At 41.8% G+C, this 144,179-nt stretch overlaps 10 protein-coding genes across 20 annotated transcripts in view; 1 reads left to right on the forward strand and 9 right to left on the reverse strand.

The window, feature by feature from the left end:
* The window catches only part of ada2a (adenosine deaminase 2a), a 5,577-nt gene extending 4,998 nt beyond the window's left edge, over positions 1–579 (forward strand). For all 3 annotated transcript variants that reach the window (XM_034535825.1, XM_034535824.1, XM_034535826.1), the window contains exon 10: positions 1–579. This exon is cut by the window's left edge and continues 242 nt beyond it. The gene's annotated coding sequence lies outside the window, so the exon portion shown is untranslated.
* Positions 577–3,653, reverse strand: ribc2 (RIB43A domain with coiled-coils 2). 4 transcript variants are annotated; one of them, XM_034535830.1, is made up of 7 exons: positions 3,398–3,650; positions 2,424–2,505; positions 1,746–2,045; positions 1,541–1,659; positions 1,064–1,258; positions 795–961; positions 577–693 (listed from the first exon to the last, which is right to left on the reverse strand). In XM_034535830.1, the coding sequence occupies exons 1-7, from the start codon at positions 3,512–3,514 to the stop codon at positions 624–626; spliced, it is 1,050 nt and encodes a 349-aa protein (XP_034391721.1). In that variant the 5' UTR covers positions 3,515–3,650; the 3' UTR covers positions 577–623. The 4 variants fall into 4 exon arrangements, with proteins under 4 accessions (XP_034391721.1, XP_034391719.1, XP_034391720.1 ...); XM_034535828.1 differs by having other exon boundaries at positions 795–1,258; positions 3,398–3,652; XM_034535829.1 differs by having other exon boundaries at positions 590–961; positions 3,398–3,652.
* A 3,530-nt stretch (positions 3,654–7,183) lies between these two features.
* On the reverse strand, positions 7,184–12,713 carry LOC117732046 (probable polypeptide N-acetylgalactosaminyltransferase 8). Its single transcript, XM_034534654.1, has 10 exons — positions 12,334–12,713; positions 11,758–11,924; positions 10,915–11,101; positions 10,021–10,218; positions 9,148–9,262; positions 8,300–8,485; positions 8,027–8,164; positions 7,770–7,862; positions 7,458–7,628; positions 7,184–7,303 (listed from the first exon to the last, which is right to left on the reverse strand). The coding sequence occupies exons 1-10, from the start codon at positions 12,711–12,713 to the stop codon at positions 7,184–7,186; spliced, it is 1,755 nt and encodes a 584-aa protein (XP_034390545.1).
* An 8,425-nt stretch (positions 12,714–21,138) lies between these two features.
* LOC117731776 lies at positions 21,139–23,645 on the reverse strand (the record flags this gene model as incomplete). The annotated part of the gene is given in 6 exon segments (XM_034534140.1): positions 21,139–21,978; positions 21,980–23,065; positions 23,067–23,129; positions 23,131–23,503; positions 23,505–23,546; positions 23,548–23,645. Coding segments are annotated over 6 exon segments (2,502 nt in total), but the record flags the coding sequence as incomplete, so codon positions are not given.
* Positions 23,646–28,818: 5,173 nt separating this feature from the next.
* Positions 28,819–36,318, reverse strand: LOC117732549 (probable polypeptide N-acetylgalactosaminyltransferase 8). The gene is made up of 11 exons (XM_034535562.1): positions 33,953–36,318; positions 32,916–33,165; positions 32,191–32,357; positions 31,791–31,974; positions 31,438–31,635; positions 30,943–31,057; positions 30,638–30,823; positions 29,750–29,887; positions 29,357–29,452; positions 29,102–29,269; positions 28,819–28,948 (listed from the first exon to the last, which is right to left on the reverse strand). The coding sequence occupies exons 1-11, from the start codon at positions 34,125–34,127 to the stop codon at positions 28,820–28,822; spliced, it is 1,806 nt and encodes a 601-aa protein (XP_034391453.1). The 5' UTR covers positions 34,128–36,318; the 3' UTR covers position 28,819.
* Positions 36,319–36,431: 113 nt separating this feature from the next.
* On the reverse strand, positions 36,432–43,022 carry ndufa9a (NADH:ubiquinone oxidoreductase subunit A9a). Its single transcript, XM_034535563.1, has 11 exons — positions 42,917–43,022; positions 41,679–41,852; positions 40,569–40,666; positions 40,338–40,429; positions 40,026–40,167; positions 39,821–39,923; positions 39,496–39,566; positions 39,315–39,391; positions 38,599–38,694; positions 38,292–38,358; positions 36,432–36,687 (listed from the first exon to the last, which is right to left on the reverse strand). The coding sequence occupies exons 1-11, from the start codon at positions 42,993–42,995 to the stop codon at positions 36,517–36,519; spliced, it is 1,170 nt and encodes a 389-aa protein (XP_034391454.1). The 5' UTR covers positions 42,996–43,022; the 3' UTR covers positions 36,432–36,516.
* Positions 43,023–44,923: 1,901 nt separating this feature from the next.
* dyrk4 (dual-specificity tyrosine-(Y)-phosphorylation regulated kinase 4) lies at positions 44,924–68,029 on the reverse strand. 6 transcript variants are annotated; one of them, XM_034535339.1, is made up of 16 exons: positions 67,822–68,029; positions 67,193–67,262; positions 59,547–59,699; positions 53,937–54,020; positions 52,221–52,370; positions 51,515–51,665; positions 51,133–51,296; positions 50,093–50,229; positions 49,312–49,452; positions 48,320–48,458; positions 47,987–48,068; positions 47,706–47,878; positions 47,527–47,587; positions 47,225–47,354; positions 46,909–47,045; positions 44,924–46,698 (listed from the first exon to the last, which is right to left on the reverse strand). In XM_034535339.1, exons 3-16 carry the CDS (start codon positions 59,634–59,636, stop codon positions 46,421–46,423), a joined length of 1,917 nt encoding a protein of 638 aa, XP_034391230.1. In that variant the 5' UTR covers positions 59,637–59,699; positions 67,193–67,262; positions 67,822–68,029; the 3' UTR covers positions 44,924–46,420. The 6 variants fall into 6 exon arrangements, with proteins under 6 accessions (XP_034391230.1, XP_034391229.1, XP_034391231.1 ...); XM_034535338.1 differs by having other exon boundaries at positions 52,221–52,373; XM_034535340.1 differs by lacking the exon at positions 59,547–59,699 and having other exon boundaries at positions 52,221–52,373.
* Positions 68,030–70,494: 2,465 nt separating this feature from the next.
* wfdc1 (WAP four-disulfide core domain 1) lies at positions 70,495–82,318 on the reverse strand. The gene is given in 8 exon segments (XM_034535374.1): positions 70,495–71,672; positions 71,774–71,837; positions 71,936–71,983; positions 72,423–72,563; positions 73,089–73,172; positions 73,295–73,490; positions 81,843–81,851; positions 81,853–82,318. Coding segments are annotated over 7 exon segments (621 nt in total). The 5' UTR covers positions 81,937–82,318; the 3' UTR covers positions 70,495–71,672; positions 71,774–71,778.
* An 11,811-nt stretch (positions 82,319–94,129) lies between these two features.
* Positions 94,130–97,750, reverse strand: si:dkey-246g23.4 (uncharacterized protein LOC559426 homolog). The gene is given in 7 exon segments (XM_034534655.1): positions 94,130–94,246; positions 94,627–94,685; positions 96,116–96,338; positions 97,244–97,332; positions 97,335–97,379; positions 97,382–97,654; positions 97,657–97,750. Coding segments are annotated over 7 exon segments (900 nt in total).
* Positions 97,751–116,084: 18,334 nt separating this feature from the next.
* Positions 116,085–134,499, reverse strand: kcng4a (potassium voltage-gated channel, subfamily G, member 4a). Its single transcript, XM_034535634.1, has 3 exons — positions 134,392–134,499; positions 133,657–134,298; positions 116,085–116,960 (listed from the first exon to the last, which is right to left on the reverse strand). The coding sequence occupies exons 1-3, from the start codon at positions 134,497–134,499 to the stop codon at positions 116,085–116,087; spliced, it is 1,626 nt and encodes a 541-aa protein (XP_034391525.1).
* Between the last annotated feature and the right edge of the window lie 9,680 nt (positions 134,500–144,179).

Consider the following 144,179-nt stretch of genomic DNA (forward strand, 5'->3'; position numbering starts at 1 on the left):
TTTCCCTGCTACAGTAAGTCATATCTGCTTTTAAAAAAAAAAAAAGGCCCATACCATTATTCAAACCGCTTATCCTTTTCTTTTAGTCACGCTATAACATTCTAAAGGATTACTTGAACTACAGATATGTAATAGCTTCAATCAAAGGCATCTTGTTATGTCTGGTTTTATTGAGGATTTTTAAAAATGTATTTGCACTTTAAGATTCAGGTGTGTTTGTAACGTTGCAGGCAGCACTGCTATTTGGTTGCTTCCTCTTTGTGATGTGTTGTTGTTTGCGTGTGCTTTGTAAGAGTGTAATAAGTAGCTATAGTTAAAATGGTATTCATATCCTGTGGGCTTTGGAACATTTCTTTTAAACACGCAGTATGATTTTTACAAATATACATTTTATTTACGTGAATCCATCTGATTTTTAGCTGTTGTGGATATAACAGGCCATAGCTGACCATTTGTTCATGTAGGCACATTTGATTTAATCTGACAAAAAAACTCCCTCAGAGAACTGTCCGCATCCTCCAGACACATTAAAATGTTGTCAACTTGAATTTTAAATAATTAAAAACAACTTGATTTCCAGTTTGCGTAGTTTATTCCATGTTCTTCTCATTGTCAGTCATCCATCATCTGCTGCAGGTGTTGAATTTGGAGAAGAAGCTGTTGTCGATGCATCCTTTTTGAATGTCCGGTTTCCTTAGAATGACAGCAGTTGAGAAACGGAGTGAGACGCTATTCTTGTATATGTGCTTGAATATACTGTGCATGTGCATAACTGAGAGAACAATGCCACTGACTGTTGTTTGTGTGTTTCTGCCATCTTGACATTGGTGCTGTCCATTTGTCGTCTCAGCTGCTTGTTCACTTTGGCCTGCTGCCTCTCTATTAGCAGAGCCGTCCGACTGGAGTCCAAGCGGACGCGGTCATGTTGCTCCTCGTCTCGCTTTCTCTCCAGTTCTGCCCTCTGCAGGTGCACAGGTAACCCAGACAGACCCAGTGAACAGGTGTGTGTGTGTGAATGATCAAAAGGAGCATGCATTTTGAGCATCATGTGTTCCTCGTTTACATTTTTCTCCTCCATCTGATACTTCCGGAACTGGGAGATCTGCTGCAGGCTCTCCAAAGGTGCGCTCCTATCACTGCTGGGACGGCTGCTACCAGGCACCCCCTCCATGCCCGGGCTGGGTTCGGCACCTCCACCTGTCAGCGGGTGGTTCACGGGAGCTGTTCGGTCCCCTTGCTGGCAGCGCTTCTCTTCAATCTTTGCCCATCCAGAGCCAGCAAAAAGGTTTTATTTAATATTAAAACGTCCAAACGGCATATAAACACAAAATATGCATGGTGCCGTTACGTTCATCAAAAACTGGTGCAACCAAAGACCTAGTTTTCTTAAGAGGGACCTCCTTTTGTATGTTGTACAATGCAAATAAAAGATGTTCATTTCAGAGTGTTCCCTATATGTTGCTTTAATGATCTGCTATTATAAGTAATACCAATATCAGTGTTTTCATAGCACTGACAGTCTGAGTGACTGGTGACTTACCGTGGCCAGGTTGTAGTCTTTCGTGGCAATAGTTGCTGCTTTTCTCTGCTCCATCTCAATGCCCTGGAGCTGCAGAGCTTTGTTGCGCATGTCTGCGCTGCTTTGGTCATCGTGCTGCTCTGAAGAACAGAGGAGGGGATGATGGGAGGTTAGACTGTGGACCGAGTGCCTGCCCAGCACCCTAGATGGGATCGGACCAACCTACCCTCCAGCTTCCGTTGATGCCTCTCTGCTGCGCGCTCACTTTGCTGCTGGACGAGCCACTCTCTGAGCTGCTCCTTCTGTCTCTGCCGCCGGCTCTCACTGCCGGGATCCTCGCCCACTAAACCAGGGAGGTCTGGCTTTCCACAGCGGTCCGGGTCCTCCGGGTCAAACTCCCACTGGCACCGAGGCTGCTGGTACCGGTGTCGGTGGTTGACCGTGGCCTTTTCCATCGCACGCCTCTCCTTTACTTCCCTGCTGTGGAAGAGGAGGGCTGCTTTGCTATGACGGAGCACATCAGCATCTGTATGGAGTAACGTTCAGGGACTCCAGGTCATTTAGCGTCATCATGTTACACGACGTGTGATAAAGTAGTGCATTCCTGAACACAAGTTCTCTGTCCACATAATATGTGCGGCATCTTAATAATAACAATGCGACATCACGGGATTTGTGTCCAAATATCAAATGCGCATCACAGTATTAGTAGTTGTGACCGTTATTGATTGAATGTCCAAAAGTATCACAATACACAACAGTGGCAATAGTGTGTGTGTGCGCGTGTGTGGATTTTCATCACTTTTTATCAGTGTGTAATACTGACTCTATTTACCTGACATAAATTGCACACCCTGGACGCATCACACGCATTGACACAATGTTAACGTGTCGGTGAACTCACCGTGAGCGTTTTGCTCCTCTCGTGCTGCCTCTTCTCGTTGCTCCTTTTCTTTCACCTGCATGTCCAAGGCTTCCTTGTTGACCTGTTGAGCGGACCACGTGACCGCACAGTTATAACGGTGACGACCAGGTCCGTGTACGTTTTGTTCGTTTGTTTTATGGTTCATTCGTTTTCTGTTTGAAACCAAAAACGGGAAAAAGGAAAACCACTTCTGTTTGCCGTTTTTGGCGTCTATATATATGTATATGTATATGTGTGTATATATATATGTATGAGTGTATATATATATATATATATATATATATATACTCATACGTATATATATATATATATATATATGTATGAGTATATATATATATATATATACTCATATATATATATACTCATACATATATATAAATATATATATATACATATGTGTATATATATATACATATATGTGTATATATACATATATGTGTATATATATATGTATGTATATATATATATGTATGTATATGTATGTATATATATGTATGTATATATATGTATATATGTATGTATATATATGTATATATGTATGTATATATATGTGTATATATATGTGTATGTGTATATATATATGTATGTGTATATATATATGTATGTGTATATATATGTGTATGTGTATATATGTGTATGTATATGTATATATATATATATATATATATATATATATATATATATATATATATATATATATATATATATATATATATATTCGTTTTAAGCACTTCCGTTTTCCCGTTTTTGGTTTCAGACGACAAAAACGGCAAACAGAAGTGGTTTTCCGTTTTCCCGTTTTTGGTTTCAAACAGAAAACGAAGAAACCACGGTATTTCCGTATTTTCGAATGAACCATAAAACAAACGAACAAAACGTACACGGACCCATGATGTACGTGGTCGGCCTCCCTCGGCTCTCACCACAGACACGAACACCGAGCGTCAACTTACCCCGATGGTCCTCAGTTTGTGGTTAAAAATCCTCCCTCGTCTCTCCGCCTCTCTGTTGCGACAGCTTTGCAGATTGAGCCTCGCGACGCGGTCTGAGGGCAAATCCGCGGGCAACATGTCGACTGGAATAAAGTGTGCGGTGGTTAACTTGGACCGGGCTCCCGTGAGACGCGACAAACGGAGATACTTTGTTGTTGTTGTTAGACACACACTGGTTGCTTAGAAACCAGAGTTCGTGAGTGTTCGTGACACAGTCAGATTATATACGTGTAAATGCTGTCCATTACATGAATGCCGAACCATTGTTGATAACATTTTGGACAAGCATCTCTTAAATTTGGTTATCAAAGAATTGTGATCTCAAACTGGCGTTTCTATTGTGCATCAATGTATCTGTGAAATTCTTTAATATTAAAGACCATGCAAATAAGCATGGTCTTTGGTTATGACCTAGATGCCAGACTGCCCTGACTAAGTGCTGTGTGGTAGGGATCACATGAGTTCGATTCCTGGTGATTTTGGTGACACCCTGTACCTCCCCAGTCGAGTGAAAATAAAATGTAGCTACAGCACTGTCATACATCTGGTGTAGAAGCTTTTTCCTGACGGCATAAACTCCGGTATATGAACTCAAAGGTTATAAGGCAATGGTCTGATAAAAGAGGGTTCTGTGAAACTATTAAATGTTCTTTGTTAAATATGCAAGAACATGGTCGACGGTGTGGTTAAAACAACGGTTTCTGTACTCTCTGACAGAAGCCAATCTAATAAACAATGAGATAAAGGCAGTGCTCAGGCTATCATTATTGACATCCACATGAATATTAATATCACCTACAATAATAACCTTATCGGTTTTAAGGAAATTCAGAATACCTATAACAAATAGAATTGTCTGCATTGTTTTCCAGGTTGGATGTGAAAGACCAAGAACAAGGCTTTCAAAAGAGTTGTAGTTTAATTTAGGTTTAGGATTTATTAATAGGCTTGAGTCATATATGGCTGCTACTCCACCTCCTCGGCCAGTGCCTCAAAGAATGTGAGTATTAATATGACTTGGAGGAGTTGATTCATTGAGGCTGACATATTCTTCATTACTCAGCCAGGTTTCAGTAAGACAAAATAGACTAATACAGCCTTTAGGTGACAGAAATCTAATTCACCTATTTTGTTGCACTATTGCGTTGGTGGTGTTAACTTTTATGAGGTTATTTTGTATAACTCTTCTGGTTACATTTAATTTAATTAATGTAAGTGGCCGTGGGGCAAACAAATCTCTATAGAGTTTTGGGTGGGTAACTGTTCTAATGAAGTGCACCGAAGGGTGTAAGACGACAACTCTGCTTCCTGGTCTGAGCTCTAGGTTGTCATGGATTAAGTCTGCAAATAAAATGAGTCAGAGCTGCAAAACTCTCCACCTTCTAGCCCTTGTTTAGCCCCTCTCCCACAGACATGGTCAACCTGTACATTAACACACTGTCCTCCTGCCTTGATCAGCTTGTCCCTCTCAAAACCAGGACTGTCTCTTTCACCGACACTGCCCCCTGGCTCTCAATACTGTACGTTCCGCCTACTCCTCTGGCATCATCCACTCCGGTTCCACCAACCTCAAGGTCCTCTTCTCCACGATAAATAAACTTCTCAAACCTATGGACAATCGCTCACACTCCTCCATCGCTGAGAAATGCAACTCCTTCCTATCTTTCTATGAAAAAAAATTTGAGACCATCTACAATCAACTGGCCCCTCCTAGCCGACCGGTCACTCTCCAACTTCTCCCTAATCTCAGTCTCAGATCTTAATTAATCTATATCTGGCATGAAGACCCCAACCTGCGACCTGGACCCTTCCATCTTAGTCACGGCCTGTCTCCCGGCCCTCCAACCGCTACTCCTCTCTGTAGTCAACTCCTCCCGGTCTACTGGCTCCGTCCCCCTCGCTCTCAAACTCAACTCAGTCACGCCGATCATCAAAAAATCTGGCCTGGATCCTAACATCCTCAACAACTATCGACCCATCTCCAATCTCCCTTTTCTGTCTAAAATATTTGAACGCACTGTTGCCAACCAACTCAAAACCCACCTGGACTCCAACTAACTGTATGAACCATTTCAATCCGGATTCAGATCTCACCACAGCACAGAAACTGCCCTAATCAAAGTCACCAATGACCTCCTCTCCTCTGATGACTACTCCTTTAACATCCTCATCCTACTGGACCTCGGTGCAGCCTTTGACACAATCGACCACTCCATCCTCCTCTCCCGTCATGAGTCCTCCCTCCACATTAGTGGCACAGCCCTCTCCTGGTTCAAGTCTTACCTCTCCAACCGCCAACAATTCATCATCATCAATAAATCTAAGTCTGACACAGCCCCAGTCCCTCAAAGTGTCCCACAAGGTTCAGTACTCGGGGCACCCTCCTCTTCTCCCCCTTCCCCCTTGGCAACATCATACGCCACCACGGGCTTCATTTCTACTGCTACGCCGACGACACACAGCTTTACATCTCCACCAAATCCATCACACCCACTACCTACTCCACCATCAGCAACTGCCTCACAGATATAAAGACATGGATGCAAGCACACTTCCTAAAACTCAACAGTGACAGATCTGAAATCCTCATTATTAGCCCCAAATCTGTAACCTTGGTGTCATCTTCGATTCCAACCCTTTCTTTTGAACGCCACATCAAGCACATCACAAATGATGACAAATGTAATGACTAATTGTATGATGCATGAATTATGTTTTATTGTTTAGACAATAGTTAAAAGGGATGTCGATTGTAACCTGAGATGTTGCTTTTATTCTGAAGGCAGGATAATAGGTTTTATTCTGAAGGGGAACTTCCTGTCCTTGACCCCGCTAAATTATCGATTGGAGGCATTCTTTGAAGTGGCCAATGGAACTAACCCTCAGGTGTGAACCTCATGTCTTATTCGCTGGTCAGTAGCATGCTGTGTCTCTGAAAGGTATTTGCATGAATACCTCCACTAACCAATGGGAGCTTAGCTCAGCGAATGGACTGCGAATAAAACTAATTGTGAGACGCGAATTTGGTCTCTTACGGGATGACGCCAGACAGAAACTGCTGGCTAAGTCAGGAGACTGGAGACCGGGCTGGGACTGTATGTATACAGATGATTCTTGTTTGTTAATGATTATTATATATCTCTGGCTTCGGAGCTTCTTCTTCCAAGCACCAGGCAGCTCGAGATTCTCTGAACTTTTACACTCCCCAGAAGAAATGAATGCCGTGGGTACTTATAGTCTTTAAAACACATCAAGAATATTCTTTACACAATATAATTAAGTCATACATAGTTCACACTCAAAGACACCATCTGTTCTGCATCTTTGTTTTCCAAGACCCTGTTAATACACCTCCCATCATTATTATATTTTCAAGAGAAACATTTGTGTTTTGTTTCATAGATTACACAAATAAATTTGTTTTTAGTTTGTTTTACAAAATGTGGTCAAAAACTATGACACGTCAATCATTTATAACAAAACTAATGACACATAGAAATAGGCAGTACTAATAAACAGTTAATTTACCTCTCAACAAGTTAACTCTAACTACCATAACCTTTCAGGATTACACAAGTAACAAGGCAAACCATTGAACAAATACAGGTGATAATATCTACTTGACCTATGAGCAGAGAAGTGCACTTCTTGTTGGCCACACACACACACACACACACACACACACACACACACACACACACACACACACACACACACACACACACAGAGAGAAACAGACACAGACACTTAAAAGGGCTTGATTATGTTTTGGATTTTCCATCTTTGGCCAGAGCATTCCTGTATCAGAAGTTTGCCGTTATGAATCTCCAGACATCTTTTAGTCTCTTTGTTCTTAATTTCTTTGCCCTAGAAAATACAGATGTCAAGTGTCAAGAATGGGGATGTACAGTATGTTATCTTAAAACATTCAGACAACCACAGGCAATATTTTGAGCAACGTGTCACCCTAATCTCATTCTTAAACACATTTGTGTTTTGATAATAGTTGAACTTGTAGTACCTGAATGAAGTCCCAGTGAATCCCCATTCCTTTCTGCACAGCCTCTTTGCAGTTGTACAGGCCAGGCTCGCCATCTTTTTTCCCAACGTCAGTTATACACCGGTTGTCATTGTACCGATGGGACTTGAGGCCCCCGATATAAAGTTCAGAGTTTGATCTATAATAGGTGACCTGAAATGTTTTTTATTTTTTAAGTTAAGAAGCAAGAACATTGGGTGTTAAAATAATACAACAGTGGCAAACAGACAACGTTGGCACTTGTATTTTTCGAGAGACTTACTCTTAACAACCTGTTTAAGCTGCTTTACTTACTTGAGGTCCATAGTAGTGGCAGCCGTAGGCGATGGGTGTGTTACCTGGTACTGGGCCTTGGTCTAAGCACATGTCAGTATCAAGATTCTTCAGCTGTAAATGGGGAAGTTCATAATTTTGTCACTCCCATTAAAAATGTATAGAACACTATTGCTCGAAAATAAATGAATATGGCAATGCGTCATGTGGCTGTGACACACCCTGCACAAACTCTGTACTGCCTCTACTACACAAACAAAGCATGATATACAACTTACTCCTCCATAAGCAAGTATGTTGTCCCAATGATCCAATTTGGGATAGACATTTTCCAAGTACCATTTGAAAGGTTTACATTTCAACCTTTCTCTGAGGCTTTTCCTCTCTGAGATATCCCCGATGTCAATTCCGTGATTCTGCAGAGAATATCGAGTGATATGTTTGTGATGTTCAAATTCAAATGCACTTATAACTAATGATATATGGACTCATTGATGTTCATCCTGTGTGTAGAAGTGTCCCAACAAAGGGCATCTCCATTTTTGTTCTACCTCGAATGGCAAGTTCCAAGCCAAGTTGACGTTGTGTTTGTATTCGTCCATCCAGACCTCTGCTACCCTCAGGGCGTTTCTCTTCATAGCTTCGCTCAGGTCAGGCATGTAGGGCTTGTGGGCCCTCTCGATGTGGGCGATCTTGGAGCATGGAACTACTTCAATACTGCCCCCACATGTCCACACCTGTATGAGCAAAGAGCAAGCTCAGTTACAGTAACCGCGAGCAAGTAAGCAAAGTTCTGCAAATCTATTTGATGTTTTCTTAGGTTTCTACAAATGACGATACTTATGTTGGTCGTCCAGCCCTTTTCTTTGTGCTCTGTGGTGCAGAGAGCATTATTGAAATATTGAGCTCAATTTTATTTGAGTTGGTTTGTATCTTTTACAATTGAAAGGTGCTTATGGAACAGGCACAAATAAAACCGCTAGTTTGAAGGTTTATGATAATGCGGATCTATAAGTCACATGTGATATGAAATTAAATTAAATCATTGCAGATTTAATAATTCCTCTCACATTAAATGTGTACATTCTGGCTTCAATTCAACATTTGCATTACCAATTGCCCCCGTTTCCATAACATGTGTATGCATGTGTCCTCTACAGGTACGCACATTCTCCAATCAAGTTATTTTTCATAGATCATAACTTTTTCCTGGCTTTTTCAAGCCCGTTTTGTGCGTACGAGACGGTTGTAAATGAGGCCCCTGCTCATCTTACAGAGTGAGAGGGGTAATTGTACTGAATCCGCGATCTGTACTCTTTCTTGCTGCAAGTTGGTCTGGGACTGTCATGAGGTGTAACATTTGTTAGATGAGCATGTTAGACAGGTGATGCTTACTCACACGAATTCCCAGCTCAACATTTTCTCCACCGTACACTTTCATGCCTTCATCGAGGACTCCGATTTCTCCGAGATACTTCCTGTCAGCAACTAGGATTCCCATAACAGATGGACTTCTGAGGTGAAAGAAGAGAACTGTCACAACTGTATACTTTTCATCAGTATTACCATAAAAGTCCAGCTTTTAGATGATCAAGAATGCCTCAGCCAAGATACAATTAATAAGACCATGGTGTTGTCTGATATTGAGCAGTGCATCCAGTGCATCCAGCTCTTTGTCAGTCCCCGATGTATGCTCATGTCTCCCCTTTAACGTGCCCACGTAGAAGACGAGCACCATCACGCCCAAAAGGAGGAATATCCGCTTTAACTCTCTTGCTCTCATAGTATAAACACACCCAGTAAGCTTAGATGACCAGACTCTAGCACATTGCTGTAACGTTACATCCATCATTTGATACTTTAAAGGGCGAGATCTCCCTCCCTCCCTCCGCTGTTTGTTTGCATAAAGTGAAGGTGTTCCTAAGGCTGACGTTGTGAAGTCACCTGCTTAACTACAAATCTGAAGAACAACCGTCATAATGTAATATACGTTTTTAAATGTCAATAATATGGTCATATAACATTTTGCGGAGGAAACTGGAAGAAAAAAAGGTTGTTTAGACGCCCTGTAATTGTGTTAATGTTGATCCAGCTACACTAACACTATTGTCTAAATCTTTATTTCTATACCGTACGTTTTTTGGAATCTACTTCTGCATACCTACAGCTACAGAAACCATTCAAATATCAATTTATTCAGCTATTTAAGGACATTAGTGCTGCTTTTTTGTTTGACACGTAGAGTAAATTGGAACAAGACCCTTTCACTTACTTTCCAGGCAATGAGCCGTCGTTGAGTTTGTAATAGTCATCTGAAAACTCCTCGTACATGCACCATAGAGCCCAGTCGAAGGCGTGCGCTGCTGAATGGTATTTGCTAACCGTGAGGTCATCAAAGTTGACTTTGTCAAACACAGGGGACGTCACCACCGTTCGGTCACCTTTGATCTGTGTCAGCAGGGGTTCAGCCCTGCATGAGGGGAATGAAGGAGAGGCTGGTTCAATATGTTTGTTTCTTTCCTTGAAAGTACTGTAACTTATGAATGGGAGGTGCTTGCAGAACAAACTAAGTATGTTTTGTTTTTAATCATTTAATCTCCTGTGCACCTTCAATGTTACCAACCCCAAGTGAACATCGGTGCTTGAAAGGTGGAGAGAGTTCAATACGGATTGCTCAACCACACCTTGCCATATGATTGCACTACAAATTAATCTGTGACTATAAGGTTGCACGTCTGAGCAGAACTAACCCAACCCTCCTTAACACCACTGCAATGCCCTTATGCAAGACCTGATTGCCTCAGTGGGGCTCCTCAGTGGTTGGTAGATCAGACAGTGGTTGTACTGGGATTAGACGGTGGTTGAACTGAGCTGTTGTAAGTGTGTGTACGTTAACTGTGAAACAGGGCGTTCCTGAACATTGGCTCAGACGTGAGCCGAGCCCACTTGAGCATCACCTCACCAGAGTCAGTTTGTACCTTCTGGTGGTATAGACACTTCCCTGTGTAACCTTTTCATTACTGTTGGGCTATAATTAACATTGCGATGTCAGTACTGGGGAAAAGCTTGAGAATTGTTTTTAGCACAGATGCAACTAATGTATAACATTAAAGACTTTTACTTGAAACATTACACATAAATCAAAGTATAATAGGATGTATTTTACCACAGCTCATGGACTTCAATGTGCGCATCCAGGATGGCCACCACGTCAGCAGTGGCAGCCTTCCATCCTGAAACCCTGGCAGATGCAAGGCCTTGCTGCTCACTGTGCCTCACTCTTGCAATACGGAGAGTTGGGTTCTGCTGCTCGATCATCTTCACGTACGCGTCCAGGTCCCCCTTCAAGTCGTCTGATAGCAAAATGTGAGCATATGTTATGTAGTTCCTACCAAGTTCAGACAAGGCAGAGATAACTGTTTGCACAGCGATTACCCAGAATGCAAAGAAGATTTGAGAAGATTTTAACAGGGAGACACAATTCTGATCATAGACATGCTCACAAACTACATAAAGAAATTTTAATTCAATCTTTAACGTTAAGTTTATGTTGTGATGATTGTGTTGATTTTAAGTTGTAGTTGGGGATGTTGTCATTGTATCATTATTCTTAAAGGTGCTTCTGATGTTTTATTTCACTAATCTGTAAACAAGTTAAAATGGACAAAAAAAAAAGAGAAACACCATTCAATATATTTCAATCCTAGGCCACACATCCACACCTTTTGAATTGACTAAATGCAGGTCGTATTTGTATTACATCGTATTGGGGTTTACGTCCTCATAAAGGAATAATGCAACACTTAAGTAAAAATACATGTATTTGCTTTCCTGCCAAGAGCTAGATAAGGAAATGTATTCCACAAATATGTCCGTCTGGTAAATATAGGGCTACTGCCAATTAGCTTAGCTTAGCATAAATACGGGAAATGACGAGAAAAGGCTAGCTTTGCCTATAAACAGTGGATTAACTGATGTTAACAATCTGAATCATTTGCAGCCCACCAACCATTGGAGCTATTGTCATCCACCAAGATGATTTCCTTCAGTAGGTGTGTAGGGGTGCGGTCAATGAGGCTGCACAAAGCTCTTTTGATGACTGACAGAGCCTCGTTCAGGTAGATTAACACCACTCCAAGGCTGGGCAGGTCCTTTGTATAATGTTTGTTAAGACACCTATTAACAAACAGAAGGAATTTTAACAAATACAACCATATAATAATAATACATTTAATTTATATAGCGCTTTTTAAGATACTCAAAGACACTTTACATGTTACATTCATACACCGTAGACACAGCTACAGCGAGCAACGCAGGGTTAAGTGTCTTGCTCAAGGACACATCGACTAGGGCGGGGATTAAACTGCCAACCCCCTGATTGAAAGACAGACATGCTAACCACTGACCCACAGTCGCCCCACAATGTCATATGTCAATCAGTAAGCTGTTTAAAGACAAACAGTGTGTGCTGTAAGGTACAGAAGGGTAGTCGGCAAACAAAAGCTATTCAATACCGCTTGTGTAAGAAGTGGAATTGCAAATTTGGCGTCAGAGGAAATTACAATGATAAGTTGTAGCCTACCTTTTATCCCTGGTATCTGGGAGAGCTCGATCTAGAGGGAGGCGATCACTGAGGAAAACGTTGTATCCGTACTTCTTATACAAATCCTGTGCCTCTCTTTGGTCGTCCTCAGACAGATTCTCACCCCACTTCTTGAAGAGGTACGAGTCTGGGAACAGTTGTTTGGACTCTTTGGGGGCCTTCTGTTGGTCCTGAATCTTTGCTTCGGGTTGCTCTGGCTGCTTTTTGACTGGTGGCTGTTCGATCTCTGCAGCTTTATTCTGTCTGTCTCTGTACTTTTTAGGCATTTTCTGTACGGTGTCCTTCTTTTGCTCAAAAGTTTTAACTATATTGACTTGACAAAAGGATGTCAGGGAGAGAGCAAAATGAACGAGAGGCATGATCACCTTTTGTAAAAAAAAAAAATAGTAAACTGTAGTTTTTAAAAATCTAATGATTTGTGTTCTCTTGATTGATTCTACATAAAAACACATTGTTATAACACCAAGAGGTAAATTAGGCATTATCATACAAAAGACACTAGATAAAGACACAATATTAACCAATATAAAATAATATATTGAAGAGAATTAAGTTTATTATATAATTATTACCATTTATTAATAATAATTATAATGTATCCTTTATTGATCCCACAGTGGGGAAATTCATCTCTGCATTTGACCCATCCTTAGTTATTAAAGAGCAGTGGGCTGCAGTGAAGCGCCCGGGGAGAAACTGGGGGGTTCAGTGTCTTGCTCAAGGACACTTTGACATGCAACTATAGGGGAGAGCGGGGATCGAACCGGCTACCTCGTGGTTACGGGATGACCACTCTCCCCATGAGCTACAGACGCCAAACTTGCACATGTTGTGCACTTGTGTTCAAGAAAATTCCCAGTAGAAGCAATTTGACCTAATACAATTTTGACTGCTGAAGGCTTAGCATAAAACAGCTTTGTTGTGTACTGAACTGACATTTCCATCCTTCCACTTACCTTTCTAACAATGGCACTGATCAAATCAAACTGAACCAAACTTTCTTTCCATTTCCCATCTTCAGTTGAAGAGAAAAGGTGATATTCAAAGCGAAATGAGAAATCAGATCAACATGTATACTAGAAGAAAGATAAACCATTGTTTTAACTCACAGAGGTTGCTGGTGTTTATCTCCACGTCTGAAAGAGGTCTGATATTGAGCAATGCATCCAGCTCTTTGTCAGTCCCCGATGTATGCTCACGTCTCCCCGTTAACATGCCGACGTAGAAGACAAGCACCATCACGCTCAAAAAGAGGAATATCGGCTTTACCCCTCTTGCTCTCATACTGAAAACGCATCGACTGATCCTCGAGCAAGAGACTAAAAAACCTCCGGCTGTGAACATAATCAGTAAGCTTAGATGACTACACTGACCAGCATTGCTGTAACGTTACTCACTCCCTCCAATGTGTGTATACAGTGCATCCAGAAAGTATTCACAGTGCTTCACTTTTGATGTCTGAGTAGAGATACGTGTGGGGCCCTCATTAACAATGGACACAATAACAAGAACTGGACATTGACCCCTTTAATATTCTCATTTATTTATTATTTTTATTGATTGTTAATTGTTTCCTTTATTCACCTGGCATGTGTGTATCTGCAATGGAGGCTTACATTGTGTGAGAGGTTAATGCTGTGTTACGTTGAGGAAAGCTCATGCAGGCACTTGGGTCAGCTCAGGGTTCCTTCGGGAAGAAAGCGAGGGAAAACATTACCCTTGTTTAATTCAGAAGTTGACTAAAACAGCCTGCAGCATTCAGTTGCGTTGCTGATCTCAATGTATTCCTGTGCTTTCAGTAAAAACAGTTGCTACAGCAATGGTAGAAACCAAAGAAAACCAATGGGTCAAATGCAGAGAAGAATTTCCCCACTGTGGGATCAATAAAGGATACATTATAATTATTATTTATAAATGGTAATAATTACATAATAAACTTAATTCTCTTCAATATATTATTTTATATTGGTTAATATTGTGTCTTTATCTAGTCTCTTTTGTATGATAATGCCTAATTTACCTCTTGGTGTTATAACAATGTGTTTTTATGTAGAATCAATCAAGAGAACACAAATCATTAGATTTTTAAAAACTACAGTTTACTATTTTTTTTTTTTACAAAAGGTGATCATGCCTCTCGTTCATTTTGCTGTGGTCAGTGTAGTCATCTAAGCTTACTGATTATGTTCACAGCCGGAGGTTTTTTAGTCTCTTGCTCGAGGATCAGTCGATGCGTTTTCAGTATGAGAGCAAGAGGGGTAAAGCCGATATTCCTCTTTTTGAGCGTGATGGTGCTTGTCTTCTACGTCGGCATGTTAACGGGGAGACGTGAGCATACATCGGGGACTGACAAAGAGCTGGATGCATTGCTCAATATCAGACCTCTTTCAGACGTGGAGATAAACACCAGCAACCTCTGTGAGTTAAAACAATGGTTTATCTTTCTTCTAGTATACATGTTGATCTGATTTCTCATTTCGCTTTGAATATCACCTTTTCTCTTCAACTGAAGATGGGAAATGGAAAGAAAGTTTGGTTCAGTTTGATTTGATCAGTGCCATTGTTAGAAAGGTAAGTGGAAGGATGGAAATGTCAGTTCAGTACACAACAAAGCTGTTTTATGCTAAGCCTTCAGCAGTCAAAATTGTATTAGGTCAAATTGCTTCTACTGGGAATTTTCTTGAACACAAGTGCACAACATGTGCAAGTTTGGCGTCTGTAGCTCATGGGGAGAGTGGTCATCCCGTAACCACGAGGTAGCCGGTTCGATCCCCGCTCTCCCCTATAGTTGCATGTCAAAGTGTCCTTGAGCAAGACACTGAACCCCCCAGTTTCTCCCCGGGCGCTTCACTGCAGCCCACTGCTCTTTAATAACTAAGGATGGGTCAAATGCAGAGATGAATTTCCCCACTGTGGGATCAATAAAGGATACATTATAATTATTATTAATAAATGGTAATAATTATATAATAAACTTAATTCTCTTCAATATATTATTTTATATTGGTTAATATTGTGTCTTTATCTAGTGTCTTTTGTATGATAATGCCTAATTTACCTCTTGGTGTTATAACAATGTGTTTTTATGTAGAATCAATCAAGAGAACACAAATCATTAGATTTTTAAAAACTACAGTTTACTATTTTTTTTTTTTACAAAAGGTGATCATGCCTCTCGTTCATTTTGCTCTCTCCCTGACATCCTTTTGTCAAGTCAATATAGTTAAAACTTTTGAGCAAAAGAAGGACACCGTACAGAAAATGCCTAAAAAGTACAGAGACAGACAGAATAAAGCTGCAGAGATCGAACAGCCACCAGTCAAAAAGCAGCCAGAGCAACCCGAAGCAAAGATTCAGGACCAACAGAAGGCCCCCAAAGAGTCCAAACAACTGTTCCCAGACTCGTACCTCTTCAAGAAGTGGGGTGAGAATCTGTCTGAGGACGACCAAAGAGAGGCACAGGATTTGTATAAGAAGTACGGATACAACGTTTTCCTCAGTGATCGCCTCCCTCTAGATCGAGCTCTCCCAGATACCAGGGATAAAAGGTAGGCTACAACCAGGCCCGTAGAGATCACCCCCGCAGCCCCCGCACTGCGGGGGGGGGGGGGGCCTCGCAGTGACAGGGGGCCTCGCATGGCAATTTTCTTTTTTAATCCAACACTAGCCAGCGCACTCGGCCGTATTGCGGCTAAGTGTCGGCTGACTCGGCTGTGTTCCGGCTCGATGCGGCCAAATGTGAGCCAGCTTTGGCACATTTCACTGTTGCCATGTCTGGCCCAGGTGTAGCTGTTACGGACATGGCCAGATTCTGTCTGAGACATGGCAACCGGTTTATCGGCTGCCGAATCTGGGCCGAATAATGTAATAAATAAATAATATTACATTACGTAATAACATTAAGATATCCCTCAAAGTTGTCTCTCTCATATAAAGCTACACAATAAAAAAAAAAGTATTTTAAACTGGCTTTATACGTTTTAAATAATAGTTGTAAAGGCAATCGTAACAGGCAACCACTAGGGCCTCCTGCTACGCGGACTGGTGTTATTGTTGGGCCGCGGTGTATTCTGGGAGAACTACGAGGAAATTTCTCTTGAGGAAAAATGAAACGCACATTTAAAAGTGGTGCCCTAAAGCGGCAATCAAAACAGAACATTTCTGAATTAAATGCCAAACTTCCCAAAATTACAAGTCTTTTTCGACCTGCTGGTGAAGGATGCACTCATCTGCCAAAAGAGACAGGTATTGTACTGTTTGCTATAGCTAACATTACCACGTAGCTAACGTTATACTTTGACAGCTGTACTGCTGTGTCTATGTGTTGTGCTTGAAAATACATTAACCTTATTAAACTTATGCTCTCACTATACCCCTTGCGCCCATTATCGGACACGTTCCTTAATTATCTCCACAACCACATCGTTGTTTAACTTCATTTCACGTTGTACAACACTGCAACCCTTTTGAGAAGACAACGGCTCTGTACAAAATAATAAAAGTAACCGTTAAGTAAGAAAGGTCATTTTCCAAGCTAAAACTGATCAAAACATATCTCAGAAGCTACATGTCACAAGAGAGGCTGTCAGGTCTGGCCATCCTTAGCATAGAGAATAAACTTTGCACACAGATTTGCTAAAAGACGCGCACATGTGTATTCAAATGCAAACCTGTAGAAAGTAGCCTCGACTATATGTAGGCATATTTGTTATGTTGTTGTAACATATGTTCTGTTTAAGCTGTTTGATAGGCCCTAGCATATGTTTTGTTTCTGTTGGAATACATTTGTTTGAGATGTTTTTTTTGATTGAATAAATTTCCCTCAAAAGAAAAGCTTGAGTCCTGTTCGTTTATCTTTGGATAATGACCGCCGGACAATACATTATCCCTTACATATGGGGGGGGGGGGGGGGGGGGCCCTCTCAGGGTTATTCTGCAGGGGGGCCTCATGTGTTTCCGTTACGGCACTGGCTACAACTTATCATTGTAATTTCCTCTGACGCCAAACTTGCAATTCCACTTCTTACACAAGCGGTATTGAATAGCTTTTGTTTGCCGACTACCCTTCTGTACCTTACAGCACACACTGTTTGTCTTTAAACAGCTTACTGATTGACATATGACATTGTGGGGCGACTGTGAGTCAGTGGTTAGCATGTCTGTCTTTCAATCAGGGGGTTGGCAGTTTAATCCCCATCCTAGTCGATGTGTCCTTGAGCAAGACACTTAACCCTGCGTTGCTCGCTGTAGCTGTGTCTACGGTGTATGAATGTAACATGTAAAGTGTCTTTGAGTATCTTAAAAAGCGCTATATAAATTAAATGTATTATTATTATATGGTTGTATTTGTTAAAATTCCTTCTGTTTGTTAATAGGTGTCTTAACAAACATTATACAAAGGACCTGCCCAGCCTTGGAGTGGTGTTAATCTACCTGAACGAGGCTCTGTCAGTCATCAAAAGAGCTTTGTGCAGCCTCATTGACCGCAACCCTACACACCTACTGAAGGAAATCATCTTGGTGGATGACAATAGCTCCAATGGTTGGTGGGCTGCAAATGATTCAGATTGTTAACATCAGTTAATCCACTGTTTATAGGCAAAGCTAGCCTTTTCTTGTCATTTCCCGTATTTATGCTAAGCTAAGCTAATTGGCAGTAGCCCTATATTTACCAGACGGACATATTTGTGGAATACATTTCCTTATCTAGCTCTTAGCAGGAAAGCAAATACATGTATTTTTACTTAAGTGTTGCATTATTCCTTTATGAGGACGTAAACCCCAATACGATGTAATACAAATACGACCTGCATTTAGTCAATTCAAAAGGTGTGGATGTGTGGCCTAGGATTGAAATATATTGAATGGTGTTTCTCTTTTTGCACTCTAACAGAGGAGTCACTATACTAATATAATAAGCGACCTTTGATTAGTGCTATATGTGTATATATATATCCATCCATTTTCAATACCGCTTATCCTCATTAGGGTCACGGGGGCGCTGGAGCCTATCCCAGCTGACATAGGGCAAAGGCAGGGGACACCCTGGACAGGCCGCCAGTCCATCAGTCCATTCACTCTCACATTCATACCTATGGGCAATTTAGAGATCAATTAACCTGCAGCATGTCTTTGGACTGTGGGAGGAAGCCGGAGAGAACCCACGCTGCCACGGGGAGAACATGCAAACTCCACACAGAAGGACCGCTCCGACCGGGAATCGAACACGCGGCCCTCTTGCTGTGAGGCGACAGTGCTAGCCACTACACCACCGTGCAGCCTCTCTCTCTCTCTCTCTATATATATATATATATATGTATATGTATATATATATGTATATATATATATGTATGTATATATATACATACATATATATACATATACGTATATGTATATATATACGTATGTATATATATATGTATATATATATGTATATATATATGTATATATATATGTATGTATATATGTATATATATATATATATATATATATGTATGTATATATGTATGTATATATGTATATATATATATATATGTATGTATATATATATGTATGTATATATATACGTATATATATATATGTATATATATATATATATGTATATATATGTATATGTATATATATATATATTTATATATATATGTGTATATATATATGTGTATATATATTGTGTATGTATATTGTTGGGTTGTAGTGGATTTTATATATATTTGCACATGTAGATAAGAGAAGTTTATGTTTTAAATTAATACAGAAAGAAAGATATGATAATTAATTTGGAAAATTATGAGGAACATTCTGGAGGAATGTATTATGAAATATAAGAGGATCACTGTTTTATTATTCTGTTTTAATGACAAATGTAATGATTAACTGTATGATGCATGAGAATGAATGATGATTTATTGTTTAGAGTTAAAATGGATGCCGATTGAAACCTGATATGTTGCTTTTATTCTGAAGGCAGGATAATAGGGTTTTATTCTGAAGGGGAACTTCCTGTCCTTGAAGTGTGAGCTTTGACCCCGCTAGTTTCACTAATTGGCTTAGCGAACAGAACGACGGCATCCTTTGAACTGACCAATAGAACTAACCTTTAGGTGTGAATTCATTTGCATGACCATACTAACGACCGAGCATTTGTTCTGGGGGACATGGTTCTACTGGTCTGGAGACATGGTTCTACTGGTCTGGAGACATGGTTCTACTGGTCTGGAGACTCGAGACAGCCCCGGTCTGTTGCTCCTTGGGAGCTGCAGTCCGTCTGTGGAGAGTTCCTCCTTTCTGGCCCCACGATCGTGAACGCTACATGAGTATTATCTTTGCCATTAAATATTGTTAAACTTTAACTCATTGAATCCTGAATTTCCTGCGGCCACGGGACCCGGAGCTCGGAACACAAATCTTACAATATATATTTATGTGTATATATATATATATATATATATATATATATATATATATATTCAATTCAATTCAGTTTATTTTGTACAGCTCAATATCACAAATTACAAATTTGCCTCAGAGGGCTTTACAATCTGTACACATACGACATCCCTGTCCCAGGACCTCACATCGAATCAGGAAAAACTCCCCAAAAATAACCTTTCACAGGGAAGAAATTACTTTTTGTTTTGCTACAGGAACATGGAAGAATTCAAGTACTCCCACTTATGCAAGTATGTATGTCTTTATTTATTATTATTAAACTATGCATACTTTTGTAGCTGCCCCTATTTTGTATTCTATGTATTTTAGTGTGGTGAGTCCAAGCTTTGTAGGTCTGTTCCACCTTAAAATAGATAATACACTTTACAGAGATTTTATTTAAATGTTATTAAGACAGGTAATCTCATTGAGACAAAGGGTCTCATTTTCATGAGACCTGGGGAATTCGCTGTAAAAATTAGCTCATTATTGATGGAGATATTCCAATCACACGACATCCGGTTGACAGTTGCAGCCCCATTCGTGTTCATCACAGGGACTGACCACTCCACATTGTGTTATCAGACTGGGCGACGAGGTGGGAGGTCTCTTCCTGCAGGCTTCCCCTTGTGATGGGATCAGAGTGGGGACGGCCGGAGTCAGAGACTCGGGCTACGACTCGCTCCATCGGCGACTCAGTGTTCTGGACCGACTGGTGCAGACGTACGCCATGTGGCTGCAGCTGGTTCTATTCAATTCAATTGAATTCAGTTTATTTTGTATTGCCCAATATCACAAATTACAACTTTGCCTCAGAGGGCTTTACAATCTGTACACATATGACATCCCTGTCCCAGGACCTCACATCGAATCAGGAAAAACTCCCCAAAAATAACCTTTCACGGGGAAAAAAGGGAAGAAACCTTCAGGAGAGCAACAGAGGAGGATCCCTCTCCCCGGATGGACAGATGCAATAGATGTGTACAGAATTAACAGCATTACAAAGTTACATAAACACATTACATGAATATGACAATGTATGAATGGAACTCCAATCCATGAAACAGAAGGAGGTAGAGAGGAGGGGGGGCGGGGCGCATCAGCAGGGCCAACGTGGGAGGCCGGCTCACCAGGCATCAGACACCTCCAGGTCCAATGGACCCTATGAGACGTGAAGTCACAACGACTCCGGGGAGGAAGCAGAGTTAATAAGGTGCAATGGAGAGATGTAAATTCATCCATAAGGAGAGAGAGAAGAGGAGATAGGTGCTCAGTGTATCCTAAAACATCCCCCAGCAGCCTATAAGCCTATAGCAGCATATCAAGGGGCTCGACCAGGGCAAACCTGATTCAGCCCTAACTATAAGCACTATCAAACAGGAAAGTCTTAAGTCTATTCTTGAATGAGGTGACTGTGTCTGCCTCCCGGACTGAAAGTGGAAGCTGGTTCCACAAAAGAGGAGCTTGATAACTGAAGGCTCTTGCTCCCATCCTACTTTTTAGGACTCTAGGAACCACAAGTAGCCCCGCATTTAGTGAGCGCAGCTCTCTAGTGGGGCAATATGGTACTACAAGCTCCTTAAGATATGATGGTGCATCACCAATCAAGGCTTTGTAGGTGAAGAGAATTTTAAATGTGATTCTTGATTTTACAGGGAGCCAGTGCAGAGCAGCTAATACAGGAGTAATGTGATCTATTTTCTTAGTTTTTGTGAGTACACAAGCTGCAGCATTCTGGATCAACTGGAGGGATTTAAGAGACTTATTAGAGCATCCTGATAATAAGGAGTTGCAGTAATCTAGTCTGGAAGTAACAAACGCGTGAACCAGCTTTTCTGCATCTTTTTGGGACAAGATGTGCCTGATTTTTGAAATGTTACGTAGATGAAAAAATGCAATCCTTGAGATTTGCTTAACGTGGGAGTTAAAGGACAAGTCTCGGTCAAAGATAACGCAGAGATTCTTTACAGTGGTGTTGGATGCCAGGGCAATGCCATCTACAGAAACCACATCACCAGATAATTGATCTCTGAGGTGTTCAGGGCCCAGTAAAATAACTTCAGTTTTGTCTGAGTTTAACATCAGGAAGTTGCAGGTCATCCATGTTTTTATGTCTTCAAGACATTCTTGAATTTTAGCGAGCTGGTTGGTCTCCTCTGGTTTGATCGATAGATATAATTGAGTATCGTCTGTATATGCAATGAAAGTTTATGGAGTGTTTCCTGATAATGTTGCCCAAAGGAAGCATATATAAGGTAAATAAAATTGGTCCAAGCACAGAACCTTGTGGAACTCCGTGATTAACGTTGGTGGTCATTGATGCTTCGTCGTTTACAAATACAAATTGAGATCGATCTGATAAATAGGATTTAAACCAACTTAGTGCGGTACCTGAAATGCCAATCGACTGATCCAATCTCTGTAATAGGATGTGATGATCAATGGTGTCGAACGCAGCACTAAGGTCTAATAATACCAGTACGGAGATGAGTCCTTTATCTGATGCAATTAGGAGGTCATTTGTAATTTTTTTAATCTTTTCATTGAAGAAGTTCATGAAGTCATTACTACTGAGGTCTATAGGAATACACGGCTCCACAGAGCTGTGACTTTCTGTCAGCCTGGCTACAGTGCTAAAGAGAACCCTGGGGTTGTTCTTATTTTTCTCTATTACTGATGAGTAATAGGCTGCTCTGGCATTACGGAGAGCCTTTGTATATGTTTTAAGACTATCTCGCCAAACTAAGCGTGATTCTTCCAGATTGGTGGAACGCCATATGCTTTCGAGCTTTCGTGAAGTTTGCTTTAGGTCGCGGGTCTGAGGGTTATACCAGGTAGCAAACCTCCTTTGCCTCACTGTCTTTTTCTTCAGTGGGGCTATCGAGTCTAATGTCATTCTCAGTGAGCCTGTAGCACTATTGACAATATGATCAATCTGGGACGGACTAAAGTTAGCACAGGATTCCTCCGTCACATTGAGACGTGGTATTGAATCAAATGCAGAAGGAATCGCTTCTTTAAATTTAGCTACAGCACTGTCAGTTAGACATTTGGTGTAGAAACTTTTGACTAACGGTGTATTATACTCCGGGAGTATAAACTCAAAAGTTATGAGGTAATGGTCTGACAGAAGAGGGTTCTGATGGAAGACCTCCAAATGCTCAATGTCAATGCCATATGCAAGAACAAGATCGAGGGTGTGGCCAAAGCAGTGAGTGGGTTTCTGTACTCTCTGACAGAAGCCAATCGAGTCCAACAATGAGATAAATGCAGTACTTAAGGCAATCATTATCAATATCCACATGAATATTAAAATCTCCTACAATAATAACCTTATCAGTTTTTAAGGACTAAACTTGATAAAAACTCTGAAAATTCAGATATAAATTCTAAATATGGACCTGGTGGCCAGTAAAGTAAAACAAATAGGATTGGCTGTAATGTTTTCCAGGTTGGATGTGAAAGACTAAGAACAAGGCTTTCAAATGAGTTGTAGTTTAGTTTAGGTTTAGGATTCATTAATAGGCTTGAGTCAAAGATGGCTGCTACTCCACCTCCTCGGCCGGTGCCTCGAGAAATGTGAGTATTAATATGACTTGGAGGAGTTGATTCATTTAGGCTGACATATTCTTCATTGCTCAGCCAGGTTTCAGTAAGACATAATAAATCAATGTGATTGTCTGATATTAAATCATTTACTAATACAGCTTTAGATGACAGATCTAATATTTAGGAGTCCACATTTAATTATCCTGTTTTGTTGCAGTAGTGATGTTAACCTGTATGAGGTTATTTAGTATGACTCCTCTTCTGGTTACTTTTGATTTAATTAATTTAATTGGCCGTGGGACAGACACAGTCTCTATAGAGTTAAGGTTAAGGGTGGGTAACTGCTCGGATGGAAGTGCAGAAAAGGGTGGAAGACTATAACTCTGCTTCTACTTCCTGATCTGAACTCTGGGTCATGGATTAAGTCCGCTAATCAACTTCGCCATGTTCGCAGAAATGAGACGTGCTCCATCCCAAGTGGGATGAATGCCGTCTCGACTCATCAGATCAGGCTTTCCCCAGAAAGTCTGCCAGTTATCTATGTAGCCCACATTGTTTGCTGGGCACCACCTGGACGACCAGCGGTTGAATGACGACATGCGGCTATACATGTCATCATTGATCAGATTGGGGAGAGGGCCAGAGAAAACTACGGTGTCCGACATTGTCTTGGCATAAGCACACACCGATTCCACATTAATTTTAGTGACCTCCGACCGCCGCAGTCGGGAGTCATTACCGCCGGTGTGTATTATAATCTTACTGTAACTACGCTCATCTTTAGCCAGCAGTTTTAAACAAGATTCAATGTCGCCCGCTCTGGCCCCCGGGATGCATGACTTTGGTCCCTGGCTTCCCTATCTTCACGTTTCTGACTATGGAGCTACCTATAACCAGAGTGGGTTTCTCAGCGGGTGCATCGCTGAGTGGGGAAAACTGGTTTCGAAAGAGGTTGGCGGTGCTCAGTGGGCTTCTGTTTAGACTTAAAACTCCTTCGAACAGTCACCCAGCCATCCGGCTGCTCGGGGGCTGCCGGGGGACAGCTAACAGAGGCTAACGCTAAAGGCTCCACTCCGGTGGCGAGCTAACTAGCGTAACTGTCTGAGCTACGATGGTGCGGAGCCGTGCATCTAACCCAATTAGAACTGCCTCCAACCTAGCAAATGAACTACACTTGTTGCATGTACCGTTATCATTAAGGGAGGCAGAGGAATAGCTAAACATGAGACACTCTGAGCAAGAGAGAGCGGGAGGGGGAGAGGAAGACATCGCAAGCTGCTAAGCTGGCAACCGGAAGTGATGCAATACGCTTACCGGAAGAGAGAGAGCGATGCGTTCAGGAACGTCCCTGAAAGATCTAAAAATATAAAATGAAAGCCACAGAGGTTCTCAGCGATGCGTGTACTGCAGAGCCATCCTACCAGGGTAAAGGAACGGCCTTGAGTCCACACTGTTGACTAAAACCAGAAACAATAACACCACAAACCACAGCCTACAAAATCATTGATACCAATCAATTCATCTTCAACAACAACAGTGTATGAATACACACTTGATCACATCTCTAATTGGCACTTCAACCTTTCCCTCAACCTGAACATCACTTTGTAATCCAGACAGACACAAGTGACGCATTTAACATGATCTGCTCCAAGGAGTTGATTAGTGCATGGGGCACATGAGGCGCCTGCCCTCTTTAGAAGAGTGGAAAACACATTAATCTCTCACAAGACACTTGAGTAGCAACACTCCATCCAGGGTGACATAGTGGTTGTATCATGTGTTTTTGTATTATGACATTCCCCATTCCCCCCCGCCTGCAGACATTTGTGGTGAGGAAGTCGACCAGCCAGTAGATCACTGCGGTCAAGCCAGCCTCCACTTCGAAAAACACAGTCAAGTCAGCCCGCACGGTTTTTTTCACGACACGTATATACTAGGCATTACGGTACGAGCGGTGATTCGACTGAAACAGCCAACTGCTTCCTCTTAGAGAAAGTGAAGCTTAAAATGGATAAAGGGGGGGTAGTAGCAGCGGTTTTTCTTGACCTCAAGAAGGCTTTTGATACGGTTAATCACAATGTCCTGCTTAATAAATTGTCAAGTTTGAACTTTTCCCGAGAGTCTCTTGCCCTGCTGAAATCCTACCTTGAAGGAAGAACACAGTGTGTCAGAGTGGGTGATGTTTCATCATCTACTCTAAGATCTACTGTGGGAGTACCCCAGGGTTCTATTTTGGGACCCCTTTTATTCAGTTTATACATTAATGATTTGCCGGACGTCTGCGATGGGTGTGATATTCAAATGTATGCTGACGATACAGTGATGTATGTGCATGAAAAGAACAAAGAACAAGCTGCACTCAAACTCACGTCCACAATGACTAATGTAACTAAATGGCTTGCAAATTCCTGCCTTCATCTGAATGTTAAAAAGACTGTTTGTATGTTCTTCACAAAGAGGGCTTGCAAAGTGTCACCGGAGCCAGACGTTTATGTTGCTGGTGAGAGGCTACAGGTAGTGTCATATTTTAAATATTTAGGTATTTTTATTGATTCTAATCTCTCTTTTAAAAAACAGGTAAACCATGTGACAAAGGTCTTGAAATTTAATCTCATGAATTTTAGATATATAAGACACTGTTTAACCATGCGGGCTGCAAAATTGTATTTTAATGCAATGATTGTCCCCCATCTGACCTACTGCTTAACCAGCTGGGGACAAGCCAACAGCACAACATTAAAATCTATTCCCATTCTCCATAAGCAAGCCATCAAAATACTTGATAAAAAACAAAAACACCACCATCACTGCAATATTCTCACAAAACACCACATCCTGAGTTGGGAGAACATCATTAAATTCACTGATGTGTGTCTGGTTTTTAAAATTTTAAATGGTATGGCTCCGCCCCCGCTTAGTGAATTTGTTAAACAAAGCAGTGAAAGCAGCAGACTCACTAGATCTGCTACAAGAGGTGATTGTGTCATTTCATATAAGTCAAGCTCGTTTAGCAAGTCTACATTCTCAGTGAAGGCAGGTCACTCGTGGAATGCTCTGCCACCACACATACGTGCACACAACACGTACAACACGTTCAAGCGTAACCTAAAGGAATGGCTTGTTGCCAATCAGGTGTGCAGTCATTGATGTGCTGTCTGTCCTGATGCTTGTTTCGGCTATATGTGCATTTGTTTTTTATGTGTATGTTGTATTGTAGCTGGGTTTGTTCTGCCTGATTCATGCTGCAGCCCGTTATGTCTCTGGTCTATTGCTGTACCCTTTCTTTTTGCTGTGTATTGGTTTTGTTTTTATGTTGTTGTCAGTTTGTCTATGAATTTTATTTCCATTTTTATTTTGAGATTTTGTTATTTTAGGCTGCCTTAAAAACATCTGGCCAGGGACAGCAGATGGAAATTAGCCTCTCTGGCTAACTCTGGCTCACTTACAGTCCAACTGTTGATTTGTGTGCATTGTCCCTGCAAAATAAATGAATGAATAAATAATAAATAAATAAATAAAGGACGTATGGACTTGTGCTTATGTGTCACAACTATTAGCATGTGTGACAAAGACCTCCTTGCTGTATACATGCATGTATCTATATGTCTTGTGACAACACTGATAAGTACTCCTTTGTTTGTAAATATCAAAGCTGAATATTCCAATAACAGCCCACTCCTCTGTATACTGTCTTTATAGCGCTGTGAATTTCAATCTTCAGCACTCACTTGCACAGAATTGTTGTGGCTCTGTGCTACTGAGCCTCTTCTTGCGAGAACAAAAACTTTAAAGATAAGTTTTAGTTTTTCGATATTAATCATTTAAGCTTAAAAAGACTTAACACCTGGTAGGGTAAACTTTTGACACGACAATACAAAGAAAAAAGTGTAGAACTTCGAACTTGTGAAGTTGTGTATTTTGATACATCGACAGATTGACAGTGAACTAGATATCTTCTTTCTTAGTAAGGTTAAAATAAATACATAATGTCTAGTTTAATAGTGGGAAACATTTGTTAAAAACAATGACAGGTCTAATTGTGCAAAAACTCACGGAAACTTTCTGATTTCTACCTTTTCATTTTCTAGATCCAATGTAACACATGAAATGGTTCCATGCACAATGCTTGAACATGGACGCTGAAAGCTTGAAGAGAACCAGGGCAGGCAGCTGGAGCTGCACTTTGTGCCCTTAATTCACAATCTATCTTCACTGAATTACTTCATTGGCTGCAATAGAAGTATTTTTGCACTTTGTTATGTAAAAGTTATTATGTTGTTTTACTATTTAATTTACATATGTTCTCATTATTGAATAATCTATTTGAAACTCCAACATATATATCATAGTATTAAGATATGCAATATATTTTCTCTTTTATTTATGAATCTATTTGAAACTCAAATATGTATGTGTATATATATATATATATATATATATATATATATATATATATATATATATATATTCAATTCAATTATTTTTATTTTGACTCTGCTTAAAGACATTGTATTATACCATCCAACACTGTTTTTAATTAAATTATTTTTTATTAAGAAATGGAAAGTCCCTCTATGAAAACATACATTCAAAATGTACTAAATAATTAATTTTGTGTGATTCTGTAGTGTTTTAGGAAAACACAAAGCAGAACATTGTAAGACTGCTAGAAAACATAACAATTAAATACCACTAAAACATTTCAGGTTTCCAAAAGAAATTATCACATTAAGATACTCTAATTCTTATTTGGGTCATTGTAGTACAACAGATTTATGTGAAAATTAAACAAAAAGAATGAAGCCATATATTCAATATTGCATCCTATTAAAAAACCTGAGTTAAATGTCCTGGAAAAGGTAATAGTTTGTGACTATGCTTTTTTCTTTCTAATCTAATCTGAAATTCGACATACATTGCCTCGTGAATTTATGAGGTCAGCTCAGGATGGAGATTTTGACGGGCGCTCGTCTTGAAATCAAACATCAGAATGTCCTGATTGTCTCTGAGGGACATCCTGAGATGGTCTACTATGCATCAGAAGTGGAATGAGTTCATAACTATGGGCCATTCCTTTTTAAATATTATCTAAATCTATGTGTATATATATATATATATATATATGTGTATGTGTGTATATATATATATATATATATATATATATATATATGTGTATATGTATATATATGAGTATATATATATATGTATGTATATGTATGTGTATATATATATATATATATATATATATATGTATGTATGTGTATATATATATATGTATATATATATATGTGTGTGTGTATATGCATATATATGTGTGTATATATATATGTATATGTGTATATATATATATATATATATGACCTATTTTAAGACATGTTACAAAAATGGATATATACAAAAATGAATATATATATATTGAATTGATCAGTAAAAAATGTAAATAAGATCCAGTTTGTCATTATCCTTTAATTGTTTATGCCCTAAACTAAAAACTTGTGATAAGATGCTCAATCGTCCAGCTCTGTCCAGTGCACTGTTGAATGATGACCTTATAGCTTTCTCCCTGGGCGATCTCAAGACATCTCTTTGTTGCTTTGTTTCTGATCGATTGGCCCTGCAAAAGTTTGATCAAGAGACATAATTGATGAGATGGTGGCATAAATGCATCCAACACAATTATATTGTATGACTGTGATGGATTGTTCAAAAAGTCCCTGTGCAGAAGTAGGAACAAAATGCTACTCTACTGGTATCAGCTGGATCTTACTTGTTTGAAGTCCCAGTGCATGTGTAGTTGCTTTAGTTTAGCCAGCGGACACTCCTGCAGGGTGGGAGAGCTGCCAGAGCCTGGATCAACCAGGCAGCGGTTACTGTTATATTTGTGAGATTTAATCGCCCCAATGATGACTTCCCCATCTGCGGTGTAGAAGCAATGCTGGTGGAAAGAAAAGACAGTGATTTAATATTATGACTTGTGATTAACATCTCAGTATCAGTTTTTCCATCTGTCTTCTTATATAACCTGTGGCTGCTGGAAGTGGCATTCATACAGGATGGGGATGTTTCCTGGAATGACTCCCTGGTCCACACACTGGCTCCTTAGAAGGGCGTTCTGCAGCTGTACAGGTCGGTGTCATGTTAAGAGAGTTATTGATTTGACCTCGGCGTGAACATTCATTGATGTCATGTAAAATGTAATGTCCAATCCCAACGTTCAGCATGGATACATATCAAGGGCTTTGCCACATGACATTTTATTGCTACATTTAGTGTTCATTGAAAAAACAAAACTAATTAAATACATATGTCTGATCTTGAATTCAGTCTCAGTATTTCAGGCTTATTAATATAGGACTCACACTAAATATATATGACATGCTACATCCGCAAACTAATGACTGAAAATGTCTCTTACCACACCATACCCCAAGACGTTATCCCATGTTTCCAGACTTGGATAAACGTTGTCCAGGTACCACTTGAAAGGTTTACAGTTCAGCTTTTCTCTGAGCTTCCTCCTCTCGGACACGTCACCGGTATCAATTCCATGATTCTGTGCATCATGCGCAAAATCAAAAACTGCTTGAACAATGCTACATTTTGGTATAATCTAAATTCTTCAAAACAATTGAATGTCATATTTATAAAGCTAAGCAAATACATGTTGAAACACTGGCCCTAATGGCAGATTGTAATGTAATTATTGTGAAAGCGACAAAAGTGTAAAACGAAATGCCGTGTTGGTCAAAGATGCAGCAGTGTGTCTTTTTACTACTTTTTAATACGCCTTTTAACTACATTGTGACTTAGTAGGATAAACACACATGTTATTAATTATTTACAAAAAGTATATATAATAATTGTCTTATTCTGAAAAAAACATAAATGCTGGCTCTGTTCCATCCAAGTGTCCCGGTAATCCATGAGAGTGAGCCAGCATGCAGAATACCAGGACCCTGAAACTGAAGGGGCAAGATGGAATTGTCTGCTGTAAAAAAAAACGTGTTACCTCGCAGTAAAATATAAGTGATATAATATGAGCGTATGGTTGGATGGCAAAGAAGTGCAGTATGGTGTTTTTGTGTTTACACTTTTTCCCCCTGCGACAACTTGGATTGTTGATTGGATTGAGAGGAGAGTAGGATGTGTGTAAGATTTCTGAACATTTGTGTGCAAGTTATGGACGTTTTTTCGAGGTGAGAGCAAAAGAAAGTTATTGTTATGTGTGACTCCACGGCTAAATAACATTTCTCAGCAGCTGTACATTAAACAGTACGTCTCCAGGCGTAATCGTTGTGCCGACCTTCAGAGGGAGATTCCAGGCAATGAGCACGTTCCGCTTGTACTCGTCCAACCAGATATCTGCGACCCTCAAGGCATTTCTCCTCATGGCAGAGTTGAGATCAGGTGCATACGGTTTGTGTGCCCTCTCAATGTGAGCTACCCTTGAGCAAGGCACCACCTCTACGCTGCCTCCACACAGCCACACCTGAGCAGTGCCGACACAGAGGAGACAGTCGTCAGTGATTGACCAAATCTTCAACCTTGAACAATTTAAATTCTGTGCCATGTTTAATTCTTATTACCAAAACAGTTTTGGCTACTCACACGAATTCCAAGTTCAACATTTTCTCCACCGTAAACTGTCATTCCGCCATCAAGCCCACCGATTTCTCCAAGGAAGAGTCGGTCTGCTGCAAAGATTCCCATAACGGAGGGACTCCTGTCAAAATAAACAAACGGCGCCACTAGTCTCGTGCCAAAATTAATACGGCCTGTTATTACATGGGAGGAAGACAATGACATTTAGGGTCATTTTACTGTGAGATGAATGTGAACGCTGGTATTTAATATAACCTAATAATATAACATAATTATATTCTCCACTAGTCCTACTCTGAATGTATGAATACAAGTACTTCATGAGATTAAAAAATATATATAACTGAACACTTTTTTGCAAGTATGTGATTTGAGCATTTAGCAGTCAAAGTGACCAGCCAATCCCTAGGAAGAACTCTCCAAAAGTTTAGAAACTAGGTGAGGGTCTCATTTAATCACCCAACTCACATTGAGCTGACTAAGTTTATGTGTTCCACGTACTTCCCAGGCAACGATTCATCCCCCATCTTCAGCCACTCTGGCCTAAAGGACTCGTACATACACCACAAAGCCCAGTCAAAGCCATGAGAGAACGGGATATATGTTTCTACGTGTAGATTGTCAAAATGCACCTTCTCAAACACAGGGGACACCACCACTGTCCTGTCAGCCTTGATCCTGTCCAGCAGAGGTTCTGCCCTGGTAAGGACACCACAATTAAACAGTACAGCAACCTCAAGTGGAGGAAGTGAAGTAACACGTTCTCAACAGTATTGATGTAGGATTTTGTCAGCAGTTAATTTACTGTTTCCCTCATCTGGACCGCTTGATTTGAAAACATGTACAGTACGTACCATCCCTCTGTGGTTTCAATATGGGCATCCAAAATGGCCACAACATCTGCTGTGGCATGCTCCCAACCTGAGATCCGGGACTGGGACAACCCCATATGTTGCTTATGCCGCACTTTCTTTATGAGTCCAGGCCTCTCTTTGTGAATCTGCTCAATGTAGTCTTGCAATGGATTTCCAAGGTCGTCTAAAAATAGTCAACAGTCAAATCTATAAATGAACAAGCACAGATGACTACAACAGCTTTACAACTTATATACAAAACTCTATGAAGCACAGTACATGACTAGTGCAATTTACCCTACTTTCCTTCACAGGGGTTATGAGACTGACATGGCTGATGTTCAGAGTACTGAAACATATGAGCAACATCATCATGCTGAAAGTGCACAGTGTCACCTACTGTAAGTGCTGCAGTCATCCACTAGAACGATTTCCCTCAGCAGGTGCTCTGGAGTGTGGGTGATGATGCTTCTCACGGCCCTTTTGATGACCGAAAGAGCCTCGTTTATGTAGATCAGTACCACGCTGATGGATGGCAGGTCGATGGGATAATTCTTCATCAGACACCTATGGTGTGAGATGTAGAGACGGGTGTAAACAACATGCGGTTAATGTGTCGGTCAATCTGTTATCAAGCAGAAGTCAACTGCAGAGAAACCGACTGAACGTGCATCTCAATATGTCATGGAGCTTGTGTTTCGTAGATGTTCTCCATGCTGCATCATGAAATGTAGGATATCAGGGGTAATTGTTTGATCTGGCTTGACAACATAAGGGAAAAGAGAGGACGAAGAGACTGAACTCACTAGTAAGCTTACGAGGTACAAGAGGTTATAACCTAATTTAAGGATTGGCTGATCTGTGTCATATTCTGGATAAAGGGTGCCATTATGTCACAGTTAACTTGTCATGCCCTGTTGAGTGCATGTTTTTGTGGCTTAATATTGCTTTGGCACAGTTATTTAATGCAATTAAATTCAAATTATCATAATTTAATAGATTAGCTGCATCTGAAACACTGGTAGGCGGTTCATAATAACTGGAGACCGAGAACACATCAGATTCCTGTGCATAGCAAGTTATGGCAAAGGTCGCCATTTGAAAATAGTTAGAACAAAAAGTTACCTTTTGTCTCTTGTTTCTGGAAGCTTCCTGTCTATTGGCAACCTATTGCTCAGAAAGGCGTTGTATCCATAAATCTGAAATAGAGCCTCCGCCTCCTTTTGTTCCTCTTCTGACAGGTCATCGCCCCACTTGGCAAACAGGAAGGAGTTTGGATATAGCTTTGGGATCACAATCTTCTCTTTTACTTTATCCACATTTAGTAAAACTTCATTGGTGGAGTTCTTTAGGTCAGATACTTCCATCAGCTTTGCTTTGGTTTGGATTGTGTTCATTGAAGGACAGAAATGGTTTACATTGTCAGTAAAACGGCACGACATTTGAAGTATAAATGTGTTTGGCAACGTAGCTGGAAGAAAATCGTATCAATGCTGCTGCAAACTCCTCTAATATTTTCCTCATTAAAATCAAATGTAGTACTACTGACCTACAGCACACATTTTCAAATCATAGTCAACTCAGGCTGACGGAACAACATGCGGTTGCAGTCGTACTCGTTTACATTTCCAAACACGCCATTGTAACTGTTGCTTTTATTACTGCTATTTTAGAAAAAGAAATGCCGTGCTTGTGCACACACATTTGAGTATCTGGAGTGCCATCAAATCAAAAATTGATTTAACAAGCCATTATGGCTCCTCCTTTCTACATCACTTATAGGCTTTAAATGAGAAATAACCTTGCAAAGGTGCACCGTATTCTTATATTTCATATTCATATTCTCACAAGCCAATCAGAGCAAACTTATTTTCAGGAGGAATACTTAGACACACACGTTAAAACAGCAGAACCTAGATGGCAAAGATATACTGTATTTACATTTTAAGGGGATTCACCTGCAGTTAACTAAAGTTATTGCATGAAGTTCTCAGCAATCTCTTACAGATACACAACTCTTGCTTGTACAGGAGTTGGACATTAAAAGGTCTTATGGTTAATTTACTTTAGATTACAGATCTTTCAAACAATATATGATAGGATTAGAAAGTCAGAGCTTTATACTACAGCATTGTTATGGTTGCTTCTGAATGGGTACTCACCCAGCTTGTTTAGGGTCTTTTCAATCCGGTCCAGTTTCCTCCTCAGAACCTCTTGATCCGTGACACGCTCTGGAAAAGATTGGCCTGTTCTCCAACTCGCGATCATGTAAATGAGGAAGTATATTGAGAGTAAAGAGGCTCCAATTATTCCAGCTCTTCGCATATATATCGTCATTGTGGTTTCTGACGAAGGATCACAACAATGTCATTCTGTACCTCTAAACCGACCACTCTAAAGCTCAAATCACACAGTAAAGTACATCTTGACTTAAAGATAAATTACTGTCCTTAAATATGTATTTAATGCCAATATAACAAATGAGGTAAACCTCGTAGCCTGATCGTACCATGCAGACTTCAGGGTGGAGAGGTGGACCAACACTATCTCAAAAGCTATAAATATCAAAGGTTTCAAAGTACACTTCATTATTTACTGCGTCGACAAAGCTAATCAAACTACTTTGATTTGAGCAAGTTTTTATGGTTTTATTGCACCTTTGAAGTATCTTTGCCATCAATGACAGCCTTGACTCTAAGTACAATGTATTTACAGAGCAAGTGCTTGACAGTGGTAACAAGAAAACAAAATGAACACAATGGGACTATACAAGGGTCAATCATTTACAAGAAATGTATTTTAAGAAGGCACAATGAAATACAAAATAAAAACAGATTAAAAGCAGGCCTAGAGCAATCATTTTACCCAAACGCCAGCCGAAGCAGGTATGTCAAGAGTTGATTTTTAAAAGAATCAGCAGGCAGAGCATTCCATAGCTTTGGTGCTACTGCCTCAAAAGCTCGGTCTCAAGGCGAATGAGTAGGACGGACAGAAGATTGAACAGGTTTGACCTGAGAGATTCTATGTGCGTTGGTCTTTATATAATCGCAACATTTAAGTCGCCCACTCTCTGCCCACTCCAACGCCTGTTTGGTGGAGTCTTTGTTCCTGGCAAATTAAATTTTTCCGTACAATATCTGATTGTCTACAACTACTGCATACTTTCAATTCAATTCAGTTTATTTTAGCCCAAAATCACAAATTATCCTCAGAGGGCTTTACAATCTGTACACATACGACATCCCTGTCCCAGGACCTCACATCGAATCGTATGAATGGAACTCCAATCAATGAATCATGCTCCGCTGAAAAATGACACCGGTCACATCAATAAAAAAAAAAAGTGGTTTGATAAAATGTCAGTGAAAGTTGTTTTCAATTACTGAAGAAAAATGAATAAAAGGAGGGAGCACACATCTCTGACTAGTGGCAATGGTCTGAGCCCAAGTGGTGGCACTCCTGTGACAACTATTGGCAGCTCGTGGCACCTACATACAAGTGGAGATATTTATCTTGTATTTAAAAAGCCAAATTCTAACATTTAGGCATAAACACTTGTCAGTGTCAGTTGGCACAAAAAGTGAAAAACGTCATTCAATATTGCAGCTAATATGACTATTAAAGTAGGCCTGATAATTAGTAAAGATTGCATTTGTTCCTTTTTGTTTCAAAACAAAAAAGTATTTCAATAAAGTACATTTCTAAATAAAGTTGAACCTGGTTGCGCAACACGGGCATACAGTTTTAAGCTCCAAAGATCAATTTATTTGCACCATTGCATCCAATTTCAATGGGTCCCATTTATATTCAAGGGGTTAAGAAAAAAAAGTTTATCCCCCAGTTAATTAGAATTTATATAGTTGTGCAGTTATAGTAGCTGTTACACTTAAGGTGTGCATGTTCAGGTATACATGGAGGAAAAATAAGTGAAATGTAGTAGTAGCAAAACAATATTCAGCATAGTATTAAGTCTACAAAAAGACACATCATCTATCTTATCTGTACACTTTTGGTATTGACAAGAAAAAAAACACAGCTCCTTTGTGACTGAACTAAAATCCATACAGCTGACCTATCGTAAAAATGGGTGTTCTCAGGAATCGTGGCTCCACCCACTCAGCTCCTTGACGGGTGTTGAACGAGTGCCGCTCGCCTGCCGCTATCCTGACACAGACCTGCCACTGTGGTGCTAGTGCCACAAGGAGGATCTCAGCCTTGCGGTCTAAAGTGGGCGTTTTAATATAGTCAGCTCTTAGCTTCTTTATGTAATGACGTTCAGCAACCAGTTCTTCCATTTAACTTTTCAGTTTCCAGGTTTATTTTTCGTCATCTATAAGAACCAATGTCTCAATTGTATTGTAGTCTGAAACCAAACTGGACCCCCCAGGACATTAACATTATCGTGCACAAAGTTAGCTACGGGCTTCGTGAAAAGTGGCAGTTTTCCTGCAGACTCCAGCGGGGTTTAACCATTGCAGCATGACACGCCACCTCCAGCCATCGTGGTGGGGATTGTGCGTGTTTGTATTTTCTGTCGTACAACAACTAAACGTCCAATAGAGTAAACATGAAGAATGGATGAACACTTTATCGGAGGCAATGTATGGTAAGAAGGCATATCTAATAAAAACAAGACAAGCCTTAAGAGGATACTTTTTTTTATTTATGTACAGAATGTTGTCAAAGACCAAACAATCAGAGGTACTGCCCTGGTGTTGTTGGAAGTTTAATAGTCGACAGTCTTGGCTGGCCTCGTCTCATCTATGTCAGTTTCCTGGTAACGGAATTTACGATGGAAACGCATAATCTCAATTATCCTTTGTTCTACAGTGGAAGGAGTGATGCCAAGATCCTCCAGACCAGGAAGTCCTGGGTACTTCATGTCTGTTGTGTGAAACTGGAAAATGAAAGCACAGTACAGAATTAGTGCAAGCTGTAGAGCAAGGGTGGGCAAACTACGGCCCGCGGGCCGGATCCGGCCCATTGGGCGTTTTGATCCGGCCCGCCGAGTATTCTGAATTATAAATTATAGTAAAGACCGCTGTAACGCTTCGTACCCTCGGGGCTGCGTGTTCGCGCTCCTGCAGCAGAACACGGCAGGTTAAAGAGCGCCGTCACGCTTTCTGCTGCAGGAGAGGCGCACACAAACAGCCTGAAAGAGCTGAGCAATAAATGAGCATTAAGAAACATCGATGCTGGTCTGTTGCCGTCGTCGTGCTTCAGGAAACTCAAGTCGGGAACGGAGAAGCGTCACCGCGCTGCGTGCCGTGCTTTCTGCTGCGAGTCCACAGCCTGCTGCTCGCTGCTCACCACCACAGGCAAGCTCACCGTAATGTACCGCTGGAAAGTTACGCTTCTTAGTGTTCACAATCCTTTGGAATTACGTCGTAAAGAGTTAACTTTTTTCGAAGAGTTCTGGAAATTTGAATTTGGCATGCCACTTTCTGTCGCCGGAGACGGGGTTCGTTGTTGTAAAATTAACAGCTGCATCCAGAGTATTTTTCCTCGGCATAACGAACGCACATCAAACCCACGGGACTGCACCGCCCCGGACCAACAACACTGTTCCACTGAAACGGGTTCTTTACTTTTTAGTTATTGGCTTTTACTTGTAATTCATATTCATTCACACAAACACTCCATCAGAGGTGTCATTAGGCCTATTTTAGGGGGGCTACAGAATGTGTCTGTCTGTAGTTGTTAACGAGTGTTTCCTGCTTACATTCAGGTTTACCTGTAAGTCCAGGTAGTTACAGAATGTGTCTGTCTGTAGTTGTTAACGAGTGTTTCCTGCTTACATTCAGGTTTACCTGTAAGTCCAGGTAGTTACAGAATGTGTCTGTCGGTAGTTGTTAACGAGTGTTTCCTACTTAAATTCAGGTTTACTTGAGCCAAATGAAAGGGAAGTTAGAAACTGTCTCCATTGAGCGAGTGTGAACGAGCGAATTCGAAATACAAGAAATAACTATCGACATTTCTCTATTCATTGCATTAATATAGATTATTATAATGTTTTTTTTCCATTGAATGGTTTATTTGACACTGAACTAGTTCATCTTTATCTCAGTGATAGTGTCCAAATGAGCATAAAATATCACTATGACCCAGAAATTCTGTCTCTTGTGTTATCATATACTGAATGAAGCAAAACTACAGAGCAAAATCACACTCTGATTGAACCAATCTATGAACCGTCAGAAACAATGGATATCAGGGGCCCCAAGAAAAATGTGCGCACACATTCACCAGGGTGACACTCCCCTTGGGGCTTAGCCCCCCCTTTCTTGGAATCCTACAAACGCCCCTGCTCTCCATCCATCTGATACTGGCCCGGCCCGTCTGTCAAATTATAAAAGTCAATGTGGCCCCTGAGCCAAAAAGTTTGCCCACCCCTGCTGTAGAGCCTCCACGGTTGGTGGCACAATAGGCCCCTTTCACAGAAGCCCATCAAAATGTCTAGTGTTCCCAAAGCTTTAGTCATATAGATCGTGGTCGTCTTACCCTGTCCACTTTGTCTGCGGTTGTCCAGGGCTCAAATGGGTTCATTGCAAAATACCGAGCAACAAGGCTGAAAGTATAAAAAATATATCTTGATGAGCGGGTTACTGTTTTGTTTGTATAATGTGTTCAAGCAGCACAGTTACACTACAAATATGAGGTAACATTTAAAAAATGTTTTGCATAATGTGAACTCGGATGTGGTAATATTGTGTACACTTAGCAATCTACAATTAATCCTCCATTTTGTTTTGCTTGGCAACAACATGCCTTCGTTGCGGTTGCTCTGAAAATGCAGTAAAGCACGTACTGATAGAGCGGGCGGGGCAAGGGGTAGGGCAGAAACGGTCTGTGTGCCATGCCGTAGATGTACTTCACCAGGTCATAGAGGAGGTAACGGTTGGGCCTAGATACCAAGAGGAAACAGGACAAAAACAGTTCATGAAATAAATCTGAGCTCAAAAGTGATACAAATATAGAGCATGAAACAGACCAGCATGTGATGACAGACAGGGATTCCTATCCTTCAATAAGCCACTTATGTGCAGTCAAGGTGGTCTCTAACGTTCACTTAATTGCATCTTCGTCTGATAATCTCACTTGCAAATTTATAATCTCATGAAAATTATTCCAATAAATATAAATACAATAAAATAATGTACAAAACTCAGCCATTCCTAATCAAAGTTTACGTTGCCCTCAGATGCTCAGGCAGACGGTTCCAGCGGCTCGGAGCAGAGTAACTAAAAGCTGCTCCATCTTTGGAACCACTTCCAAAGGCATTACCAGTTCATAACTGTACGCATGCAAGACATGGTGACATGCATTGTGTTGTTCCCTGAAATGCACAAATTCTGTAAATTGTGCCCATGACTTCATCAAAGTACACTTTCTTGCTCATTACAAATGATGGCTGATTGCTATTGCTCTAGCTATATATTTTTATCCATACTTTATGTTATTATCGTTATCAAATTTCAGTATTTGCTCCAATCCTAGGCACAGTTTTGAGTACTGACCACCTACCCAACTAATGCATATGTTTTCCCATTAGAATCAGGGTCTCTGGCAGCATTGACGATGGCCTTAGCCACATCCACCACCTGAGGGAGAAAAGAGACGGGTGAGTTGGGTTCATTTGATCAATTATTTTATTTATTGTAAAAGGGAAAATATCAGAATAGCTGCCCCCTGTTATCAAACCTACATGAACAGGCTGCTTCTCAGTCTTCTTTCCCATGGATATGAGTGGAATAGCACCGCCAAACCTGCGCATGTCTAAAAGGATTAAAACCACACATTCAATTTTCACTGGTTAGCTGATAACTATTGAAAAGGGACTGTTTTAATACTGTGGAACAAGTGATCATTTTGTTTTAGCAATAACATCCATGAAAGAGCACTGAAAAGCAGCGCAGCAACGTTCACTAACATGAGTCACATTCCCATCACTCAGAAACGGACGTGTTGGCCTACTAGTCGATTAGTCAATGACTGATCTTTAGTCTCTCTTTCACAAACAACTGTCTTACTTGCAAAATAGTTGAAGAATCTGTCCTCCCTCCCAAAGAACTCAGCGGGCTTCAAGATGACCGCTTCGGGAAACTCATCTCTCACTGCCGTCTCTCCTACAGCCTGTGGGTAGAAGTACACTATACAATGATCAACTGATTAAACATGTTGATACTGTTCAACAGAAGCACAGATACATTAGCTTGAATGAAAACAGCCCTTCACCTTGTTCCTCAGGTATTTGGACCGGCTGCGTATGTCAGCGTTGAGGTGAGACATGTGGATCAACTTTGTGACACCGGCCTCTCTGGAGGCCTTGGCAATCTGCTGAGGGATGGTCACGAAGACGTCCTCATAGAGATAGTTCCTGTGCACAGAAAGAGGCGAAATACGTGCTTGTGAATGCTTACCTATGTTCAGCAACGTCCTCCAACGTTCACCTACATCTCATCTCTAAACCAGCTTAAAATTAATTTCATATCAACAACATAACACATAAAGCAGATACTTTAAGACATTTTTCCAGACTACACATACCACGTCTCCCACTCTCTGCCGACAAGGTTGATGACAACATTGGAGTTCTCCACGGCCCGTTTGATGGAGTCTTGGTTCCTTGCATCCCACTCCTGCGACAACACATTTGCATTTCATTTAAGGCTCTAAAAGTATTAGTTATATAAATAAGTACATGCAGATCAAAGAATCCACCCTCCAAGAGTTTGGCAAAATGTCTTCAAGATACCCGTGTGTCCGTCTGAATCTTACCATAAAAATGATCTGTCCAAGATCACCCATTGGCTTCAAGTACATGATGTCATACTGATCACAACGGTGAGGGACGACCATCTGACAGCCAATGCGACCTGCAAAACATCAGAAAATAAACAATCACGTCTTTGGGTCATTCTCTTAAAGCATTTCCCCCTATGTGTGCGCCCCACAGTTTGAGAACCACTGGCTTAACGGGACACTTGCAAAGAAAATCAGTTTTTGGGGTGGATGTAAATGAGTATAGCCAACTCATTTCTTTCCTAAGAACAGTTTCTTTTTATGTCAGTCAGCCTTCAGAAATCCAATAGCACACCATAGGATACAGATGAGTAATTTACACTTATTTAATATTGTTTGTAAAAATTGTTTTCTTGCTTTATTCCAAAGAAGGCACCTTTTCAGCTTTCAGAACACAGCAGCAGGGCTGGTCACGCCTTTTTCAATCCATTTACATTTAGGATGCGAGGGAAGACTAAATAAAAATAGCTATTCCGAGCGAAGACCCTACAGATTTAAGTTTGTATTGAAGAAAATGTTTTATATATTCATATATTTAACAAATCATGAGGGCTTATTTAGAACACCCATGGGCATGAGGGGTCCATGCCAGACTTTGTACATATTTGGACAAATTAAAGAATTAAAAAAAAAAATTGAAATGCGTATAAATTAATTATTGATACTTCAAACGAGAAGTTAGTTAGTATTCTCTTGAACTAAAAAGGGACCACAATGAAAATGAGGTATCTCTCAACTTTATTGTGTTATCCACAATACATATTTCAATTGTATTGCATGTCAAATGTATTTGTGTATGTTTTGTTATATATGTTTTGGTATTTTTGTTCATATCTCAAATACATCAAATAACCTAAACTGAGGCAGTATCTATTAAAATTCCTGAAATAGTAATTTGGTGGGATTAATAAAGACATTTAGCCTAATTGTGCTCATAGCTGAGATGAGATCTTATCTACGATATTGGACACCTGATGTGACGTTTACAAGCACACGCTCAAAATACACAAGTTTGTTGAATATATAGTCAATGTTAGTGTGCAATAAACGTATCAGTTATTATATACACTATGTCTTTCAACTCACCCAGCCTGTTGACCACGTATCGACCAAGAAAACCAGTAGCACCAAACACTGTTGCCGCTATTCCACTGGAGGAGGAGCGTCCTCCTTGACCTTTGGGGACGACAGCATGGTGCAGCTTCCTCTGCTGGACTTTGGTGACGGAGGCAGCCGACAGTACAGCAGGGGAGCAGCTACCTATTAAGAAGAAAGGAACATAGCCAGTGTTTGATCCACATTGTAGAACATTTGTGATGCTCTTAATTTGTATGGCGTTATACTGAGAGGTGTTACTAATGCTTACTGTGATTTCACCTCGTTTATATTAACGGGGTGGACAGAAAACACATTTCAGTATCACACAATACAGTTCATCATCACCAACTACATAGTTGAATCCTCTAACAGTAAAACTGGAGATCCATAATGCTGACAATGTGACACCGAGCTTCTGTAGTGGTATTGAATGCAATCTTTTTTTCCCTCCATTTCATGCTTTGGGCACATTGTGTTTTACTCTGTAAACTTAGTACAAATTAGCTGTAAAAAAAAAAGAAAGAAAAATGGCGACAACATGGGATACTATTGTATGGAGTGACCAGATGAAACGCACACGTGAGCAAGAAGGCATCTTAAAAGGCTGCATCTTCCAAACGAATAATCGAAGACAGGGATCTGAGACTGTGGGGTGATACGCGCTGCGTTAGAAATGGAGACGACGTGAACCACATAGCGCGCAGGAACTAACGCCAGCTCAGTGTCACTGTGCAGACGCGATACTTTAAGCACCGTCGCTGGAAAACAACACATCAGTTAGTCGGACATATACAATTGCGGTTGCATTTCAAAAGTGAAAACTAATCGTGACGTGAATGTAACTAATGTTACGTCAATAACAGCAAGTGAGCCACCATAACAGACATACTGTCGAGTGAGGTCACGGGAGGGGGATTAGCTACAGCTCAACCCAACCAAACTAGCGTTAATCATTCATTCATTATCGCACATAGTGATGCGGGTGTTTATGTAGTGAGGTCGCTGATGATATTAGAGTTAATTAAAAATCAAAATGTGAGCTACTAGCTAGCTAATTTAGCTAAAGCCCTTGCTAGGTGACTATCCGAGCAAGGTCACTCGAGCCGAGTGTGTGGTCCAACTGTGAGCCTGGGTTAGCATTAATTACGTGTACATATCTGAAATAACAATATATTCCTACATGTCAATGCAAGCATGACATGCCTACTGTTTTAAACAGTACTCACTTGAAATCCTGGGAAGGACACTAGCAGGACGGCTAACCAGCGCTACGGTCGCCATTTTTCCGACTACGGCAAACCGCATGGGCCAAGAAGCCCAAGTCGAATCACAACAATGGTACGTGGAGTTATAGTCACAGTGTAGCGCGCACTCAGGGCGAAGGCTGGAAAATGTGCTTCTGACAATACAAAACGTATAACAAGATGAGAAGGACGGAGGACCACAGGACCAGATGAGATGGACGGAGGACCACAGGACAAGATGAGAAGGATGGAGGACCACAGGACCAGATGAGATGGACGGAGGACCACAGGACCAGATGAGAAGGACGGAGGACCACAGGACCAGATGAGATGGACGGAGGACCACAGGACAAGATGAGATGGACGGAGGACCACAGGACCAGATGAGATGGACGGAGGACCACAGGACCAGATGAGAAGGACGGAGGACCACAGGACCAGATGAGATGGACGGAGGACCACAGGACCAGATGAGAAGGACGGAGGACCACAGGACCAGATGAGATGGACGGAGGACCACAGGACAAGATGAGATGGACGGAGGACCACAGGACCAGATGAGAAGGACGGAGGACCACAGGACCAGATGAGATGGACGGAGGACCACAGGACCAGATGAGATGGACGGAGGACCACAGGACCAGATGAGAAGGACGGAGGACCACAGGACCAGATGAGATGGACGGAGGACCACAGGACCAGATGAGAAGGACGGAGGACCACAGGACCAGATGAGATGGACGGAGGACCACAGGACCAGATGTGAAGGACTGAGGACCACAGGACCAGATGAGATGGATGGAGCATGATGATGTCACCATGCAGACAAATGTCTTAGAAATGCAACCTCTGGTGAAAGTGACTTATTGTGAGACATATTCCAACTATATTATGGTTTGTTTAATTAATAATTGTGTCATGATAAAAAACGATGATATGATCTGTTTGCATGATGTTTTCACTGCTGTCGATTGTTTTCGATTGTGTTTGCCTTTTTTACTCATGAACAATAGCTTTTAAAATAAAAGCTAAATCTAACATTTTAGATTACGCATATTTAAACTCTTTCACATAATTTGACATGCAATCTGCGCGTTTCTATAGGTTATATGTTTTCAATCTATAATTATAATTATTAGACTTAATAATACCAATTAAAAAGCTATTTTTTTTTTCTGTGGTCCTCAGTCCTTCTCATCTGGTCCTGTGGTCCTCAGTCCTTCTCATCTGCTCCGTCGTCAAGGAGACCCTGGATGTTGCTTCTTGTGTCACGGCCATCGATCTATCCTTTGCATTAAATATATATTATTGTATATTTTTTTTTGAATGGTATATTTGACACTGAACTAGTTCATCTTTATCTCAGTGATAGTGTCCAAATAAACATACAATATCACTATGACCCTGAAATTATGTTGTCATATGAATGCAAGCAAAACTAGAGCTAAATCACACTCTTTCTGATTGAACCAATCTATGAACTGTCGGAAACAATTTACATACGGGGCCCCAAAAATGTTTTACCGGAGATTGCCGCTCCCCTTGGAGCTTAGACCCCCCCTTCTTTGAATCCTACAAACGCCCCTGGGAACAGCCAACCAATCAGAGCTCCTGTTGCTGTTTTCTAATTGGTCGGTGGCACACTGCTGACATATAGAGAGCAAAGTCAAAACTGCAAATGTTAGTCAATGTAATAATAGGTGGAGAAGTTATCAAGACGGAAGATGATAAAGAGAAATTTGTAAATGGAAACAAATAGTAATCTAAATTGAATCATGATTATGAAATTATTGTGCAATTCTTATTTAAAATACATTTTTTAGTTTATCAGTTACTTATTTAGCAACAGGCTGTGATTACTACATCTTAAAACTACTGAGAGCTTCATACTGCATTAGACCAATATGCCAACAGTGCGTCATTATCATTTCAAGATGAAACATGAAAAAACCCCCACAAATAATAGAATAAATATTATAAAGCATATGCTCTTTAAAACAACCTTTTATTTCATCATAAAAGACAAGGAGACATCCAAATGTTTATGAATATAACATAACGTTTCTATTTCGGCTGCAATCCACTCTCTTGGGATCTCGTTGCTAAGCTAATAGATTACATTTTGAATAAAATAAATGTAAATTGAATCTCTGTTGGCGACTTAAGACATAAATCCATTGTAAAAAGATGGTATGTTCTTTAACATTAGACAATACATAATTTTGTCAAATAAAAGGGATACTGGCAGAGTAGTCTGAACCCTTGTTGACAGGTAAGAATCCAACGGTTTCTAATCCAGGTACACACACACAATAGTAAAGTGCAAGACTTCTAATACTGCAAGGCACAAACTATCAATGACTGGATTGTCTTTTTGTTTCTAATATAAAATGTTTTATGAATAACAGACATACAAAATATGTTCATACAGTAACAACACAACAAGTAAAACCTTGTCTAAACTCTCAACAAATATCCAAAATATTTTCTTAACATGTGTTCTGTATTACACATACACAGTAAATTACAGCAGAAATATATACAATGACTTCACTTACAATTACATATTTTATGATTATTGAATTAAATTGTTAAACAAATTCGAAACATAGGATCAAACAAATTCTGTAATAAATACGTGAAATCATTAATAATCAATATGTCATCAACTGCATTCTACAACTGCATATGACAATTATTTCTTTAACATGATTTAAAAAAACATATTTTGGCTCAGCCTTGATTGCACACTTCTTAAAATAGTTTACCGTTATGAAAGTTCTGCTAAATGTGTAAAAGAAAAAAAAGAATAAAATGAAAAAACAAACATTTGATATTTTATAACCATGCAGTGTCTACGCCTTTGTTTCTTAACATGGAAACTGAGAAAAGTAAAAGCGTTATGGTATAACCTGAACAACCTGGCAGACAGCTTGATATCTCAATTGTGACACATAAACAAAGTGCCTCCAACTGCACCGTAAGTGTATAAAAAAAGTACAACTGGTTGACTGACTTCACGGTCATACAGACTCAAAGTTTCACAGAATAAAAGAATACACTAGGACTGTATACTTAAAACAATAAATAGAGGATGTCCCTCTTTGCTGTTGAACATCGTGTCCCCTCCATACATCTATATTTTGCTCACGGCATGTGGGAACTGGTTTGCTTCCTGCCTTTCAGATGAAAACATCCACTTCTTTCCGACTTGAAACTCAGAAACCGAGACTTTATTCTGGCTCGGACGTCTCTAAAATGCCGTTTTGTGACGTCATGTAGACACAGGAGCTAAATGGAAGTGTTTGTAGTAAATGGATTTAAAGGATCTCTATATTTTCTGTGTGTGCAGGGCCAAACAAATCCAAATTTCTCTTAGCTGTTACTTACTTCCACCAACTCAACCCCTGTCCGGTGGGGAGTGGGACACTGAGCCTAAACAAGAGTTCCCACATGTGGTAAACGCAGCACGATTCCCTTTGACTGTTATATGATAGGGGGCAAACACTGAGACAGCTCTTGGCCATCTTTTCTCTCTGTGCCCACTTCCTCTTGAGGCTTGATGATGATGTGAAGGGGCCTCTCTCCACCTCCTTCTTGCTGCGTGGTCTCCGTGGACAGCTTCCCCTCATACTCACACACCTCCTCCTCCGCTGAGGCCCCAATGGGCCGCAGACGCTCGGCGGGGGCCATCTTTGTTGCTGTTGCTGTGCAGTCTCTCTTCAGCTTGACAGTGGCGCTGCTTTCTGAGCCATCCTTCTCCGCTGTGCCATGGAAACAAAAGACATTAAATGCCAAGGTGAACACACAACAAGGTGAACACACAACAACTCTGTCGGAGTGAGCCGCATGTACCCATTCTGAACCTTACAGATTTTATTTTGCATTTGTCTCTGCTATAATTCAGCTGTTTGTTGTATTTGTTACTTTGACTTAAAATATAGTATGGATGATGCAATGGACCGTATTCTTACCAGCCTTGCTGGTAGAACTGTCTGAGACCTTCTTAACTGTTGGCTTTGTTCTTGGCCGAACTTTGTTGAAATTTCCCTCCAGGATCCACTGGTGCTGCAGCCCCTCATCTGGAGTCATACGTTTAGTTGGGTCCCAACTGAAAACACACAGAACAATAATTAAAGTCTGCTTGTACAGATTGTGATTTCCTCTTTAATAAAGTACAACTGAAGCAAACTTAATAAAGAAAGTCACATCCAGTTTCTTGGAGCTTATTACAGATTTAAAAAAGCCTGTTCTGGTAGTCAGTCAAGCAGATGTTTAGAGTAAACATACGTGAGGCAGCGTTTGATGAAGTCTAAGAACAAAGCGTCATTTGTTTTCAACGTAGCTGACAGCTCCTTGGAGTTGGGTCTCCTCTTCTTCCCCTTACTATTGGTGATGTTCCTGGGGTTTCCTTTTGAGTCTGCACACAATTATCAAACACAGCACTCATTTATAATCTCGGCACATTGTTCCTATAGAGTAGTCTCACGCCTTTTGTCTTCTGATGGCTTTTAGTAATCCCATGGTCTACATTGTTTGCTATAAAGCAGAAATGATATATTTAAAATATCTGAAACTGAATAAATTCTCACCAAAGAACAGCCTCCTCCTCGCAGCAGACTGAACAAAATCATTTGGAGGCATCCCTAGAACCTGGAAGTCAAAATATCAGGACACCTGAACAAGCAGACGCAACTCAACAACCATATTGGAAAATGTTTATGCATTTACATAACACATAAATAAACACACAATTATTTCCATGTCGTACCTCCATTATGCAGGCTATCTGCTCCACTTCGCTCTCCCCTGGGAAGATAGGATAGCCTGTGTAGAGTTCAGCAAGGATGCAACCCAGACTCCACATGTCAATGGCCATGCTGTATGGGTGACCCAGGATGACCTCTGGGGAGCGGTAGAAGCGACTCTGGATGTAGGTGTACACTAATGGAAAAGACAGAAGAGACTGTGAGGGATATAAGACCATTTCTGTGAATATCCCGACATGTTAAGTATTGTTACATATTCTCTCATGGAGTTTTATGCTCTCACCTCTTTGTTGTTCATAACAACTCGATCCAAAGTCAACCACCTTGATGTTCCCTGGCCCTCTCTGAGACAGAAGAATGTTCTCCTGTTGAAAAGTAGAAGCAAACACCTTCAAACAAGTTGCTTTTTTATAATGCAGCTGCAATATCATATTGTTCCACAAGATGGAACAATTTGTCCAGTACTGTTTTAGGGAATCCATTTTTTAACAGCAGTGCATTCAGTAACATTCAGTGGATGGAGGGGTCCACATTGGGTTTTGTTGACTATATTCTAAATCTTATATTCTATATCTCAAAAAAGGTTCAGGTATTCCAGGAACTATGAAGTCAGTACCGGTTTGAGGTCGCAGTGGATTATCTTTTCCCTGTGCAGCATCTGCAGACACCTGAGAAGAGCATGGGTGAACCGACGGATGAGAGCGATACTGAAGCCCTGGAAGTTGTTTTTTTTGATGAGCTCGTACAAGTTCACTCTGATGAAAGAAACAACATGGCATATCGTTAGTTCATAATGCTGTTAAAACATAAAAAGTCTGATAGGATGCATTTTCTTTACAATAACTCTGTAAATAACTTTGTTCCTTACAAAGCAGAGTGAGCTCAGTGCGGATTCACTTAAAGAAAAGATGCACCACAGGAAGAACTTCTACATGTTCCTCAAATCAACACTCAGCTCAGTTTGACGTCACTCTACACTTTACCTCACCCTTAATAAAACATCCACTGACTGAGGAGCGCATACTTAAATAGTCTTTGATTGTGCTCTCATTCAGAGGGAGACACAGAATGTGTCCACCTACTATTTCTTGCTACTTGTAATAAGCATATACTTCTTTAGACTGTGTAACTTGAGCCGTCGCACCATCAAGCAAGAAGGGGTAAGAGATAGGGCTCTAATCAAGGCCTTAACTAAAGGATTGGGTGACAGTAATGGAAGACAAGGTGGCAGCCCCAGGCGTCCTCCAAAGGTCATTCAGCCTGAGTGATACACAGAACGCTCTCCCTTCAAATAGATATCAGTTGAACACAGATGGCTTAAGGTACACGGGTGATCACTTAACTCCTGATTGAATGTGGTCACGTGGTGTTAGAATGAATGAATAGAGACGAGTTCGAAGTGCCTTTGTGAAGACAGTACAGTGATCTAACCGTGCTGTTGCACCTTTGATTAACAGCAATGTCTACATATTCTCTTGTGGAACTAACTCATGAACATGCAGCCCTGCTTGCTTGCATGCAGAATACGTAGTAATTAAGGAGGTAAGACAAAATAAACTTTAACTGTCAACAGGTAACGAAGTCCACAGTCACCAGGCGAGTACTAACCCGAGAAGCTCAAAGGAGATGCAGAGGTGATTTCGGAAGTAAAAGTACTCCTTCATGTGGATGACGTTGTGGAGATTGTCTTTGTCTTTCCTTTTTATCACATCCAGGATCTTCAGCTCAACCAGAGCTTGGTGATGAAACCTACAGACACATTTACAGATGGTGTTAGAGAACTGGAATACAAAGATATTACTGGAGATTTCAACTCCATTTATTTCTGAATTTCCAGGTATCGCAGGGCCAGAATTAATTAATGTATGTATTTCAGTTCTGACATGTCCAGTTGTGACAAATAGTAGCACTCTATGGAATTGTTTGAAATACTATATAGGCATTTCTGCTGTTGATTATCTCTGAGAGGTTTGTCCCTGCACATCAATCCCATGATATTTATTTATGTCAACCATACACAATCTTCTCCATGGAGTGATAAGCAGAGTTCTGCTGAGGCAGCAGTTTGCACTATTTAGTTTTTTGCATTATTGAGGTGGCGGTAAGACCGATGACTGCTACCCAATCAAGATCTCAACAATTTGACTCTTAAAGTGTAACGTGATCGCAGCAAAGGGATTTAAGAAAACCTCACAACAGGGTATCAGATCTCAGATTAATTGACTCCTTGATACATAACTTATTCTAGAGAGCATATATTTATGAAACACGTTCTAACATGTTATGGATGAATCATTTTAAGATCTTTTCTCGGACAGGCCCAGACAAAGGTGACTCGGACAGAATCAATTGAAATAAATCTGAATGAAATATGTGAGTGTACTCGTACCTTTTCTTATTGCGTATCATCTTAATGGCTACGAGTTCATTGTTCTTGTGGTCCAGGCATTTCAGGACCTGCCCAAAGGAGCCTTTCCCAATCACTTCAAGCACTTCAAACCTGTATCCAATATGGTCATGCAGCACCTGAAAAAGCAAAAGGAAGAGCACTATGAATATTTGAGCATTATGCACTGCATGCTTTTACTGAAAAATAAAATCTCAATCACTTCACAATCATAACATGCAGATATATGTTATTGGCTCAATGACAACACCTTTGATGGGCTGTGTGCTACAGTTTCAACTGTGCTTTGCTGTAACTGTCAGTTCAAGCTTACGACAGTGAGGTGAGCCTCAATAGAGACATACAAGTCTAAACAATGGTCAAGTCGCTCAGCCTTAAACAGCTCATTCATCACATATTGTGTCACAAATAACTGCCTGTCAGTTGCCTGATTTATACAAGACAGTTCAGCCTGTTGGCACAGTATTAAACAATGAAGTCAGCCCAATGTCTGCAGCGGCTGGATTAAGGTCATATAAAGGCGCCTGGTCATGTACAGTTCATCTTACGCGGGTTGAAAGCATTCATATGTGTGTGTGAGTGTGTGAAATGATAATTGACGAGTCTTCACATTTTCAATTAATCTTCTTACTTTTTAAATTACATCAATTTCATGTTTCTGCACAATTGATGCGTGTATTTATTTGACTTTTAGTTCTTGCTTGCACTTTATAGAGATACAATACAAAATTCCCCATGGTGCACATTTAGTCACTTTTATTAACTCTTTGGCGGTGCATTCAGGTGCCTCTGGGAGACGTTATCATGTAAGACTTGGGGGTATGTTTTATGTGATGTTTCTTGAGAGTTTGCGTTCCAGGCTTGAGTTTCGACCACAACATTTCTAAATATACTGCCTTTTGAAATTCAACAATAGTAAAAAAACAAAAAAAACACTCTGTTTGTAACTGTTTAATCTTTAACCTTAACTTTGACACAAAAAAACCCAGACTTAATGTTTTGTGACAGACCGACCATCTTACCCTGACGTAGCTTCCATGCTCGTCATCATATCCAGAGTTCTGCGGTGTGCCTTGGGAACCCTCGATCTTCTGTGACCCCAGACCGAGGAACCAGATCTCTGCGTAGTCCATGACCTCCTCCTGCTCAAACTCCGTCAGCCGGTCCTGGAAGTTCTTCAGTGCCTCTGCAACAGGAAGTAAGAGGAGGAGGGTGAGATGAGTCACTATTATATTGATTGCACCTCTGCCGAGGATTGTGAGCCATTGACTTCAATGCCAGCATGTTTTTTTTTACAGCATCAAAACTAAATGTTACTTAGTTACACGCCTGTCTTGATACTCAAAATGTGAAAAAACAATTCTTTAGTTCTCTTGTATTGTATTCTTATCCACAATATCCTACCTATGTGGGACATGGGTAACTTCTGTCCCTCATATGCCTTCTCTTTCTCCAGCTTGTTGCTGAAAATCTTGCTGTTGCGGGAGACAGACACTTTATCCATTGCTGCACCAATACGCATACTGAACTGCTGGGTGGGCTTCGGCCTCTCATCCTGTACAATAAACACATAGAGGCAGCGGTTATTTGTAATTATGAGCATAGAAAAGATAAAGTGACGACATTTCATAGTCACTGCATGGACTATGCCGTTACGTTTTGAGGTATAATGTGGAGAAATATTGATGCTCAATTTCTTTTTTCAAAGTCAAAGTCAGCTTTATTTGTCATTTCTTGGATGTGCAAACATACAAAGATCTGAAATTGTGTTTCTCCCCTTGTCCAACATAAAGTGATAAAAGTGATAATAATAATAATAATAATGATAATAAAGTGCAAAACAGATAACAACAAAGAACATGTAGACAACGTATAAGTTAAGATACTATAAAAACTATGAGACTTTACATGTGTATTTTAGCAGCAATCGGACATGGAGTTTTAGCAGCATAATTTAGACATATGTCTAAAAGGGGAGTGGGAGAGTGGGGAGAGAGTTCAGCTTCATGACAGCCTGGTGGATGAAGCTGACATCCATCCCTTTAATGCAAACAAGCTGCTTGATTGCTACTGGAGGATTTTACATGCTGCTGGTGTATGAGAGCCTCACCGGGTGTGTCTGGTAGTTTTTTTGGCCCCCTTTGTTGGCAATTTGGGGCAGGATGTTATCCGACTGCTGGTGTTGGTTTTTGGCATTGCTGACCACCACCTGGACCACCGGTGGATCAAGCTGAGGCAGCGTCCCTACACCAGGGCCAAACTTCTGTAAACCAGAGAGATTTTTTTAATTTTACTGCCTTGAATAAAGAAATGCACATTAGAAACAATAAAGTTACATGACAACACTTAACAGACACAACAGAAATAGGGTCAGATGATGGAGGAAACACGATTGTCTAGTCACTGCGACAACATAAAATATCAAGCAGTGAGACTAAAGACTTTGATGAATGCAGACTTCTGTCTAAATCAGAAAAAAGAGAATATTCAGTCAAATCTTCAAAGAAAATTGCCAATTTCCACAGCTCAAAGGTTTTTAAGATCTTTTCCTGTGGGGAATAGCCCACTGTGTTTCAATGGAACAGAATAACAAATACTGAACAGCACAACAACGAGGGTGAAGTCGAAATTAATTATTCTTTTTACACTGTAGCTACAAGCTTGTCACAGACCCTTTCATTTTTTTTGAAGAGTATGTGTCTGTCGGGCTCCAGATCGTCAATTGTGGTTTGTGTTCTCAGCTCGCGTTCTACATCCTTTTCACATGCATTTCGTCTGCCGAGGTTCAGGTGACCAGGACCCCCAGCGAGCGGCGGCTGGAGTTACTGATCAGGTTGAGAGTGAAATGGGGACAAAGTCTGTGAGGCTGGACCCTGACAGAGTCTGTCGGTCGTGGCTCTGTGGGGGAGGTGAAGAGCAGCAACCTGCTTTTCACTGGCTGCCATGCTGCTTGCTCTGAGAGCATGATTACATGTGTCACAGCCTTGCAAGGTTGAGCCCTGGCAAAGATGGGCAAAATTAGACCTCTGTCCTGTGCCAAGTTCTCTGGGAAAAATGAGATATCCTACGGACTAGTATCTGTGTCAAGAGGGGCATTATACTGTATATTCTAAGACTTGTCTTATCTTACTGAGTTGCAATTCCACTCGAATTTCAGGTGGAATAATTCAGAACAGAACTGCCTCTACATCCTATCATGTAGCCTTTAGTAATGTACTGCACTAGCAACCTAATACATTATTTGATATTAATTATTAATTGCATTCCAGGGAAAAAAAAGCTTCCCCATCCATACAGTAGATAGTCGTCTCACGTGTTAGGGGCTGCTGCAGGATCTGCCAACTTGGTTATGACGCATAGAGATAGGGCTAAATATAGTTGGCAGCACCTGCCACAACAGGCAAAGGAAGTAAACACAGTTATGTGCCTGAGCATAACTGGGGGCATGCTGCTTAAAAAAGCTGCACTTGCATCAATGGAAATCGGTGATGTGTTACACCCCATAACCACATATGTGCAGACAGATGTCTACAGACACATTTATGATTTTCTAAGGAGTATGTCAATATGGATGATCTGAATTGCGACTATCCCAATTAGCATGTTTTAGTGAGGCTCTTCTTTTGCAATGAGCTGTTCGGCTAATGATCAAAACAACATCAAAAGCATCTATGAGTCATATTTGAGCCTTGTATTTCTAATAGGAGAGAGCATTCTGGAGTAGTTCACTGCATGTGCATGAAAAGAAACTAATAAGACAAATCTTTCTCAAGCAATGTTAATAAAATAATTCAAGTAAACCTCACAAAAGTCAAACACTAAACACCTGTGAGCAGGGTCTGTTTGTTCCAAGACGGTTGCTTTCTGCTGGGAGTTTGTGAGGGTGAGGGAAGGCCTCCGGTCGTGACGTCTGTGGGAGGAATGAGAGTGATGCATTAAAAACCACATCAACTATATCTTTCTTCTTGACCTCTGAAGTCAGATTTAGGAATTATTTTAGGCCAAGAGGCAAACTAAAGCAGTCATGGATCATAATGAATAATAATAAGTCACTGCTACTTGTGTTCTTACTGCCTGGATTCTCCAGTCTCTTTAAAATAAAATACACAGCCCTGTGGGCAGTGAGACGAGCAAAAGAAAAGTACTCTGATCCTAAAATAGATATTTCTGTAAAAACCCAGCAACCACCACCCTCTCGCAATCCAGTGCTCTCTGTTTACCTGCTAGTTTGCGCAGGTGTGTGAACATGTGCATGTGTCAGGCTGTGGGTACAGATCCACTTTCCTAAATGTGTCAAAAGGAAGCGACAAATAAAGTAATAAAGCAACAGAGTTCTCGATATACTGAAGTAGCATACGTATTTGGAATGATTCAGTGTGATTCACCAAGCCAGCTTACATGTGCCTTATTAATCAGCGGGTGAGCGTGCAACTGCGTTGGGGCGACACCATATGGGTGAAATAAAGCTTAGCCCCGTATGGGGATACGAGCTGGACTCACTCTGCCAGCCTGCATTCGGGGAGGGAGGGAGTGAGGGGGTGACAGGCTGGGGTTGGTGTGGTCCACATGTGCTTGATGGGAAACGGCTGCCCAACCATGATCTTACAGTAAAACTTTGAATTAAGAAGCAAAAGGCCTGTCAGCGGTCACAGATGTATCAATCAGAGGAAGAGGATGAGACACTGAACCGACTCTCTGAAGCGTAGTCTTAAAGGCATCATGCAAACACTCATTGGCTTTCCCCCTCACATTAAAGTTGATACAATATTTCAGTAAGAAAAGCCAAAAACACAGAGTGACAGTCTAGGGCTGCCTGTGTGATTCTTTGTGGAGAAACCTTTGTGTTTGTCGACTATGAAGTTGTGTAGTCGAAGACGGCCCTCACAAAGAAAGGTTTGATACAACAATGTAGTCGCGTTACAATGTCAGGAGCACAGTGAGCGACAGCAGGAGCCATGTAGGTCACTGTGGCAGGTTGGCTTCTAAAACATCACCTCTTAATGTCTACTGTAAGCCTGGCTAATGAGCACTTAGCCAGTGGAAACCCAGTGACATCATAACATATGCCCAAGTGCACACATGTCTGTATATCTCACCTCTGTCCTTATACTGAAATAATGAGATAATGAGAGCAATATATATATATAAATATCTATCATTGTCGGTATCTCTGCCTAAAATTCCTGTCTGCACAAGAAAGCGGTTGGATGCGGTTTCATTGAATAATACAATAAATCATCTTTCCTGCATAGCCATGAATACAGTCCATTTACAATGAAACACATATGAAAGGGTGCATTTGCTCTCAATGTGCCAACGAGTATAAATAAAGTCACACGAATAGATGAATGGAGGCGAAGACACAGAAACAGATGTCAGAAGCAATGCCGATTCTGCTCTGTGCGACTGTGGGGGTCTTGACTGGAGGTAGGATCATCCCAGTAGGGGTGTCAGTTGGTCAGGGGGTCAGCAAAGCAATAAAACCCGGAGTAACATCAACAAGCTGTGGAACTGTGCCCACTCATACTATCAGCTGTCAGACATGCCAGCACGTCTTTTTTCATTGTACAATCACACTGCCCTGTTTTTATGGCACACAACATGCTGTTTCCTGTTGTGACCACAACATTGAAGTAAAGCTAGCTAATTAGTTTGTCAATGCAAACATTCCATTATATCTAACTTATGTTACTAGAACAATATAAAGGCGAAAACACCCAAAATGGTGAGGTTTAAATTTGCAACAGTTTCCATGTAAGGTGTGTAAAATACACCAGAACACATATAGAATTCTGTCAGCACCACAAACACTGAAATAAGTTGGCGAAACAACGACTAAAATAGAAGTGGATCCGATTTGTCATCATAACTTGGCACACGGTCCAGAGAAAGGGGGTGACTACACAATAAACACATTGAGAATGTCTTCACATTCTTGGCACGTTTCAATAAAGGTTTTTGGAGAATGTACAGTGAAAGGATTGACTTTTATTTTAGTTCATCACTGTAAAAGGATACTGGAGGGTTTCTCCCAAAATGGAATTAGCCTGGAACGAAGCCCTGTATCTGGGCAAAAGAAACTCTTATTCCATGGCATAGATGAATGCTTAAGTGATATTAAGGGAGATAATATATGGTTATACCAACATAACATGCTTTAATTGACTCAATAAGCAGGCCAGCCATGCCATTATAAAAAAACTAATTTTGACACTGATTGGATATAAATTGCCTTCAAATCCACCATAAAATAAACCTGAGCACCACAGGACACTACTGTTTAAAGGCCATCACAAAAAGTGCCTCACCTTGTTATTGATTTCTGGCAACATGCTGCTTGTTATCAGTGTCAGTCTTTACAGCGGCTTCCAAACTGAGTTTATCAAATCCAACAAAGGGTCATTATATCCAACTCGGTCGGTCCAGCCTAAAAAACCAGGACGCACGTCCCCCGCTCCTGAATCAGCCCGGACGAGTCCAATCCCGATGACTGATCGGATCCGCCGCACTCCTCCTGGCTTTACGCGCACGAGGCGAACGCGCTGTCGGCTGAGAGGCGATTAGCGAGCGAGGCGAGCTGTCGAGGGTCTCTGCCACCTATTCAGGTTTCTGCCGCTGACAGCTGGGGATTTCTTCATATCGATGTGTTTTTATCCGTCCGCTGTCGTCCACCTACGCCATGCTGTGTGTGACTGATGCGCTCTCCAACACCGACGCCGCACAGCGAGGGTTCACACCGACGCACGCACGTCGTGGCCACACTTTTATTGCACAGGAACTGTTATGTAGTTCTGCTCGCTCCCTACAAACTGACTGTCAGAGTCGTGCCGTGATGTCCGTTCTGGAAATATTAATAGTTATTCCACCAGGCGAAAAGAACGGACAGTTGCACTCGTTTCTTACCAATTATTATTTCAGGGGTCTTAATTCCCACTTTTACTGAAACCAGAACTTCTAAGTATTAAGTGCAAACAGAGCCAGTGAGATGGCATCTTTTCCTTGTCAAATGTCAGGTCTGGGGCCCTGCAAAAACATTCCCAACATACAGGAAGCTTTTATTTAACCAGGATAATCTGAGATCTAAATCTGTTTTCATAATTGGTACAAGAGAATGGGGTATACACAGAATCAACATCCAACAAAAGAAGTGTGATGAAAAAAGGGCATTTGAAGTTTCTGACAAGACGTCTCGGATGTGTTAAATTGTTTAGAGACAAATACAGAAACCTGTCTTGTTCTTTTTTGTGAACTATATTTTCTCAGAGCTTAAACTTGTAACAAGAGAACAGGAACCTGCCCTCCTTACTCTCCTAATCGATTCCCCCATTCCCTAATCTACTGTTTAATCTATGCTTAAGAAGCTATATATAACCAAAATAAAACACTAAGTAATCACAAGGTTAAATCACTGGAGCTAGATCAGACATTAGGTATACGTCAGGTGCTAACAAGAACTGGCACACGATTTCAGGACTCATGCCGTGATCATCCCCTGCCGGTGGAGTGGCCCTTCAGAAAAAAAGAGGGACGACAAGAGGTTGGAGGCTCCTCAAATCTGACCTGATTAATAATGATAATAAAGGCTGCAGCAGGAGGAGGCCTTCAACTTATACAAGCTACAACCAGAGTAGAACAGACCAGACTGTAGGCTACGTGCTATTGTAGTTGCACATTGGGCACATTGGAATCAGAAGAATTATGGTGAATGTTACCAATTCAATTATTATAGAAACACAGAAATATCCCAGGTCTCTGCGAAGGGGGATCTAAAAACGTGAAAGTTGCAATCACCGCTTATTGCCATGGCAGCCGCCGAAAAGATTGTAACTTTAAAGGAATAGCTTGACATTAAAGTCGTAGAAAACACGAGGAAACTCCACACAGAGGGGCCTGCCAGCCGGTTCGAACCATGAGGAGACACCGCTAACCACTGCACCACTGTGCCACCCATATGACATACATATGATATGCAAATTAATTGCATATCATTCAACGACACCTGATAATCAGCAATCTTTCCAGTCTTCCCGTACCACTCTCCTCATCCATTGGATACACAAGTGACAGGCAGTCGGGGTCCCGAGGAGGAGGAGGAGGAGGAGGAGGAAGAGGAAGGAGGGGGAAGAAGGAGGAGAGAGGAAGGAGGAAGAAGAGGAGGTAGTCCTGGGGGTGACAGAGTCAGTCAGTGGGGGACCCGGGCTCCATTGATGAGCCCGACTGCCGACGTGAAAAAACATTTGGTGTGGCGGGAGGTCTTTGTCCTGATGGACCGCAGCCTCCTACCAGAGGGGAGGGACTCAAACAGGTTGTGTCCAGGGTGGGAGGGGTCAGTGACAATCTTTCTGGCCCACTTCAGTGACCTAGAAGTGAACAGGACCTGGAGGGATGGCAGATTGCAGCCAATAACCCTCTTGGCCGAGCGGATGATGCGCTGCAGCCTGCACTTGTCTTTGGCCGTGGCTGCAGGGTGCCAGACGGTGCTGGAGGAGCAGATGATGGACTCAACGATGGCAGTGTAGAAGTGCACCATCATTTTCCCTGGCATGTTGAATTTCCACAGCTGCCTCAGGAAGAACATCCTCTGCTGGGCCTTCTTGGTGATGGAGCTGATGTTCAGCTCCCACTTGAGGTCCTGGGTAATGATGGAGCCCAGGAAGCGGAAGGACTCCACAGCGTTGACGGGGGAGTCACACAGGATGAGAGGGGCGGGTGGGGCTGCATTCTTCCTGTAATCCACAACCATCTCCACATTCTTGACAGCCACATCAACATTACCACCCGTCACTGCCCCACTTCTATCAACGGCCAGTCACTGGAGATGGTGTAGAGCTCGGTATTAACCTGGACAAGTCCATAGACCATAGTACACGACCGCTACCACCATCCCTTAAACAAGCTTCGCCCTCCTTAACGCTGGCTGCAGATAAAGACAGATACTCAGCCATCACTGCCAGGCACACTGTGAGAGACGTGTGCTGTGTTGTTTTGATTGGCTACACAATGTGACAGCAAATGTCCTCTATTGAGGACAATAAAGAATGAATCGAAGTCATGCTCCGGATCTGCACTGTTGTAAAGTGTCTGCAGAATGTAGCAGAGATGTAAATAGTACATCCTCAAACTGTTGGCAAGTCAGCCGTTGTAAACCTTGCCACAGTTCACCTGGGAGATGCATTATGCTGTGTGCTTTTTGTTACCCAGGGGACAACATATTGGTGAGCAAAACAATGCAGAGACAGTATATCTCACCATGGCAACCAAACATAGACGAAACACAAAGGACTGAGGACTGTGATACCAGTGAGCAATTCTGAAAATATAGACTCTGAACAGGGAATAAAAAAACAAAGGTGTGAGAAAGAAAGAGTGTGAGTGTGAGCACTTAGAAAAGATTTGGGTGGATGGAAAACATTCTCAGTGTTGCCTCCAAACATACCTCAGGTTGGACTCTCCTATTCCTGCCCCAGCAGCAGCCCTGGAACAGGCTAAAACCACAGCAGGCAGGCGAGGTCCCGTCTTCCCACATAGCACATCTCCCCCATGCTGCCACAAACACACCCTGAAGCCCACCTCAGCCTCTAGACACCATCTTGAGGGGAGTGGGGGGGGAGGGAGTCAGAGATCAGATGGACGCACTCAGAAGAAAAATGAATGATGGTGATGATGCCAGGCCTGCATTTCCTCCTGCTTGTAGTCTAGAAACTGTAAGTTATGGTGTTGCTCCTCGTCTCCATTTGACAGAATCAAATCCTTCTTGAACTTTGCAGAGCTTTGATGCTACAAAGTTTAGTTGCGCTGACTTTCCATTGTCGTCTTTTGATGTGGATCCTGAAGATATGACTGACGTCTTAACGCAGAACTTACACTCTGCATCATATATTCATAAACGGTTACATTCTGGTTGTTTAAGACCTCGGTGTCCTTTCTTTTTCTTTGTCGTCAGGTTCATCCAAACTATATTGCTTTGTTCCGGGATACAGACAGAGTAGAGAGGCAGGCTGAAGACAGACAGTGAGAGGAGGCTGTTGCTGCCTGCTGTTGCTATAGTCGGTGAGGGAGTTCTCGCTGTCTTTGCCACTGCCAGTGACGTATGGATGGGACTCAACAAGGGACCCATCCGGAGCCGGAGACACAGCAGCAGGGGCCTGGCACTTAGCATCATGTAAAGGAGGCCTGTGGGAGTGCAGGTCCAGAGAGGGAGGGGGTTACAGTAGATACAGAAACCCATCGGCCTCCCTGGTGGCCCTCTTCGTGGGGCTGAGGAAGTCAGACAGGGAGGAGGTGCAGCCCTAATGGGCCTCCCGTGTGGCGTCCACAACTTTCTTCTGCCTTCTCCCTTGCCACTGTATCTTGGAGACAACGCCAGAGGGGCTGTCAACCCCCTCCCTCTCCAACCCTTCTACCATTCTCCACCTGCTTTGCTGCTGCCACGAACCCCTGCGGGATGCCACAGTCTGGCTGACAACTAGTGCGTAGGTGAAAGTTTATCCCACCACACCCATGGCTGCCACTGGCCTCCTGCCTGCTGGACACGGTGGCAGGGAACTGCAGAGTCCACAGCAGGACAGCACACAGTGGCTGAGTATGAGCTTTATACTGCAGGTAGTCATGGGGGAAGAAAGTGTTGTAATTACCTCCCTGTATCAATTTATTCATTTTTGATGATTAAATGATTTACTGTACACAGTGAGTAAGTGCCTCTACCTCAAGTTACAGTGTAGCATCTTATTTAAAGTGTTATCATACCAAAGAAGATGTCTTTTTAATGGCCATACGCATGTTACATACATTCTGCCCATCTGAAAGAAATCAAATCCATTCATCACCTTGTTTTAGTGACAGGAAAAATGTTGCTATTTCTGTAGTGTGTCTCAGACTACTGTATTTCATTACCGCCCTGTCAGCCATTCTTGAAGCTTATATGCCACAGGGTCGTAGCTGCTGTATCTCTTTTATTTCTTAACATCTTTTGGTTTCAGTTTTTAATCTAATTCTAATTGGCTCTAATCCCAGTGATAACAGTCATTTGACCGGCCGCTGGCCTTCCACGGTCACACCTTCCCCACGTGTTTGAACCATCAGGCCAGATCTGGATAGAGTGAACAGCAGATGGTTGGACAAGCTACACCAGGCCAGATGAAACTCAGTCAAAGCAGAGCCAAATGACCTCCTTTTAGAGGACCATAACCCGGAGTTTTACATGCTTTTAGGCCCGGTCTAATTGCTGCCAGGTGCCAGACGAGGCGAACTGAAGCCAGTTGAGCTGCCAGCCAAAACAGACAGTATCAGAATCTCCTTCCATTTGGCAGAGAGGAGTGTGGGTAGCTTGACCTGGCTGACTGTGGCATCTGCAGTTTTGGACGGGGAGCTTGGGAATGAGAAATGGGATGGTTAAGGCCTCCAACATTTTCAAGCGGTCCCTTGACCTGACGATATCTGAATGAAAATGGGATCTATGGCTACCCACAAAGAACCCCTTTACTGGCATGTCAACTTTATGATAATGCCGTTTTGGGCAAAATATTTGTGTTATTTGTTGCCTATTCTAAAAATGGCGTATTTGACTTTGTCTGCATGCTGAGGTTTTTAACACTCTGGGAATTGCATGAATTGTGTTTGACTGGAAACCTGAGACTCCAAGGAGCCCAGTTCTATACATTAATATATGTGATTGTATGTACATTTTTGGAAACTTGATGTTACTATAAAATGACATCTAGGATAATCAGCTGTACAACAGCTTCATGGAACTGTACAACCACAAACTAGAGACCTAGGGCATTCAGAGGATGTATGGCTTTTGTAGGTAGATTGAAAATGTAACTTTTCCAGAAAAGTAATGCTCGCCATCCAATCACCAAAACTTTAAATTCTTGCAGATATCTCAAAATGTCAAAACTACTTCTTCTATGTTGCACACACTGTTGTCCCCCTCTTCCCCCCTGAAAATGAAATCACATGACATGTCACAGGTATAGCGATAAGCTGTTATTATTACAAAGTAATTACAATCAAGTCAAGTTCTAAATCTCTTGCCTGATTATCCTCTTTCTCTCTCAAAAGGAATCAGCAATGAGTGATTTTGTGTGTGTTTCATTGTTAAAGTAAATCCATGTGCATGTGTGTGTGTGTGTGTGTGTGTGTGATTGTAGTGGACACAGCTAAAAAAATTAGGCGGGCTCAGACCAAGCAAAATCCCATTAGCCATGTGGAGAGGATCACTTCACATTGGTGAAGAGGGTGAGACATTAAAAAAAACTCCTTAATGCATCTTGTGTCTAGCAAAGCTCTGTCAAAGTCTAAATGGGCTACTGCATTAGTCACATTATACGTTCGCTGCGTCGCTTCAGTCAGGAATATTCTGTACTGATAACGTAATGTGTATATATATATATATATATATATACATATGGCTCTTAAGTGTTGCGTACATGCAGCTACTGTGTTTTAGAGCAGACGGCAAGTTGTGTTTTGATGACATGCTGTAACTTCATGATAAAAATGGTGGCTCACTAGGCCCCTTGATGAATAATTGTGACAAAAAATAAGACAAATCATAAAATCTTTTGATTACCAACCATATAACTATCACCTCTGTAGTCATTTTGAGCCATTTATACTAGCAACCAAGTAGTGCTGGACTGTATAGGATGATATCTAAATGAAAATAGTTATTAATAAGTGAGTCTTCATTGAACTATAAAGCAAGGAATCTCCATCTGTCTGTATGTGTATGTCCTCTGTATATCTCAAGAACCGTTCATCCGCTCTACTTGTTGCTGGGGACCCAAGGGAGTGCATTATTTTGCAGCTGGATGCTGGATATAGTTACGTTACAACCACAGTCTTCTTCACTCCCCTGGGCTCAATGAGCGATGAGCGGTTCTCTGCAAGCAGCAATACCAGGTACCAAGAAATCAGACAGCTCGAAATGCTCCGAATGCACTAGTTTCATATGAATATTTGTTGTTTGTTTGTGCTTCTTACTAAGATGCTTTGCCTAAAATTACACTGTTTCTGTCACATACACTGTCAAAGCCAACCCATAATGTATAACCTCTGTTTATTTGCATATGTGATTGTGTGTTGTTGATGGAGGCGGATGTTGACCTACTACTTCATATTTGTATCAACTGTGCCAGCTTGTCAAGTCCACCTATACACAGAGTACACATGATCCTCTTGTGCTTCATAATACATGAAACATCCCTTCATATTCTGTAATAAACTCAAACAGACATACAAGAGCTTCCTGTCTGTTTTCTTTGTCAGACCGAGACCCAAACTGTCAAAAGCCACGTTCCATGGCCTTGTTTAGTATGTAGTTGGACCGTAGTGGTATTAAAAAACCCAATTCTCAAATGTGATAAATCCATCCCTCACTTTTGAGGCTAGTCTAGAATACAGACAGACCTAATCCAGTGATTCAAGATAAACCGCTCAGTGACTGAGGATCACATCTTTTTGTCATCTAGTACGGTATCACCAAAAACTAATCTTTTTCACACAGCCATACTGTATTAATAGTGCTATACTCAAATAGGTCACTACAAAAGCTATATTCCCACGTTTGCTATCTCATCGTCTCTCCTAAATATTAAATACATCAATACTCACACAGATTAACGGACAGATGAATGCTTCTTCAACTGCTACAAATGCATCCTCTACTTGACACACCATCATCAGGCAACATAATCAGCTGTTCTCTCCAAATGTCCCAGCTATGGAAGCCTTACCTCATTAATCCCGCTGTCATCTAAGATCGGCTGCTTCCCATCCCTGAATGAGACCCGACCCAGGGCCCCATGGGCTGGCTCTGCTCGCGCCTCAGAACCTCACTGTTATTTCAATAAGGTCGATCAGATTAAGAAGTTGGCCCACTAGCCTGACAACTGAGGCAGGTGGGGCGTAAAACTTGGTTCAAGTGCGTGTGTGTGTGAGACTTTATAAAGCCTGCTAGTTTACCTCCATAATCATAACGTGTGTGTCACAGGTCAACACGACAGGCTTTAAGCCCCTATCATGTGCAGTGCGGGTGTTGAGCTGGATGCCCCAGACTCTGCCCTGCCAGCGCTGAGAACTTGAGGATGGAGCCGTTGCACTCGTGCAGCCAGGCCCGTGTGAGTGATGGCGGCCTGGCATCTCTGAGGCCACAAACCTCGTCCTCCAATGGCTCTGATGTTGCCCACCTCCAGGCAACACAAGTCACCGTCTCTCATTTTCCCTTTTGAACTTTCCAAGTCTTGACCCCCTCTCTTTTCACTCTCTTCAAATCTTCTTGCCATTGCTAACAAACAGTCAAGAAACGCACAGTCACTGCCTGTATCCCACCTCCCGGCCCTCTGAAACCGGGAGCCTGTCTCCTTGCTCTTCCAGGGGTGACAGGCAAAGGTGAGCTTTGTCACCCAGGTAAGATGAGCGTTGTCCGCTCCTCTTTTGACCCCATAAGCACCGACTCTCCTGTCACTTTCAACAACAACCTCGCAAGGCGATCCGCTTTTGTCGGCACCTGGACACAAAAGACCCAGTGTCCGAGCGAGACTGACACAGACAATACACTGCCTTCAAACTGTGACAATTAGCGCAAATTGCAGGGATTAATCCGGCGACATGTTTGGCAGATGTGGACAATGAGGATTGAAACGCTTGTTGTCTCTGGGTGCCAAATACAAGAGGCTATACCGTGTCACACACTGTCATCAAAACAGTGGAGAGACTCCGTCCGTTTTTGTATTTTTTTATAATGTTTTTTACCTGCAGCATTTGCTGGTTAGACACAGTGGTGGTAATGTGTGCAAACTAATAACAACAATTAAAATAATTTCATGTATGATGGAATCGGTGCGCCTAACAAGGTGACAACAACCAATCCTTTTATATAACAATAATTTAGATAAGAGCTCACACATTATTACACAATAATGCTCCTGAGCCAAAGGAGAAGGAAGGAGAGATTGCGACGGGGGAGGACATTGGCATACCCTGTTTAGCTGCTCTGCATTGCATGACTCACTGTTAAAGGAAAACAGACGCTTCATGCAACCAAGCCCAGGCACTCATTAACAAAACTCCCAGGGTGGCTGTTTACCCAGCATTCTTTTAAAAATCCAATTAATGTTTATCAGACTTGGCGAATGTCTCAGTCTAGTTGTCCTCTCTGGAGCACCTCCTCAACATGGAAGCCTGCGGCGGTGACATGGCAGCACAAAAACTATAGCTCAGCATTGGCAGTATAAGGCCAAACGCAGCCCGGGCTTTCACAGTCCTGTGTACACCACCAGTGGGATAACAGTCATCCACAGCAGAGAGGATGATGCCAACTGTTACGGTGTATTCACATGTTGAGAAGCATTGGCCATGTGACGGGTCTGACAACCAGCCAGAGGAGTTTCAGTTGGCAACACGCAGAAACATGACTCAACTTAAATTACGTACTTGACAGCACAACCTTATGCACACACTTGCAGAAGTCGAAATAAGCAGAGGGGCTAATAGAAAGGATGGCATTATATAGGCTTTAATACTCTATAATGCTTGGTGACACTGATATCAGCAACGGTGAGCTTCCTCTCTTAATGGCCACGTTTATTTTACGGGGTCCGGTGTCAACAAAGGACAAAGCTGTGATGAGAAACCCAATCAGGGGCAGGGTTCATCGGAATAATGGGGAGGCGCACTCCCTATTCCTCAGTGAGTGGGGGTAGAGGCGTGGCCAGGTGCCTTGCTCTAATACTCTGAAGCAGGTCATGGAGAGCACAACAAATGACGTTATTTTTATATAGATTAGTCGATTGACAGAGTTAATCTACAACTATTTTGACAATCGATTCATTTTTAATGTCTTTCTTTTTTTTTTAAAGAAAAAGCAACCATTCTCTGTCTCTAGCTTTTCCATGGACACAAATACCTGTTTTACCTCTCTTTTATATCATTGTAAGCTAAACATCTTCAGGGTTTTGGACTGTTGGGAAACTATGACAGACATTTTCCTGTTGTTGCTACAAAATCTACAAAAATCCCTGGACAGAATGTTGAATCTGGCACTGAGACTCCAATAAGTCGGGATTAGTCTTCAGTTAGGGGAAGTATATCCAAAAATAAGTCATGTGATGTACCACTTTATTGGAAGGGTCTGAATGAGAATATCTATGTGAGGGATCTTTTTTAAAGTACTGAGATAAAAGCACAAAAAAGGACAATGGCACTGAAGAGTTGAAGACCAACAGACCATGCAGTATGGCTGGGCATTGTAGAATTGCATGTCAGTGTCTTTTCCCAGTTTTAAAGGCTGCATTTTTCCGAATTTACCAGACTGTTCTCGTTGTTTTATAATTTGCCTTTGGCCACTTATTCATTATATCCACATTAATCCATCCAAAATTTCATTGCAGAACTATCTTGGAAAAGCACTATTAGTCAACTGTACAATATCCCCACAATATTGATATCCAGGTGTAGGGTCATAAATATTAATTATATTGCTGACCAGATATTTTAATTTCTCTTTTATCGCCCAGCACTACCCAGCAGTTCGAATATCTATTGTCAAAGCTCAATCAACAGTTAGTAGAAAAGTGTCTTATAGGAGCTCTGTGAGGGCTTTAAAACATTATAATCCCTCCACGCAGGAGGAGGTGAATCGGTCCAATGCAGCGTGAACGTGTCGTATTGATCGTGGACCTTTCCATGAAGAGGAGATATCCCGGTGTCAGCACAGAACACCTCCGATACAGTATGTGGCTTTATAATGGCTCAGGGTTGGGTAGTTTTGCTCTCCAAACATTTACAGTCAGGAACAGTTACCTCTCTCAGATGGTTTAGTGGTGCAGGCCAACAATATCACAAGGCAGAATATGTTCCCTAATAAATCTCTTCTGCTGAGTGTACACAATCCCCGAAATAACATTTATTTAATGGCCTGCACATCAACACAGGGTATAGGGTTGCTTGGAGGCACTCAAAAACAGGGCCACTGCTATAAATTATGGTAATATACCGAAGCAGTCAGGCTGACAACAAAAACAAGTACAAGCCTATCAAAGACTTCGTATTCACATGAATCAAAAGCAATCCTCTTACCTTGATCAGAAGCGGAAAGGTGCCTTTTCTTTCCTTTAATAGCTTTTCCAGCTTATTTTTAGAGCCAATCCTGTCCAAAGGAAACACTTGAGTTTAATATAACTGCATATATACATGCAAACATAATATTTAGTAATGCCAATACTTATTGGTCCATGGTTCAACAACAATATATAGACCCATATATTAAAAAAAGCAGGAATTTATGAGCCGGTTTATCTTATTGACAGTCACAGTATGATCAAGATACTTTTCCATTGCTGCAGCCTTTTGCATTAAACTACACTGACACCTTCTGGGCACATGCTATTTGGTTTGCCTTATATTCAGCACACCAACTCTGCCTGTTTTATTGAGCTGACAAGTCAGTCAGGTAGTTTCTGGTGCTAAAGCACCAAGAAGAGTCACGTTTCTAAACCAGTAGCTGAAGCCAATCACCCGAAGAAAGATAACTTTTATGAATGGGAGGCTTAACGTTGCCCGACAGAAACCACAATACACAAGTTTGCCTTTAAATCTATGAACTGGTCTCTATAGGACTATTCAACTATATAGAATGTCAAAGATATTGTTGGAAAACATGAATAAACAACAACAGAGCAACTTATTGTCCACAAGCACTCACTGACCTTTTCATGGTGAAGTAAATCAACAGGGTGGCAGTGATGAAGCGGTCATGCGCGACATACCCAACGGATATAGTTGGAAGTCTCCCAGCCTGTGTGCCGTGGAGTGTTACCACCACCGGCTTATCCAAAATACAATGGCTGTTATGCTCGCCACACTAAGTGCTCACTGACAGTTTGATTCTGCCTTTTCACTCTGACGCAGCTTTTAGGCAGGTGCTCACGTGCGTGTATGAGAGAGGAAAGGAGAGAGCGGGAGACAAAGGGAGGGCAGACACCCACTGGGCGATACATTTTCCTCGTAGGTGTAGCATTGCAATTAACAACCATGTCCTAGATGAAAACTTCTAGATGCTCAACATGTATTATGAAAAGATGAATAAGAATTTGTCTTAAAAAGTTAAATAATGTAAAACAAAAAAGAAAGAAAGAAAGCATATGAAAAATGTTGTAAGCTGTTGTAAATTGGTGCCATTGTTTTCTTTTCTTTGTTCAATGTATTTCCTGTAAGCTCTGACAGCTAGGGGAAGCAGTAAGAGATATAAAAGTAAGGAAATGGAATGGAAAAAAGTTAGAATAATATGATAATGTGTCTTCAAAAAATGCATAATTAAAAGATAGAAATAATAAAAAATGATAATGCTATATTTTCATCTTTGTATATTTGCGGCTGAAAGGCTGATGATTGGATGGTAAATCACTCTGAATCACCTTATGAGGGGTTTTTCTCTGCATTGTGATCTGAATCTGCTTTATCTCCGAAAAGTCCAAACAAAATGACTCCAGTGATACGACATACAGAACTGACACTGACACTTTCATGTAAAATTATCCTCTGCAAATGAGTTTTAATACAGTCCAATGCAAGTTTTCCGGTTGTAGAAACAAGCTAATAAAGTTATTAATCGGTGGAGGCTTCATAATCCTACAACTTTCTTTTTATCCATTGACCTTTTTCACAGCAGACATTTCGACTTAGAAGTGTTAGTGTTACTCATAATATTAACACTGAAGCTATACTCAGCCATCATTAATTTAACTATATTTCCCTTCTGCAACATGTCAAAAGGCCTTCTGTGAGAAAAAGGCCTTCAGTTCTATAAGTATCTGATAAATTACCAAATCTCACCTCAGTATGAGATAAACCAGAGCTGTTGGTACTGTAGAGGGGCGGGGTTTCTACAGTTTGGACCTCTGAAGCAGTTACCAAAATGGCACTCATATGGTGAGCTTAAATATAGAGAAATCCCATAGGAACAACATTCAGGTACAATATATCAATATGATGAATTTTAATAAGCGCATCAAATCCCAATGATATGTGGAGACAAACACTTGTTTCTCTCTCCGTCATTGATTGGCTGAATAGCACCAGGTGTGGAGTGTCACTTAATTCTGACATGACCAATGCTTGAACGCCACATTTATGATTATGTACTCATAAATGTATCCAATGAAGACACCCAAAGACACTTTACACAATACACTGTACAATCTAATTAGTAAACCTTACTTATAAAAGCATGCAAACCAATTGCCAAGTAAAGGGACTTGTTACATGCAAGTAAAGTTGAATATGTATCGTGTGTTGTACCAACACATGCTTATTTAGTGTACTTACACTTGAGTTTAAGTAACTTAAACAAAGTGAGTAAGGAGTACTCAAAACATTATTCAAGATGTACATTTGACCTAGTATAACCTACTTAAAATGACTATTTCAAACAACTTATTATTTTAAGTGAAATATATTGTATTCCAAGCAATGTCATTTAATTGTTAAAGCCATGCAAGCGGATTGCCTTAAAACGACCAAGTTCATCTTACTTGTGTAACTTAAGTGCTTCAAACATCCTTCATACATTAATGAAAAACAGTTCCATTCTCTTCAAACAATCACATTCACTGCAATAGACCCCAATAGAGTAATGTGCAGCGAGTGTAAGCTAAGTCAGCGAGCGGCAGCTAGTTACCATTAGCAAACTCCCGCTAGCTAACATTGGCAACAGTCAGACACACTAAACATTTTACAGTTATTGTTTGCTTGATAACTTCCCTTAAAATTCTCCATAAGGCAAAATTAGATAGGAGGAAATCCAAGTAGTAGGAGGAAATCCAAGTGGTCTCTTTCTTACCTGAGCTTCTGAGTCTTGAGCAGCACATGGACTGAATGTTGGCTTCTGCGCATGCTAGAACCCAGACGGTTTTTGCTACTTTAGCTAATAAGTACATTTTTTTTTCCATCTGCAATTAACTGTTACTTTGTAAAAACTAGTAAGAAGTGATATTTTTGATAGTTGAGTAAAGTTAACTAATTGAATGTAAATCAGGACAGCTATTACATTTTACAGTGTCGATAACAAATACAAATTGACCCATATGAAATACAACTTGGACATAACAATCTAAGGGAAATTTTAAAAAAGGATTTTTCCGTTATGCTCGCTTCCAAGCAGTTAAATGAAACACTTGTTCATTGTACAGAGGACCTCCTGAAACTGTCAGCAAGACTCCATGAACGACAAAAGAGATGATCAGAGAGAACAAAGGTCCGTGGTGTAGCCATCGCAACGGTATTATGATCTTTACCTGCTGGTCAATGCTTTTTCATCATCATTTCTAACTTTGTCCTGAGATTTAAGATCAGCTGCAGAAAACAAAAAAACTGCACAAAACTCGATTTGTCGATTTATTTCAACAATGTGGTTTATATAGAATGAACAAGGCAACATTGCAGCACCAGTCAGACGGCAACATTCAGACATCACTTTAGCTCGGCTCATAGAGAATGGTGACAGCTTTTTGTTTGACACCTTCAGCTTATCGTGTGACCAGCTTATTCTCCTGTTATTATTATTATTATTATAAAACTGAGCACCATTTGAATTGACAATTGAGACAACCTAAGTTTGACAAAAGCAAGCTACGTTTGATCTTTTGACCAGTTGCTCTCTGCAAAAGCACATGTCATCATGTCTGCACTGCAACAGGGTACATGCTAATGTGAAGTCCAATAGAGAGACCATCATTTTGAAATTAGGCAGTATTATTATTAAAAATTATGAAATGTCTGAAAAATCCCACTGTATTACATTTATTTCAGGAAATGAATGACAGCTATAATATGTACAGAGTTCCAATGTTCAGATTAACTATACGACCACAAGTGGAGTATCTCTTTAAATATTTTGCTTTTTAAGGAGATGAAATCCCGGTCAGCATCCGTTGGCTCGAACTACTCTACAGCCGCTCCAAATCCTGTAAAACTAACACAATCCACACACTCATATGGCATTTATAGTTTAGTTTTGAGTTATAAGTTTGAACATTAAACCCCATTTGGATTTGATTAAAAGATGAGAACCTCTGTAGCTGGCATTTTACCTATTTGTGTATAAAACTTTCCAGATTTCAGATCAAGAAATTTGAGCACCACCCTTCTGAGAACAAGAGAGACAGAATGACTATCACGGCCACATGGTCTTGATTTTCTCTGCTGACCAGCCTTAAGGTGAGAGAATGTGTTTGTCAGAATAACAATGAGCTGCAGGGAAGGAGAGGATGGGAAAGAAATAGCATGGGTTCCTTATTTCCTTTTAAGATATTTTACGAGCATCTTTCACGCACAACTCTGCTACATGCTCTCACAGACCACAGACAGAGAGACAAAAAAACAACAACTTTGTGAGGACAGGCTGCACCACGGGGGCTTTGAGAGAGGAGGTAGCAGCTGGAGGTCTGGTAAAAAGGTCAGAGAGGATCCTGGTTCAGTTGTGATGAGAGCAGATTCAACAGGACTGGGCTGATGTCTGAGGTTGTGTTATGGTCGTAGGTGAGGCTGAGGTCAGGCTGATCTGAGTGCAGAACAGGAAACATTAGGCTTTGTCTCAAAGGAGGTAAAAGGTCTTTTTGTTTTTTCATACAACATACAAATTCAACGTGACTGTAAGCATACTTCATTCATCCCAGGTGCTTATGATGAGGTTTTTCGTAGCCCACTGCGTTGCTCAAACTGGTACCTGTCAGTGAAAAGAGCCATTGACGTGTCAGGAAGATCGGCTTATTTCTGATTCAGTAATGGTGCAGGTTTTCAGGTTGTCCACATTACCTCACTTACCTAAGTAGTCCTTGTAGTCCTTGAAGTATTTGTGCCTCAGACGTCCTTCTGCAAATGAAATTTACGAAAGGAAAAAGACACAAAAAAAAGAAAGATTGATATCTGAGCTCCGTATCATACACACTGCTCTTTGAATTATTGCGTGAAATGCAATTATGAGATGCTTAAAGGAAAAAACATTATGTCCTTTTGATTTGGTCATTAGTTTAATATTTCTGCCAACTGCTTCAGCCATAGATCATATGTTGAGGCAATCTACTCTGTTGACAGAGCACACCAATTTGTATATTTGTAGATCTATTTCATAGGAGAAACTTGGCACCCAACAGCATGGAATGTGCCAAGAGGTCCCCAGGAGTCCTGTCCCTGTCCCTTGATGAGTAAAAGGAGCGCAGACTTTGCAGAGACGTCCCATTAAATCCGAAAAGCAAGAGAATTGGAGACGATGCGTGTCAAAGGCCTGGACATTAGTCAACGGAAGCCATACCAGAGTTCCCGCGTTGCTTGATGCACTGTCCCCGGTTTGGGATGCCAGCGGCGGGGTTTCCTGGATTGATGATGTGGCACTCGTAGCCCGTGGGGCAGTGAAGAGGCTCGTCCCCATCCTCAGTTGTGCTGCAGGCCTCAGCTAGCGGGCAGAAAACATACAGAAATCAAAAACTTGCGTCATTCAGTGGTTATGCTGTTGGTGTTTTTTTTTGTTTTGTTTGCTTTTCCTCCCTCAAGCTACCATGTGAACTTCAGAAAACCTGCAAGAACCTTGTATATATCCATTGAAGAGTAGCAGAATGACAGTTTTGGAATAATGCCGAGCTGTGATAAATCTTGTGGATGCATTTTATTTGAGTCTACTGAGACTATTAACAGTGGTGAAATGTTTGCCCCTTCTAATGAAGTTGTTTTCCCCCATCAGCAGTACATACATAAACGGAGGGTGATATAAAACCAAAATGTGCTGAATGAAACCCTGTCGTACTCACTAAGCAAAGGCAGTATTGAGTTAGCATTTGAAGGATTTGTGAAGGCTGAGATACACTGTGATCATTGAGAATCTCAGTGAGGTGAGTTTTTTTTAAAGTCATGCAAGCCGACCATCTGGAGCTGCAAGTGTTTCGTTGTGACCTCAGTGACTCAGGTGTTTGTGTGTACTCACCCTGCAGAACCTCCTCCGGGCCGTCCAACAGCCAGCCGTTGCCCCCTAACCACCGAGGCTTGGGCTGCACCAGCCAGTCCAACACTGTTCAGAAGACGCACAGATCCACAGCCATACTTAACAAATGTTTTTTAAGAGAGAAACAAAAAAACGGGCTAATTTCCCGAACACAGCTGTGTGTCACTGTGTGCTGGTTTGATGCTGACCTGGTGGAGGCTGGACAGACTCTAGGCAGGCGTAGATGCATCCATTGTAGCAGCAGCGTTTATGGCGCTCGCACTCTGAGTCTGAGCGGCAGCCCGGCACCTCACAGGCTCTCTCTGGCAGCATCTGGGGTGGCGGTGGACACCTGTCGTTCTTCTGGTGCTGCGTGGACTGGGGGTGGTTGGGGTACTCGTAGTCCTGGAGGGCAGAAAAGGAGACACGTGTCCAATAAATTCATAAGAATGTTGATGTGGTTTGTTCTAGTAGCTGTTTATACCATCTTGGCTAAAGAAAATCTAATTATATAGTTAGAACTGTGGCCGTTTCTCAATATGCGTCCTTGTCCGTACTTGTGTTCTCGTGGACTTGTGAAACGTCATCAGTCGCGGCCCAAGTACTGTTCCAATTCAAAAGTCCGCTTCTCGCAAAGCACGATAAAAATGCCCGGATGTGACTTGATCCGCCCATTTCCCAAAGGATCCGTCAGAGGAGACTTGTGCGTACTTTGGACAGCCAATATCCCACAATGCATTTCGCACCAGCGACGGGGAACAATGGCGGAGGAGAAAATACTCAAATGAAAGTTGACTTTTTCTAAATACTACTGTTGTTGGGTCACGGAATGTAATTTTAGGATGTTTTCAGGCGAGAAGTTATTAGTTTAAGCATCAAATCCGTTGTCGGTTTGTCGAGATTCAGCCGATAAAAAATATGCGCCGACGGTTTCGGAGATTTGAGCGAGCCTGCAGCCCCGGGCAGTCAGCGCTCAGTGTGGCCGCCGAGAACAGCCTGATGTCGGCAGGACTTTTTTAAACGATCCGCTGGCTCTGATGTCTCCGTAGCGGTTACACATGAGATATCATTAAGGTTTAGAGCACATTGAGTTTATTATTATTTATTATTATTAGTTAAACCCTCTAACTGAGGGTTGCAATTACATGTGTTAATATAACTATATATATATATATATAGTTAGATTAACACATGTAACACACAATTCAAAATAAAATAATTATATTTGAAAGGAAAACGAAAAAAGCAGGGTTGTCATATTTAATTTACAATGAATAATTGGAGTAAACCCATGAGCACGAACAGCTGACGTGGTGACGTCATCAAGTTCGCTGCTGTTCCAATTGCAGAAACACCGTCCTGCGTCCTCCCGGCCTCTGGAGTCCGGACTCCAAAAGAACACACGTCTGTACTCAGCGTACTTTGGATTGAGAAACGGCCTGTGAGTCATTTTGGAAGGAAACAACATAACATGTTGTTGCAAGGGTTTTGTTAAACACCATTAATGTTTTTTTATGTTTTTGTATTTGAAAAGAAATTCAACTTTTCAATTGGTTCCAAACTGGAAAAAAAGAGCACTGGAAGTTAACAGTGTGGTTGTAAAATTGCACGGATTGCACTTTTTAACCACCAGAGAGCAGCAATGGATCTGAGTGATCCTTTTTGGCACAGTGGCGCTCTAACAAGGAAGCTGATGTTTTGGCTTCAGCATGCCTGCTAAAGTCTTGACTTGGATTAGGAAGGCGATTCACCGTGGGAACAAACACTTTTCTAGGGATTCTGATTCACACGCTTCGCACACTTCACACGCTTCATGACGGTTTTGGTACATTAAGTGCAGGCCCACATTGCTGAGAAGATCTGCTCTTGAATGCTTTGCAGAGGATAACTTAATGAGATCTGCATCCCAGCCACGGTGTCTGGGGTTTAATAGTTGTTTTGTACGATGCTGCTGCTCTTTATTGATTTATATCCATTGATTTAGACATGTACAGGACAGCACTTGTGTGTTTTAAGGTAAGAAACCTTCAGGAGCGCAACAGAGAAGGATCCCTCTCCCCGAATGGACAGAAGCAATAGATGTCATGTGACAACAAGTACAAGTAAAAATGACCAACATTGTGCTGATCTAACATCCCTTTTATAGCAACCGAGGTTACCTTTGAACTCTTTGCACTTCAACGGCACAGGACGTTATGTTGCTGGTTGGTTATCCAGTCCTACAGTCATCATGGCCGTAATCAAATTTAGTTGTTTGTCACAACAACACATGATGTGTCAAACAAGCACAGCCAGTGTTTCAGTTTTTCTCAATATGTCTTCTTTAGTTGTGTGGGTGAATTTCTTTGGTTTTCCAGTACATTCATTTGGGAGGGGGAGAGAGAGAGAGAGATGAGTGTTTTTCGCTCTGCACTAGATTAGTAATTAGTTAACCAGCTTGTGGTCACACACGGTCATTAAAACGGTGCTGTTTATTTGGCAGGCTTACTGAACGCTCTTACAAACCAACCAGAAAAACGAAAGCAAATGTTTGGCGTAGATGGTGGTATCACACACACTGTACGTGTGTTCACTTCAAACCCACATTAATTCGTACTGGCAGCTGAGAGCTTAGTGGGCGGATGGCTCTTGGAGGGGGTGGGGGATTCACACCATAGAGGACCGAGGGAACAATACAGTCAGAGCTGTTAAGAGCTCCGCTGAGGTCCTGCAGATTACAGGAAACAGTCCAAGTTTTGATTGTGCATCACTTGAGGGGCTGGGTTTCAAATTTCAAAAAAATTTTGGGGGACTGGCTGAAATGTGTTTGTAGCTATGAGTCAGGCGTACTGCTCTCTTCAGCATTGTTTCCTCACACAGAAGGCAACTGTTTTCGCTCCAATAAACCCACTGTGACAAAGTTAGTAATTAGCTTGTGTAGTGAGCGATTAGCAGCTAGAGCGACAGATACTTTTCTCAGGAGTTGGTAGAGACCAAAAAAGAGCTAAAATCAGAGTGAATATTGAACTTCCAATCATCAGGTGACCCAAGTGAGCCCCAGTGCGGCTCCATGTGTGGTTGATTAAACTATTTATCAAATTACAATGATGTCTTCAACTTTCCACGGTATAAATATCTGCACTTTGTTTGGAGAGTGGAGAACACAAAAATGCCTGGGTTTCTTCACAGACTGGAGTTGCTAAGAATTTCCTCTCAGTTTTTCGAGAAGATATGATGTGGAAAATCTCATTGCTGCCAAATAAAAGGAATGTCTGGCATATCAGAAGCACGGTGTGTGCATGTGTGTGTGTACAGTACCTAGTGTGTGTGTGTGTACAGTACCTATGGTTCTTAGCTTTAATCTGCTCCAGTGAAAGTCCAGTCAAAAAATCCATTGTTTGCTTTACCAGTTTGCTCTGTCAACTTTAAAAGAGGATATGATCATGTTGTGGTTACAACCCACGCGACCAAAAGAATAAAATTTAGAGCGCCTTGGATGCCGAGTGGTTACAGTGGATGCCATATAATTGCAGAGTCTCGGTTTCAATTTCGGCCTCGGGACCTTTACTGCATATCCGTCTTGGCACCGAAATGCAGGTCTCAAAAACAGCAGTCTCAAAACCTTCAGACAATACTCTTCCCCAAATGATGTGAGCATTTTCAAAGTTACTTCTGCTTGAACATGCTCCCACACACTGCGCACTACAGGCCTTTCAAACCCTTCATTCATGGCTCTCAGGAGATTAGTGGAGGCGAAGTGGTTCACCGACGTCTTCTGGTCAAATTAGATCTATGAATGAAGACTACAAAGTCTGATTAGATAATGACATAATGACTGCCTGCCCTTTCTACTCCTTGTCTCACATCCGATCCACTCCTAAAGTCTCTTGCAAACATGTCCTACAAAAAGGTCAAGTGCGCCCTTCCTGTTTATGCGACTGCGTGGATAAAGCGGGTAAATACTGTACGCAGAAGAAGCCCCTCCTTCTTTTATATGTGTTTACTGCATTGATCCCTGAGCCTTAGACCTGCCAACACTGTGGATGCTACTACTACTACTATACTTTCTTTTTCACTATACTTTTAGCTGTCATTCAGCTCTTACTGTAACTGCTTCACTCTCAGGGCTCCTCTGGTTTTCTTTGTGTCTCGGTATGCCAGAAGGGTCGCCACGCTCTACATCCAGAGATCTTTCGCACAATCCTGCGCACATCTCACTGAAGTTCCACAATGGTTATTTACACTCCTGTCTGCTGTGCGGCTCTCCTGTAAACACTGGCAACGGGCCCGTGTGGGGTGTTCATGTCTTTCTGTGGGCATGTTTTCCCCCTCGCTGTCTGTCGCAGTCATTCGGAAAAACTCTCACTATCTCTCTGCCTCCTTGATCTCATTGGTGCTCTTGTTCAGTCTGTCTCTCTTGTTAGTGCTCTTGCTCTGTGGTTTATGGGGAGCCACTGGAGACCCTGTCTGCTCTCCGTAATTGGGGCCGGTCTCTGCTTCCACGCAGAGATCTTGGACGGATACTGACATTTTCTGTTTCCTATGCTTCATGCACACAGATGCATACACATACATACCCAGAACACACACTCAATCTCTGTACATACAGTATTTGCACAAACAAAGAAAAAACGGTGTCCTTTCATCAAAGTGCCAATGTGCCACACTACGTGAAGTAGTCCACAGCACACATCTGGCTAGCTTTTGGGTTGTCAGGACTCATTTCCTGTTTCTAGAGCAGCAGTCAGTTTGACAGAAAGATAGACAGACATACGGATAGATAGATAGAGAAACAGCAGGCTAAGCTGTGAGGCAAACAGCGTGTATGTACATCAGTGGGAGATGAGAGTGTCAGTGAGTCATGGGAAGACACCCTGATGGACAAATTGGTAGAGCGACAGCTGAGCAAAACTGGGAGCATACTGGGAGAGTGGTGATGTCTCACCTTTAAATGCAGACTAACAGACTGAACCCACATGAGGCGTGGTTTACGCGACAGGAGCTGAACCAACTGTGAATGCGGCTAATTAGAGTCGGGAAAACAGCGTCTGCTACCTGTCAGTCATAGCTTGAGGTAACAGGGACGGCAATGATAGAGGTCGCCCTAAACTGATCTGTTACTCCACTATTCCATTTGTAGTGCAGCTGTATATTATTAATATTTGGTAAGCTGTACAAACACGTCTATGGTCTCACATACTAAGACTCAGATTTGATATGAATTTTCTCTTGATTGTTGGTAATGATATACAATCTATGTTGTCAAATAAAAGGAATGTCTGGAACATCAGATGCTCTAGGTAAAAAAAAAAAGTATTATTGGACGCCAGCGTTAGTACAATAATACGCTTCTGACCAGCAGGCTCACACCATCTGACTGGTATTAGTCCTGCTTAGGGCCGCACACAACAGTTCACACGACTACAGGTGAGATGGATGACTGACTGACTACAATAACTCCCCTCTTTACAGAGAGCCACACAATTTACACATCAAAATATTCACAAAGAAATTGCCTCCATTGAAGATGCTATTACCCTCCATTTATGCTATTTTCCTGACTGTAGCAGCAACTACTTTCTTGTGTTAGCAAATCATGTGTGTTTTCTGTGTATAGTCTGCAACGCAGCTAACAAACTAATATTCCTCCATTTTGCACTCTCCGGCTTAGGTCAGCAAATTCAAAAGTTGAACTTGATTCAACAAAGTCTCAGGAATTCCCTTTGTCCTGCAAGCAAATCCATTATTATCACAATTGTTTTATCTCATTTGAAAAGCCGGTGTGACCTTTAAACAGCCAATACTAGCCAAGGCTGAACTGCATCTGTCATGCATTCACAGGACATGTCCACTCTCAGCCTTAAAGGCCGCACCATGTGCTGATGTATCAGAAACATTCTTTGCGTTAGCAGTTAATGTGTTTAAAAAGCAGGAGTCAGGCAGTGCAGTCAGAATGTAATTGTGTAGTTATATTTGATACATATTGATTCTCAACCTTTGCAATCAAATCAAAGTCACTTTTAATCCCCTTCAACTCAGCTCATGACATGAACCTCTTGGTTTACTCTTATTTGATAGCAACAGGGGTTGTTACATAGTGTAGACACGTCCTTATAAAACGCAAATCAGCGAGCAAACGATGTGTGAATCTGTTTTGTTTTACATTAGTTGCTCCGGGCCTCGTCAAACAGCCCGCCATGAACAGGAAGTTGGCTTCACATGATTTTAAAGCATCTGCAGGGCCCCTGTCTAAATACCAGGTGCTGCCAGAATGGTTCTCATCACATCAAATGAATTAAAACTGGAAAAATTCATGGTGGTAGCCTCAGACTCTGTTCATGCTCACTGACATGCCCGAGCAGGTGTCTGAGCCAGACTGTTATGGCTGTGTGAGACTAAATAATCTGTGTGTGGGTGTGTGTGTGGGACTTCTGCTGCTCACACCATTCCACCTGTTTTCCCATCTACACATCAAACTGATTGTAAGTGGCCCTCTTACGCCTATTTCTTTCCTCTCCACCCTTATTACATCCCATGTATTATTAGGCAATATTCATCATACTCAAAGTGCTACTGTGGACCTTTGACCCTTTTTTGCAGGGGTAGGTCGAGATAAGAGCGCAGGGAGGAAATGACTCTGCTCTGGAAGGCAAAACACACACCTTTCTGGTAATAACTTTTAAGTTATTATTCTTTAATGAACCGCAAACTGTAGATTATATAATACATGTAAACATTGACAGCTTACATTTTAATAATACATTTGCCATTTACATTGTGTAATGTGTTTACACATCTTATTTGAAAATACATAAAATAAGACATTCATGTGATCATAGACTAGATAAACAAGGTACTCAGCATGCTGGTGGCCTCGGGTTTTTATACATTTTTACCAATTTTCTTTTCGAGACTCACTGACTATTCCACAGCGCAGTGCCTACGTGAAATTCTCAGTGACTATAATTTGTCTTTCCACGCTGCCCCGGTGTTATGAACGAGGCAGAGGCTGTGTGTGTATGTTTGCGTGAGGGGGAGGTGGTTGATTCAGAGATTCAGAGACGAAAAGGTTGAGAGGGAAAGAGACAAACTCCTTCCGCACAGCCGTCTCAGCATGTTCCAATTACAGCAGCTTTGAAGCAGAGTCAAGCAAGACGGTGCTTTTGGCCCATCCTGAGAGGAGATGAGAGAAAGAGATTTAAAAGAGGGAAAACAGGGAGAGGCGAAGGAGAAAGCAGGGCAGAGGAGGTCGGAAGGGTAACTGATTCCTATGACAGAAGGGAAGAGGGATGAAGGCAGAGCACGACAGAGAGGGAAAAAAAACAGCTCGAAAGTGAGAACATTGAAGCACGAGAGCGAAAAAGAAAGAGAAGGCAGCACGCTACAGTGAGCCCTTGTTAGGGATGATCAATCAGCTACACTGAGCTGAGTTAACAAGCAGGGGCCGGGTCTGCAAATTCAGTTCCTGCCCTAATAATCCACTCCAAACACACACACACACACACACACACACATACACACACACACACACACACACAGAGAGAGACAAAGGTTGTACATTGTGTGTGCCCTTCAATTACTCATATGGAAACTTGAAAACCAGCAACTTATTCCAACCTGTTGCACACTCCGCTTTCTGCTCCTCATCAAAACTGGAAAAAGAAAAACACTGCCGTCCGTGTAGATTTTTCATGCTTCAAAACCAAAGCGTGTCTGGCGGAAGATATTTTCCGATCCACTACTCGAAGCAATGTGACAATGTAGTAACGCTCCATTGCAAATAAAAGTCCCGCATTCATATTTTTACATAAATGTTCAGAAGCATCACCAGTCAAATGTATCAAACATAAGCTGAAGAAAACATATATATCCTTTTTAAAGTGATACATTTTTAAAAGAGATGCATTTAACCGGATCAGCATTTTTATGTTGTTGTAATGGAGCTAATTGTGATTACTTTAAACTTTTGGGTAGTCTGATCTATACCAATGCATTGTAATCAGAATCTGTAAACCAACTGATATGTATAGCTGTCATACACATGTACTGGAATAAAAAAAAGATGACAAATATCACACTCAATTATACATATCTGAATGGTAAATATGAGGCCGCAGCCTTAGCCGGTCAGCTTAGTTAGAATAGAGGATCGGCCAGCCAGTTTTTAATCCATACAAAAACCAAAGTGAAAGAACCAAATGTATGTTTCATCTTGTTTGTTAAATCTACACAAAAGCCAAGATGACAAAACAGCAAGTTACAGTTACGTTCCGGATGTGCCTGCTCCCGGCCAAGAAATAGCACACAGTCTCTGGCCAGACATGTGAATTGGAGAGCTCTAGAGGTGCTGTTTAGCTATTCTAGGCTTAGCTTGTCAGCTGGCTGTAGCCTGGTGTTACTGAGTTTCTCATCTCACTCTGGGCAACACAAAAAAGAGTGTTTAACTATTTCTTGAAATGCAGATCTTGGTTATACTTAATTCACAACACTGCCCTTTCCATCATACTGGGTTGGAGCCCTCAGACAAGGTCAACTGGACCACTTCTCACCTCAGCCACAAAAGTGCTCTCACTGTGTGAGAGCAGCTTTCTGCAACAGAGCTGGTATTGTGCTGTAATACATTGAGCTTTCACCTCCTTCCACTTTGGAGGATATTCTAAACCAACAGCCAGTCAGACAGAGAGAGACAAAGTCAACACACACATGCACGCACGCACACACACGCACACACACACACACACATCCATACAAAGTCCAAAGTAAGGTTAGCATCCCCACCTTATGGTTGGAGTCCTCTTTTCCTGATTCTCCTGGTGTCACTTCCTGTGGCCAACAGGGCCAGCAGCAGCAGCAGCACCACAGAGCCCGTCATGGTCTGCGTCCTGCACCCCAACTCTTAACTAACTCGTTCTGCGTCTCCCTCCCTTCTGCTCCCTTGCACCCTGTCTCTGTGGTATTCCTCCTTTCCTCTCCTTATTCCAAAGTGTGTCCTTTGCGCGTTCGCGGCGCCTTTCCAGCTGGAAGCAATAACTCTCCGGCGCTCATGTGCAACCAGAGATTACACAAGCCCTCTCCCTCCAACGGGACTTGCCTTTATGTCCGCCCGAGGAAAAGTGCAGGGGCAGAATGACAGAGTACAGAAGGGAAGGAAGGGGAAAGTACAGAGAGGATGAATGGAGGCAGTGTCGGGATGAAACGAAAGAAGGAGAATAGTTTTGGGGAGCGGGTGAAGGGAGAAACGGAGCCGGTCTGTTGCGAGCTGGAGCTGTCTGCTGGCACAGCATGGCGCACATGTCTCTGGCGTCGGGGGGGGGGGGGGGGGCATCAGACGGGGGCAGTGCGTGAGACCTCCTCCTTGCCCCCCATAGTTGGCATTCTCGCTGCACATCTGGTGATCTTTATGTGAGTTTGACAGATCTGTGTCAGTGTGTGGTCAGGCCATATTTTATATTCCGTGGCTTTGCGTCACGTGTTTTGTGGCGGTGTCGTAGAGAAATCATGGATTTGCTAAGTGAGGGGTTTAACAAAAGAAAGAAGAAGCAGTCCCTTATATTATATAAGGACCCTATATTAACTATTAACTGTTCAACATCCGTGTTTACGTTCTAGATTCTTCTTAGGGTCAGGACGCATGATTTATATGACAGAGTGGGAGGGAATACTTGAACACCCCTGAATAGTGTGTGTGTGTGTGGTGTGTGGTGTGGTGTGTGTGTGTGTGTGGTGCACTCATGTGTCTGTATAATATGTTGGAGTAGATGAAGTGTGATTTCTGAGGCATCGACCCATAAAAAATGAAAGCTTGTGGTTTGTTTCAGGGAAAGGGCGCCTCTCTCTTCCTTTTTCACAACTTCCCTAAGTTGCACCCTTTCAAACCCCCCCCCCCCTACTTACAACTGGACCTTTCTCCCCATACCCTCCCCTAGCTCCATTCTCAGTGTCTAGCACTGAAAGGGAGAAAGAATGCTAAGCCCGCTCAAATCACAGTCATTATTAGTTTTACAGGAGCACCGCTCATTGTCACTGGGACTCATGTTAACTCAATGAGTTTGGCTTAGGCATGTTGTTCTAATTCTCTACAACACGAAGAGAACAAATAGTGAAAATTAAATTAAAACTATAGTTGTAGCATATTTGTTGGATTTAGATGGACCTGTAGTGGAATGAAATTCACTGGAATAAAAAAATCATCTTGAGCTCTGTGTTCTATTATCTTGTCATGATTCTTGTAAAATGGTACCGCACCCTGAGCTGTCTGCAGTTCTTCCACATTTAATGGGAAAAACTGCAGCTGCACAGTTTCAAGTTGTAGAATATTCCCAGACACCTTTCATATCCTGTCCTCTTCCTAAATCTGGAATGTACACATGAATATTAATAAACTAAACAATTGCATTCATGAACAGAATAAGAGGTGAAACATTCACACATTCCAGATCGAACAATTTTAAGTGCATGCATACACACACACACACACACACACACACACACACCACCACACACACACACACACACACACACAAAAAGATACATATGACTCCCACAGCTACCCAGACACAGCATTCAGTCTGGACACTATCCATTTTTACAGTTGTGAATGGGGAATCATGTGAATTAAAAAAATAATATGAGACAGAAATAAGAGAGAGAGAAAGAGAGACAAAGGAAGGAACACCTCGGATAAAGAGTCTGCCGAATGTTAGAGGGTACAGAGACAGGCTCTTCACTGAAAACAGAAAATTCCTCTCATCTGACAGGCTGTTTCTGTAGGGTGGAGTGTCTGTGAGACTCAAGGGGCTTCACATCATAAGCTCCTCCTCTCTGATGGTCAAGATTAAAATTAATTTATGGCGTAATAAGTCTGGGGTGGAGCTTGTCAGGGACAGTTCCTCAGCCTCAAGTGAGGGTTATACAAGCAAGGTAAGTATTATTTTAAACAAGGCAATTGGGAAAATGCACGGCATATGTTCATAACAAGGTCCAGCTTGTGCCTCTGGATGGAATGTGTGCACTTTGTGGACTAACAGAGACTTCGGCAAGTTGATAGTGTGCATTACTGTCTGTTGTACCCAAAACATTTACAAGGTGTAATAGGTATGCATTTATTACAATCATAGGTGTAAACATCCGTGATTGGTTAACTGACACTTGCTTGTTTACTCACCATATTTCTGGCTGAAATTAGGATTTTTGTGGAGGAAAATAACATACAGGGATATGAATATTTAATGATAATAAATAATAATAAATATGTTGTCAGAAGAGACGTTTTTTGTCCAAGGGTCAAGGAGGAGAAAACAAGGCCAAGAGTAATGTTGTTCTTTGCTTTCATCAGCATGCTAACATGGCCCACACTGATGACGCTAACGTGCTGATGTTTGCCAGGTAATGTTTACTGTGTTCACCATCTTAGTTTACTGTTAGCATGCTAACAATGCCCACACTGATGACGCTAACCGTGCTGATGTTTGCCAGGTAATGTTTACCATGTTCACCATCTTAGTTTACTGTTAGCATGCTAACATGCCCACACTGATGATGCTAACATGCTGATGTTTTGCCAGGTAATGTTTACTGTGTTCACCATCTTAGTTTACTGTTAGCATGCTAACATGCCCACACTGATGATGCTAACATGCTGATGTTTGCCAGGTAATGTTTACCGTGTTCACCATCTCATTGTACTGTTAGCATGCTAACATGTGCTAATTATGTTGCAATCCACCTGAAACTGGGGGGAAAAAAAACCTGGCACATAGAAAAGTGCAATGGAACAGCCATTCAAGTCGACTTGAATGCATCTGACATCACAGCAACATGGCAGCGCACACCTTTAATTACCTTTTTCATCATTTCTTTGTTGTGTTTTATAGTGTTTGTGTTGTGAAACATGCTGAAACAATAATGTAGCTGGAACTAACATTTCCACTCAGTTGATACAAAGCCCTGATAAAAGTCTCAGCTTTTCTCTCCCAGTCTTTGGCATGCGCAGATGGAAACATGCACGTTCGTGTATTACATTCCTTCTCGGCACAAAGTACTCATCAAACTTTCCAAGCACCCTAACAAAATCATTTAGCTATATGTCCATCTTCGGTAAAAGCAAACAAACAGAAGGTTATTTGCGTGCATTCAGTACTAGTCCCACACTCCTCAGGGTTTCCAATGGATCCTTGAAATGTCTTAAGTTCTTGAAATTGTCCATAAATATTTTGCCCACGGGATTCTGTAGCGGTTAATTTAAAGTTACTACTAGGAACTTACATTTTTGGCGGTCCCTGTGGACGAAAGTGGTAGTGTTTCCGAGCACCAGAGTCCCTGTAGAAAGATTCTAGACCAGTTTGCTCCGCCCTGTTCTGGTTTTTACCCGTTAGCAGAGTAATTCTCATTGATGTAGGTCCTCTGTATATTTGTTTTGGCGTTATTATTGTTTGGGGCATTGCAACAAAGCAAGCTGACGTGGAAAATGGCATTCATCCTTTTATTGCAGTTTATTGATGTCTATTAGCGCTCTACTTTGGTGGGCCGCTCTCGTGTCAGTGTGCTGAAGCCTGAAGCAGGAGCCATTCATTCCAAATCGGGGCGGTCAGTTGGTGTCAGAGGCCAGCCTGAGGGTCAGGGGTCAGCTGTGATTGGTTATTATGAAATAGAACAACAACAACTGAATTCTGAAGGGGGTGAAAGTTGCACTTGCAGTCTGTAAACACATATGCAGCAGGACACATGTTAAAAATACTTAGTATACACAGAATACAATCCTTAACTATGCCTGCAGAATTGATCATACTACATCTATATTTATTCAAATGGTATTTCATCCTGCACTGTTGTGCCAAGTCTTTACAGCACTATGACTCCAAACTAGGTGTATCCCTTTGATGTGCTGTGTATTAACATCAATACAAATCTACTTTGCTTTACTGTTTTACTGTCTCACAAAGTTCAATGGGCATCAGCTGCGTCCTGGGATTTGGTTTTAATATGTGTGTGATAGAATATAAACTTTGAGCAGCTGTAGAGGGATAATAAATCTCTGACTTAATGACTGTTTTAGTGTGTGATAGGTGTGCGTCTGTATTATTTATTCAGTTTGAGGTTTAGCAATGTGATTAAACTTGAAACACACATACATACAGTATGGATGCCACTCAAAGAACAAGATTGTGTTATTGGATTCATTTGACTATAAAGAGACAGGAAGAGTATCACTGGCGCCATCAACTGCCTCTGTACAACTGCATCTAGGTCTTTTAAAACACATATTTTGTGATGTATTTTATGATCTGTGCTTCATATTATGTAATTTTTCAACACATTGACATTGGTGAGTTAAAGTGGGACAGTTGTTTTAAAGATGCGGGCTGGCATGGCTAATGGAAAAATAAGAGAAGGTGAGGGAGATCAAGGGGGAAAAGGAAGGAAACATGAAGAGGGAGGACATACAAAATGCAGATGGCTCGATAAAAGAGGATGGGCAGGGAGGGGGGAGGTTTGAATGATGACACCAGACAAACCATGTGGACCAAACACTCTGCTTGAGTTCTGTAACAGCTCTCTGCCTCTCTTGTCTAGTCTTTTTAAGCTAGTATCGGAAAAATATATGACCAACCAATGCTTAAATTGCCCAAATCTTGCAAACTGAAATAAGTAGTTGAACTTGGGACAGGACAAAAAAAAGTTTTAAAAAAAAACAAACACATTAAACATGTGAAAGAAGATTTACATTATCCATTTTCAATGTTTTGGAGGCTGAAATTATGGACTGGGGGCGATTGCAGCTGTCCCATGTGTGATACAGTAACCGGTATCAACATGTATTCAGCCTTCGGTGGAGCTGGTGCGTGGGTCTGCTCACCCCTGTGGCTACACTAACCACTTGTCATTACCATATGTCTGTCTCTTTTCCTCTAATCAGTGAGGAGGTTAAAGCCATGCCGATCTCGACTGCTTCCCCTTCATGACTTTTTCATCATTGTATTGTTATCTTTTATCCTCTAATGGTCCTAGGTGATGGTTTCCTAGTATACGGTAATTGCTTCTTTTCTGTCATTCTCCTCTTTCCTCACAGCTCTTTTTGTATTCCCTTCCCTTTTGATCAGCTGTAACTTGCCCCCCGTTTCTGTCCCCTCTTGTGCTCCTCTTCGGTTTTAAGTTTCTCTCTTCATGTTTGCCTCTTCCCAAACTTTCTCACATTTATGTTTCTCCCTTTTCCTCTCCCCTCCTACTTCTCCTCTCAACCTCTACTCTTGCTCGTACCGCTACTGAAGAGCTTTGAACTCAGGTAGCCGTGCCGCATTCCTCAGCATGGCCCACGGGAGCAAGGTCAGCAAAAAAAATTAAGAATAAAACTATAAACTATTTCAGCTATTTCTATAGCGACTCTGAAGCCAGGGGTTCCACTGCAGGGTCAACATGACCGGGAGGCGCTGAGTAGACTTCAAAGATCTTCCCGTGTCTCTGCTTTATTGGAGTGATGTTGAAAGGGTAAAATATAGACAGTCCCATGCTGCTCTCTCTCTCTCTCTTTCTCTCTCTCTCTCTTCTCACAGCACACAGGCAGGTTACATTACATTACTTGTGCATTACATGTTTTAGGTTCAAAACTGAAATTGTCCTACTTAGTCGGTAAAAGCACACAGACGTTAAACTCAAAGCAGCAGAGGCAGAGATATCCTGCCTTTTAGTCCTTACTGGGTCACACAAAATGCTGAATCCGACAAGTCACATGATGCAACTGAATTGCATCCTTCCATTAAACTCTCCCAGCCAGCTAAAAGGCCACTTCTTTCCAACTCTGCACTTTCAGTTTGTACTCAGGCTTCCTGATAAAAATGTTTAATGTCAGGCCTATGAACATCTCAGTGATATCAACAGGGTTGTTTTGAAACTTTACCTACAGAATAGGTGCAGGGCTCCTTTAAGATTACGTTTTGCCTGTAAGTAGAGAACATCTATTTAATATCCACACTGCCTGTTTTGTTTGCTCAATCAGACATGTTTCCCTTTTCAGTGTTGTGTGTAAATTAGGGTATTACAATTAAAGGGACCAAATGTCCTCACGTTTCAAGTAACAGAAGCTTTTCGGTTCACTGGATTGGAAATCCTCCTCATTTTAAATCTTCCTTTCCTGATAATAGGTGGCCTCCTGCTCTCTCTTGGCAGTCAACCATGGCATGTCTTTGTGTTTGATTGTGTGTTTGGTTTTCATGTAGAGCTTGTATGAAACATGGATTATGTCTTTGTTCCTGTCTGGCAGATCAAAGGCTCATGGTACAACTCTCTTGTTGTGGCAAGTTTTCTTTTCTGCAGACTCTTTCCTTTAGTGTGTGTATGTCCAGTGTGTGTGTGTGTGTGTGAGTGTGTGTGTGTGTGTGCGTGTGTAGCTTCCGTCTGTTAGTCGAGGGGGGGTATTCCACTGTTTGTAAACTGTTTGGTTTTCGGGTATGTTATTGCAGATTTATGCAGAGTGACATGTGTATTTATGTTGCATTATACCAAGTTGAAGATGTTTTATCAGTTGCCTCTTGTTGGGTCGGGGTTATGAAAGCTAGTTTTCTTGTTGGCTGCACATACCAAACATTCTGCAGAGGAAGAACATGAAGAAAAGCTTTTCTCTCGGGTTTCAGGCTGCATTGGGATTGAACTTGGAGGGGAAAAAAAATCACAGAACCATTTCTATCTTATTGTGTTCAGTGATGCAATTTAACACTTCTAATTGTGTCGCAGATCTGCTTGTATGTTAAAGGCAGCATGCTTTGTATATTTTACTCACAGCAGCAAAAGACTCACATTCAGTATGAGCACTGAACCATAACGCAATACAATTTACATAATTGTCGTTGTTTGGTCTACATCTGTAAATTCCACAATCCCCCCAGTGGTATAATATCTGGAAATATCTGCACCTTTCATCTCAGTCCTGCGGTTGAGAAGGTTGCAAATGCAATTTCAGTAGCTACTCACTGGAGGGAGCCACAGTCACATTTCCCCTCTGCAACCCAGCATCCATACTTATTTTTCAATTCAATTCAGTTTATTTTGTATAGCCCAATATCACAAATTACAAATTTGCCTCAGAGGGCTTTACAATCTGTACACATACGACATCCCTGTCCAGGACCTTCACATCGGATCAGGAAAAACTCCCCAAAAATAACCTTTGACAGGGAAAAAAGGAAGAAAACCTTCAGGAGAGCACAGAGGAGGGATCCCTCTCCCCGGATGGACAGATGCAATAGATGTCATGTGAACAGAATTAACAGCATTACAAAGTTACATAAACACATTACATGAATATGACAATGTATGAATGGAACTCCAATCCATGAAACAGAAGGAGATAGAGAGGAGGGGGGGCGGGGCGCATCAGCAGGGCCAACGTGGGAGGCCGGCTCACCAGGCATCAGACACCTCCAGGTCCAATGGACCCTATGAGACGTGAAGTCACAACGACTCCGGGGAGGAAGCAGAGTTAATAAGGTGCAATGGAGAGATGTAAATTCATCCATAAGGAGAGAGAGAAGAGGAGATAGGTGCTCATTGTATCCTAAAACATCCCCCAGCAGCCTATAAGCCTATAGCAGCATATCAAGGGGCTCGACCAGGGCAAACCTGATTCAGCCCTAACTATAAGCACTATTAAACAGGAAAGTCTTAAGTCTATTCTTGAATGAGGTGACTGTGTCTGCCTCCCGGACTGAAAGTGGAAGCTGGTTCCATAAAAGAGGAGCTTGATAACTGAAGGCTCTTGCTCCCATCCTACTTTTTAGGACTCTAGGAACCACAAGTAGCCCCACATTTAGTGAGCCCAACTCTCTAGTGGGGCAATATGGTACTACAAGCTCCTTAAGATATGATGGTGCATCACCAATCAAGGCTTTGTAGGTGAGGAGAAGAATTTTAAATGTGATTCTTGATTTTACAGGGAGCCAGTGCAGAGCAGCTAATACAGGAGTAATGTGATCTCTTTTCTTTGTTTTTGTGAGTACACAAGCTGCAGCATTCTGGATTAACTGGAGGGATTTAAGAGACTTGTTAGAGCAGCCTGATAATAAGGAGTTGCAGTAATCTAGTCTGGAAGTAACAAACGCCGTGAAACCAGCTTTTCCTGCATCTTTTTGAGACAAGATGTGCCTGATTTTTGAAATGTTACGTAGATGAAAAAATGCAATCCTTGAGATTTGCTTAACGTGGGAGTTAAAGGACAAGTCTCGGTCAAAGATAACGCCGAGATTCTTTACAGTGGTGTTGGATGCCAGGGCAATGCCATCTACAGAAACCACATCACCAGATAATTGATCTCTGAGGCGTTCAGGGCCCAGTAAAATAACTTCAGTTTTGTCTGAGTTTAACATCAGGGAAGTTGCAGGTCATCATGTTTGTATGTCTTTAAGACATTCATGAATTTTAGCAAGCTGGTTGGTCTCCTCTGGTTTGATTGATAGATATAATTGAGTATCGTCTGGATATCAATGAAAGTTTATGCAGTGTTTCCTGATAATATTGCCCAAAGGAAGGCATCCATCCATCCATTATCACCCGCTTATCCGGGGTCGGGTCGCGGTGGCAGCAGGTTCAGCAGGCCGACCCAGGCCTCCCTCTCACCCGCAGCACTTCCCAGCTCATTCTGGGGATCCCGAGGCATTCCAAGGCCAGCCGGGAGATATAATCCCTCCAGCGTGTCCTCGGTCTTCCCGGGGCTTCCTACCAGTTGGACGTGCCCGGAAAACCTCGAATGGAAGCATATATAAGGTAAATAAAATTGGTCCAAGCACAGACCTTGTGGAACTCCGTGATTAACGTTGGTGGTCATTGAGGCTTCATCGTTTACAAATACAAATTGAGATCGATCTGATAAATAGGATTTAAACCAACTTAGTGCGGTACCTGAAATGCCAATCGACTGATCCAGTCTCTGTAATAGGATGTCATGATCAATGGTGTCGAATGCAGCACTAAGGTCTAATAATACCAGTATGGAGATGAGTCCTTTATCTGATGCAATTAGGAGGTCATTTGTAATTTTCACCAGTGCTGTCTCTGTGCTGTGGTGTTTTCTAAATCCTGACTGAAACTCCTCAAATAAACTATTCTGATGTAGAAAGTCGCACAACTGATTTGCGACTACTTTCTCAAGGATCTTAGAGAGGAAGGGAAGGTTAGAGATCGGTCTGTAGTTAGACAACACCTCTGGATTAAGAGTGGGCTTTTTACAGCTACTTTGAAGGAATGTGGTACATGCCCTGTTAGTAAAGACAGATTAACAATATCCAGCAGAGAGGTGCCAATTAAAGGCAACACGTCTTTAAGCAGCCTCGTTGGGATGGGCTCTAAGAGACAGGTAGACAGTTTAGAAGTAGAAACCGTTGAGGACAATTGGTCTAGGTTAATGGGAGAAAAGCTATCCAAATATACACCAGGGCATACAGCCGTTTCCAAGGCCACTCCTCTTGATGACAGATCGGCAGTAGTTGAGGGCAAGAGATCATCAATCTTGCCTCTAATAGTTAAAATCTTTTCATTGAAGAAGTTCATGAAGTCATTACTACTGAGGTCTATAGGAATACACGGCTCCACAGAGCTGTGACTCTCTGTCAGCCTGGCTACAGTGCTAAAGAGAACCCTGGGTTTGTTCTTATTTTTCTCTATTACTTGATGAGTAATAGGCTGCTCTGGCATTACGGAGAGCCTTTTATATGTTTTAAGGCCTATGTTCTCGCCAAATTAAGCGTGATTCTTCCAGATTGGTGGAACGCCATATATTTTCGAGCTTTCGTGAAGTTTGCTTTAGGTCGCGGGTCTGAGGGTTATACCAGGGAGCAAACCTCCTTTGCCTCACTGCCTTTTTCTTCAGTGGGGCTATCGAGTCTAGTGTCATTCTCAGTGAGCCTGTAGCACTATCGACAATATGATCAATCTGGGACGGACTAAAGTTAGCACAGGAGTCCTCCGTCACATTGAGACGTGGTATTGAATCAAATGCAGAAGGAATCGCTTCTTTAAATTTAGCTACAGCACTGTCAGTTAGACATTTGGTGTAGAAACTTTTGACTAACGGTGTATACTCCGGGAGTATAAACTCAAAGGTTATGAGGTAATGGTCTGACAGAAGAGGGTTCTGTGGGAAGACCTCCAAATGCTCAATGTCAATGCCATATGCAAGAACAAGGTCGAGGGTGTGGCCAAAGCAGTGAGTGGGTTTCTGTACTCTCTGACAGAAGCCTATCGAGTCCAACAATGAGATAAATGCAGTACTAAGGCAATCATTATCAATATCCACATGAATATTAAAATATCCTACAATAATAACCTTATCAGTTTTAAGGACTAAACTTGATAAACACTCTGAAAATTCAAATATAAATTCTGAATATGGACCTGGTGGCCGGTACAGTATAACAAATAGGATTGGCTGTAATATTTTCCAGGTTGGATGTGAAAGACTAAGAACAAGGCTTTCAAATGAGTTGTAGTTTAGTTTAGGTTTAGGATTCATTAATAGGCTTGAGTCAAAGATGGCTGCTACTCCACCTCCTCGGCCGGTGCCTCGAGGATGTGAGTATTAATATGACTTGGAGGAGTTGATTCATTTAGGCTGACATATTCTTCATTGCTCAGCCAGGTTTCAGTAAGACACAATAAATCAATGTGATTGTCTGATATTAAATCATTTACTAATACAGCTTTAGATGACAGAGATCTAATATTTAGGAGTCCACATTTAATTATCCTGTTTTGTTGCACTGTTGCAGTAGTGGATGTTAACCTGTATGACTCCTCTTCTGGTTACTGCAGTCAGGAGTCATTACCGCCGCGTATTATAATCTTACTGTACTACGCTCATCTTTAGCCAGCAGTTTTAAAACAAGATTCAATGTCGCCCGCTCTGGCCCCCGGGATGCATGACTTTGGTCCCTGGCTTCCCTATCTTCACGTTTCTGACTATGGAGCTACCTATAACCAGATTGGGTTTCTCAGCGGGTGCGTCGCTGAGTGGGGAAAACTGGTTCGAAACGTGAAGAGGTTGGCGGTGCTCAGTGGGCTTCTGTTTAGACTTAAAACCTCTTCGAACAGTCACCCAGCCATCCGGCTGCTCGGGGACTGCCGGGGGACAGCTAACAGAGGCTAACGCTAAAGGCTCCACTCCGGTGGCGGGCTAACTAGCGTAACTGTCTGAGCTTCGATGGTGCGGAGCCGTGCATCTAACCCACTTAAAACTGCCTCCAACCTAGCAAATGAACTACACTTGTTGCATGTACCGTTATCATTAAGGGAGGCAGAGGAATAGCTATACATGAGACACTCTGAGCAAGAGGGAGCGGGAGGGGGAGAAGAAGACATCGCGAGCTGCTAAGCTGGCAACCGGAAGTAATGCAATACGCTTACCGGAAGAGAGAGAGCGATGCGTTCAGGAACCTCACGAGATTCAAAACTATTCCAAAATCAATGATCTGCCTGACAGTTTGCCTAATTGATCCTGTAATAATTAATAATTGACTTATGTGACATGACTGCAATAATAGACAAACACGTTAAATAACAAAGTGTGACTTTCAGACAGTGTCTGTAATACATGCTTTTTGAATCAACTTCTGAACTTCTAAAAAAGGAAAAGCATACAAGCACTTCATTTCTACATTATGTACAACCAACACATACATTAAAAAGGAGATGATTAATTGTCAAATTGTTGGCGAACAACTAATGCATCGCATTTAGCAAATATTCCAGCCACTCTCCAAGCTACAAGAGCAACATGACTGCCGCACCAGGTCTTGGCTTTTGCTCTTGCAAAGAGAAATACATTAAGGAAGCTTCAAGTTGCCCATGGACTGAAAATGCACCTGCAGAACCAATAATATCAGTAATGTTTGAACTAAATTAGGAATACAAAAATAACTCTTGCCTGGTCGGATCCTCCTCTAAGAATTTGTGTACAGTCCCTTGAGTTTGTAAACACACTTGATATGTGACTTCACTTGATTTAACCTCTGACTGTGACCAGATCTCTTTAACATGCATCGTCTCTGCAACTGAAACCATTTTTCCTTCAATCATGTAGAGTCTCAGCTTTGTCCCATCTTTTCTGTATGCATATCGATGTTTTTGGTGGTCGACCCTTGACCCCTGTGGTTCATCTGATGGAGGAGGAGCAGGAACAGAGCAGACGGTGAGAGCCACTCCTGCCATTAAGAACCCGGCGTTCTGTAATCACTCATCTTGTCTAGGAAAGAATCCTAAAGTGAAAAATGCATGTTATTGATTTACAGCTCTGACACATGTGTTCATATTTTTTATATATTTTATTTAATTCTTACGTCAACATTCTTTGCTGACTGGAATGCACACATGCTGGCGGAAACACAGCAACATTACCAATTATGATATCATTTTGGTAGATATTAGGACAGATATGTCTAGATGAGGCAAAAGACTGAGGCTGAGATAAGGAAGCGAGGATTGCACGAATATTCATTTTATCCTGAGGCAGTAATGGCAGTGCCTTCCTTCCATGAAGGAAACATAATTAGAACGCTTTGATGAATCCTCAACACCCATCAACTCTCTGGTCGTCAAAGTCCTCAAAGTACTGAACAGTGCAGTAGATAAGTAAGAAATAGCCTGTGTCAGAGGGGGCGTGTTAAGTTATAAATAGGACACCACCGTCACTTTAATTTGCTTTTTACTGTATTTGAGGTCAATTTCAGCTTTTAGCATTGACTGACATTTATGTGAGGCGGTGCTCAGTTGCGGACTGTGGGAAAAATTGTCCCGGGAGTTCCTGTCAGACCGGCCCACTCAATACACGGCGCGCTGCCCACTCAATGCATTGCATGTATCGACCAGTCAGTGGCCTACTCGGAAAAATACCCATACACTTAACATTTTTTTGGCTCGCACTCAAAAACGAGTGATTGACATTTAATAACATCTAAAACAAAGTTAGAGTATAGAAGATGGAAACCGAGTATGAATACACATGGCGAGGAGTACTGGGGGTTACGGGAGTTGGAGTTATGCAGGTAAAAGATTAATAAAGATAAGTGAAAACATATTATCAAAGAGGCTGACACTTTTGAGAAGCTTTTCAGCCACTGCCAAATCTATCTGTTTATTTTAAGATGTTTTAAAATGTGGGATACAAACGGGGGATACAAAAATGATGGAAACCTAAATGCACAGACAACGGGAATCCTTGATTAATTTGTTTCTATCACAAAAGAAGAAATGTGAAAGTACAAAAAACTAAGCAGACAATACATATTTTATTCTGAGAGAAGGACACTGTGAATTATCCAAAGAATCCTGTGAGGAATATGCCCATAATATTGAATTTGTCTGCTGGATGTTTTATGTATCGTCCCATAACTTAAAGCTGCAGTGATTTATTCATTTTTTATTATTATAACGAAAACCCCTCTATTATGCCAATTTCTCTTTTACAATTGTTGTCGTGTTCTGTAGGAGACAGTGTCTAAATCTGGACAACTGTCACAAGAAACAAAATGGAAACTCATTGGGGAAGAAACTCTATTAAAAGGAGAAAAAAGAATCTTTGAGAAGCAATCAGCCATGAAATTAACACAACCATAGAGTATCATGATATTATAATTTTTGCATAGTTGCTCTCTGAATAAAACCTCAGGTCCTGTGGGATGGTGCGCACGACAACATTCCTGATTAATTGAAGGGGCTGCATTCCATGAAGGTATAAAAATCTCATTTCACGTGAATAGGCTTACTGGGCTGTGGTTACAATGTAGAACGGTGTATAAGGACATCCATTGTGTGCGATTTAATGTGTTGGAAGAATAGGCTTGGGAAATGACAGACACTGTAACCTTGTGTTAGGGATTTGAGCTAACAGAAATGTTAACATAAAGTCAATTAATTACATGTATTTTCTATTCTATTCTGTGCAGCTTCTTGTTTATTTTTAGCTGACAGACAGTTAGCATGATGGAACAGATCACAGGGAATTTTACAGCAGCAACCAAATCAATGTATTCTTTGTTCTTGCAATTAACTATCAAAGCATCCTTCTCTCTCACCAGCAATGGGCGGTCCGAGCAGGCCTCCGCTTCTACGTATGAGCATGAAGAAACCCAGCACTCTTCCAAGCCTGTTGACGCTCACAACCTCGGCCAGCACGGTGAAGCGGATTGCGACCGTGGCACCGTACACCAGGCCTGAAAACAGCTCGCTTTGAGAATGAGGAGGCCAGCGGCCATCGGAGTAACACAGCAGAATCACTGTAGCTGTCAGCTGCTGCACCTGGTAGAGACACAGGAGACAGACTTGTGCATCAGCTTTTGTACGTACAGTGGCCTCCACATCCAAATGCACGTTTTAGGAAATATACTTATACACTGCTGAGAGTTTTGGTGAGAAGAGTGATACAACTCTCACGGTGTTACGCTAAACGTGATTCTACTACCAGCAACTGGTTATGGTAACATATGTTCAGAACTCGGGTCCCGTGGCCGCAGGAAATTCAGGATTCAATGAATTAAAGTTTAGCAATATTTAATGGCAAAGATAATAGTCATATAGCGTTCACGGCCATGGGGCCAGAAAGGAAGAACTCTCCACAGACGGACTGCTGCTCTCCAGGAGCGCCAGCCCGGGGCTGTCTCGAGACCTCCAATCCAGTAGAACCATCCCCCAGTACAAATGCTCGGCTATTAGTAAGATCATTCAAATGAATTCACACCTAAGGGTTAGTTGTATTGGTCAGTTCAAAGAATGCCGCCGTTCTGTTCGCTAAGCTAATTAATAAGCTGGCGGGGTCAAAGCGCACACATCTGGTCAGGGACCGGAAGTTCCCCTTCAGAATAAAACCTAGCCTGGCTCAATCCAAAGAGGAAAAACATCTGTCCCTTGCATATGTGCTGGACTATTTCTTGACATTTTGCCATCACTTAAGGAAGTTGCTGAAAGGTAAATTGTCATTATTACACATTTGTACATATTAAATAATGTTAATAAATGAGTGGGAGGGTGGATTTTCATCTATTTTACCTTTGTTAAGAGCCAGGCTAGCTGTTTCATCCTGCTTTCAGTCTTTATGCTAAGCTAATTGGAAAGAGGCTATCTTCATATTCACTTTTTCAGACAGGAATGTGGTATATTTTCAGATATATTATTTTTTTAATGGTTAACTACTAAACTGAACATACCATCTCCACCAGTCTAAGGTTTGCCAGCCAGCCAAAGAACAACCTTCTAAACAGGTCCAGAGATGGACACGAGTGCAGCCGTCTATATGACTACGAGCATATGGAACCAGGAACAGAGCTGCGCCAAAGAACCCAGTGCAGCAAAAAACCCAAACATTAAGTAGACCATGAATCGAGCATTGATGATGATAGTATAATCTACGTAGCGAAGGATTTTGGTCCTTAGTTCAGCCTTCTTAGTCCGGTGGTCTGAGACTCTCTTGGTTGAATTAGGTATCTCTTCAGGGTCATCCAGACCCCGATCAGACCCCTCAGATACACTCAGCTCAAAGGCAGCTTGCTCTGAGTGGTCTTTTGGTGGCAATTCCAGGGACAAGTCTTCGTCCTCTGCTTTGACCTCACAAGTCACGTCCTGGTGGCTTTTAGTGGCATCGACAGCATCCCGCACACACAAAGGTTAAGCTGCAGACCCCCCAGGATTAGCAACGCACCCCTCCAGATCATCATGTTTCGTGTGTATGAGTTAGAGTTTGTGTTGTACGTGTGTGTTTGCTTCAAACCACACACCATTTAGGAGATGCTACAGGAGCTGCAGACACTCAAGACATTTATATTTAATAATATTAAAGATATTTACAGGGATTTTATTTTGGGCAACACAGTTGAGTATACAGAATGTGCATGTACTTCACAGCAGGTAAGAGGTCACATTTTTTTTTGTTGCATAAAAGGAGATGTTTTCTTATCTTGTATAAATCTGTTTGATTAATATTCTCGATGAAAATACGCTTATATTAACCCCATGGTCTCTTGCTGCATACATTTGCAGCATATAAACACATGTACACAGATAATTACCCACAAAGTGAATGGTAGCCACAGCAATGGAGATCCATATATCTAGGAAAAAAAACATTAGTGTCATTTTTCATATTTTGTAATGGGGAAGTAACAAAGCACATTACTGTCACACAGTTGTTGTTGTGTACTTCTTTGAGTATTCGTAAAAAATAATACATTTGGCTTTGTAAGTATTTTTTTATTTCATGTTTCATGATCGGTTACAGAGTAAAAAAGAAAGAAAGAAAGTCACGTGAAAAAGTGCTGATAAACAACAAAGGGATAAAAGACTGGAGCCAGAGCCACAGAGAAGAAGCTGCTCGAGTGATGCAGGAGGGCATGAGCTCCACAGAGCTCCATGTGAGGGTCTGACGAGATGCTAAATGTAATTGTAGATGCTCACTGGGGATCCTTCAGCAACAACTTCTTCATCATCAGGGAGGTCGAAGACACACTGCTCTAGACTCGCAACAATATACAATGAACAACCGTGTGTGTGTGTGTATGTGCTACATTGTTTACCAACGCTGTGTAGGTTCCCTTGTTTGTGTTTGTGGCCTGTTGCTGTTGCTGTTGGAGTGGATTTTATTTTGATCTCACTTAAAATTATCCAAATGTTTCACATTTGTATAATTCTAAAGTGGAAAAAGCAATCAGTCCATTTATTATTTCTATTACAACCGTTTTTCCCCCCTCATGTGACAAAAGCTCATCTCAGTCTACAGTAACATGTATTTCCAGGTTCACAGTTCAGTCACAATTGGAACTGCCCAAGGCATGTTATAACCAGCTCCTCCTCAAGCAGACTGCACATGTGCACCACAATATCCAAAACACAGGAATGGATTCATCTTTATTCTGCTACCGTGTCTATTTTTATGCACACCATGTATGATCATCTGGACTGTAAGCTTATCCAGATATCAGAATGTCCAGGTATGTCCGGGTATTGATACAACATTTTCAGAAATTGGATATATTTTACTGGTAAGATCGTCTTTATTTCTACAATATCTATCAAGAGAAGGAAATAATAATGTGCCATTGTAAACTGTTTTCCATTTCTAAGGAGCGCAGTCAGTGCTAGCAGATTAGACGTACCATGCATGATAGGATTTAGCTCAATTCTTTTTTATGTTGATGAAAAATGCATAACGCACATCATAATAACAATAATGGAGCCTGGTAGACTGCATAAGAACCAGTTCAGAGAGGATTTTCAGGCATTTTAATTATAGAGATTACCTGCCTCATGAGTGATTGGACAGAAAGGTCTGGACCCAAATCTGGAACATGACCCCAAAAGCTCACAATACAAGCCAAGGGGAATCAAGAAAAAGCCTCAATACATTCACACTTTTCGCATGTGTTAATATCTGTAAAATTACATGTCTACCATAACTGTTTCGGTCAAAGTGAAGCCATCATGCTGCCGGCCAACTCTCCAGGCTTAGTGCTGTTGATCACATGTTGTATTGTTTTGTTATAGAGAATACAACATTGTATTATATTCTCTCATTCTCACATTAAATATTTATGACACAATCAAAGATGTTGTTTGGAAATGCAGGATTTCCCAAATAATTCCTATTATTGTGCAGCAGTGCAACATGCGGGCCATGTGGATTTAATATTGGGGACCATTGCAATCGTTACACCTACGATGTCTCACCATGAAGTTCCACACTTTTCTTTTTTTAAGTAAAGAATAAAGTCAGACAAAATTAATTGGCACAACTACAAGCTCAGACAACCGAGTTAATGTTCTGCATGGGGCAAGTCAACACAGTGGGGCGCCCAGCAAGTCCTTTCATATGTGATAAGCTTCCTCATGTTCACATCCCTCCTGCTGTCTGAGACACTTCAATGCAATCGAACGAATCCTCTGAAGATCAGAATGTGTAAAAAAACAACAACCAAACCAACAAAGTGCTCAGTCCTGCAATCCTATTTTCAGAGTCCTAAGAACAAAATGTATACATCATTTATATATATATATATATATATATATATATATATATATAGATATATAATAATTCAGGAAGGAAATGTTTATGTTTTTAAATGGTTGTGAGTAGGCATGCTTGGATTTGAGATGGCTTCATTATCCCACAAACAGCTCAGACAAATGCTTCATAAATTACCTTTAACTGCCTCTCAGTGGTCCAGCCTGCCAATAAACATTTGCAAACTATTAATTCAGTTTATGAACTGCCTCTTTTATGGGCTTTACAGTTCCCTAAATAGGCACAGTACCAAGGCTTTTGGTGTGTCAGATCGTTACTGGGGATAAGCATCTTTAGATGTTGTTCAAGCCAAGTTTCTTCTCCTGAGTCAAAAGACAAAGGCAAAGATGTTTTTTAGTTATGCTTTATTAGGGCAACACATTATTACTATTCATGGGCTATTGATCACATTAGATCTCCATCACAACACTTAACCACTTAACTTACAACATGGGTTGACTCATTGGTCTGCTTTACATATTTAATGTTCATGTAAGTGTTCACTCTTTTGTTGTTTTTCTAGAATACGTCTTCCCACCACTCTTCTTGGGCCACTTAGTTTGGCCGTATTCTGCTAATGGTCACTGTGTCGCAGCTCTGGTCGGGTATTAGAGTTTAGACAGACAGAAGGGGGCGGAACAAAATAATCAATAATCTTCCTCTGCATCTGTCCAACACCCAGACAAAAATGTAGAATTGGTTAGATCTGTTCCATAATATCATGTCCCTGGCTTTTTTACAGGATATTCTGTAGTTCATAGAACAAACTTGCTTTTGGTGCACTGATCATTGAATTATACATCCTCAACTGGTGTTCTACAAACAATTAAAGTTTTATGCATGGGTGATAAATTATAAATCTATGGTGGGGATAACTCAGAAGGGGAGAGCAGTGGTATAGATGGAGAGGAATACCCTCTGAATAATGAATAACTGCTGGAGAGGCCTGCCATGCTGGGCACAGAGGGATGGACTCCTCTGATGTCTTTCTGTCTTCTTCAATGGTTTCATTGCATCTGCAGCATGGACTTGTTTGTCTGTGCAGGCTGCCCCTAAATGTCAGCCAACACGTCCTGAAGAAATAACGTCTCACCGTCTGTCTTCCATACAGAATCTCAGCTCTCACCAATGCGAGTGCTGTCCATGGTAACCCTGCAGCATGTGAAGAAAAGACCACACAGCGCTAGTCTTACCATATCATTAATTATTTATCTGGGTTCATGTTGCACAACCACACAGGCAGTATCACCTTCATTTATTCAGTGTTTTTCAATGATTTAATCAATTTAATTTTGAAAAAAAGACAAAAACAGCTATTTCTCATAATTTCAGCATACTGATTTCTGTGGAAACATTGCTGACTTAATCTTTTCTGTTGTTTATTCCATGTTTCTGAAATATTGAAAACTTTTTCTGCCAGTTAGTGATGCAATAACGCAGAAATAAAGTTTACTCCACGTCTTTGAAGTAAAACTATTTGCAAGCTTCCTCCCTCTACTGATGATTGGAATGAACACGTTTTTTAGTTGCACGATTGGATTGATTGTCATGGCATTTGTAATCCCATGAATTGTAGTAACTTTGGTAATGTCTTACTTTACCTCTGCGCCGTCATCATCATTTAATCTGTATGTCGTTCATGGCATCGGCCTTAGCTATACTTTTTCTTAATGCTAAGTAGCCAGCGTTAGCATTACAACAATAAATTACAATGGTTAACGCGGTAAACAATATATGTATTGAACATTTGCATTTTAGCATTGCCATTGTGAGCGTATTACCATAGTACCAGACGTTAGCATTAACAACATTAGCAAATGCCTAGTACTCAGTATCACAGTGTATTCTTAGGTAAAGTTAAAGACTTTCATCCACAACAAATAACAACCCATTTGAAGAAACACTGGCCTCTAGCTGTTGCAACATCAGGCAATGGGGCGCCAGAGTTTGCAACAAGACAGATTTATGGATATAATATGTGAGCCACAAGACATAACTTCTCTGTTTACTGATGCAACACGCATGCGCCCCAGTAATTTCTGTAAAAGCTAACAAGTCATTCAATGTGTGAGTGTGTATGTGTAACGCAATCAGACATGTGATTGTGTGATGAGACAAGGTCATTGTAAATGACAATGCAGTGGTAGTCATACAAGGAGAGGGTCCGCAGGCATCGACTGGCGGCTCTCTGATTAGTAGTGGAGCAAAGAGTCTGGCAAATCAAAGTTTATTACTACTCATCTCTGTAGATTTGTCTGCAATAGATTCAGATTCAAAGATTCAGATTCAACTTTATTGAGGCAACGCAATACCGGTTAGCATCTGATCAGCAGTGCAAAGAGAGCAGTATATATACACAAAAAAAGTGCAATGCAGATATATGTCTATACAGTAAGGTGTGCAAGTGTGAAGTGGGGAGAGGTTGACGGTGGAGGGGGGATGGTGGGGAGGATAGGGGGTGTGAACGTGCTGCAGAGTTGAGGGTGTTGACTGCTGAGGGAAATAAACTGTTCCTGACCCTGCTGTATAAGTGATGCGTTAGGCAGTTTTAACCGATAAAGGTTTTATCTCTAATCCTGTATGAGTCATGCCACACACACACACACACACACAAAAGAAAATTTGACTCTGTTTTTTGCTTTTTTCATCAGGTTACAAATGGGTATACGATGATTCTGTCCTTATAGCTACTGTATCCAGAAATGGTGAGCAATTTGTTTCCGAAGCCATAATACAAGTTCCTATAAGATTGTCATCTTATAATTGATCTTTGATGATTTAATTAGAAGAACTGTGAAGTTGTAAACTCTCCACAGCTGGTTCCTGGGCTGAGGAAAGTATAAAGATGTCTTTGTGAGCACATTTTTAGGCCAGTCAGGTTCTGTAAAACTAGCCTCTGGCACCTTCCTTACTCTGTCTTCTCTGAAAAACGGCTTAGTCAATAATCATCTAAGATTCAACCCTGCTTGAAAACCTAAGCATGAACTTCCCTACCCCCATTCTCACCCCAACACGCACGCACGCACGCACGCACGCACGCACGCACACACACACACACACACACACACACACACACTGGACTTCCTCTGGAGGGCGATGGATAGCCTTGTCAGAAATTCTGCAGACATACGCAAACTCAGCCAATACTTGCTGCAAGCCTGAGAGGAAATAGATTTGACCTTTTTGACATTGGTACAAATTAATCCATGGATCAGAGGAACAGGTTAACCCCTATCCTCTTATGCCAAGCTACATTTGTGAGTCTGACAAAATGCATGAATGTGTGACACCAGGTTCCCCTGATTAGCATGTTTTTCCTCCTTAACCTGCTGAGCCAAAGGCAAATAAATGTACTGGACTTGGGAAAAGCTTATATTTCTCCATCACATCATATCAATTTTCTCCTATTCAAACCCTATTTTAGTTACTTTCTAGATAGATAGATAGATAGATAAGTACTTTATTGATCCCCTAAGGGAAATTCAGGATCCAAGTAGCTCCAAACAACACACAAACAAATATACTCATACACACTATTAAACTATTTAAAAATGTAAAAAAAATGTAAAAAAATAAATAAATAATTTAAAACACACATTACTAGGAGTCCAGGCTGGGGGTGGAGGAGGAAGGGGAGGGGGGGGGGGGGCATTGTGCAGAGGGCCAACATAGCCAGTAGTCAGTGAAAAAAAGTGTCAGTGTAAACAGTGAGTAAGTAAGTAAGTTGGGGGCTGTGCAAAAGGCTAACATAGCCAGTAAACATTGTTCCTAGTGAACTGTCTGTCAACTGAGGTTTTCTAGTGAGGTTCCTTTGATTGACAGATTGTATTTATTGTACAGTTGTATGGCTCTGGGGCTGAATGATTTACACAGTCTATCAGTTCTGCATGGCAGCGAGCGCAGTCTCCAGCTGATCAGACTCTTCTGTCGAGTGATGGTACCGTAGAGTGGATGGCTTTCATTGTCCATGATGGTGAGCAGTTTGGTGAGGGTCCTTTTGTCGGCGACTGAAGTGATGCACTCCAGTTCAGCACCAACCACAGAGCCAGCTTTCTTCACCAGCCTATCCAGTCACCCTGCATCCTTCTTCTTAGTGCTTCCTCCCCAGCACACCACCGCGTAGAAGAGGACGCTGGCGACGACAGACTGGTAAAACATCCCGAGGAGTTTGCTGCAGACGTTGAATGACCGCAGCCTCCTCAGAAAGTACAGCCGGCTCTGCCCTTTCTTGTAGTTTGCGTCCGTATTGGCAGACCAGTCCAGTTTATTGTCCAGAATTACCCCAAGGTATTTGTATGTGCCTACCACCTCCACATTGACCCCCTCGAGACTGGTAGCATAGACCCCCTCGAGACTGGTAGCATAGTGGGTTTAGACCTGCGGAAATCCACCACCATTTCCTTGGTCTTAGCAGTGTTGAGTTGCAGCAGGTATGTGATTGCATCGTCCATTCCTACCTTCTCCTGGTATGCGAATTGTAGTGGGTCCAGTGCGTGTCGTACCTGAGGTCTGAGTATGTGCAGTAGCAGTCTCTCCATGGTTTTCATTATGTGTGACGTGAGGGCTAGCGGGCGGAAGTCGTTGTCATGATGTCTTCCAAAGTGTAGGAGCCCTTCCAAGAAGGAGACTAAGGTTAAAGATGTACTGGAGTGGCTCACCCAGTTCAGCTGTGCACGTCTTAAGCAGTCTAGGACTAACTTTATCCGGGCCTGCAGCCTTCCTGGAATTAAGTCTCCTCAGCTCAGCTCTTACCTGGTCTGCTGTGATGGTAGGGGGGAGGGGCGGGTGGGAAGGGAGGGAGGGGGGTAGGGGGTGAGGTGACTCTTTGTTCCCCGAAGTGTCTGCAGTCGGTGGCTGAAGGCTGGAGATAGGGGTCAGTGACGCCTATATCGCCTTTGATGGTGGGGGGTGATGGGGGGGTGTATGGGAGGGGGAGGTGCAAGATGGCCATGCACTACAGAGGCAGCTCCTGGAGAGGGGTGAGTACCTAACTCTCTCTGCTCTTAATTATGCTTGAAGCATTTACAGGGACTTTTCCTTCTTCCAGTGGTTTTAAATTGAGGATGAGTCGATGCAAAACTTGTCTCTGATGTCTCTTTTTGCATGAACGGTCTTGAACGGAAACCATGCATTTCGCCCTCCACCTCTGCTTCAGTGCCTCCCTGTGGCACACTCCCAGAAAGCACAGGTGCGTGTGGGCTTCACCCAGATGGCGGTGTTGCTGTTGCAGAGCAAGTCAGCTAAATGGCAGATTGCAAGTTATCCACCTTTTATATAAAAACTAAAACTTTAATCAGTAGTGTTTCTACGAATGTGTTTAGCTGGAAAATAAATATTTGCTGGGGAGAATGACAAACCAACACCCCTTAAACGTGTGAGGTATATCTCTCTGAAAATAATCCTACCACGAACACAATAAATGCCATGGAATTTGTTATATACTACATGTGCATTCAAGCATTTCAAAGGAATTGGAGACCTTTAAATGTTAGCTGATAGGGCGATACCTCTTACAGATCTATAAAGTAAAGAATGGAGCTGGAGCATGGGGGTAATTAGCTTAGCTTAGCATAGGGTTAGCGTTAGCAAGAGAAGGAAACAGCAGAGACATATCCATTAGTACACAATATGAAGCTAGAGCCAACAGGTGGTCATCTTAACTTAGCATAACGATGGGAAACTGGGAACAACTAGCCTTGTTCTGTTCAAATGTAGGAAAAAAGCAATTTACCAGCAACAAGCTCACTAATTGACATATTATATCTTGTAATTCCAAGGCCTAGAAATGTCAAAATATTCCTTTATATTTTTGGTCTACATATTTCCTTTCTCCACTTAATAATTAAAGTAATCTACAGATGCTGATATTGTCGGATATCTGATGCCCTTGTTACACACTGACAGACACAATATTGGTTCCAGATCGATGGCTGCCAAATTGAGACATTCCTGTTAGGTCCACCAGTCCCAGCCCAGTAAACAAGAGTAGCACACATTACAGCCTCTACTTGCCCAAAACCATGCAAATGTGATGACAGAGGATACAACAAACAATTATGGATATCAGCTGTTGGAGCATTTCTTTGAAAATAAAGATTCCACGAGGGAGTAGCTCTCTTGAGTCTGTTAGCATCCCACCTTCCTGAAATGTTGAATGAAGATAATGTAAAAAAAAAAGAAAGTTGAAAACGGATGATTTTTCTAAAGAGCAGGTGTGCTGCATCACCTCAGTCTTGATAAACCAATTCCAAGGTGCTGTTATTCTTTCAATCATAAAGCAGTCAATCTCAGATTATTTTTATTGTGTATATTAAGCAACATCAGAAGGAACTGGTGAAAGAAAAAGCAGAACAGGAAGTAAAGAGAGGGAAGAAAAACTTAGTGTGGAGTTCATTAACAGAAACACAAGTTTAGTTGGTAAGATACAGAAACAAATCATTTTTTTCATTTAATATGTTTAGACTGTTTTAAACTGTATTTATATGGAACATTAAGATGTTTGAGGTATATGGCCCCCTCCCTCCACCACTTTGTTGACTACTTTACAAAAAAGATAGACGACATACGCTCCTCATTTACTAATCCATGTTCTATAACTACACCTCCAGTAACTTCATCTTCTTCCCCCTCGTTTTCCTCTTTTATCCCCCTGTCTCCCAATCAAGTTCTTACCTTGGTAACCTCTGCCCGCCCAACCACCTGCCCCCTGGACCCCATCCCGTCTCACATTCTCCGGTCTATTGCTCCTGACCTTCTTCCCTTTCTCACCCATCTTATTAACACCCCCCTATCAACCGGCTGTTTCCCCAACTCTCTGAAGGAGGCAAGAGTCAACCCTCTCCTGAAGAAACCCACTCTCAACCCATCTGAAGTCAATAACTACAGACCTGTCTCTCTCCTCCCCTTCCTTTCCAAAACTCTAGAGCGAGCTATCTTAAGTCTCCTCCTATCTCCACAGTAACAACCTTCTAGACCCCCCCCCAGTCTGGATTCAAGACAGGCCACTCAACAGAGACTGCCCTCCTTGCTGTCTCTGAGTAGCTTCACACTGCTAGAGCAGCCTCTCTCTCCTCTGCCCTTATCCTTCTAGACCTTTCCGCTGCCTTTGACACAGTGAACCACCCATTGAGACTGATCTGACCCCATACAACTGATCCTCTCGTTTTCCCAATCTGAAACACAGGTAGCAGCACGAATCTCTGCCTGTCTGACTGACATGTCTCAGTGGATGTCCGCTCACCACCTGAAAATGAACCCGGACAAGACTGAACTTCTCCTCCTTCCAGGGAAAGGCTCTCCCACGACCTGACTATTAACTTCAACAACTCAGTGTTGGCTCCGACTCCGACTGCCAGGTCTAAAAATAAATTAAAGTGGGCAGACAAACTATGAACAGAAAACATTTATATGGTCATAAGTGAAATGTAAACTGTATCATATTGTCACTCAACTATATCAAGTTATCACCCTAAGAAATAAATAATAAGACCGTTAATGAAAAGTTAAAGTGTTTGACGCCCTGGGGCTGATCCATCACACTGTCTGGACTGACCTTGCTGACAGACCAAACAAGCCGATAAACCAATTAGTCTCAAATGAGCTGACAGGCTCCAGACACGCTTGTATACATGCTGTCCAATGAAATAGAGGTTGATAGGGTAGGACTGAAATCTACGTGAACCGCAAGCCTTCTTGACAACTCCACCGGTGCCCAAATACACACCTTGGGAAACAGGTCGGAATTGTTACCCTGCCACAGATTTACTTTATATAGCTTCTTTTTTTTTCAATATGTGAAAATGGAGATTACAGTACACGAGTCAACTTGCCCAGTTAGTATTCTACCAAAAACAGAGACTATTAAAACCAATTCATCAGATGATGGGGAAAGTCAGAAGGACATCTAATGATTCATTTGCTGCACAAAAACACAATGATCACATTTCTGGGGCCCACCTGGTGGAGCAGATGCCATGAGTATCAATTTTGACCAATGGCCCTTTGCTGCATGTCTCTCTCTCTTTTCTTCATCCAGTCTTTCTGTCCTCTAAATCTATTAATGGCAATGTTTCCAAATAAGAATCTTAAAAAAACAAATTATATATATATAATTTGTTTTATATATATATATATATATATATATATATATATATATATATATATATATATATACTGTGTGGAGTTTGCATGTTCTCCCCGTGTTAGCGTGGGTTCCCTCTGGGTTCTCCGAGTTCCTACCACAGTCCAAAGACATGCAGCTTAATTGGACTCTAAATTGCCTGTAGGTGTGAATTTGAGTGTAAATGGTTGTCTGTCTCTATATGAGCCCTGAGATAAACTGGCGACCTGTTCAGGGTGAACTCCGCCTTCGCCCAATGTCACCCTGCGACCCTAATAAGGATAAGCGGTTTGGACAATGGAATGGAATGGCTGATTATATATATATATATATATATATATATATATATATATATATATATATATATATATATATATAAGCCAAATATTCAATTTCATCAATATAATTTGCATCTTCGTTGTTTCTAAGTGTGCTATTTCTCCAACTATTCTTTCCGAGGTTGTCATCTTTCGTAACTGAATAAAACCTTCTGGAGTAATGCCTTATTAATCTTTCCGTGGAGCCACAGACACGGTTTGAGGGCTCGCAGAGACAGGCTGCGATGCACTTCCTGAAAAATGTGTGCCTGCGCCAGGGCCTGCAAAAAGTTTGGAAATGGGTTATCCGGACAACCTCATATCCTGTTACTACAACAGCCACCTCATTTATTCTGGGCTCAGGACCGTCTCCTCATCATCCAACTCTTCCACAATTTTTCACTTTTTCACATGGAGGTTTGGTCGGACGATGTTGAATAAATCTATAAAATAAATCAAAGACAAAGGTTTTGAAAACCGCGAATCCCAATCAAAAAACAAATCACATGCTCCGCACAATCCACCACAGTCCTATGTTTGTTTGGTGTGCGTGAGAGGCACCTGCACCAGGCCGCAGAGAACGCATGAGCGCACAGCCGCAGGAGTACAAATCAGGCATTAAGCTCTGGAATAGTGATTTAGTATGAAGAGCCTCTTGGGGAGGACTTTTGTATTCATTACAACATCGGTTTTGCTTGAGCTGTGCTCCTGCTGAGCCTGAGGTAGTTTCTGTGTGTGTGTGTGTGTGTGTGTGTGTGTGTCTCTCAGGGTTTCTTCACTATCTTTGTGCAAGTATGTGCTAACATACGTTGTTTTTTTGAGGGAGGAGTGGATCATCGAAGATGACGCTAAATAAAGGGCTAATTCCAAGTCCGAGCACATAGTTCAGCTCATAATGAAGCTGGAAAATGTGCTTGGATTAAGTAGGCCGATAAAGAGACTCTCTCTCTCTCCTTCAGCCCCCTTTCTCTCTTTGATATCTTACCACTTGCTCTCTTTCTGTCTCTCCTAATTTCGGTCACCCAAAAAGGCGTTCTGTTTTCCAGTGGTTTTATGTTCATATCAAACCCCCACATTCTCTTAATTTCTCCCCTGCGCTCTGCTAAACCAACTTTCAGATTTCATATCAGAAAGCAATCCAGGAAAACGACTTTTCTTTCCCTTTTCATTGACATATACGTTTTACGTTATTCAATAAATTGGTTATTGTGTCCCTCTGGTGAGGGAGGGTTGGCAGCACAGATTTTCTTCACTTTTCCATTTCATTCCGATAAATCAGGGGGAGAAGACACTCCGGGACTCCTTGACGACTCGTTCAGCTGATTAAATTCTACATTGGCAGTCTGAGCCATGGTTTCTCGATCGAGATGGTGGGATAGTGCCTCTATTGGGGTTTCTGTCTGTGGTTTAATTGGATCCACGTGTTATCGGGGTTGTGCATCTTGGGGTTGTGCATCCACCTTGACGCAAGCAGAAACACAAACCGCCCAAATCTGATGACAAAAAACATAACTCAAGACAGGCATTACAACAAAGGAGGGGAACCAAGAGTTTCGTCTTCTATTTTCTCAATTGTAATGGATTTTTAAATGGAGACAAATAAATTAAATTAACTTGTAATTTGTCTAGAAGAGAACAAGAAGAGCAAAATACATTTTACATTTGGTTTGATATCAGACGGAAGCAACATTCAGCTGAATGTATTATCTACTGTAACTACATAATTGCAGTAAAAGTCAAATACTTATGTGTATCAAAACATATCAATGTTACCCAATAATCTTCTAAACTAGAGTGACTTTAATTTTGTGGGATTGCGTTTGTCAACCTACTGTATAGGCCAACGTATGTGTCTGCACTAGCATGTGTTTTGCAGGCTAACATGATACAAACTTTATCTATTCGTCTTATGCACATTAGGGCCAATTGATTCCTCCAGCACAATAACAATCGCTTTATAATAAGAACAAACTGCCACAAATTCAAGAACATATATAAATAAGTATATAAAACAGACACAAGACAGTATGTTGTATTTTGAATCACTCTGCAAATACAAAAAACTCAAGCAAAGCTGAACACATGTTGGTGTTTTTACCTCTGGTAGGGGGGCATTTCTTTTTCAAAAGTTGCCGATGTTAACTGGTAAAAGGTGACTGAGGTCTGCACTGAGGCTGAAACTGAGCACCCCTCCTCACCTCCACATACACACACACACACACACACACACACACGCACACACACACACACACACACACACACACACTCTCTCTCTCTTCTTCATTAAAAATTGATCAATTAATGGTAGGCGAACACTGAAAGTGTGGTGGCTTCACTATGAAAATTAAAGCACTTCTTGCGGCACCCCTCAGCGGAGACAACCCCGCAGCACTTAAATGTAGCCGCAGTGCCGTCGTCAGTATATAAATATAGGATGAAAGTAAAGCTGGCTATGAATTTTAAATAGCATCCCCCATTCCTTCCTTCCAGCGGCTTCTCGTGCCCTTTCGGGGGCTTGGATTGCTGAAGACTGCTTGGTGTCCAGAAAATAAAAACACAGACTCTGTCCAAAGGGGACAAACACGTTATATTTTGCAGATATTTCTTTTCACCTTTGGATAGAGCCTGGCTAGTTTCCAGTTGTTATGCTAACCTAGGCTAAACATCTGATGGCTGGCTACATATTACCATATACAGTTATGAGAGTGTTATTATCTTCTCTGCAAGAAAACAAACTTTTTGAAATTTCCACCTTCCTGCATGTGTTGGACCACTGAATAACTACAAAACACCAAAATGGCTCACAAGAGTAAAAGTCAAAATTTCACTGAAAATGTAGAATCTTTTTCTTAATATTTTTTTTTTTTATTGCCGACGATTATAATACATGCACTACAGTCTCTGACTCACATCCTACTCAGTCTTTTAGTGTCCTCAAACATGGAAATGTCATGAATATCCAAGTAATTTTTTTTGAGAGTGAGACGACAGAATTGAGTGACTCCTAAAATGTCCACCCCAAGCTGGATCTTTTACTGTGGAATCAGAGAGACATTGAGGGTGAGAGAATAATAACTTGAGAATACCATCAAGCTGTCTTTCCCTTTTTAAAATCCAAGTGTAATAAGTGCACGCCAGGATTTATTTAACGTGCCAAGAAGGAGGCAAATAACACACATGGCAGTCGATCCATCTGGCGTGTCTGCTGAGTCTCCATCATCACCTTACTCCATCCAAACCCTTTGCACTCTTCCATGCCAGCCCTCGGCAGCTCCTTCCTTACTTACCTGCAGCAAAGGACACATATTTGCAAGTTAGGTTTTTTTGTACAGCCTTCTTAATCCCAGTTACACTCTCAAAGGACTTCCCAACGCCCACATTGAAAGAACAATGAATGGATGCAGTGACCCCTTCAACCTTTAGACTCTCAATGAGCAAGAAAAACTCCCACTTAAACCTCATCTCTAGTGTGAGTAGGCTGGTGTGAGAGAGAGAGAGAGAGAGAGAGAGCGAGAGAGAGAAAGAGAGCGAGAGAGAGAGAGAGAGAGCGAGAGAGGGAGAAGGAGAGAGAGAGAGAGAGAGAAAGGGATACAAAACACACCATTACCAACCTTTGATGATTAGTTTACATGCGTTAACTTTTCCAATATATTAGATTTATGCTTATTGACTTTCTGAATAATAGGGCATGCTATTTCAGCTGAGCATTCATGTCAATTTAGTTGAGGGGTTGATTTGAGAGAAGAGATACAAAGACAAGAAGAAAGAAAATAAAAAGAATAAAAAGTGAGATAAAGTATGAAACAGCCTACTGTGCTGTCCGCACAAGGAAGGGAGCCTGATTCTGGTCATTGAGTGAAACTGTGAGAGCTGAGTTTGGCAGCAACAATGTCTGTGATGAGCCTGCAGACAAGGCCCAAAGAGAAGACTAGTAAAGGCACTAGACAGGAGATCCATCCCAATAAGAGCCCAAGAAACAACCTCTGCTTTACCTGCGTCTGTTTGTGTGTCTCATTCTGCAAAAATAATAAATAATAATAAATATAACACATAATAAAGAGAGTCACTGAGAGTAACAGATAACAATACCTGTGCAAAAGCTTAGTCTATCATATACTGTATGTAATCATGCATCTACCATAAAATAGTTTCATTTAAATGTGCAAACATTTACCAGCTGTTCCTAGTGCTCTTTGAGTGTCTTTGTAATCTGGGAGACAGTTACTTGATGCCACCCAATTACATCGAGTGATGTGGCTAAATAGCCTAAATAGCCTAAATAGCCTCATCACTGATATCACACCCATTTGTGTTGAGACAGCAACAAGAGGCTGAACTGAACTGAAGTGCCTTAAAAACACTCCAGTTTTAATTCCAGTGGCTGCAGTTTGAGGACAGTCAATTAACAGAGTAATGTGAGTCATTTAGCAATATAAGGAGAGGTTTGTGTGGAAAAACATTAAATTGTATAAGTTGTCAACCACCACATTTGACTTACATTGTAATGAGTTGACAAGTGTTACTGCGTTCTCTCCCCTCTGCTCTTCTCCCTGTACACCAACAGCTGCACCTCCAGTCACCAGTCCGTCAAGCTCCTGAAGTTTGCTGATGACACCACCCTCATTGGACTCATCTCTGATGGGGATGAGTCCGCCTACAGGGGGGAGACTGACCATCTGGTGACCTGGTGCAGACAAAACAATTTAGAGCTCAACGTGGAGATGGTTGTGGACTTCAGGAAGAACACAGCCCCACCCACCCACCCCCATCACCCTGTGGGACTCCCCCGTCAACGCTGGGCAGTCCTTCCTCTTCCTCGGCTTCACCATAACCCAGGAGCTCAAATGGGAGCCGAACATCAGCTCCATGACCAAGAAGGCTCAGCAGAGGATGTTCTTCCTGAGGCAGCTGAAGAAATTCAACCTGCCAAAGACAATGATGGTGCACTTCTACACCTCCATCATCGAGTCCATCCTCTGCTCCTCCATCAGCGTCTGGTACGCTGCAGCCACTAACAAGGACAAGGGCAGGCTGCAGCGCATCATCCGCTCTGCTGAGAGGTGATTGGCTGCAATCTGCCGTCCCTCCAGGACTTGTTTGCCTCCAGGAACCTGAAGGTTGTATCCGCCCGCTCTCACCCTGGACACAAACTGTTCGAGTCCCTTCCCTCTGGCAGGAGGCTGCGGTCCATCAGGACCAAGACCTCACGCCACAAGAACAGCTTCTTTCCAGCTGCAGTCGGGTTCATCAACAAAGCCCGGGACCCCCACTGACCCTCACATCCCCAGGACAATTTCCTTCAACACCCTTGCACATCTTTTCTTTTCTTAAAATGTTTCATTTTAAAACATTTATTTTATAATAAATACTTGTTCTAAAGTACTGTTATCGGGTTGTTGTTTACCATATGTATCTATTATTGTTTATATATTTATTGTTTATATTCTTTATTCTTTGTATTATTTTATTGTTTTATTCTATGTCTTATTGTTATGCACCTATCGCCGAGTCAAATTCCTTGTATGTGCAATATACTTGGCCAATAAATTATTCAGATTTTGATTCTGAAAAGTGGTTTCTGACTAAAATGGTATGTCCACCTTTTGAATCTGAGCTTTCGAGGTGCTAGTGGGGATATGTTTGACCAACACACAGGGAAGCTGCTTCCCTCTGATGTCCCTCCTACAGTTTTACTTTAAAAAGCAAAATGTCCTTGAGGGAGTTTATTTCTCATATAATATGTGATTTTTGAACCACTTCAGTGAATGACAAGAAACTGGTCTTTTGGGGTGTCGTTCACTTCCTTTTACATCAGCATGAGTGATGACTAGTGCGAATGGCCCTTTCCCAATGCGGAGTCCGATTCAACCATCCATTTATTACCTGATGTGCATCTTTAATGCTCTCACGAGGATGCATTACCCCCATAACTGTTCTTAGAGTTGTGATCCATGTGAGTTATAATCGGTCCTGTGAAATATTATATATATACTGTTGGTTATGATATTGATGTCTCTGAAACAATGGAGTGTACAGATGGATAATAGCCTTTATCCCTCTAATTCATCATATCTCATCATGCAACGTTAGATTACCTCATTCAGCCAGATATACTGTGGGCCATATGTTACTGCGGCAGCTCCAATTACAAATGTCACTGTACCTATAAATCTAAATCTCAAGCTATGAGTTGAGGTGCCATATTGGAGAGAGATCCCACAGTATGCCAAACTTGATTGCACTGGAATCCCAGGGATTCTGGGAAGAAAAAACAAAAAATAAAATAAAATTCAAAGCAACTGGATGAAGTTAAATTTCAGGCGGCAACCTTTTTAATCCCAACCTTAATCTAGATTAAATCCACATCTGGCATGTACCCTGCGTGCCTCCACATCCTTCTCGGACCCCAAGCGGCTGACCACTCTTCTCAGAAAAAGGAGCATGTTTTGGAATCAACCCCAGGATTGAGAGGATTGTTTTCATCCCAGACCTGAAGATGTAACGGTAAGCAAAGCTTTCATTACAAAGATTTGTCCAGAGACGGGCCAGAGTGGTGTAACATGAAAACAAGGAAGTGATGTAAGAGGGGATTGTCATCTGTCATCTGTGCTTTTCGGACAGCTGTTTCTGTTTCTTCTTGATCAGAAATATTCAGCGGCAGGACTCTGATTGAGCATCCTGGCCGGCCAAGGAATTAGACTGTCAACAAACCAAAGAAACTGCAGCCCAGAAAATGGAATTCTCTCAGATTACTAGGAGAGCTTTTATTTGGAGCGTTGCAAAGTACACGTCATGGTTGTTAGTGCTCATCCTCTCTCACTCGCACAGCCTCTCTCTCGAACGCTCTCTCTCTCTCTCTCTCTCTCTCTCTCTCTCCATCCTCTCACTTCATTGTCGTCTGATTAAAAACAAACAAAACACAATCTGGACCGTAACCTCTGCAAGTATTTTCACACAGTTTACCTTGAATTTTCCAGTCCAAGCATTCAAACATATATCAGAGAGATAGAAATGGTTCATATATGGGCCGTCAGTTTGTTTATATGTCTTCTCAGAACATGGCTTCAAGCTATTAAAAAATAAACTAAGAGAAGCACTTCTTTGAATTTATGACAGAAAAGTAGAGTATTCAGTATGAGACACATTTTCAGGTCATACTGTAGGCAATATATTGAAAAGTAGAATAAAACTAAAAGTTGCAGTTGGACTTATAAGTATTTTCACAGTGGAAGGAAAAGCAACTTTGGATTGAATATTGCATGTTTATGGAAGCAGCTGGTTACTAATATTGCTGCAGAGGCTTTCTGGTCAGACAAACTGGACCGTCCAATTTAAAGGGTTTAAAGTCTTTCCGTTTCTGTGCAGCCTGTCACAGTGTGCACACTCATTCTCAGCAGAGCAAAATAAATGCTGTGTGTTCAATCTCCTTTAAATCCAGTGCATCACAGATTCCTTCATAACCGTATAGGAGGTGAGGCCTTTGGAGCAATAGTCATTTGCAGTACCTATTGTATGCGACACAGAATGGACTCATATCTTCTTGGGTGAGTCAGTACAGTTCAGAAAGCTGCCGGTGGCAAGCTGTGGTTATTTCCTGCAGCGTCGCCACCTTTCCCTAACAGAGCAAGAGACTCCAGTGAGTGCACACTACCCTTGTCGAGATGTAATCCCGGCCCAGCTGAGTACTGCTCCCCTCCTCCACCTCCCGCCTCATGCAGCTCCTCAGAGGCAGCAGCAACAGCCGCAGCCGCCGCCGCGCACTCCTCTTTGAACAACCGGTCGTGCTCCATCTTGAGCTCCTGGTAGGAGCGGGAGAACATGTGGAAGATGGAGGTCGCAGGGAAGGCCATGATGAGGATTCCGCTGAGGATGCTGCTCAGCGCTACGACCTGTCCTGGAATGGACCTGGGCACCATGTCGCCGTAGCCCACCGTCGTCATGGAGATAATGGCCCACCAGTAGGAGGCCGGGATGCTGCTGAAGTCATGGGTGCCCGTGAGCTCACTCTCAGCCAAGTGGACCAGCGGAGAGAAGAGGGTGACGGCCACGCAGAGAAAAAGCAAGAGGAGGCCAAACTCCCGGGTGCTGCGCCTGACCGTCAGCCCCAGCGTCTGCAGGCCAAGAGAGTGGCGAGCCAGCCGCATCACATAGAGAATCCTCAGTGCCCGCAGAATCCTCAACACCAGGCTCAGCTTGTCCAAGTAGCCCTTACCTCCTCCTGACTTCTCGTGATCCAGGGAGGGGTCGTCCTCTGACACCACCAGGGAGACGTAGTAGGGAAGGATGGCCATGGCGTCGATGATGTTGAGCGGCCCGCGGAGGAATTCCAGCTTGCTGCGGGCCTGAATGAACCGCAGGAGGAACTCCAGGGAGAACCAGGCCACACACACTGTCTCTATGATGAACATGTTGTAGCACTTAGATGAACACTCACCCTGAGGTAGAGAGGGAAGGCGAGGGGTTGGGGGAGCGAGAGAGAGAGAGTGAGTTACAGAGAGAATGAGAATGAGAGGAGCAGGAGTTTGACAGGGAGCGAGACAGATGGGGTGAGATGGAGAGAAGACAAAAATCCTGAGGTCAGATAATCACCCTCGGTAATCATTCATAAATCATGAGCTTCAGTCACTCAGTCTGCTAAAGCCACCGCTGCAGCATTGACAGATAATACGGTGACACAATCAATCAATTATTTTATTAGGGCAGGTTTCAAGGATTAAAGTGACACTCAGTGGGAGCGGAGACAGAAATAAATTAGGTTTGCATGCCCTCTAACTACAGTTTCAATGCGATATCAAAAAACACAGTGTGACGGAAGAGATTAGGCAGCATTAACAGCTATCTTTGTCACTTTCCTTTTTGTTTTGTTAAATTAGCCTATATTCCACCTCCTCACCTTCCCTCTGCAGAACATATCTGCAATCACTTTATGTATTATTGAGTATTTTTTTCATACTATATGAAGATCAAATTTCACTTGTCTCAGCAACTACTACTGAAGAGCTTTAAGATGCATTTCCACTAAGAATTTCCTAGTGAGGAAATATCTTTCGCCACAAATAAATTAATTTCCGAGTCGGCTAATTTAATCCCCTGAAGGTTTAATGTGTGTATTGTCGTCCATATTTAATTTGCATTCCATTGAAGAATACTAAACATCCGAAAGAGTTTGTTGAAAGTTTGAAAGTAAACTGGTCTCTCAAAGACTGGGTATGCTTAAAGCATGTCGTCGACAACGTCTGAAGGCAAACGTGTTTATAGTTTTTAAAAATAGATCACTGGAAGTTGGGGCTCACTGTGGTAAAGGTATTTACGGTGTTGAGCTCATTTGTAAATACAAACAGTGACAGAAGTCACTGTGTGGAGAATAAAAAGAGAGCAAGGGACGTTCACAAAGGTTCTTGTCGACACAACTCGTTTTATGATACTGAGAGAGAATATGAAACCAAAGGACTTGATATATATGAATTAAATGGACTTTATTTGTGTGCTCTCTCCGCCTATTAACCTTTCCCATTTTCTCCACTTTTCTCATCGTTCACTCTCCCGATCATTTATCTCTCTGCCTCTGTGTGTCTCATCTACTTTCTTACCCATTTATTATCTCTCTGCCACCTTTCCTTTTCTCTTCCGGCCTCTGTCTCCACCTTCTCATCACTCATTCTGTTTCCTCGTCCGGACTCCCTCCCTCTCGCCCTTCATTCTCTGTTCACCTCACACTACCAACCTTCAGATTCCAGATTCCTTCAGAGTTCGTCTCCCTCCACTGTTCCCCTCTGCATGATGCATCCTTCACACACGTGTCCCATTCCTCACGCTCACATTCATCCCTCGTGTCCTCTCTGCCTTTCGCACTGATTCTCCTCCCAGTGCGACTCTTAGCCGACAACTACATATCTACAGAGTGACGTGTACCTGTTTAATTTGTAGGGTTTTACAATATATGCAGTAATATTTATCTGCATTCACTCTGAAACCATTTGTTTTTTTCACACTGTATCTACACAGACGGACATTTTCAGAGTTGTGTTTCTGACATCTGATGAATGCAAGTCCAATATTTACCCGGCTTTGAGATCTGTTTTCAACTCCTGAGGGAAATCTCTGGCTCTTTAGATGCTAAATGCTTCATGCAGTCACCAGCTTGCTAACTTTGTCAGTTTACGACTTGGTGCTGAGCAGGTAGCGTACAGTGGATGTTTCAGAGCTTTTTTTGCCGAAAACATCTGCCTGCTGCATCTGGAAACAGGGGTGATGAAAGCGAGGAAACCAAATCAGTACAGTTGTGAGCTGCACAACCATGTGTCCTCAGTCTACGTTGAAGCTACATAATGTTGACACTAAGTTAAATATCGACCCCATGAATTTGACCGGCTGAATTCTCATTTTTCACATCCCATCCTCTGGTCCCCATGACTCATCTGTTCTGATTTTGATTTACTCATCAAGGTAAATAGCAGCAATATATAACATGTTCCATCGACTTTGGCTCTGGCAGTGTGAAAAACAGAGCATACGAGAAACGCCTAGTGCCCACCTACAGTACAACATTACAATGGGATGGAGTCATCATAAAGCATCGAGAAAAACCTTGCAAGTCGACCATGAGTGCAACGGAGAACGCTTAAAGATAAGGCCGATGCCATCACTGACTGCAGAAATACAATTTCCCCAACAAAAAAATGGTTAAGTCTTTTCAAAGAAAACACCTTGGACCACAAACTATCTGAAAAAACCACTCAAGCTCAAGAAAATAGTCTTCACCTCTGGCAACAGGACTGAGGTCCAACTCATTCAAGCAAGGCTAAAGAAATAAATAAAAGGGGGTCGACGAGGTGAGGGCAGAGACACTGTTCCATGAGGGAGGACCATAGATAAATGGTGCTAAAACAATAGCTGGCCTCCCACATAAGCCATCCTACCAGACCAGATAAATGTGTGCAGTTTGCAGAGAGCCTGAACAGAGAGAGCTTTTATTGCAGGTTTGATAAGCTCAACTTCACATAGGAGAGGGAGGATCTGACCACTTTAAAATGCACACGAACAACAACCCAGTGTGTCACCCAGGAGGATGTTGAAAGGGTGCTCAGGAAAATGTTAAAATCAAAGCTGGCTGAGGTCTTCTGTAATCTCTTCAACCGATCACTCTACGAACACTCCATAACAGTCCCCAAGAAAACTAACCCCACCTGCAATAATGATTATCGCCCTGTATCCTAAAGAATGCAATGAAGAGCTTTGAATGGCTTGTTCTACCCCAGTTGGGGAGGTTTGTGGGCTCACAGACCCACTCCAGTTTGCCAACAAGCAGCAGAGAGGTGTGGATGATGCAGTGCTGGCTCCACTGAACCGCACCCACACACATCTGGAGGAGTCAGTATGGTTGTGTAATAATATATTTAACACTGTGTAACCTCAACTAATGCAACATAAACTCCTTCAGATGAGTGTCCACCTCCACCTCATACTCGTCATCATCTCCTTGCTCACAGTCAAATTCAACGGCCACCACGGCCACAGTGGGGAACCACAAGGTTCTGTCACCTCACCACCCTGGACTGTACACAGACGACTGCGGGAGCTCAGATCCTGAGATGCTGTTCAGCAACTACTCTTTCAAACCAGATTAGGTAATCCACAGTTTGGTAACAGCCTGGTCTCATTCCCAGGACCGAGGTGTTGTCCCGTCCCTCGGCATATGAGACGCTCCGGGCTTCCAAGTGCCTCCGATGTAAACCAATCTGCATCATTAGACGCTCAGAGTAAATGCTCCGGGTGTGCGATGAAGTAGTATAGATACCAAAAAAAGACTATGGTGTTTGAGAACAGTTTTTGTCCTAAAGTGTTGTTTTGTGTATGTTACATTGTTCATGTTTTACTTGGTTTATGTACTCATTTTAAGCCCAACCATTATGTTTTAGTAATCCTAACTAAGTGATTTAATTGCTGTAAATCAAAATAAAGCAGATTTCTGTCAGTGTTTCATTTTAGCTTTGCCATTATCTTAACTGGGCCAATTGTTTTTCAAAATGTCTCTTCCATTATGTTTTGTGCTGCTACATAAGAAACTTCTTGAATCAGCAACAATACAAACTTTTTCAGCACTCTCAAAAACATAAACACAAAACATTTGACATGTTTTCACTTAATTAAGTTGCGTATTTACAGATTCAGCAGACACAAAGCAGCATTATCTTTCCTTACGAGTCAAGTGACTGACCAGCGGACATATGAATGTCTTTTTCACTTTTTTTGTTTTTGTGTTGGCATCCACTGAATCTTGAAGAAAACATCTCTCTGTTTAGCTGCTGACTTTATCTGTCTTCCATTTTGCAACAGGCAATATACTGTTGGTTTATCAAGGCTTTTAAAAAATAACTCCTGCTGTACCTGGATCATAAATGCAGAACAAATGAGCTAAAAATGGCAAAAAGTAAAGCTGAGGGGAACAGCAGAGTAAATGGTCAAATGGACCTGTACTTGTATAGCGATTGGCTAGTCTTCCGACCACTCAAAGCACTAACCTCACATTAAGAGGTTAACACTACAGGACATCATTCACCCATTCATACACTGATGGGAGGAGCCACCTGCCCATCAGGACTAACTAACATTCACACACATTCATCAAACCGATCCTCTGATTGAAGGACGACCTGCTCCCCACTGAGCCACCAAAGTCAACTGATAATTCTGTGGGGAACGTTCACATTACAAATTGTCATTTTAGTACAGCTTTAACCAAATTCATCGGTTTGATGAATGTGTGTGAATGTTAGTTAGCCCAATCTATTTCTAAAGATCGCCCATTCAGTTCCAAAGATTAAATATCCACTTTACTGAATTCATCATTCACTCTTCATTGCATGTGTCAGTGTGAAGTGGGTAGAAACTGGGATCCACAATGGCTTCAGATGAACAGTCCATGATTTCTCCAGAGAATCTGAGGGGCCGACTGGGGGATATTTATTCCTCAAGCTGAGGACATTTACAAAAGGAAAATACACATTTGATAGTTTAAAGGGCCTCTGCCTGAGAATTACCATTTCAATAAATCACTAACTAAATACAGCCTTAATCTTGCCTGCTTTCCTCATATTTTTCCCGTCTGATTTCCAGTCCTGCTGAGATCTCCGGTGGCCTACCTGTCTGACCTGTATCAATCTTTCAGAACCTTTCTCCCCACAGCTTCCATGCTATGCTTCTTACGTACACTCTCCACCTCTCGTTTATCCCCTGCCCGACTGCTCTGTCTGTCTCTCATGCTGACATTTGGCCCATCAGGGCTTTGTGACAACTGTTCTCAGCCTCTGCTCGACAGGGTATTATAGCGTTCCCCTTCTACACACAGATGCACACACTCGAACACACAAAACCTTCCACAATTCCCACTATCTCCTTGACCTTATCTCCACAGTGCGACTCTCACTGGAACTAAAGTCTGTGACAGTTCATTTGAACACAGACACTGTTCACCCCAGCAGCTGTGTCATGTTTCACATTACTGTCTGTATTAACACAACTTAAAGTCAAATTAGGACAAAGAGCGTGGCGAGGGTGGAATGAGGGCATTCTTGGGACGGGGACATTTGACCACATGCCGAAAACCAGAATCCTGCAGAGAGGAAGGCGGTCAGTCGACAATCCATTGAAGCACATGCCTTTGTGTCGAGGAAACAAGGCCACGCAAAATATTATAAGATAACCAAGGGAGTCCATGAAGGACAAAAGTAGATCTTGCAAAGCTTTATCAACTTTTCACAATGGTGAGCAAATTGCCATGAATGAAGCAGGCGGCTTTTCAGCTGCGACCAGCAGATCTAGCACACCGTAGGTGGTCCACAAACATGTCCCCTCTTTTTGGAGACCACAGTTTCTGTCATAGGAGGCTGAAATCAAGTTCAAGTGTGTTGGTGTGAGGGTTTGTGTTGGTTCCAATTGGCAAAAGGGGGGTGTGGCACTGGCTTATAACAACAAGGCCATTAACCTCTGAACCGATTCGCCTACCATTGCCAAACTCATCAAGCGTTTGTTGCAAACTCTTGTAGGAAGTATTATAGCACACAATATCTACCCTCTGCTAGCGACCCAACACTGTGCACTAAGACAGCTCTGTGTACCACGGTTTGAAGGGTAAATGTGTTGCTTTGTTGTAAGACAAGAGAAAGCTTCTATCGCACTGAATTATGAATATTTGTTTCTACGTCTCGACCACATAAAGCTCCACATTTCGCTAATTAGGACAACTCTATATATGCAGCTGTCATCCTGTTCCATAAATGATATGGAGACATGCGAAAGTGTACTTTTCTAACCTCCGTGACTATAAACTGCAGTGTGTTTAAAATGTGGTTATTGTCCTTGTGCTACCTGGTGTTTTATTCTAACTTTTCATTTCATTCTGTGCCTTTGTCACAGCACGTCTCTAACTCCACAGCTCTTTCTTCTCTCGCAATCAGGTAGAAAAAGACCCCATGATGATCCTACCCAATCCACGGGTTTGGGCAGAAAAAGGGAACAAAAGAAAAAGACTCATCAATCAGCTCTACCTTGCAGCAGACCTTGAACATACTTTGCACCACTGAACACAATTTCTCAATGCTGCTGTACTGACCTTGTACTGACTTTTAAACTACTAGAAAGAAGAGGAGAAGGAAGGAGGGACGGGACCGATGGCAAAGACAGAGACAGAAAGACACGCAGAAAGCATTAGGGGGTGTGGTTGAACGCCCCACCACTGGCCTTCACTGAGATACTGCACATCAAGCACTGTGTTCACTCGTCATGGGCTATTAAAGGGGTTGAGTCATGTGACACCTCAATCCATCATCAGGATGTAAGCTGATAGCTGCATGTACGCACAAATGCACACACAGTGCATGTTAAGAGAACGAGCATCCCCTATAGCAAATTATTAGCAAATATAATATGATATATTACACTATTTCATAATATGCTATTTAATGACCATATACATTTTATGCAGTTTTGAGGTCTTCCACTTACAAGTATTTCAACTATATATTCAGTAAATATAACAAAAAGTTATGATAAATAAAGGATAATTTAAATAAAATATCATTAGACTACAATAACATTAGACTACAATCTAATGATTGCACATTGCACTGCACTTTTACTGCTGGTTAGATGCTAAAACAGCATTTTGTTGTCCTAGTACTTATTTTCCTAGTTAGTACAAATTACAATAAAGTTTAATCTGAATCTGAACAGTATCATGCTTGGTATTTAGGGTGACTAGAAAGACAGTTTTCTAATGCACCTGAATGCAACTCTATTTGAAAAACACAGCGGCCACTGTCAACAGGGACACAAAGCAGTCAAACTTCACATTTTACTATCACACTGACATAGATCTATTTTATTGTCAAAGGAATTCACCAAATTCACCGAAGACTATGTTATTTTCGTTACCTAAATGTACACGTACGCTTACACTTCACTTATATTTAAGTAAGAGCCATTTAAGTGTTCGTACTAGGATGTTGATTTCCCTAATATAAAAGAAACAGTCGTGGCATCACGTGATGGACCAAGAAATTGGCCCCAATGTAAAGTTAGCTTCAAAGCTCGGTGCACTTCCTGGGGGCTTAGTCTATGTTTTCAGGCCCATGGATGTGTAAAGGGAACTGGTTAAAGCGTCAGAAGCAGCACCGCGTTCATTTCTATGAAAGTTGGTAAGTGGCAAAAATAGCAGAGAAAAAAAGGATGGACTTGAAAATATCTGGGTCTTGCGCATTATGGGGCCCACACTAGCGCTTCCTTTAACCTCGCCTCTGGGCCTCGGGCCAGCGGAAGTCTGGGTGAAGTCTGGATTCGTCAAATCATTGAAAACTTTGAGGATCTAATAATTTCAATAAGGGCTAGTCATTTGTTAACTCAAAACAATATACCTTAATATACATCACTTTATTCCTGCTTTAACCCTCCAGCATTGCAGTTCCAGTTACACTGCACATGTGTCATATACCCCATAGCTCAAGACCTTGTCAATTCAATAGGCCTTGGGATTGGAGTTGGCTGAAACTATTCTTTTCTTTTCAGCCCATAGCTGGCTCTTAATAATCAATAAAGCCATCAGATGGCAACAGACACCAATAACATTAACATCATTGTCTTTGTCATTCATACACACTTGTAGATACCTAATAGAAGACTGTGGACCTTTGCATCCTAGATGTATCTGTCTGTATAGCATGGTGCTCCTGAGCCGTTTGTAACATGGCTATATGGATATTTATATTGATTTTAAAATTGAGGAACCATAACTGATTCATGTGATAAGGTTATTTTAGACTGGCTGAATTGACAGAAAAGTTTGAAAAGTGAAGCAAATGTAGAAGTACCTTTAACTTGCATTTAATCTAATAGCCAGCAGAGGGCGACTCTTCTGGTTGCAAAAAGAAGTTTGATTTGATCAATGTCGAAAAAATGATCCTACGATCACTTGTCTTGTTCCCTCAGTAAACATTGTACACATGAGTTTATGGTCTGGCTAGTATCAAGTCTTCTTCTGGTTCAAAAAACTAAGATGGTGACAGTTTAAATGCCAAACTCGAGGCTTCAAAACAGCTTTCTACAAACCAATGGATGACGTGAATATGTCTATACTTGTATACTCGAAAGACAACAGCTTGTTCACGCACATACACTCCAATGGAAAAAAAAATGACAAAAGAATGGTTTGGAGGATGGATAGATGAAATAGAGGAAAGAGGACAATAGGAGGAGGAAGTGTAGGTGGCTAAGCAGTGTAGAAGGACGCAGGAGAAATGGATTACAAGATCAGTTGATGAGGAAAAGATGAGCTGACATCTGAAGCATAGGGTTCCCTTCACACCCCATAAGTCTCTATTCTCTGTCAGGATGCTGCACACACACACACACACACACACACACACACACACACACACACACATCCGCGTGTGCACATTCCATTTTGTTAGGGTCTCTCTTCCGGGACAATAAAGGACACTTACAGTACAATTTAAATTAAGCCTTCAGCAAAAAAAGGTATTTTTGTGATGTTAGTTTCTCATCCAGCATTCTTAAACATTTAGTCTCTCATTAAATTCAAGATGTAAGAGGTGCATCAGCAATTTGCTCGCAAAAGAGACTTGAGTACACACACACACACACACACAAACACAAAAGAGTCATATACTTTTATTATCACAACGCAGTGCAGACAAAGAACGACATGTTTTGTTTATTTTTAATCTATTACAATGGGAAAAGTGTCCCATCAATTTGTTGCATCAGTAGCCATATCAGAAAATGTTATTAAAAAGAAAACACACACGTACACACACATCTGCTGCTGCGGAGGCACGTCTGACAACAGGGTGGAGCTATGGTGTGAAGGGTGTGTTTGATTTTGCGGTCGCTCCGGAGACAGAATAAGACTCTGATGTGCGGCGGTGATCAGTGAGGACAACTGTACAGGGGTGGACACCTGCTGCTCACTTCATAACCTTGGGGGATGCTGCTGTGTTTCTTGTCTATTGTTTTTGCTCCTCTGCCCCCAGTTCTTCTCTTTCCATGAGATGTCCCTGCCTGTCATTCTTCACCTGTCCAATAGGTGTCCTCAGTGTGGACTGATCTGTCGCTGCCTCCACAGTTGCTCCTTATCACCTATTAGGTCTAGTACTAGTCTGAGTGTACATGAAGAGAGTTCTTTTGTCGTTCGGTGCTGTTCTGCAACATTTCTCTCTACTTCAGTTTTTTTTTTTTCGACGATATTAATTACATTTCAAGGGAATTGCTGCAATTAGTCGGGATGTACTAAATCTGCACAAACTTTGGGTGATGCAAGAATTGCTGCCATTGACCAATAGTCTTGATAGAGCCTCAGGGTCCAAAAGAGAGGCTGTATACACTTTAAGTCGCAGTGCAAACTGCTTAACTAAAGAGAAAGTTATGAGACGTACATGGAACAGATATTTATCTTGAATGAAGTGTGTGAACTTATATGGACATAAGGAACTAGGTACGTGTCTCAGTTCAGATGACATCTTTTGCTCAATGTTTGCATTTCAAGAGAAAATAATGGTTCAACAAGCTTGACAAAGAGGACAAGAGCTCTACAGCCTTCCTTTGCAGAACATTTGGAGGACACTAACCATGTGTCCTGTGCCACAGTCCAGCTGTGTTATGCTGCATTCAGGTGTTTGTCTTCATCTGGTTAATCAGGAAACCTGGTTATGTTTCTAAGATACATGTTTACATTACTGTAGTTTAGTCTGGTGAGTCGTGTTAGGGCCTTCAGTCCTTCATAGAGCATACTTTTTGTAAACCATGTAAATGACCATCTTAATCTACTTATTGACAGTGCTGCATACTTGTGAAGGGTGCGTGACATTTATGACACTGTGTCCTTAATAAATATCTGTTTTTTAAAAGATCATGAAAAAGTTCAGATCAACACATGAGAGAGAACAAAGTAACTTAAAAAAAGGATAATCTGCATGACTGCATTTTGTTTAAATAGTCATAGAATTAATTTGTCATGCAACCGAAAGAGCAAATTGTCAACTGTGAAATCACTATTCCGTTGTAGCATTAACGGTCTACAGTGATCTTTCAACAAATCTCCAGCACTTACACATCCAGACGTAAGACAGCCTTCTCCATTGTGCTGTACTGCCCTGTGCTGTGTGGTGCCGCACAGGATAAACACCTCATATTTTGCTGTTCTCTCCCATAATCCCACTTGGCAGCCATGCAACACATCAGACAGAGGGAATACAGCTCATAACCAGATAGGCTGCCACAGCAATGGAATCTGCTCCTCGCTGATACGGTCCAACAGCCCGCAGACATAAATACATAAGAAATGCACGGTGCATGGTAATTATTAGTGCATGCACATTCACACACGTACGTAAGTGCTCTAATGGAGTTTCCTTATTAGCATAGTTCAATCATACAAATATACACATTTCCTCTAGTGGTTTGGAGGGGTTTAGGATGATATCTCTGCTACACAGTTGAAACCTGAGAAGAATTTGAAAGTTGTGTTTATTTGTTCTTTATCGCCCTTGAATCGTCCATTTCACATTATTTCAGTTCTGATGAAAAGGCAATCTGCAGCTAGGTCAGCTCCCTCTGACTATGTATGTGTGTGAGAAATGGTGAATACCCCAATTGCATCTATTTGGTTCATCACCCCTCTCCTCTCTTCTGCATCTGATTTATTTCTGTTACGCCTTCTCTTTCCTCTCCCTTTATACTCTCTTTCCAGGATACCTAAAGTCATATTTACTTTCTTTGACTTACAGCCGCTCTGACTGACTGCCAGCATCAGTCCCACCCTGCTGAGCCAACAGAGTTTACAGACTCGGACATCTATTTATGCTTAATTTCTGTTTATTTAATGGAGGTTTGAATTATGAGGGGGAGGTAAAAATGTGGCACATGAAGAATGGGCTCTTAATTAATTCTTAATTTGGTGTCCCTGTTGTTACACACTCGAACGAGGCTCATGATTGATGACGGTCTTTTGTCTTTTGGGTGTAACAAGCGGACTCTGTGTATAGAAAGACAAAGAGAGTACAACACACACACCGAGTGTGAGTCACTTTAAGCCTTTCTGTTAGTTCTTTGCATCCCCTGTTACAGTGTGTGGTTCACAATGGAATGACCTCAAATAGATTTATATGTTGAGAAGAAAATAATACATATACTCATGTATTATATATACAATTGTATTACACCAAAACAGAGTTCACAATAGTTTCTTTTTTTTTGTTCACACATCAGAATGTTGGCTGTGTTTCTTTGAGCTGCAGGCGAAATTCATTCATGCTTTCATGTCCAGAAAGTCACAAATGTTGGAAACCGAATCACAACTCCCCCTCAGAGACAACAATTTGGAAACTGGCTTTGTTGATCCACATAATGCATTCTGCACAGTTCAGAAGCAGGAGGAGTACATGCATAGGCGGACATTCTTCAGAGATTGTATCACAGCCAACACTTTGATCTTTTCAAAATTATTCTCAATGGAGCTGGACTTTGGTGCAAAATGACAAATAAAAGAACAAACTCTGGCTGTTTCTGGCTTTTTGGAGATATGAATAGCAGAGCTATCATGGCAAAATATGTCCTTCCTTTTTCATTTGTAATGTGCTTAATCACATATTGTATACAGATGAAGAACAGCTGTGTTTATGGGTGACCTATGGGGCCCAACAAGGGTAGATCACATGGTACCACACAAAATGATCTTCCTTATGAGTCAGACGCCCTCGAAACATTATAGTTACCATTCCTAAGAGAAGCTCTGGGACCATTATATGAATGACTAGCCTTTCGTGTTGCTAACGGCTGTAACATTCATATTCCATCACTGCATCTACGCGGTTGAACACTGCGAGTATGTAAGGTCATTTAACAGACACACTATTACATAAACTGACGTTATCTCAATGACATTAGCATTTGTAATGTAAAATGGTGTATGCTACGCTACGGGCGATTTATCTCCTTCCCTCCTCTTAAGCCTCTGCAGCTAGTGTGCTGTGGGATTATGAAAATATGTAACCACAACAAAGGTTGTTTTTGCTGTTTTGCAGCTTGTTAAGATCACAGAATTAAACCTTTGTCCTCGTGATGAAGAGCAAAACTTTGCCGAGCATCTTATTAATTTGTTCAGCTTTGACAAAACAATCTTCTTCACTGATGATCTCTCTGCCTTTTTCTAAAATTGCTTCGTTGTATTTTTTTCATGACAGTTTGCTCTTCACAAGAAACACATGTTATTCATCTATTTGTCCTCATGTCCACTTAAAAGGAGGCTGCAATATGTGTTGAAGTGATTTTTTTTTGGTATATCAAGTCCTTTGTATCGTCATTCAACAATGATATTATTTACTGATTGCACTCTTTAATTAATAACACATATGACTATGTTCTATAGTCAATGCTATATGTGCATGTCCTGGGAGTGTGAGTGCTCTCTCTCATGTTTCCAGGTGATACAGCTCCTCTGGGAGGAAAGATGAGCACAGGAAGGAGAGAAAAGAGGCTTCACGTTGGGTTTAGTGTTTACATCCTGCCCGCTTACTGTGTCCTCTAGTAATCTTCCACTACTTCTCTGTAGTGAGGCTCCTCTCTTTCCTTCCTAAGAATCACTTCATCTTGTCTTCAGACGTCACAAGACACATGCTCTCCGTCTCACTCTGTCTCTCTTTCTTTGTCTTTGTTGTCTCCTAATAGAATAAGAAATCACACACACTCCTGCCCTCTCTGTAATAACTTGTCCAGACAGTTTCAAAGGTTCAATAAGACTACTGACACGCCTCGGCTTGAGAACAAGAGGATAGTCAATCAGAAAACGTTTCAAACCCACATTCTGAAGCTTAAACAATGCAGTCTGCTACTTGGCTCTCTCTCACTCCATCACTCTCTCTGTCCTTCTCTCTCCAGACAGTTGTGATTGATGCCCTGGCACGTAATTATTGAACAGCAAATCCCTCTCCAATATATGGCATTAAGGACATAAAACAACCACTTCAAGTACTCCCTGGGCCAGAATACAGCTGCATTCTGAAAAGGAGAACAATTCGGTCTCAAAATACTGCGTCATTCGTGAGAATATTAAAGTATCTGAGCGTCACTCGCTGAGTAAAAACACTTTGATGTATCTGTGAAAAAAATGCGGAAAAATTAATGACAAGAAAGTTGCTGCTTTGCAGAGAAATGTGAGAGATAGAAAAGCAGTGTCTTTGGTGGAGTATTTGACATTTGAATATCAATGAGATGTAAACTCAGGCAGGTTATCAGTGTGTGCTGAGAGATTTATAAGCTGCACACACTGTTCTTTCCCATCTAAACACGGGTGCTGGGGTAGGACAGTAGTGGAAATATGTCTCATGTACTACTGATGTGTGATGTTGATGGTTTTGTTTTGCCCTGAATAAAAGTGGTGAATGGCAAATTAATTTTCTTAATTTATTGCTTTTAAGACCAGTGTTGTTTTTCTTTACACTGAATAACAAATATGAAACAATGCTACCTTTGTATGTGAATTTACAACAAGCTGCACTGCTGTGTTAATCTCATCCATCCTCGTTGCTGTGTTTCTGTTGCTGTATAGCCAGGTAGTTAACTAGCTATGCAGGCCGGTGACGTCCCCATTCATAATCCCACCAACAAAAGTGGGATTATGTATGGGGACGTTTGGTGAAACGTTTTTTCCACTTGGTGAAACAGCTGTTAATGACCACGGCATCAGTCCTCTGTGAACAAGTCCAAGCTTTCTTTTACTTCTGTAATCTTAACTTTCAGCCACCGGACAAACAGTGAAAACAAAACGTCCGAATCATGCGGTTGGCACATTCCAATTTGTGTGTCGGTGGTGTTCACATTTTCTATCAGCTGGGTCTGAAACGCCACTGCTGTTGGGACTACCTGATTTGATATCAATATTTCATGCATTTATTAGCATTTCTGAAACACATCAGGAGAGGTTGTGCTTCCTGTCAAAACGTTGCAACTGTACACTGCCTGGTGGAACAACAGCGGCTCCATGATCATATGCAGAGCACTTAGAGATACACACCCACAGCAGGGGATGGAGAGTTGACGGATTGGTTATTATCAGGGGTGTTGAAACTAAGCCGCAAGATAAAGGCCCTTCCCAAAGCGTTTACTGCATGGTGATATACAGTTTGATAGAGGGGATCAATTGAGGACAGACAGAAATACATTACATAGATATAAACAGAAATAAAGCACTGTATATCTCTTGCTTTTTACCCGGCCAGATCTCACACTAATCCGTTCTCCGTTTTTAATTATCTCTCCAAAGCATGTTCTTTTACTCTTTTCTCTCTCTTAGACATATCCGTTTTTTCTTGTCGTCCTTCATCTTCCACTTATTCTGACGCTGCTCACCCAAACCGAGGCAGGCAGAAGAGAAGGATTGATGACGAGTGGACGGAGGAATGTTGGCCCGCTGCAGCACAAAGCAGACCAGAGACAGAGACCAACAGCAGAGCCGTGTGAATTAAACATGACAGCAGAGCTGCTGCTCCTGCTCGGCCGGGCGAGCTGGACAGTGTGTATGGAGATCAGTAGCCAAACACCCAAGACTTGTTTGAAACTCACGTAGAGAGAAAAGCAGATTGATCTGTCCTCCTTTATACAAGAATTACACAACCCTCAATGTCCTCACAAGGAACGGAGATATCCAACAGAACCATACAAAAACAAACACCTAAGGCCTTGGTTTTTTTTTCCGCAAGCGCGAACATGAGCTGACGTGGAAGCGTGACAGCGAAACGTTACACTCTGTGTCCGGTTTCTTTCTGTAGCAAAATCTCCAATTTCTTTTCTTCTTTTTCTCTGTCCATCTGCGTAATTCTAAGATGATGGCTGTGCACAGACGTCCTCCTTACAACCCACAATGTCCTCACAAGGCATGATGATGCCTGACACAACTATTCAAACAGCCGTACACACATACACGCGGCAGTAGGGAATCAATACTGTATAACAATGGTGTGTGTAAAGGTTTGCGAAGGAGTTTGTGCAAGTGCACTGGTCCCTGAGGTCAGCTCCATCACTACTACTCTGTTTACCTCACGGATTTACAGGCAGGAAAGTGCAGTTTTCTCTCAATATCTCAAATGTAAGTGTGATACTCGGGATCAGGAAATAATCTCTTTCAGCAAAACCTGTCTTGCGTCTCTGCTTCTGCTGCCTGAATGTCTGCTCGCTTACTGTATTCTGCTGTATATCTGTTTGCTTTTTGTGATGAACCTTGTCACTGCTGTCAGTGTATAGAAAATAAAACTACGGTAGAATGTGACACCACTGTCCGTTTCACCTGTAGGCTCATTCTTACAGATGTGTCCTATCATATGGTACCACCCATCTATCCAATCCTGTCCATCTGTGGGACTCTTCTCAACTCATCAGGCATTCTGTAACCGACGCTCTCCTCTTCCTCCTGCCTAAACTCTCCAGTATCATACCCTCCTGCACTTGATCCTTTGTCTGCCTGTGACTGCTCATATCAAAATCAATACACGGGCGGTGCTGTTGACGACTTCTCAACAGCTGTTGAGTTTTCTTGCAGCAACCGGTCTTTGCATAAGAGGCATTTACATATGCTATTTCTTTAAAGGCCCCTTGGAATAAGATGGGTAACCTTCAGGATAGAATATTTGCCTGCTATGAAAACCTATATGTAATGAACAGAGGATATGCTGCAGTAAGATGGTAATGTTGTTAGAAGGGCGCAGAAGGCTCAAGACTAAATGTGTGCAAAGATTCTGAGACAGCCGTATCGGTTTCAGTGGATGAGTTCAGTATTATTGTATGTGAATGTGACTTTGTGTGTAGGCACGTGAATTCCAGTGCATGTATGTGTGTGTTTTTACATGTACAAATGTGTGCGACTGTGAGTGTGTCTACTGATATACACTTTTGTGTGAGATAAAGTAAGCCCATTTCATTATTCCCCAGTGTTCACTGACAGATACTGGACAGGCCTCAGTGAGCCGCTCCGGCTTCATTATCCCACGCTGTTATGGTAGATACAGATCACAGGACATGTACAACAGACACACACACACACACAACAGCATCCCACAAGTATGTTTAAGAGGGTGTGACAACAGGGATTTTTTTAAATGTTTGAGCATTTTGCACCCCGACTTTTTGCAGCATCACAGAAATGTCTGCCTCAATCTGAAATGAATGAGACAAGACTCTCACACAATGTGTGTGTTTTCTCACTTGGACACCCTGAGATACAGTTGGCACACGAGGGGGATGCGTTAGTTTACAGGAAACAAAGTTAGTGTTGGAGATAATGAGCATCCACTTTGTCACGTTAAGCTCTGAGCAGCTCTGCTACTTCATGGTGGCCGTGTCTTTGAGCAGGGAAGAACTGTGAGGAGAGACAGCGGTAATCACTCACACAACTCATGATACATCTCACTGACAGTCCCTGTTGGCATCTTACTGCACAACTTGAAGTTATGAGTCCTGATCAAGTTTCAAGCATTAGCATTGATTATTTAGTATCGGTTTGACTTTGGTTCAGGGCCCTGTGCTGCAGACTGTTAGATTCACAACATGCAAGAATACTGGTTCACTCACCCTGTCCTCTTCCTCTCTGAGGTCGGGCATGGTGCTGATACACAAGCTGATGACAGTCACCGCAACCATGATCACAGACAGGCAGGCAAAGATCTTCCCCGGTAAGCCAGACTGCGGATTCTCCACCATGTCTCTCAGCCAGTTCATCACCTGTTTGTACCTTGTCTCCTCCACCGGCACACGCTGCATGGCGTTTCTCTGCCTGCACTCCTCCTCGTAGCGCTCCAGCTCATTCAACTCCTCGATGCGTGTGTACATCTTCCTCTTACAGCAACGCTCCATGTACGTTATCTCCACCCCCCAGTAGGTCAGCTCATCGTGCAGGGAGAGGACGCACATCTCCCGCAGCAGGCGCAGTTTCCCTGCAGCCAGGAAGTTAAGTATGACCCTGAAGGCAGATGGCGAGCGGTCGAAGAAGAACTCCTTGTGGGCTTCGTCATAGTCGTCGCAGACCCTGGCGATGTCCTCAGGTGATCGGCAGCCACAGAGGCGGCCAAGTCGTGTAAGGGGGAACTGCTCCAGGGTGCTCCAGGGGAAGGTGTAGCGGTTTCCCCCAACGTTGATCACCGCCAGCAGGGCGTGGTCGATGGATACCAGGTCCTCTGGCCGACGGATGAACTGAGCCCTCTTAAAGTACACACCCTGGAGAGTGAATAAAGAAAAGCTTCAATGGATGCGCAGCTGCTTCTGAAATATTCCTTTATCGCGCTTATATTTGAGAAATCTTATTCATACCTTGATGGTCGCCGTCTCAGGGATCTCTGTGAAGATGCGGTCGAGACTACTGTCATCGCTGACGGACAGATTGCTGAAGTCATGGTTGGCGTTGCTGATGATGGGCATGGCAGCATCTGGAAAGCACGCTGCTCCGCACTGGGCAGCTCAGATCAAGTAATGAAGGCAGAAGAAACCTGAAGATTGTGCCAGGCTCAACTTTTTAATCTCAGGACCAAACTGTTTTTTTTTGTCTATCTCAACCTCCAACAACTTATGTTAAATCTTGCAAACTTGAAAATCTTTCCTGCCACAGCCCAGGTCTGTTGTAGACAAGCTGAGCATAAAACTCGCTGTAGCTCTCAGTCTTTTTGGCCTCAGATCCCCTCATAACAAGGAGTTCTTTCTCAATGACAGACAAGCTATGGCTTTGGATTCCAACCAATAGAGGAAAAACCCAGAAAGGAGAGATATTAAGAGTATCACGATTTCTGTTGACACATTTTAATGTGGATGAGTTTTGACGTCTCCGTCAGAGGTCCATGATGGTCTCAGTTGGCGTATCAGGATTCAGGATCAGATCAGAGGGTAATCTGGGTCTGAAGCGAGAGTCTGTAAAAGAAAAAAAACCAAAAGAGAGAGGGGTTTAGGATTGATCAGTGGCTGATAGCTGCAGAGGATGAACTGGATGAGTCACAGAGGTGTCCTGGGACTGAGGGGGTCCTATGTGTCGCCGCAACAGTATTAGGGAGGGCCGAGAGCCGAGGTGGCATCATGCAGGCACTGAGAGAGAAAGAGAGCAAAAAGGCCTTATGGGAAACACATAATAGAGAAAGAATGGGCAAAGACTAGTTAAGAGATGCATGAGAAGACAGGAAAAAAGTTGAGGAAGAAGAGACCGCAGTGCTTTAGGCTGAATCCTCCCCTTTCATTTCCGTTCAGTGAGAAACAAGACCGACAGACAGACCCGCTCTGCTGCTATAAATGGCCCATGGTGTGGTCAGAGAGCAATTTACACTTACATTAACACCCAGTAAGGATGTCCTGGCTGGTGTACACTAGTACTTGTGTGAGAAGATTCAAAGACCAAGTAGAAAAGAACATTCAGGTCTGTGGTGTTATTCACACTGTGAGTTATTGGCTGTTGTGGATGGGCAGCGCTCCTATCAACACACTGAAACACAGGGTCCAAAATGTTTTTCTTGGCAATGCAATTGCCCTGAAACCTATTGGCACAGTAAGGCATTACAGTTGCCCGGAATGGCTCGATGTGTATCAAAGCCTTAAATAGTTGTTATTCATTTCAAACTGGGTCCTATTATCATGTTATTTGTCACTGTGACTAACTTACAATGTGTCTATTTTCTAGAGTTACTTAATCACATGCATGAAAACCAGCTGCCGGCAGATAGAAAGGTCTGGAAGACTGGCAACAGGAAAGATACTCAGTTGAATTAACAGCTGACATTTTGACTTTTTTGAAGGTCATAGCATGAAAAGCCCAGGCTGCAATCCAGTTAGCCATTGTTAATGCCGTCAATTACACATGTGCCTTTGCTACTATGACAAGAAAAAGGTATATTCCACACTTATCTAAATAATAACTGTTCATAATAACTTTAAATCTTTGTGTGTTTTGATATGTTGATTTTACACAATGACAGATTGGATTACATTCAACCAGCTCCACCACCTTTCACGATTAGAGCCACGAAGTCTCTAAGAATAGATTTAGGATTGAGGGCTATGGTGGCAAATTATGAAAGAATAACGTCAAGTTTGAAACAGCTGGAATTATCCTTCGAGACTCATTGTTCCCCTTCTTCTTGTATCCAGCTGCTAACAATAAAGCTGACTTACATTTGGGTGGCAGCCCTGCACTTTTCTCCTGCCAGCTTTTGTTGTGACTATAAAGATATCATATATGTTTCTACACATGCCACTGCATTTTAATAAGCCAGAATCTCTGAGGGCAATTCCAGACTCACTTGTAAAACACACACGTAGGTGCAACATACAACACGTGTACACACACAACTCTCTGACTCACCTGCCCTGATGCTGTCCTGTAAGACACACACAGTCTTGCAGGTGTGTGTGTTTGTTAGAAATACAGCAGCACTACATGTTTTGCTCACTGCAGCATAGACCGCATAGCATCGTCTGAGATTATTCTGCTCAGTGCCTATCGACAGTACCCACAACAAGCGTATTGAATGTGTGACTGGACAGCACCGACAGTTTGAAGCAAAGGGGCCTAATTCAGATCCAGGAAGATAGGATGCTGTACTGGTGGAACCAATAAATCACTTCTGTCTCGATGCTGGAGTTTCATTTCCACCTCAAAAGGGGAGAAGAGCATGATAAACTATTGGGAACAGATGGGAAGGGGAGGATATTAGAGGAAGTGGAAAGTAAACTTGTTTTCTTTTCATTTGGAATTTAATTACATGGGAATGTTGTATACTGTAAGAATTCACTGTAACATTAAAAGTACTTTTAAACTAACTTTGGGTTGAATGCAAATTTGAGCATGTACAAAAGTCAACTTGTCATCTATTTGGAATTAAGTCAGAGAGCTTATATTGTATTATATGGGCAAGTTCAGTGTCCGAGTGTCTCATATAGATTGGGTTGCCTCAATGTAACTAACACCATCTCTCTATCTCTCTCTATGTCTCTCTCTCTCTCTCTCTTTCTCTCTCAAATTGCAAAAACGCGCGCACATACACACACACACACACACACGCACACACACACACGCACGCACACACACACACACACACACCATACCTTAACTATTTCGGCTACATATCAATACCTTTAATTGATCTCGGTTATCATGGGAGCTTAGATTCTCATAGTCGTGATTTTACGGAGAAAAACACAAATAAGTCAGAGTGGAATGTTATTTATTAGGCAATATAGCACCACAATTAATATCACGTGTGGGACAACTTTGAGTTCAAACGTACTAAATCGAATACACTGTCTATGAGACAACGTGTCATCCCTCGTGTTAAGTATTGTGGCTGCATTTTAACTTTGGACAAATACACAGCTTCACACACACGTGCACACACACACACACACACACACACACACACACACACACACACACACACACACACACACACACACACACACACACACACCACCCCCGTCAGCATCAGTGTAACTTGTGAAGTGCATCTTACCATTGTGAGCACCGCACTCGTCTCCAGACGACTCGGTATGAAATCCCCGTGCCGCTTTGCGGTCCCTCCGGCCATTCAACAGTAAATCCGGCTGTCAGCGACCATTCCAAACCGCCACATGTTACGATGACAGGAATTCCTCTCCGGCGTCCGCATCATCCAAGCCTGTGGAGGGCGCGCGGAGAGTCTGCACATACCAGAGATGGAAGCAGCGGGGTTTGGTGCGCTGAAAGTGTCCGGTTACAGCTCGGTTAGTGCTGCTGCAAAGGAGGAAGAGGAGGAGGAGGAGGAGCAGGGAAGGTGGGGGGGAGTCTGAGCCGCGGTGCCTTACAGAGGAGACACCGAGTACCCAAGTTCAAGTTTGCGTAAAGGTGACAAACGGAGCAATAATGTGTGTGAGCTCTCGATTAGATAATGGCATTTGACCAGAACTGTAGAGGGAGTGTGTGTCTCATTGTTCCCTCTACATGCCTCTCTTCCCTTTTCGATGATGTGAATTTCAAGGACACTGAGGAGATGCTCTCAACCATGTCATGCTCTCATCGATTCACGCACAACAGGGGGCCACCTCCCATTAGGGCTGCTAAAGGTTGATTCTTATGAATCTACAGAAGTACCAACTCAGTCCAGATGTTACATACAGTCTCACAGCACTAAACACACATTATTACCACCAAATCTAATGCAATGACAAAGAGGCAGAACAGTATATAGAGAAATCGTGTCATCAATAAAACCCCATAAATAAATATCGTACCACTCATTGTAGCCGATCTTTAAACCTCGATGTGCCCGACTGCAGGTCTTATGTTGAAGTTGAGTGCATGTTAGTCTGGAAGAAGGAACACTGATTTGTTGAATGAGCTTTCTCAATGATGCAAAATAGAACATTTTAGTTTAGTTTTCTATCGTTCTTTGGGAACTGCACAATACAAGGATACAAACAGACATTGTTTTTTTAAATATGGATGATGCACAAAGACTGAGTCGGCTGTTCACATACATGTGTGGCCAACTCGAAAACCGGATATAGGCTAATGACCCTAGAGCCAGTGTGTGGTTTGTCTGTTCTAGGCTACTGTAGCAACATGGCGGCTCAGTGAAGAGGATATGAAGGACTCATTCTAAGGTAATGAAAACACATCATTCTTGATTTCAGGTGACTACAGGTGATGTTTTTATTAATAATATATTACATTTCTGCCAATAGATCCCCCTAAATGCTACACACTGTTCTTTAAACAGCTTGTTGTGTGCAGCTATCACATAAACCATTTAGTGTTTTGTTTAGGTAACACAACTACTTTAGGAAATCCTGGTTGGGCTGAATACAAGTGTGGAACACCTTATTGATATCACTAATGTCAATGATGTCACTTTCATACATAATGCCATTTAATGTCACTAGAGGTGTGTAGTTGAGATCAAACCGCGCATCGGGTTTGAAGATGGGTGTGGTCTGGGCAAAGTAGCCAGAAGTAGGGGGGTAGGAATTGGGGAAGGGGACACTGGCCCTCCCACTTCACAGCCCTGGTCTGATTTGGCATCGACTGATGTGATTGCATATTGCACTATGGTTACTATCTTATTTTTATTCTATATGCTTCTAATTATTTATTTTTTTAACTTTTCTCTATTTTTTTGTATGTATTTCCTGCTGCAACACCTGGATTTTATTTCTGGGGAACAATAAAGGCTGATCTCATCTCATCATATCTCATCATATCTCATCTCATCATAGATATCATCAGGATAATGTTTAGACTTTTAGAAGTTCTTTTCAGTGGACATTTCTAGAAGGAACTTTTCCACATAAATGCTATTTAACAAGCATATAGAAGTAACCTTCAGTGTGATAACTGATGCTCTTTTTTGCTCTTTGGTTTTTGTATATGTGTTACTGGAAGACGCATGTTATGTACAATAGCGATGTTTTGTCTTATGTGTCGTATGAGATGGACCCAGTGGCACATAGACATAAACACTGAATGGCACAATCACAGGTCTCTGTCCCGCACAGATAGGAAGGGCAGTTATATATTGAAGTCACACTGGCCAAACTTTTGGCTGGTATATAAGTAAATATAGCTCGGTGTTCACTACTGACTTTGAAACCATTGACTGGTACAGAGCAGCACCTGCTGTATGATGTCAACCTCTGCAACGCTGGGACAGAATTTACATAAGGTGAAAGTTCAGGAAAAAAATAACAATATGCTTGCAGATTTGTCTGCGTCACTGGCCTCACACACACACTTTGTCCTTGAGAGGCAGCTCATTAGGTTGCATGCACCTCGGGCAACTGCTAGAACAAGCAAACACTTTGTCCGGGCCCTTATGGCTGCTAACGGAGCAGACAACACATTAGTGAGGGTAGAAATGGAAACTGGAGAGGTGGGGGTCCATGTGTGTGTGTGTGTGTGTGTGTATGTGCTGAGAACAGCGACATTTGGCTTATTGAATCCCTCCATCACTATTCATTAACCTACGGCAGCATATGCCCCGGGCTGGTTAGTGTATGCTACATGAGACTGATCACACAAGCTGCGCTATTAGTTCTTGTCTGCATACACTTTCATTGATTTACCAAAATTCAGACACATGGTGCTGACACAGGATCTGAGGTAAACAATATATATTCAGAATCAGAATCAGAATCAGAATCAGCTTTATTGGCCATGTACGTGTGCACGTACATGGAATTTGACTCTGGTTACACGTACGCTCTCATCGTACAACATATTTAAATTACAATTACAGGTGACAGGATAAATATAAAAAAGACATTAAAGACAACAATATAAACATGTATGTTCAATATAAACAACAACAACTGCATTACAGTGAAAGGTTGACCCTCTTTACAGACTGGCTAAAAGGTTTCCTTTTTTTTTTCTGACAAAGGAGACGGCATTTCAGTCGCAGTTGAATGGATTAGGTGCCCTGCAATCTGCCCCAGTAAACCAGTAATGCAATATTCCTTTTAAATTCTGTCCGACATTTTCTTCATCATATACCCACACACACACACACACACACACACACGCATGCGCACACACACACACACACACACACACACACACACACACACAGACTGACTGAAAGAAACACTCACACACCCACAGAGACGTTTTACAGACCGGAGTTTGCACAGGTGGTAGATAGGGAACACCCTGTTTGTCCAACATTGAACCTGCTAACTGGTTTATGTTTTGCACCACCCCCAACGCCCTCTCTGTGTCCCTGCCTAATGTTTTTTTTATTTATCTCACGCACACCTGCAGCTGCCATTTCACACACACATGCAATGCAAGAGAATCCAGCACTCACATCAGAAAACACAAAGATATGCGCAGCCCTGTCGGTACTAATAGCAAGCCTCAGTCTGCCGGATAAAGAGTTTAATCCCTCACAGGCAAGAGGGGCTGAGACGAGATCGTATGGAGCCAGTGTGCAGCAGGGTCTGATGAGTAGTGGTGTAAGGTGCATGCAGAAGAAGAGCTATGAGTTACTACTCAGCTATTAAAACACCAACCTGAAGGTCTCACTCGATGGTCCTGTCCAACTTTTCTCTCCTCTCACCTCAAAATTCTCTTTTCTGCCTCTCATCTGACTCCCTAGTCCATCCTCTCTTACCACCCTCGCCTGTGAAACAAGTGTTTAGATTTTAGCACTTGCACAAGTTTTGGCCAGGTTAATTGTTCTCTCAGAGGACGGTGTGGGTAGACAGATTACCATCCAGCGCCCAGGAAGGAGTAAATGAGCAAGTACATCAAATGGACAGAATAGGCATAGTGGAAAGGGGGGAAGAGGGGGGTGCAGTGAAGAAGATGCGGGAAGGCATTTCATGAGGATAAGAGAGGAAAATGTTTGACAGCAGGGAAACATCTTGTCGAGGGCAGGAGAAGAGACGGTGGGTACACAGGGGTGGAATTAAAAGGAGAGGACAGGTTGATGAAACACCAGGCTCACACACAAAGACAGCTTCTCCACCAGGTCTGTTTCAATTAGTGTCTCTGACAACGAGGTTCATGTCAACATTAGATAACATTGTTGTTTTCTTTTTGAATTAATTAAATATCCGAATGCTGTCTGATCCGTTGAGTTTTGCATGAAACTGCCACTGTAGACCAACAATGTAAGAGTAAAAACAAATCCTTTGGTGGACATGAAACTCATCTGGTACACACACACACACACACACACACACACATAATATGAGGCTGGACAGATGAGTATTCACAGTAACAGCGACATGCCTTTTAACAGTTAAGCCTCACTGACTTTGACAAAACAGTCGACAGCCATGCTGTGAGGCTGTACTTGAGGTACATGCTGACATCGGCATGCCAACATGATAATGCAACATAATGATGTTCAACAGGTTTAATGTTTACCATGTTCACCACTTTATCTTGGTGTGTTAGCATGCTTACAGTACGTTGACAAATTAGCATTAAAAAGTACGACATTGTGAACGCATGATGGTACTAAATGAAACGTTGGGCTATCAAAGCGATTTCAATTCATTCAATTTATGAATGTGTGCACATCATTTCACAGCGATCGATGTAATAGCTGTTGAGACATTTTAGTGAAAAGAAAAAAATATCAAGCTCATGGGGGTGTGAGAGGAGAAGTCAGGGGATCCCCAAAATCAATAGGATACATATTCTGGGCAGATATCAGTGACATATTTTGTGCCAATCCATCGAGTAGGTAGTTGAGATAATGTGAAACCACAAGTGAAACTCTGGGCACCGTGAATGTCTGTGCAATCTGTGACGAGACGTTTCAGTCCAACACAGTCAGTCTGGACCAAAGAGGGGGAACTCATTTTCAAGGCTGGCAGGACAAATAATAAAACTAAAGCTGTCATTCACCACTTGTAATATATAACGGCAATATGTTCAACCTAAATCGTGTTCAGCCAAGTATAACGCTACATATTTTCAAAAAACGCTTTATGTTCCTCAGCTGCGTCAGCTAACTGTGCCTCCCACACTCAACATGTTACTGAGTTTTATTTTGTGCACTCTTAAGTTGTTGCTGCATGTCCGGCTGAGTATATTCAAATGACTCATTCGGGACGGGTACATATTCTTACTGCATTTCTCTGACTGGATTTGATCTATGTATCATAACCCTGTATGGTCAGAGGTGCTTGCAGAGGGACACATCGTGGGGAAAAGGTTAAACAATAAATGCCCCTCCTCACATCTGTTTACATGAATTGCCCGTGTATGATAGGGAATCTGAGTGTTTACTCAACTTTATTTGACAGTTGTAGTTACTGGTTACTTTTAACAGATTCAGATTAAAACAACAGACTAACACAATATGATTATAATAATAATAATTATAATGTTAAGTAATTATTGTGAGCTATAATCTAATAATCAAGAGCAGGTGAAGATTTGAGAAAACTGAGTACTCAATGTGCTATTTTGTCTTGTTGCCTGATATATATTTGTGTTTCATAGTTTTTAGAGACTTTGGAGTTTATATTGTCATATCTCACTCAAAGGCTTTGTTCGTGCTTTTTTTCCTTCCAGGGGTTAGGGAAGTTCATATGAAAAGTTGTTATTGTAAGTAGTTGTCTGTCTTGTGGGGTTCAAAAGGTAAAGCAATACGGCTCAAAGCATGATGGTCCATATCTAATCCTATTCAGGCCCCTTCAATACTGTGTAGATGCTGTTAAATTGATGAAAAATGGTAGATCCTGAGGCAGGTTCATGAGGTCATTGGAAGATATAAAGGGCTGGATAGAAATATAAAAAAATTGTGATATTCATAAATGTGAATGTCCAGTTACTCTGAATGAAACAATCAGGTCTACCATTCCACTTGACAGCAACAGTGTTTCGGTAATTCAGTAAAATGAACATCTTGCTAAGATATCCATAAATGTTTCAGTGTTTACCGATTTACTTTCCAAAATATTTTCTTAAATATTTTCTTACTGATGCAATGATTTCCTCATTAATCTTCAGGGAAAACACCACACATCACAAAGACTGGGCTAACTTGCTCTTCATAACCTCCTTAAGATAGCATTGAGTTTCAATGAACACATTGTTGCTACTATTTTGAAGCTGAATACTGTAAATTGTCATCACTCCAAGCTTTGGTATGTAACTTCATGTTTGTTTTGTAAAGATTAACTTTGGTAGATTAACTTTGGTAGATACCCACTTAATTTGTCTAACTCAGAAAGCTGGAACTTTTTATTAGGTAAACAAAAACAGTTTTTTAATACTGTTTTTGTACATTTTAACTTTAAAGGGAAGACATGTGTTGATGGCCAGTGAGGATCATTAGAGTTTCAATGTGCACTGCTTCAGGACCGCCAGAGGCCAGTGGCAATGTCCCATGCTTCATGCTGCATGTCCTGCCATGTTAGATTGTTGTAGGAAGTAGAGCAAGACTGGATTGCGTATTAATAAATGGGCTGGGGAAACCAGAACCAGATTGAACCCATCATAGAGTATACTTTCTTAAAAACTTGAACTTTATCACGCTTTCTTTTAAAAATGATGGTTAATATATCATTTTATAATTGAACTAAATCCTGGGTTCGATGAATTATCCAATATTTATGTTTTTAATCTG

This window comes from Cyclopterus lumpus, chromosome 6, assembly GCF_009769545.1.
Source record: "Cyclopterus lumpus isolate fCycLum1 chromosome 6, fCycLum1.pri, whole genome shotgun sequence".
Lineage (NCBI taxonomy): Eukaryota > Metazoa > Chordata > Actinopteri > Perciformes > Cyclopteridae > Cyclopterus > Cyclopterus lumpus.

Coding starts and splice junctions, on each gene's coding strand:
- ribc2 (XM_034535827.1), bottom strand. CDS start 3,514: ATGTTGCCCGCGGATTTGCCCTCAGACCGCGTCGCGAGGCTCAATCTG. Junction 2,506..3,397: donor ACAAACTGAGGACCATCGGG/GTAAGTTGACGC, acceptor TCCGCTCAACAG/GTCAACAAGGAAGCCTTGGA. Junction 1,660..1,745: donor GCATCAACGGAAGCTGGAGG/GTAGGTTGGTCC, acceptor TCTGTTCTTCAG/AGCAGCACGATGACCAAAGC.
- LOC117732046 (XM_034534654.1), bottom strand. CDS start 12,713: ATGCCTCTCGTTCATTTTGCTCTCTCCCTGACATCCTTTTGTCAAGTC. Junction 8,486..9,147: donor ATGTTGAGCTGGGAATTCGT/GTGAGTAAGCAT, acceptor TTGCTCATACAG/GTGTGGACATGTGGGGGCAG. Junction 7,863..8,026: donor ACATACTTGCTTATGGAGGA/GTAAGTTGTATA, acceptor CCCCATTTACAG/CTGAAGAATCTTGATACTGA.
- LOC117732549 (XM_034535562.1), bottom strand. CDS start 34,127: ATGACGATATATATGCGAAGAGCTGGAATAATTGGAGCCTCTTTACTC. Junction 32,358..32,915: donor CCAGAAACAAGAGACAAAAG/GTAACTTTTTGT, acceptor CTCACACCATAG/GTGTCTGATGAAGAATTATC. Junction 29,888..30,637: donor CCTGGAATCTCCCTCTGAAG/GTCGGCACAACG, acceptor CATGATGCACAG/AATCATGGAATTGATACCGG.
- ndufa9a (XM_034535563.1), bottom strand. CDS start 42,995: ATGCGGTTTGCCGTAGTCGGAAAAATGGCGACCGTAGCGCTGGTTAGC. Junction 40,667..41,678: donor ATACGTGGTCAACAGGCTGG/GTGAGTTGAAAG, acceptor GATGTTTTGCAG/GTCGCATTGGCTGTCAGATG. Junction 39,924..40,025: donor CCAAATACCTGAGGAACAAG/GTGAAGGGCTGT, acceptor TTCTACCCACAG/GCTGTAGGAGAGACGGCAGT.
- dyrk4 (XM_034535338.1), bottom strand. CDS start 59,636: ATGTGGGAAGACGGGACCTCGCCTGCCTGCTGTGGTTTTAGCCTGTTC. Junction 51,297..51,514: donor GTTACCCATGTCCCACATAG/GTAGGATATTGT, acceptor TTCCTGTTGCAG/AGGCACTGAAGAACTTCCAG. Junction 47,046..47,224: donor TTCATCAAACGCTGCCTCAC/GTATGTTTACTC, acceptor GTGTGTTTTCAG/TTGGGACCCAACTAAACGTA.
- kcng4a (XM_034535634.1), bottom strand. CDS start 134,499: ATGCCCATCATCAGCAACGCCAACCATGACTTCAGCAATCTGTCCGTC. Junction 134,299..134,391: donor CTGAGACGGCGACCATCAAG/GTATGAATAAGA, acceptor TTCACTCTCCAG/GGTGTGTACTTTAAGAGGGC. Junction 116,961..133,656: donor TCAGAGAGGAAGAGGACAGG/GTGAGTGAACCA, acceptor TCTCTACCTCAG/GGTGAGTGTTCATCTAAGTG.